Source organism: Hemicordylus capensis, chromosome 2 (assembly GCF_027244095.1).
Source record: "Hemicordylus capensis ecotype Gifberg chromosome 2, rHemCap1.1.pri, whole genome shotgun sequence".
Taxonomy (NCBI): Eukaryota; Metazoa; Chordata; class Lepidosauria; order Squamata; family Cordylidae; genus Hemicordylus; species Hemicordylus capensis.
This window is the reverse complement of record NC_069658.1, coordinates 12,865,670-13,009,848: the sequence shown is the minus strand read 5'-3', so window position 1 is coordinate 13,009,848 and position 144,179 is coordinate 12,865,670. Positions and strand designations below refer to the sequence as shown.

Genomic DNA, 144,179 nt, shown 5'->3' with positions numbered 1-144,179 from the left:
ATCCTTCAAACAAGGAAGGTTTGGGGGAAGCAGGAGTGGGGACGTGTCAATATCCAGTGCTGAGAAATGATGCTTGGGCACAGAGGTCAAACCAGACCTTCTGTCTAACAACTTTTAAAGCACAGAGATGTATGTCTTGGCATTTCATTGTGCATAAAGAGGGTGGGCAAAAGGTAGACTTTGATCAGTAGATTGGCAACAGTTTCTGACTCCCAATAGTTAGGGTTGGAGCTGTTCTGCAACTGGCCATGATACCACAGGACTTGGCATATTCCTCCAGCTGACTTTTCAAAGCAAGCCTGGAATTTTAATGGTTTGATAACATTGAGGGTGGGGGGAATCTGTGGGTGGGGAAAAGGAATCTCCAGGAATAGCTTCAGTCAGAGTTGGCAAGTCAAATTGCAAGTTTGAGCTTCTAGTTGCTTCACTTCCAGCCTCCATGTTCCTCACACATAAAACGGAGTGTTCATTGGTTGCCTTTGACTAGGCTTTCTGGCAGCTCAGGTGGCCAACTTCTTGTTTTTGTTTTGGAATCTCTGTCCTGTAGTAACTCAAGTGTAGGTTTATACTTGGCTAGATCCTGCTTACTGAGCAAAGACGCACCTTTCAAAGTGATGATGCTTTTGTATTTAGCAGAGGAAGAGCAACTGTCCCTATCCAGCCCTAGTTCAACATTCCTCCAGTGATTGTTGTGGGTGTCCACCTTGTGTTTCTTGTTAGACTGTGAGCCCTTTGGGGACAAGGGCTTGTGTACAATGCAGCCCCCCACCAATGGAAGAACAGGGCCACATCCTCGCTTCTAACAAGCTTGCAGCCACCATGGTTCCTAAGAACTGCATCACAGCTGCAACGGTCTTGCTCCCATTGGGGATAATTGGAGCAGTATCAGTAGTGTGGGCATGCAGTTCTTAGGAGCTAGTAGAAGCAAGGACGCAGGTTGGTCTTATACTGAGCCAGCATGCAAGCCCTGCTCTTCCACCAGTGGGGCACTGCACTGTATGTAAGCCAGGGCACTATTCTATCTATCTAGCTATCTAGTCATGTAAACTGCTTTGCGAACTTTTGTTGAAAAGTGGTATATAAATATTGGTAGTTGTAGTAGTATATGCAGGTCGTCGGAGTGGATGGGGTAAAGCATGTTATTGACTCTGGCCTCTAAGCTATCATTTTGCATCTGACTCTACACTTCCTCCCCCAGCTGTGGTTGGTGGACCTCTAGGGTTCCCACAAGGCTCCCACAATGGCGCCCACAAGGCTGAAGTCTGCCCACCCCTGGTTTATAATAATAATAATCACTTAGTGTGTAGAGCTAGTGAGCTGGCCAGGGATGAGGGTGTTCAGAATGGATATTGGCAGACACACCATGGGAAAGCTTGTATATTTCCCCATAACTTAGCAGGGCAGCAGCTGAGCGACGCTGCTATTGATGACCGCATGTTTCCAAAATGTATTTGCAATTTGATGATGTGGGCTTTGGGTGGCCTGCTGTTCTCAATTGCCCGTTACGTATTAAGGATGGCTCTCGCCATGATAACTTAAAAAAAAAAAGTTCCCTCTTGGCTGTGAATTTTTATTATGCACGAGTCACTCGGCTGCGATACTTCTTTTGTTTTACATTTTGCATTCATTAAAAACCAGTCATCTGCATATTTTGTGAGACCTCAGGGGTCTTTTCTCCCCTTGATAGTTGCATGCAAGTCCCATTAGCATCCATGGGAATTGAGAACACACTGAGAAAAGAAAATATCATTTGGTGCCCTTTGGTGCCAAGCTAGGATTTTACATATTTTATATAACTCATCATTTAGAGATGATCTTTGTTAAAAACAAGAAGGCTGAACATATATGAGGACAGGCAATCTGAGATGCGGTAAGCCATGGTCTTCAGATATATAATCCAATATCATGAACACATTGAGTTGGTCTAGGAGGAGAGCTGGTCTTGTGGTCTCAAGCATGAATTGTCCCCTTTGCTAAGTAGGGTCTGCCCTGGGTTACAGTTATTGGGAGACTACATGTGAGAACTGTAAGAGATTCCCCTTAGGGGATGGGGCCACTCTGGGAAGAGCACCTGCCTGCTTGCATGCAGAAGGTTCCAAGTTCCCTCCCTAGCATCTCCAGATGGGGCTGAGAGAGACTCCTGCCTGCAACCAACCAACCATGGAGAAACCAGTCTTTGTAGACAATACTGAGATAGATGGACCAATGGTCTGACTCGGTTTAAGGCAGCTTCCTAGGTTCCTATCATATAGATAGCCGTATATTGAGCCAGACCATTGGCTCAGGATTGTCTGCTCCAGGGGTTCTCGAACATTTCAAGCAGAGGTTTTCCCTGACTCCACTACCTGAGCTCCTTGGACTGGAGATGCCAAAGGCTGAACCTAGAACCCTCTGCATGCAAATTATGTGCACTGCTTCTCTTTGCCTCCATTGCATGGGCATGCTGGCAATTAACTCACACTTAAAGCAAGGATCATACCGATAAAGACAATTCTAAGGGTAATGGAATCAGGCAAGTTACCTCTTCTTCACTGACTGTAGGCATAAGCAAAATTTCAAACTGATATTATATATACCCACTGGCAAGAGTATATCTTCTACTATACCTATTTTTACAAAACTTATTTTTACAAAAACATTACTTATTTTTACAAAATAAAATTATAGATCGTGTTTGAAGCATGCAAAATACAGTACAATGGTAGTGGAATCAGAATTTTTGCACATCATTTCTGAGTCAGTTACTGATGTATTTTGAAAGTTTCAGACAGTATAGAACTTAAGGATATTGTAAAAATATAGCTTTATAGTAGAAGTTCTCTTGCCAGTGGGTTTACATAGTATCAACTTGAAAATTTGCTTCTGACTAAAATCATTTAAAAAGTGGCAACATGCCTGATTCCATTACCCTTGGAATTGCCTGTAGACCAACAGAGGGAAAATTAGCATTTTGGGGACCAATATGTCCCTGTTCGATCTGACCCCGGACTGAACCCCTGCTGGGGGTTCGTAGGGTTTTTTTACATTTTCTAATCATCATCATCATCATCCCCCAGTGAGGCACTACCTTGACGTGGTTTTGGGGCTTGTGTGCTCTGAGGAAGGTGAGAGCTATGCCAGAGGTCCAACCATACTGGACAGGTCTCACCAGAGGAGCCAAACAAAGAGTGCCTCTCCCATCAACAATATGGTGAGACATAACTTTAATAAATCTATACCGGATCGGTCATCGCCCGGGTCAACAAGGACCGCGCCAGGTGCTGTTGTCCCTGGACATCTGGTGGCAAGTGGGCAACAGGACTCAGGATCTTCAGTTGAGCAACCAGGGCTGAAGACAGCAAAGTTACTGGAAGAAACGTCACTTAACCGAAAAGAATATACGAAAAATGCCAACAAGGAAATAATGATCTGCTATTACAAGTCTAGTCCAACTAGAAGAGGTTATTTAAAAAGAATGTACCAAATTTGGAAAGAGAAGCATCCAGATACAGAAATAACAGAACAAAGGCTAGCAGACCAGAGAAGATACATAATAAGAAATAAAGTATTCACAGGAGTTGAGCTGGAAGAACTACAAAGAGCAACACAAGCTCAAGATATGGAAGAAGAATTACCACCAATTGAAGAAGTTGCTCAGGGGCAGGTGGAGGAGGTGTTGGAAATCGAGGATGCCACTGTTACTGAACTGTTTCAAAATCAAAACCAGGCAACCTCCCCTTTGCCTTCACCTCAAAAACCCAAATGCCATTTAACAGAAAAGCAACAAGAAGTAAAGCACAAAATAACTGAGTTCATGAACCAAACAACCACCAGGGTTCGACTTCCAGCTCTAAACAGTTGCCAAAAAACAACTTGCTCAGGCATTAAAAGATGTCAATGCTGCACTTGCAGAAATAACAACCAATAATTTGCAAGAAACAAACCAACTAATGAACAGTGCAGCAACAATAACTACACAAGAGCTCGGATATAAGATCAGTGGACCTGTAAAAAAAGAAAGCAGTACATCACCTAAATGGAAGATTAGATTAGAAAATAAAATCTCCAGGCTTAGATCAGATGCTAGTAAATTGAAAGATATGAAAGACAAGAAGCTGAAGAATGAAAACACCAAACAGTATCTGATCCAAAAATACCACCTAGATTCAAGGAAAATTAGAGAAGTCCTGGAAATAATAAAGCAGCAAATAACAGCAGTGTCAAAGAAGATTAGCAGATACGAAGCCAGAATTACACAACACAGGCAGAATCTCCAATTCCAGTCGAATCAGAGACGTTTCTACCAAAGCATAGAAGGAGAAACTGCTAGAAACCTAGAAATACCAAATAAAGAAGAAACAGTGCAATTCTGGGGGAAATTATGGGACAATCCAATAGATTATAATAAAAAAGCAGGCTGGATGAAAGAGGTCAAAAAATGTAACCAACAAATGCAAGATCTAATAATAACACCAGAATTAATAAGTGAAAGAGCAAAGAAAATTAAATATTGGACTGCTCCAGGCGACGATGAACTGCATGGCTTTTGGCTTAAACACCTAACAAGCCTTCATAAACAACTATCAAAACAGTTCAATCACATTTTGCAGGAGGTGATATTGAACAATGGCTAACAACTGGGAAAACTCATCTCATCATGAAAGACCCAGCAAAAGGTGCAGTTCCAAGTAATTATAGACCGATAACCTGCCTTCCAACCATGTTCAAATTATTAACTGGAATAATAGCAGATGAAGTGATGCAACACTTATTAACTAACAAACAGCTTCCAGTTGAACAGAAAGGAAATTGCCCAAACACCAGAGGCACAAAAGACCAGCTGCTGATTGACAAAATGATTTTAGAAAATTGCAAAAGAAGAAAAACAAATCTAAGTGTCGCATGGATTGAATACAAGAAAGCCTTTGATTCATTGCCTCACACATGGATACTAAAATGTTTAGAAACAACTGGTGTCAGCAAAAACATTCAGATATTTATTAAAAAAGCAATGAGCATGTGGAGTACACAGTTAACAATCAATGGCGAGACACTTGGACAGGTTAGCATTAGAAGAGGCATTTTCCAAGGGGACTCACTATCCCCTCTGTTGTTTGTAATCGCCATGACCCCACTTTCACAAATACTAAACAAAACAGGCCTCAGATACCAAACATCTAAAACATCCAGTAAAATCAACCATCTGCTGTACATGGACGATCTGAAGTTGTATGGAAAGTCCCAGTCAGAAATCGAATCACTGCTAAACACTGTCCGTATATTCAGTAGCGATATAGCAATGGAGTTTGGACTAGACAAGTGTGCTGCATTAATAATAAACAGAGGGAAAATAACAAAAACAGAGGGAATAGAACTGCCCAATGGAAGCAAGATCAAGAATCTGGAAGAGAAAGAACATTACAAATACTTGGGCATTCTCCAGGCTGATAACATCACACACACTGAAGTTAAAAGAAAAATTGGAAGTGAATACATCAGGAGAGTTAGAAAAATCCTCAAGTCCAAACTCAATGGCGGGAACACCATACAAGCCATAAACACCTGGGCTATACCTGTTATCAGATACACAGCAGGAATAATAGACTGGACCCAGGCTGAGCTAGAGATGCTAGATTGTAAGACCAGGAAAATCATGACCATCAATCATGCTCTGCACCCCCGCAGTGATGTCGATAGGCTATACCTCCCTCGCAGCTCAGGTGGAAGAGGAATGCCGCAAGTCCATCAAACAGTAGAGAAGGAGAAAAGAGGCCTTGAAGAATATATCAAGGACAGTGAAGAAGATGCACTTCAAATGGTCAATCACGAGAAACTATTCAACACCAATGAAACAAATCAGGCCTACAAGAAAGAACAAGTCAAGAACCGAGCAGAAAAATGGAGAAATAAGCCCCTGCATGGTCAATATTTGCACAATATAAGTGGAAAATCAGACATCACCATGACCTGGCAATGGCTTAAGAATGTAAACTTGAAGAAAGAAACAGAGGGTTTAATACTGGCTGCGCAGGAACAGGAACTAAGAACAAATGCAATAAGAGCAAGAGTAGAAAAGTCAACAACAAACAGCAAGTGCCGCCTTTGTAAAGAAGCAGGTGAAACAGTGGACCACCTAATCAGCTGTTGTAAAAAGATCGCACACACTGACTACAAACAAAGGCATGACAAGGTAGCAGGGATGATACACTGGAACATCTGCAAAAAAATACAAGCTACCTGTAGCCAAACATTGGTGGGACCATAAAATTGAAAAAGTTGAAGAAACAGACAAACATCTGCCACACAATACACCAGATATAACTGTAGCTGAGAAGAAAGAAAAACAAGTCAAAATAATCGACATAGCAATACCAGGTAAAAGCAGAATAGAAGAAAAAGAAATAGAAAAAATCACCAAATACAAAGATCTACAAATTGAAATTGAAAGGCTGTGGCAGAAAAAGACCAAAATAATCCCAGTGGTAATTGGCGCCCTGGGTGCAGTTCCAAAAGACCTTGAGGAGCGCCTCAACACCATAGGGGCCACAGAAATCACCATCAGCCAATTACAAAAAGCAGCTTTACTGGGAACAGCCTATATTCTGCGTAGATATGTATAACAACTGACAATAAAATTCAGCCATCCCAGGTCCTTGGGAAGGACTCGATGTCTGGATAAAACAAACCAGTCAATAACACCTATCTGACTGTGTAAAATAATAATAATAATATTTTTAAACTTACCCCGCCGGGGAAGTTGTCCAATGAGCTCGGGGGTGGGGACTATGTGGAGGTTCCCTCTCCCCCTGCGGGCCACCCTTATTTCAGAAATTGGCCGTTTGGCCGCTCTTTGGCCACCCTTTTCCCCTTGGTGCGGTGGCCATTTTCAGCTTCTATATGGACCAATGGACTCAGTAGAAGGCAGCTTCCTATGTCCTATGAGACCATTCTGGGGGTGGAGGGAGCAAAAGAGAAGTGAACTATGCAGTGCAGGCAATGCAACTTCTATCATGCCACCTCTGAAAAATGATTGTCCACACACATTTGGAAGAAGTTTCTTTCTTGCTTGCTATTTCCCCCCAAATAGCACTTTAAAAAAATATCCCCCCCGCCCTGAGAGTGGGGGATGTGGGTTGAATGTCAATAGGCAATAGACTGTAAGAAATTAGACCTATGGAGGAGGCTCTAGCCTTCCCAGCTAGGTGTCCTATTATACCACCGACCATTAGCCAGACGTGATGGACTAGCTTCTCTGGATGGCTTGTCAAACCGTCCATTGTGTTGCGAATGTACCAGAACCAATGACAGATGACACACTGAAGTGTGTGCAAAGACACTCTCAGAGATGGTTGCCCCGAGAGTAGCAAACATCGCAGCACTAAGACAAAACAGATGCTTCATGGAGCATATAATGCCCCGGTAGGATGGTGGGGGGAAAAGGGAGCAGAATTAATACCTAATACAGGCATTAACATAGCGTGCTAACAGACACGGTGCCTCAGCAGCCACGCGCCCTCGTTTGTTTCAATTGCTGGAAAGGGGCCGTTGTGTTTAATGCAGCTTTATTCTATTTCTCCAGGCAGCCTAGCGCTCTTATGGGAAACAGTAGGAGATCATTCCTTGAATGGGGAGACGTGTTTGCTCAGGGGCAAAATGTGCTGCGGAGCGAACTCCTTTGTGTTGGTGTGATTGGAAGGCGACAGTCGCTTCTAACAATGCAGGAAATAAATGCCTTGCATCTCGGGCACGGAGGTGTCCAAGACACAGTTCCAAAGGGAAGAGACAGAGCAGGGAGTCATTTGGATTTAATTGTGGGAAGGAATTAAACCTGCCTCTGATGGTGAGGATGCTGCTATGGCCATGGCCCATACGGGTGCACTGAGGCAATGCCTATGGTGGTTCAGCTTGTGATGCCACAAATTATGAGTTGTGGAGCACTATTGCATCAAACTCATGCGTGCAAGTGCTGGTAGTTAGTTTCCCTTGCTCCACCTTCACCATCATCCACATTTCCTCACCCACTTCCCTTGGTCGTTTTCAACAACAATCCCAGAAATCTTTTGTCAAATTATTACAAATCAGAATGTTGTGGCTCCCACAAAGTGCAGTGTTGTTCCATGGTTGCTTTGGACACCACGGGCACTTCTGCATCTTCCAAATGCATGTTGTGCTTGAGTGCACTTGTGCAAAAGCTGAAGTCACTCTAGGGAGTTGCACAGCCATTGGAAATAAAGGCCAGGCGATTGTGCAAATCCCTCACACAATTTCAGCATTTGTGCAAGTCTGCTATAGTGTAAATTTTATTTTGAAGATGCAGCCTCAAGTGTTGGATTATTGGGGTACCAGCATGGTGGGGAAATGCCTTCTGCCACCATCATCAGAGCAGCTGTTGGGACTGATCTGATCCTTGCAAGCTTTGCAAGGAGTGTCTCTTCTCACAGTGCTTGCAAAGTTTGCAAGAAGAGAGGAGAGGAGAGGAGAGGAGAGGCGGCTGCTGGCAACCTCTCCTCCTCCTCACCCTGTGTGGCACTTGCAAAGCTTGCTAGGGTCAGTTCTGAAAGGGGCTGGCCCCCATCATTAGCATGGGGGCAGGAAGTAATGGATGCCTTTCCCCAGGCAGTGCAGCCATCTTGAGCCACCCTGGCTTCCATGTCCAGCCCCCCTAGGCATCTACATCCTGCATTTGTAGTCAATACTGCCACTTTCTAGTCAACATAAAGGACTTCATTCCACAGCATGTTTTGCCTCCGAGCAAACAGCAGAATGAGGTTGATTGGGACAGAGCAGGGCTGCTCAACTTTGGCCCACCAGCTGATTTTGGACTACTATAACTCACATAATTCCAAGCCACAGTGGCCCATAGCCAGGGATTATGGGAGCTGTATACCAACGTCTGCAAGAGGGCCAAAGTTGAACGGCCCTGGGATAGAGAAAGGAAGGAAGGACGGAAGGCCCAGCAAAAGATAAACCCTGTTAAGTCCTGTTGATTTCAGTAGGATCGTTAGACACATGCATATTGCTTAGCTCTCCCACTGAAACTAATAGAACTTCAAAACATAAGAACATAAGAACAGCCCTGCTGGATCAGGCCCAAGGCCCACCTAGTCCAGCATCCTGTTTCGCACAATGGCCCACCAGATATCACTGGAAGCCACAGGCAGGAGTTGAGGGCATGACCTCTCTCCTGCTGTTACTCCCCTGCAACTGGTACTCAGAGGCATCCTGCCTTGGAGGCTGGAGGTGGCCCAGAGCCCTCCGACTAGTAGCCATTGACAGACCAAAAGACTTTATTTCTTCTGAATTTTGCCCCATTCTTTTTAAACACATAATATTCTGCCAAATACTTTATCAGTGCCAGTTCTCCTTGGTTGCAGATACTGTGCTTTCTCTGAGAACAGTTTTGGATGTTATGGAGAACCTGTGCAAGTGGTGGAAGAGCTCTTTTGACCCTCTCACTGCCTCGGTACCGCAGTGGACACACTGAATGAGTGCATGACTGGAGGCTGATAGAGAAGTGTAGATGCCCAGCAGGGTAATTAGTGACCACTCAGAAGGCTTGTGGGCAGGGCAAGAGAAAACAAGCCCTCTACTGGTGGGGACCGGCGAGATTTGTGCCTTCTTTAGGTAAGATGCTGGCTGCTGGGGTTGTGGGTACAAGGTGGAGATGCCCCAGTACTAACAGGTACATACTAGCAATTCTGTCATAGCATAGTTGGAGGGTATTGTGATCTTCCATTCAAGTTAGTGCAAGCTTTCCCCATGGAGATTTGTAGGATTGGTGCCAGGTTCTTAATTTAAGGGAACCCGCATCTACTTTAATAACAATAGGCATGTAACTGCTTAATAGGCCATTACATACACTTGATGAAGAGGTTTTGCCTTGGGCCCTTTCCTTTCATTAGTAAATCATTCATGGTCCTTTAATGTAAGGAAATCAGAGTTTTAAAAACAGAACGCATAGGCTATTTCCTCCATTGTTAAAATAAAGTGAGGTAATTTGTTTTGCTGTATCAGTGGAGAACATTGAAGGCTACAGGCACTCCCCCGGTTAAATATTTACCAAGCAAGACCTGATTCACACAATAATAATGGCATTTTATCTAAGGCGAGGTTCAGCAGGAGCAAAGGAACTGTTTATAGAAGTAGCCAGTGGTTCATCTCTAAAACTGCAGGGCAACAAAATGCTGAAAAATCTAGTACAAGAAGTTCCATTCCATTTGAACAACATCCACCAGTCAATGAAGCAATGGCTGCATTCATATGTAACATGAAACCAGAGGTCCCTTCACCTCCAGTTTCACAAACTACATGTCCAAATGTGGGCAACTGCAATTTAAGTAAAAAAATGGACCTGTGGTTACCCTCCCCAATGGTAGGAACATCCAGAATTTGGTATGTCAGTTTTTGATTGGCATATAATTCTTAGTGCCTATTCAGAACTGAGAAAAGGTGCTGTGCCATTCAAAAGCTTGCATGCTGCATGTTGGTTGTTCCTAACAGAAATGGTCCTTTACCCAGCTTTGTCAATAGCTACTTATCTGGCAGCCTTTGATGAATAAAGATCACCTCCAGGTGACCAATGAGGGAAGCTTTACAAAAGTTGGTTCTTTTTGTTGTTTAGGCTACAAATGAATAGAGTTATGATCCCTTTGTCCACACTTACCTGGAAGAAAGCTCCACTAAACAGAGGAGCTGTTTACATGTCTGAGTAAACATGCATAGGATTACTCTGTAACTTTTGTCAGTGTGGCAAACAAGCTAGTCAGTAGTGGTTGTGGCATGAGACATTCATGTATTGGAAATATTTAATACACTGCCCCTCAGTTTAAACCAAACTTGCAGGGTTGTCTATAATGCATACAAAACATAATGATTCAAAGAGTGGAACATTCTAAAATGCGTAAACAGATCTAAAATGTTTGAAAGTCCAAATAAGAGGCCAGGACAAATAAAAAGGATTTTGCCTGCACTGGAAATACTCTGTGAAGGCGCTTTCTCTAGTTGCTACCTCCTTTCTACCAAGGGTAGACCATCCAAAGAAAGGCCCCTGAAATTCATCTCAGCATTTGGACAAGTATGGGAGGAAGTGGCCCTTTAGATGAGGGTCCTTTATAGAAGTGCAGAGTTGTTGCCCTTGGGCAACAAGGATATTGTTCCTTGCAACATATAGGGATGGAGGGAGATGTTTCACAGAAGCCGGCGTGCCATTGCCCAAGTGCACCCTGATGCACCAGCAGCACACTGGTCTGCAGCGCAAGCGGCCAACAAAGCTAGCCAGATCTGTACACTAGTGTAACATATTTGCACAAGTGCAGCATTCCTTTGGATTTCAGCCACTGTGCTGATCACAGAGGTGCTAAATGAGCTGTTTGGCAGTTCTCAATACAGCTACAGCAGATAATGAGGCTATTCACATGATTGAATATTTAGCAGAGGAAGAGCAACTGAGCGGGTGCTCCGCAAACCTGGGTTTAAAAATTGTGAGTAGCTGCAGCATGGCTCCGCGCCACGGCTACTCACGAGGAGACCCCTGGAGGGGAGGCAAAAGGCCGCCTCCTGTCTCCGGGGGTCTTGCCAGCATGCCCTGTGCGCTCGTGCAGGGCATGCTGGAGCTTCCGGGGTCCGATCAGCCCCCGCTCCCCCCAGCCCCTGCTGGATCCATCATGGAACCGGCAATCGTGTGGGCGGCCGATCCAGCCACCCAGGCTTAGCCCGCTCTCCCCGCTTAGCTCCCCAAACCGGGTCTCACTGATCGTGAGACCCGGCTCAATGTGATTGATTATCTTTTTAATGAAAAATAATTCAGCATTTTGTGGCCAGGGCCAGCACTACCATGAAGCAGGGTGAAGTGGGCCATTGCAGGTGGCCGATTACGGGCCAGTTCTCAGGGGTGCCATGGTAGCCCACCAGGCACCTCCAGCATGGAGGGCCTGCAGAGTCAGGAAGGCAAAATAGCACTGCACTGCTTTTCAAAATCCCCTTAGCAATATTAAAGGAGAGATAGGGGAGAGATCTGAAAGAAGGAAGAAATTGGTGTGTGTTTGTTTTGCTCAGCGGGAAAGGGAATGGAAGGTGTGCCATCGGGGGCTCTGTTTCAGGCAGCGAAATATCTTGGGCTAGCACAAGCTATGCAGCAATGCCAACCACCTGTGCACAGCTAGTCTGCCATTTTGTACCTAGAGCATCCTGAAGACACCTGCCTTTTATTTGTAGCCTCCTCTCTTGTTAGTAATGCAGCGCTTGACGGTGATGTTCCTTTTTTATGATATGCCTGGAGGCCCACTGGGATTGTAAATCTTCTCTGTTATTGTGGGCTGATTTTTCTTTCGTTACCTTTATAGGACCAAAGCCAGGTCTAGTTTATACCTTTAAAAATGAATCCAGCGGGGAAGCCTTATACCGCGTCAGACCCTTGGTCCATCTAGCTCACTATTGTCTATCCAGACTGACAGCGGCTTCTCAAGGCTTACAGACAGGAGTCTCTCTCTCAGCCCTATCTTGGAGATGCCAGGGAAGGAACTTGGAACCTTCTGCAAACAAGCATGCAGGTGCTCTTCCCAGAGCGGCCCCCATCCCCTGAGGGGAATATCTTAAAAATACTCAAACATGTCTCGCATTCAAATGCAAACCAGGGTGGACCCTGCTTAGCAAAAGGGACAATTCCCGCTTTCTACCACAAGACCAGCTCTCCTCCCACAGTCCCAGCTTTTCTTGGACTGTACCTTCAGTCTGAGGGTTGGAGGTGTTTGGTTGGAGGTTTGCAATTGGAAACAGGGCTGCGGAGAGGCAACACAACACTCTGGACAAAACATAATCCTCCTCCTGTCTCTGTCAATGTGAATGAATATGTTGGGGACCCTTGTGGGGTTTGGCTGAAGCAACCTTCCATGAATCAAAAGATTATTGGGTGCTTTGGGGGCAGCAAGATGTCCCCCGGCTGCCTTACCTGCATCATATATACATACATAAAGGTAAAGTGTGCCGTCGAGTCGGTGTTGACTCCTGGCGCCCACAGAGCCCTGTGGTTGTCTTTGGTAGAATACAGGAGGGGTTTCCCATTGCTATCTCCCACGCAGTATGATGCTTTGCAGCATCTTTCCTATATCTCTGCTGACCAATATAGATGTTTCCCATAGTCTGGGAAACATAACAGCAGGGATTTGAACCGGCATCCTCTGGCTTGCTAATCAAGTCATTTCCTTGCTCTGCCATTAGGTGGCTAGAGCGCAAATGGAGAAAGGCTTGACCCAAATCCAACAGGTTATAACAAAGAGCACATCTGAAGAGCTATGCTCTGGTAATACGCAATTACACATGGCAAAGAAGCAATTCTTTTCTACCCACATTCCATCTGCACATTCACATCCAGAGAAGTTGTCTAGGGTTGTGAGAGGGCTAGTACAAGCCCCCTCCCCCTTGAATCCAAATGGAACCATTGGTTACCCACTGTGACGCTTTTAATGATCCATTGACAGACAAAATCTCTTGTATTCTGGCTGAACTGGATTCTACAATTAGGGCAGAGTGTTATGGAGGTATCCAGCAACTCTTCTTATGTGGTCAGACTGAATCCCATTCAGTTTGTGACTCCAGAGGATGTGGACAACCTGTTTCAGACTCTACGTCCTGCCACCTGCTTACTTGAACCTTGCCCAACTTGCCTTATTTTATCTAATCAGATTATTGGAGAGGGTCTGATAAACACAGAGTAGGAGAAAATCCTCAGGACTGGGAACAACAGAGCCAGCGTGGTGTAGTGGTTAGAGTGCTGGACTAGGACCAGGGAGACCTGAGTTCAAATCCCCATTCAGCCATGAAACTAGCTGGGTGACTCTGGGCCAGTCACTTCTCCCTCAGCCTAACCTACTTCACAGGGTTGTTGTGAAAGAGAAATTTAAGTATGTAGTACACCGCTCTGGGCTCCTTGGAGGAAGAGCGGGATATAAATGTAATAATAATAATAATAATAATAATAATAATAATAATAATAGTGGTTAGAGTGCTGGACTAGGACCGGGGAGACCCGAGTTCAAATCCTCCTTCAGCCATGATACTTGCTGGGTGACTCTGGCCAGTCACTTCTCTCTCAGCCTAACCTACTTCACAGGGTTTTTGTGCGGAGAAAACTAAGTATGTAGTACTCTGGGCTCCTTGGAGGAAGAGTGGGATATAAAATATAAATAACAACAACAACAACAACAACTTGAAAGCACTATTGCAGAAGTATGTTCTATTCAATGGTGAAGGATCTGTGGAAATTAGAATCTGTGGAGAGTAGCAGTAGAATCTGTGGGAAGCATCTTTGGCAAGGAAAGTGGAAATGGTCAGAGTCTGGGTCTTGATCAGAGTCTGGGTTTTAGAGGAGCCTAGACTACTCCCTTTACTCTTATTGTCATCAACTGCTTTACATTGTCTAAGACAATACAACTTTTGCATGACTTGAATTTTTGAGCTGCACAAATGTTCTTTTAGAAATGCATATATTTCTCCCTAACAACTTCATCAGGAAATGGCATAACTTCCCTAAATGCCTGCCTGGAGGTGGCAATGAGCTGGATGAGGGATAAGAAACTGAAGTTGAATCCAAATAAAATGGAGGTATGGGTTGTGGAAGGTCAAGACCCAAGATATGGTTTAGATCTGTCTGTTCTGGATGTGGTTACATTCCCCCTGAAAGATCAGATTTGTAGTTTGGGAGTGCTCCTGGATCCAAAGCTCTCTCTGGTTTTTCAGGTTGAGGCAGTGGCCAGAAGCGCTTTTTATCAGCTCCAGCTGATATGTCAGATATACCCATTTCTGGAGGTAAATGACCTTAAAACAGTAGTACATATAATGGTAACTTCCAGGCTTGACAACTGTAATGCACTCTGTATCAGGCTGCCTTTGTATGTAGTTCAGAAACTACAACTGGTACAGAATGTGGCAGTCAAATTGGTCTCTGGGACCAACCAGAAGGAGACATATAATACAGATTTTTACAGAATTGCACAGGCTGCCAATATGTTTCCAAATGAAATACAAAGTGCTGGTTATTACCTATAAAGCCCTGAACAGCTTAGGTCCAGGGTATTTAAGAAAGTGCCTACTTTGTCATGAACCCTGCCGCCTGTTAAGATCATCTGGGGAGGTCTGGTTACGATTGCTGCCGGCTCATCTGGTGATGACTCTGGGCCAGGTCTTCTCTGTGGTTGCCCTGGGACTTCGCACTGTCTGTCAAAAGAAGAGCTTCTCCACCTTTTTAAAAAACCCTTAAGACACACCTTTTTATCAGGCTTTTCATTTAAATAATTTTAAGCTTCTAATTGTTTTGCTCTGTGAAATTGTTTTTAGTTGTTTTTAATTCTGTGAAAGTGTTTTAATTGTTTTTATTTTATTTTTATATTGTAATTTGATTATGTACACTACACATACACACATATAATATATGTGAACTCCCTCCCTCCCTCCCTCCCTCTCTGCCATCTAATGGCACAGCGGGGAAGTAATCTGCCTAGGGAGCAAGAGGTTGCCAGTTCAAATCCCCGCTGCTATGTTTCCCAGACTATGGGAAACACCTATATCAGGCAGCAGCGATACAGGAAGGTGCTGAAAGGCATCATCTCATACGGCGTGGGAGATGGCCATGGTAAACCCCTCCTGTATTCTACCAAAGACAACTACAGGGCTCTGTGGGCTCCAGGAGTCGACACAGTTGCACATCCAGTTATCCAGTTGGAAATAATGGCCGTGCAGTGGCATAGGGAGGGCAAAGGTGGCCTGTGTTTTCAAAGGCAATGGCCCCTGTGGTGGTGGCTGCAGTGGCACACGCCCTACCTTGTTTCTCCCACAGGTGGTGCTGTAGTGCAGCAGCACACACCCACCCCGCCCACAACAGTGTGCTCCCCGCAGTGCACCACTGGGAATGGGTAGGCACATGGGGGTAGAAGGGGAACCCTGTGGCGCTGCTGGGACCTCCCACGCTCCCACTGCTTCCCTCAGCCTCCCCACACACTGCTTCCCTCAGCCTCAACCACACACACTGCAGCATCCCCAGGAGTGGCTAGCCAGTGGGGTGCAGGAGGCGACTGAGGTGGCCTCAGGGAGCCTCAAGGCGGCCCCAGAGGCAAGAGCGTGTGGGTTCTTTAAAGCCGTGTGCTCAGTTACAGCTCCGCCCCTGTGGCCACCGACTGTGTATTTGCGGGATTGTGCAACAGTGCTCTCGAGCAAGTGCACAAACATTACGTTGCAATGCACACATAACATTACACAGTGTTTCAACCGTTTCTTTTCTTGTTAAACATCAGCTGTGGGGGCCCTGCTCATTAATAATAAGTCTGGTGGCCCTAATAACAACCTTAATGCCATATGAAGTTTGGCCCTTACTCCCCTGTTTTACCACCAGTAAGGATGGCTGTATACGTTCAGCAGAATGAGGTAGTAATTAGGTGGTATAATGGACTGCACCACTTTGAATATTCCCCCCCCGGGGGGGGGGGGGCGCATTGCAAATAGAAAAATAGCACATCAGGAAGAAATGTCCCTGTGCTAGTTTTATACATGCAAGGAATGATTTGTTTGTTTGCTTTCCATATATCTATACCACCTGATAGTTTACATAGTTTATGCAATTCTTACGTTTAGCGCAACAGCATTCTTGAGCAAGTGCGCAAACATTACATTGCAACATACATGCAACATTGTGCAGAATATTAGCCAGAATGGTGCTAATGGAAACTTGTTATTCTTTGTTCAATAATTTGAAGGGGGGCCGGGCTCTTTCTGGATAGGGGTCATGGTATGAAGTTAACCCCTCTCATGATCTCCCCGCTATCATCCTGATTGGCTGTCCTCCCTATTTAAACTTGTGCTGTCAAGTCGATGTCGACTCCTGGCAACCACAGATCCATGTGGTTTACTTGGTAGAATACAGGAGGGGTCGGCCATTGCCTCCTCCCACACAGTGTGAGATTATGCCTTTCAGCATCTTCCTATATCGCTGCTGCCCGATATAGGTGTTTCCAATAGTCTGGGAAACATACCAGCAGATTTGAACTGGCAATCTCTTGCTCTCTAGGCAAGTTACTTCCCCGCTGCGCCATTCGGTGGCTCTCCTCCCTGTTTACTCAGGTTAAAACTGTTGGGAATTCTCTCTGGTAAGAGATACCCTCCTAATATTCCCTTAGAATAATATTCCCTATATAATATTCCCTGGTAAGAGATACCCTTCTAATAGTTTCAAATCAATATAAGGAGTATTTATTAGTGAACTCCATTCTAGATAGTAAAGTGGAGAGATAGGATCTCTAATCTAGCTAGCTAGCTGGATGCACATGGATGCATCTCTGCACACATGGTGCAGGGAGAGAAGAGCTTGCATGTTGCAAGGGAGAAGGAAGGGAAGGGGAGGAAGTGGCAAGGCAGGCAGGCAGGCAGGAAGTTAGTCCCTAAGAGCAGCAGTCTACATACCAAAGGGATAGTGTCAGAGCAGTAGAGAAGGGATGACCAAGGTCTTGACCTCTCTAGCCCTCTGATTCACTAGTCTGTCCCCCTCCTTCATTGAGACATGAGACAGTGCAAAGTCCTTCACTTCCAACAAAAACAATCCCATCAGCCCTAATCACAGACTTAACGTCCGATGAAACTTGGGCCTCAATTGTGGGTGAGGGTCACAGGGTGAACATGACCAGGCAAGGCCTTGTATCTCAGCCTGTAACAATGTTTCAGAAGAACAGATTTGTGATTATCCAGTTCTGCCCCGCCTGGGTGTCTGCCCGCAGAGTACTACTTAACAAACCTCTCTCTGGTTTTGTTCTGTTTTTTGCTTTGAGTGGTTAACATTGTGGCAACGTCCCTGAATTACTATTCGGTTGTTTTCCCTGCCCTTTCCACTCCCGCCCCTGTGTCAGGGCCAGGTGCCACTTTGCTATTTAGGTACTTCTGTAAATGCTCGTTCAAGGAGACCACATATTAATAATAGAAATTTGAAATGGGCAGGAGGAAGGCAGGGGAGAGGAAAGAGATGTAGGAACTTGCAGTCAGGAACATGATATAGCGCAGGTCTATTAAGGTGCCTTTTCATTCAGTATTACTGAGCTAACAATAGAAAACAATTGACCAGCAGGCTAATTCTAAAGGCTATTCTGGTCATCTGAGCACTTGCGAAAAGAGACTCATAGTTTCTTTCTTGGTGGTCTGAGCTAGCGCTTTTCAAACCGTCTGCCTTCATTGAACCCTTTCCACATTTTCATCTGCATGGGGACCCCTGGACATCTTCCATGGGGCAGTCAACCTCTTGCCTCAACTTGTGGACTAACCTGATTATTTATTTATTTATTTATTTATTTATTTATTTATTTATTTATTTAATCATATTTTTATACCGCCTAATATGTGCATCTCTAGGCGGTGTTATTTAAAAATATTTAAAAATCAACACAGATTAAAATACACAAAACAATAAGAACAGTAGCATAAACCAATTATTAAAACAAATCATTAAAACTAATCCTAATTAAAACCCTGCGAGAACAGGTGAGGGTCTTGAGGGTCTTCCTGAAAACAAACAGAGGAGAGGCTCTTATTTCAGCAGGGAGCATATTCCAAAGCCTAGGAGCAGCCACAGAGAAAGCCTGGTCCCGAGTCACCACCAAACAAGCTGGTGGTAACCTTGAAGAGCTGCTGCCAGTTAGTGTTGACAATATTGTGCCAGATGGACCAGTGGTGGTACTACTACTACTACTACTAATACTACTACTACAAATGTCTATATTCTGCTTTTCAACAAAAAGTTCCCAAAGTGGTTTACAAAGATATAAATAGATAACTAAAATGATTAAAATGGCTCCTTGTCCCCAGAGGGCTCACAATCTAAAAAAGAAACCTTTAAAAAAGAAACCAGCAACAGCCACTGGAGGGATGTTGTGCTGGGGTTGGATAGGGCGAGTTGCTCTCCGCCTGCTAATTAAAGAGAATCACCACTTTAAAAGGTGTCTTTTTGCTCTGTTAGCAGGGTACAAAGCAACTTCCTATGTTCCTATGCTTTCTGGAGCTCAAGTGAAAGTTGTACATGCCTTAACTTTTATTTTAAACCTTAAAAATAAATAAATTATGGAGTACATCCAAGTTCCTCCCTTCCTTCTGAATTTTTAAATAACGGAATCATCATATTCTTTCTTTCTTTCTTTCTTTCTTTCTTTCTTTCTTTCTTTCTTTCTTTCCTCCCATTTCCTCCTCCTTCCAAAGCAAGCCACATGGATGGGGCCCACGGTATTTTTTGCAGTGAGAAGGAGCGTCCCTCCTAGCTTAATGTGGGCCTCTGTCATACCACGCAGTGAACATAATGTGTCCTCCCAGGGAAAATTTGCATAAAGGATAAATAAGAGAATCACAATGTGAAGTTTATTCATTTTTAAATCCTGCAGTGTTTGTGATTGAAGGCCCAAGCTCAGATATGTTCCTGATGCGTGCCATTAAGGCTCAGGGCTTTGCCTAATGCCTCTTCTGGTACTGCAGGGGAAACGTAATGCAGACTGTTTCCCCACACTGGAGGATCATTTTCAGCATCTACCACTTGACTAGGGAGCCTGCGTTCTGCATTAGCTTGTCGTAGGCCCGCTCTCTTTAATTTGCTGTAACTGAGCCAGCACATTAAATACAAAACATATTGATGTTCCCAGAGAACCCTGGAGGGTCTTTACCCTTCCTTGTCAAAGGAGCTGTGCATTCCTGGAGGCGGGGGCGGGGAGACAGAGGCATTTTGCCACAGCAAGTAAAGCTTGTGCGAGGCTGGGAGGAGTGCAGCTGACAAGAGTGCCGTCTTTCAATTTCACTTACTTAGAGGAGGAAGTCGGAGCAAAAGCTAGTTTATCTTCTTACTCAAGATTAGGGTCAATGGAGAGGCCATTTGCTGGCCCGCAATCGCAGGCATGTTTAGGCTGGAGTCATTAAAACAGCATGAAAAGAGGTTCTCGGAAGGCTCTGCTAATGTCCCAGCAGCTGAAATAAATTAGAATGGCTTGCACTGATAAGCCAGCAAGCCAGGTGGCCAAAACCTACCTGCATGATGGCCCAATTCACCATCACAGGCTGCATGAAAGCAATATGTAGAGGTTCTACTCAGGGGTGGCTTTACCATTGGGTGACTGTATTCAGAGAGAACAGGCCACCTAAGGGGGCCAGGACTGGGGGAACCACATGCTGCCTGCCTCCACAGCTTCCACCCATCAGTGTTCTCTCTATTTTTCTCCCCCTCATCTCTGTGCAGAGTGAATTTTGTTCTGGGCAGCAGTATCAAGGCAGTGTGTGCACACATGTATTCAGAGTGGGACCATCCTGATTCAACCTGAGCAGGATCTAAAATGAACTGAGCGGACATCAAAAAATGTGTGAGCATGTGCACATGTGCACGCTTTAGAGGGAACACTGCCAGCCACTGACCACCAGCCTCTCTGAAATATGAAATTGACCTTGAAATATGAAATTGCTTTATACTGCATCAGACCTTGGGTCTACAAGCAACAGTTCTGTCTACTCTGACTGGCAGCAGTAGTCAGGATGTTTGTCACTGATTCTTAGGGAAACAGAGGGACAAGATTGTCTAAAGGTTGTTAAGTACCAGCAAGTTGGTTGTGTACGAGCCAGCAGTGTGATGCTCATGCAGTTTTGCAGACTGTTGTTGACCGAGCAAAGTCATTTTGTATAGATGACACTTATAGGAAAGTTCAAGAAATGGAATAGATGTAATAAATTTTTTTATGAATGTGCTTGCAAAAGAGAAGCAAAAGGACAGTTTGAAATTGGTAGGATTTCAACTCCAAATAGTATTCATTTTATCGAACAATTAAGAATTTGAATCATAGTAAATTTGAATCTGAGAAATGATCTTCTGCTTCACATTGTGTCATTTTTAAAATTATTGATCTGATTATTGAGCATTAAAAATCTGTTGAGAACAAGAACAGTTAAGCAATGATGATTATATCCAGAATTTCTTCTAAAAAATATACATTTTTAAACCTTTCAGCAAGCATATTCAGGTGTAAAATGTAGTGCATTCAGCTAATTTAAATAGCAGGATTATGTATGAAAATTTTATATCTGTAGGTAAGTGGGAAGTATGATTTTATTTCACATGAACAAATCCACAAGCAAACTCTTCAAAATGGATAATAATAGATATGGCCCATGAGTAATTCCAAAGACTGGAGCATAGGTGGCAGTGATTTCAAATGTCTTATTCATCTGTCCACCTACATGCTTGTTTGGGTTGGCTATTTCAAATCAATATGTCAGATTTGGACACTCCTTCCCCATAATGTTAATTGTCCTTCCTATCCCACAAACTCCCTTACGCATCATTCTCTGCTTTCTCACCTGTCTTGCCTGTCCTCTTTGCATCAAGTGCATAAAGACCTCCAGCTCTCAGTTATTGTGTGATGTTTCCTCGTGTTTTTCTTGGTCCCTCTTCCTCCTCCCCTGGCCTAGGGATGTGCACAGAGTCGGTTTTAATGGTCCGGCTTGAATGGGAGTTTTTGGATTCCTTGTTTCCTGGGTCCTCTTCCCGGGTTTTTGAGCTGGGCTTGGCTTGGTTCAAGTGCAAGCCTTTGAGCCAAGCCAGCTTGAACTTGAGTCAAGTCCAGGTCGATCTGAGTTGGCTCGCCCACCCTATCCCCCGCCTCTCTTTCCTTTAGCCTCTTGCCATCTCTATCCATCATTCTTAAGCTCCTGCCTAGTCTGACCCATTCCCTCAGCTAGCTACTCTCTTGGGCACGCTGGTTTTGGATTCTCTGTTACTTGGGTCCAGTCCCCATCAGTGATCCCTCTAATTTTTTTCATCTCTGTGCGGAATGAGTTTTGTTCTGGGCTGCAGTATCAAGGTAGTGTGCGCGCATCTGCATTCAGAATGGGTTTTTCCTGATTCAACCTGAGTGGGATCTGAAAGGAACTGAGTGGACATCCAAAAACTTGTGAGCACGAGCACATGCACGTGCCTTAGAGGGAACATAGGTCCCCATACCTTTCCAGCTCTCAGACTCTCTTTCTCTCTGTAGCCTCTCTGTCTCCCTGCTTCTTGTCCATAACATCCCATAAACCATTGGTGACTTTCGCCCCATCAACTCATGTCACACCTTATACAGCTATACTGTGTGTGAACCTTGTGACGGACTTCCCCTGCATGCAGTTAGAATGTTCATGAACATTCTGTACTGTATGTGCAAATTAAAGTCTATTAAAAAACGACAGGCACAATCTGTCACAGAATTAATCTTGTTTAAACCCATTTGGGCTCCAGAGAAGGACCATTGCCCGACTCGCTTGGAGAATGTTCAGTATGGCTGTACTTTTGATTGCAACAATAATTAGATCTGATCCAATTATTGGCACCGTTTTGCATTGTATCATTTGCAATGTAAAAATCACTAATACTAATACTGCCCAATATGATATTTTCTGCATTTTACTCGGCTGTGTCAAACTCCATCCAATGATTGGATGGCTGTTTACATGCTTTTCTCTGTTGCCGATGATGTCACGAAACTTGCTTGTCATCAAATCTGGTGTAGTGCCACATATGGAAAATGCTGGGGGTGGGGAGAAGAGAGCAGTGATTGACATCTCTGATTGACATCTCTGCTTCAATACCTCAGGCCTGCAGCTGCTTCCAGCATGCTGCGCTTGGTCCATCTCCTTTCCGCTCACCGTGCTTTTGGGGAGGGATGCAGCATTGTTTACTAACACAGGGACATAAGAAGCTGCCTTCTACTGAGTCAGACCATTGGTCTGTCTAGCTCAGTACTATCTATGCAGACTGGCAGCAGCTTCTCCAAGATTGCAGGCAAAGGAAGGTGTTCCAGGCCCCTGATCATCTTGGCTTCCCTCTTCTGCACCTTTTCCAGTTCTACAATGTCCTTCTTAAGATACAGTGACCAGAACTGCACACAGTACTCGAAATGTGGCTGCACCATAGATTTGTATTGATTAGGTGCCATCAAGTTGGTGTTGACTCTTAGCGACCACATAGATAGAATCTCTCCAGGATGATCTGTCTTCAACTTGGCCTTTAAGATATCTCAGTGGTGCATTCATTGCTGTTGTAATCGGATCCATCCACCTTGCTGCTGGTCATCCTCTTCTTCTCTTTCCTTCAACTTTTCCCAGCATTATGGACTTCTCAAGGGAGCTGGGTCTTTGCATAATGTGTCTGAAGTGTGATAGTTTGAGCCTGTTCATTTGTGGCTTGAGTGAACATTCTGGATTGATTTGTTCTATGATCCATTTGTTTGTTTTCCTGGCTGTCCATGGTATCCTCAAATGTCTTCTCCAGCACCAAAGTTCAAATGCGTCAATACATTTTCTATCTTGCTTCTACAAAGTCCAGCTTTTGCATCCATAGAGTGTCACAAGAAAAACCATTGTCCGAATTATTCTAGTCTTCGTAGGTATAGACACGTCACGGCATCTAAATATCCTTTCCAAGGTCTTCATTGCAACTATACCAAGTGCTAGTCTGCGGCATATTTCTTGACTAATGGATCCTTTACTGTTGATGGTCGATCCTAAAAGGCAGAAGCTATCCACCACTTCGATGTCTATTTAGGGTAGTGAAATCCAAAACAATCAATCAAAGTGACAACTGCAAGCAGGGAGAGTCGCTCTGACCTGCACCGCAGCACAGGCCGATCTCCCTTCCCAACAGGGCTGCAAGGCCCTGTTTGGGAGGGAGGCCACACCCTGCGTCTGACATCAGATGAGAGCGTGGCTAGCTGGCCCCCCTGCATCTGACATCAGATGTGGGGGCAGGGCCAGGGGGCCATGGCGGTGGCTGAACATGGGCTGCCAGCAGCATCCCTCCACACCTGTAAAGGGCACTGATCCCATTCCATAGACTTGGATGACCCCACTTCTTACTTTCTCCCATTGTGAAATTGTCCATTTATTCCTACCCTCTGTTTCAACCAGTTACCAATCCACACATGAACCTTTGCCCTTAACCCACGCCTGCTAAGTTTACTCAAGAGCTTTTGGTGGGGAACTTTGTCAAAAGCTTTTTGGAAGTCCAAGCATACTATATCAACCGGATCACATTCATCCACATTCCTGTTGACGCTCTCAGAGTACTCCAAAAGGCTAGTGAGACAAGACTTTCCCTTGCAGAAGCCATGCTGGTTCTCCTTCAGCAAGGCCTGTTCTTTTATATGTTTTATAATTTTGTCCTTAAATATGCTTTCCATCAATTAACCCAGCACGGAAGTTAACGTTGATTTGGCATGCAAGCATTGCCCTCATTCTGATTAAGCTTCAGACTTCATGTAGCTAAATATCAATGTCTATGTGGCATAATCAAGAAGCCATATCAGACTGAGTGCTTATTGCTCTCACTCTGCTTTGGCTTCAGATTTCATCATACAATCAAATATCATTAGCTGTGTGGCATTATCATAAAGCCATATTAGACTGAGGGCTTCTTGCCCTCACTCTGATTTGGCTTCATGACACATTCAAACCAAATAATGTGTCTGCAGCCAATCAGAGAGTGGGTGATGCTTCCCACTTCCCTCTTGCATCTTGTGGATAAAAAAGGAGGATTAAGAGAGAAAAAATAACACCAAGCAATAGTAGGAAGAGTAGCCATCCATCATATGTGGAGGTGCTTGTACCCCGCTCCATTGTTAAATGGTGATCTGAAAAAAGATGTGGCTTAGAGACTGAGCTATGAATCAGGAAGCCCCAGTTCAAATGTGGCTTCTTCAATGACCTCACATGCATACTTAGGCAAACCATCTCTCTTTCCTCCTCAGTTCGCTATCTGCAGTATGAGGTAATAAAGTAAAGTAAAGTGTGCTGTTGAGTTGGTGTTGACTCCTGCTGACCACAGAGCCCTGTGGTTGCGTTTGGTGGAATACAGGAGGGGTTTACCATTGCCACCTCCTGTGCAGTATGGGATGATGCCTTTCAGCATCTTCCTATATCACTGCTGCCCAATATAGATGTTTCCCATACTCTGGGAAACATACCAGTGGGGATTTGAACTGGCAACCTCTGGCTTGCTAGTCAAGTCATTTCCCCGTCGCACCATTAGGTGGCTTATGGGGATAATACTGGCCTATTTTATAGATTAATTAAATGCAACAATCACAGCAAGATAACACAAGTGAAACACTGTGAGCAATCAAAGTGAAGTATCAGTCTGTGTGCACTGCTCCAGTTTCCCAAAATGCAGGAACAGTGCAAACCATTGAGGAATGTAAGAAGAAACATTAAAGTCCTCACACTGCAGAGTATACAATGGTGGTAAAGAGGTTTAGCCCAAGATCACCTGAAGACAGTAGGCTGAGTTTAAAAAAACCCTCAGTGATATATAATATAATATAATACAATACAATACAATACAATACAATACAATACTATACTAATACTATACTATACTATACTATACTATACTATACTATACTATACTATACTATACTATATTATATTATATTATATTATATTATATTATATTATATAGTGATTTATTAAGAAACTAAAACATCACTTACTGAGAGAAAGGCATAGAACAGCAGACCCAAACTAGCCTTCAACAACAACTGAACAAAATTCTAACTGACTCTCAAGCGACCAAGAGAGACCTAATAACATCCCATCATGCCTCTAGTGGCCAGAAGCGGTGACTGCAGTGCTAAGAGCCAGTGCTGTAGAATTCGCACTCTAACAAGAACATCAAGGCTGGGAGTTTTTCTTCGATATCTAGTCTCTATAGTTGCTTGTGTGGCTACAAGGGAGAGAGGAGACATCAGCAGAGATCATCCGTGGCCTCAGTGGGGTTGCAGCCTCACGAAGGACTGAGAACTGCAGTCTGCTTTGGCAGCTGTTTCGTGGGTAAGGGAGATTTTCAGGGTTCGAATGACCTCAGCCGCAAGAGGCATGATTATTTATTCCCTTCCCGGCCTTAAGATGACTGTGTAAAGCTCACTTATTCAGGAACCATTTGGAGCTTGGACAGCTGCTTGCTGTTCTTTGGTCTGGTTTAGGAGGTTGTGGATGATGCACTAGTCGGGAATGCTCTCCAACTCCCCTCCCACCTTCCCAGCTCACTGGCACTCTGTTGGCTCCTGATTGGAGGACTCATCTCAGCTTCAAAAAGGACAAACCCCCTCTAGGAGGTATGTAGAAACACAGAAACATAGGGGGCTGCCTCATACCAAGTTAGACCATTGGTCCATCTAGTTCACTATTGTCCACACTAAACTGGCAGCGGCTTCTCCAAGGTTGCAGGCAGGAATCTCTCTCAGCCATGTCTTGGAGATGCTGCCAGGGAGGGAACATTCTGCTCTTCCCAGAGCGGCTCCATTCCCCAAGGGGAATATCTTACAGAGCTCACACTTGTAGTCTCCCACTCAAATGCAAACCAGGGTGGACCTTGCTTAGCACAGGGGACAATTCATGCTTCTTACCACCAGACCAGCTCTCCTCTTGCTACCACAAAATCAGTAGGTATGTAGATAGTAGGAATATAGGTTACATACATACATACAGCCAGGGGAATATTCATGTGTGGAAATGTGTGTGTGAAAGTGTCAAGTGTGTGATATTATTTGCATAGTCAAATAATATTTTGCAAATCAAGAATGTTTTGCTCTTCACCATTTCCATATAGTTCTTCTGGAGCAAAGACATGGGCGGGGGGGGGGTGTTAACGGGGGCGGGGGGCAGAGGCTCATCTTCATTTTTGTCCCTGAGCCTATTCCAACTTTCTGTGCCCCTAGCCAAATCAGTGGTCCATGAGATGTGCAGGGCAAGGCTGGCATTCCTGACTGGCCAGCATTGCTGCACACGTGGAAACCAGCCCTGACAGCATTGTGCGGGTGTGCAGTTGAGCAACTAGAAGCAGTGTGCCTGCACATGCGCAGCAGGACTGACTTGCTTTCCCATGTAAGTAGTGCTGCACAAGTGTGGGTGTGTTATTTGAAGTAGTCGCACAACTGTGTTCTTGCACCATGCCACCAAGGCTGGCTTCCATGTGTGTGGCCCTGACGACCAATCAGGAATGCCAGCATTGCCCTGTGTATTGTGTGGGCCCTTAACTTCTACTCAGGTTAAAAATATTTAAATAAAAATATCTATATAAATTTACATGTGAGAAAATCAACAATTCTAAAGAAGAAAATGCATGCTGTGCTTTTAGGCAATGCATGGAGGCATCTTCTAAGGAGAGGCATTCCCTATTCCCTCTCATAAGGATGGAATGGCTGACATTCAGAGCAAGGAAACACTGGTGCAGTGAGAGAGCAGCCTAGCAGAACTCCCCAACTAACTGCACCATTGCAGTGGGAAAGTAGTAATTTTTGACACACACACACCCTTCCCCAGGAAGCCCTCTGTGCCACCTAAATACAGGTGAAACTCGGAAAATTAGAATATCGTGCAAAAGTCCATTAATTTCAGTAATGCAAATTAAAAGGTGAAACTGATATATGAGACAGACGCATTACATGCAAAGCGAGATAAGTCAAGCCTTAATTTGTTATAATTGTGATGATCATGGCGTACAGCTCATGAAAACCCCAAATCCACAATCTCAGAAAATTAGAATATTACATGGAACCAAGAAGACAAGGATTGAAGAATAGAACAATATCGGACCTCTGAAAAGTATACAGTGTACTGTGCTTGATTGGCCAGCAAACTCGCCAGACCTGACCCCATAGAGAATCTATGGGGCATTGCCAAGAGAAGGATGAGAGACATGAGACCAAACAATGCAGAATTGCTGAAGGCCGCTAATGAAGCATCCTGGTCTTCCATAATACCTCATCAGTGCCACAGGCTGATAGCATCCATGCCACGCCGCATTGAGGCAGTAATTGCTGCAAAAGGGGCCCAAACCACGTACTGAATACATATGCATGCTTATACTTTTCAGAGGTCCGATATTGTTCTATTCTTCAATCCTTGTCTTCTTGGTTCCATGTAATATTCTAATTTTCTGAGATTGTGGATTTGGGGTTTTCATGAGCTGTACGCCATGATCATCACAATTATAACAAATTAAGGCTTGACTTATCTCGCTTTGCATGTAATGCGTCTGTCTCATATATCAGTTTCACCTTTTAATTTGCATTACTGAAATTAATGGACTTTTGCACGATATTCTAATTTTCCGAGTTTCACCTGTATATGTCCCGCAGGGCTCCACAACTCTTGGGGACATATTTTCAGGTGGCACAGAGGACTTCCTGCGGATAGTGCAGTAGGTGGGTTGTCCTGTTAGGCTGTTCTTTTGCTGCCCCAGTGCATCTTTGCTATGAATGTCAACCACTGCCTCTTTGAAGATGGTGCTGGCCAGCTGCAGGTTTTGTAAGTCCTTTATTAAAAGTAATCCAACACTTGTAAAATCTGCTGTTCGATTAAATGGGGTCACACGTTTAGCCTACCAACATGTTTTTAATTGATTCATCTAACCAATGAATCAGCTAAATGTTGCACCCTGACTATGGGGCTGTAGCTCACTGGTAGAATATCTGCTCTGCATGCAGAAAAGCCCATGTTGCTCTGCATGCAGAAAAGCCCATCCTTGGCATTTCCAAGTAGGGCAGGAAAGACCCCTTCATGAATTCCTGGAAGCTGCTGCTTAGACCACACTGAGCTAAATGGATCAATGGTCCAACTCAGTATGCTTCATATGTTTGCATTTTGATATGGTTCTTATTCTTCTCTTAAATTTCAGTTTTAATGCTTGATGATCATAAGCCACCAGGTTTTGGAAAGGTGGGGTAATTTTAAATAAATAAATGGAAGGGAAGAGGGACTTTGGTCCTGTTCGACAGGGCTTTCCTTGGGTTCTTACAGTATGTTCCGTTTGTAAATAAATATATTTGTGCATGATATATACCTTTCCCTTCCTTTCCTCCTGCCACATGCCTGGTAGACTTTTGAGGCTCGGGGGAGTTATTTGTGGGGGTGTGTGTGTTTATTGCATGTGTGTGTGCTTATTTTTGCTTCCACCGGAGTGACTTGTTTGTGCTGTCATCAGCCGTCGTTTTGGTAAATGGCGAGTTAAACAGATATATCCAAGCGTAAAATCTAAAAAATGTTCCCCGTGGGCACCCGGGGGGTGTTGTTTGAAATCAACTACATATCAATTGAGCGTCGGCGAGCGGATCCGATGATACATTCCAGTCCACAGATGCCTTATAAATTACATTTTTTTGCTCACGATCTAGCCTCGTCTCTGCTCCCCAGAGGCCCTGCGACTGAGCACTATGATTGTGTTGGAGAAATGTTTGCTCAGCTTGAGCGTGGCTATTAGCATTGCATGTGCCTGTCCTTTCCGCTACCACACCCTGCCCCCCCACCCTCTCCCTCTCCAGTTCCCCCCCCATTAGTGCTTTCTCCTCCCTCCCTCCCTCCCTCCCTCCGTCATCCCTCCCCTTAACAAAATGCAATATGTGCCTGGTAATTTTTCTGTTCATTATCTCATTGTTTTCTGTAAGTACAAGGTTAGATTGAATTACCGCTGGCTCTATTGTCTATTTGTAATTCTCCTTCCATGCCGTGCTACTAATGAATGGGCAATTTAGTCAATTCTTTGCAACGGTTTCTTCTGCGCGTCAGCCACTTAATTACTCTGAGCTTTCCTCACTGCTGCTTTATTGCACAGAAACTCGGGTGGCTTCCAGGGCTCTGCTCTGGGATCTCCGGTGCCACGTATCGAGAAGAGCTGGCCAAGACCATCTTTCTTCCTACTTTGACAGCAGTTGCAGCATTTGAAAGACATCCTTTATGCTGATATGTCGGATTTTCTTCAACATTACCAAGGCTGTCAGAAAGCTAAATTAACTGACAGAAGAAAAAAGAGGATTGCATTTTCTATTTGATTGCTGACTGATTAAAAGGATTGCGGTGGTGATGATGATGATGATGATGATGATGATGATGATGATAGTAAGCATCCAACCATCAGAGTGCTTACCAGGGATAGAGATTTATTATTATATATTTAGGTGCCTTCAATGTACATGGTGCTTTGTCGAGTTTCATCACCAAAAAAGACCTCTGTCCCAAGGAACTTACAATCTAAAATTTGACAGTAGAGGATAGTGGCTGCTCAAGATTCTTATGTTCCTTGGACAGAACGCCAAATGTCCTTCCCCCTTGGTATACACCCTCCTACTCCTCTATTGTTCCCTTTTCTTAAAGGGGCAGAGGGTATCTTGCTGCCTCGCTTGTGCCTCAATAACCTGCCTTCTGAGGAGACGGCCTCACTTCGCCTCATGGAAGGCTGGCACAGGAGACAAGAGAGAGAGGGAAGGGGAGGGCCAGGACTAGCAGCCCATAAATGAAGACCAGGGGAAGAAGCACTACACTTTGTATGCAAGCACATTCTATTTGCCTTCGAAAAGCAGTTTCAGGAGGGAGGTTTAGAGTAAAAAAAGAGACCGGGGAAGGAGGAGTGCTTAGCCCTTTCCCACTGGCCAGTTTTCCTTTCCAAATCCCCTCCCCTGAGTTGCTTTCTCTGCCTCAAATTCCAGGCATGTTTGTAACCCCACAGGGGGAAACAAGACCTGTGGGCAGAGGTGCTCTTACCCCTGGACTTCGGGGCCGAAGTCCAAGGTCTCCACAACCCCTGGGGCCCCCTAAATCCTCTTTAGCCTGTCTTGGGTGATAGGGTCACCCAGCGGAGCATGATCCTGCTTAATTTTCAGGGGAGGGGGGCCTCCAAAGGCCTTTAGGTCCAGGCTCCAAAATTACCTAGGTGCACCTCTGCCTGCGGGAGGGTATTTTGGAGGGGAGAAGTGTCAGGCAGGGAAAGTGTTAGACACCCCCTTTCTCAGCTTCAAATTCCCCCCTCCCAGGCTGTTTTTCTCTAGAGAAAGAAACTGCTGGGCTTTCCAAACACATATACAGAGGTGACGTGCCTGAGTTTTATTTAGTTATACATTTATAGTGCACCTAGAATGTTCTAGGCACAATGCACAGATTAAAAACAAATGGCACCGGCCCACCCTGCCAGTTTCCAGTCTAACAGACATGATACACTTGAAAAAAGGAATGGGAGTGAGGAGAGGAAAACAAGCCTATTCAGGTTCCAAAACTTTCAAGTTATATGAGTAGAACTATTCAGACATTACATTCAACATTTGTACAACCTGTGTATAGTGTACACAGATCCACATGCAGGTCCAAATGCAGGTACAGTTTAGTTTAGTTGTTTATTTACGATCTTAGATCAAAGGTACAGTTATTCATATGTTATGTTGAATGCAGGTGCAGCAGTACACTCCCTATCTGTATCCTGTCATGTACTCATGTTCACTTTTAGGGTGGGTTCACACAACCACTGGCATGGCAGGCAGCTAGTAACATCTCAGTAAGGTGTTAGTAACTGGCGGTATGTGCTCCTGGCCGGTATGATGCCTGAACCTGCACAAGTCTGGTTCCTGAGACACATTACTGACATTTTACTGACTTGATCAAACCAACTTCAATTCCTGGTCATAGATGTTGGCTTGAAGTTGATAAAATGTTGGTAATGTGCCATAAGACTTGAGCAGGTTCAGCCATCCTGCCTGCTGGTAGCACACACTCCTAGTTGTCAACATCTTTAACATCTACATGAAACTGCTGGGAGAGATCATCATGGGATTTGGTGCAGAGTGTTATCAATATGCAGATGACACCCAAATCTATTTCTCCATACCAGCTTCATCAGGAAATGGCATAACTTCCCTAAATGCCTGCCTGAAGGCGGTAATGGGCTGGATGAGAGACAACAGACTGAGGTTGAATCCAAATAAGACAGAGATACTGACTGTGGGAGGTCAGGTCCTGAGAGATGGTTTAGATCTGCCTGCTCTGGATGGGGTTACACTCCCCCTGAAAGATCAAGTGCGTAGCTTGGGAGTAGGGGTGTGCACGGAACTGCCAACTGCGGTCCGGCACTGGGGTGGAGGGGTCGCTTTAAGAGCGGTGGGAGGGTTTACTTACCCCTCCCGCCACTTTCCCTCTCTGGCGCCGTAAACATACAAGTAATTGCGGCGGCAGGATACCTCCCTGCTGCCCCTTCCCCGACGTTACTTTGAAAACCTCCCAGGAGTGCATTGCGTGCGCGCACGTCACAGCGACGTGAAGCGCGTGCTCATCACTGTGACGCGCGTGCGCAATGCACTCCTGGGAGGTTTTCAAAGTAACGTCAGGGAATGGGCAGCAGGGAGGTATCCTGCCGCCCCAATTACTCGTATGTTTACGGCGCCAGAGAGGGAAAGCAGCAGGAGGGGTAAGTAAACCCTCCCACTGCTCTTAAAGCGACCCCCCACCCCGGACCGAACTACCCAGCTCCGGACTGGTCCAGAGGCTTTTTTAATAGCCTCCGGACTGGTCTGGGCCCATCCCTACTTGGGAGTGCTCCTGGACCCCAAACTCTCTGAGCTTTCCTCACTGCTCTTTTTGAGGCAATGGCCAGGAGCATTTTTTTTATCAGCTGCGGCTGATACATCAGCTACGACCATTTCTGGAAGTAATTGACAGTGGTGCATAAACCAGTAATCTATAGGCTTGACTACTGTAATGCAGTCTACATGAGGCTGCCTTTGTATGTAGTCCAGAAACTACAATTGGCTGCCAGATTGGCCTCAGGGACAACTTAAAGGGACCATATAACAAGGATTTTGAAAGAACTGTACTGGCTGCCGATAAGTTTCCATGTGAAATACAAAGCGCTGGTTGTTACCTATAAAGCCCTCAACGGCTTGGGTCCACAGTATTTAAAAGAGCACCTTCTTTGTCATGAACCCTGTTGCCTACTAAGATCATTTGGATAGGTACGGTTATGGTTTCTGCCAGCTTGTTTGGTGGCAACTCAAGACCGGGCCTTATCTGTGGCTGCCCCAAGGCTTTGGAATATGCTCCCTGTTGAAATAAGAGCATCCCCTTCTCTGTTTGTTTTCAGGAAGACCCTCAAGATGGACCTGTTTTCTCAGGCTTTTAACTGAAGATTTTTTTTACATTTAATGTGTTTTTATCTGTGATCTTGTTTTATTAGTTGTATGAATGTTAACCGTTTTATTCTGTTTTAATATTTGTTGTGTTTTTAATTTGTGCACCGCCAGAGATGCTTATACCAGGTGGTATAGCAATATGACAAATTAATAAATTTATAAATTTTATCACATGAACCCAGGCACAACATGACCAATGAAGAGATAATTATAGAAGGGAGAAGGAGCCAAATGATAGCTGGTCCCCCAAGAGCTGATGGAGTGGGAATTCTACATCACCTTCCCATTCGCTATATCCAAGTGGAATAAGCATGTATACTGCTCTGAGCTCCTCGGAGGAGATAGCATAATCTAGGGTGTTTATCCGTCAACACACATACACGCACACAAACTTTCCCCCACTTTAAAAAAATCCACATGTGAACAATATTGTACATTCTGGAAATATTTGCTGGGAAAGCAGTGGTTGATATTTCAATACAGCCATCTAGTCCCAAGGCCCAAATATGAGCAGAGAAATTTCAATGTTGGATTTCAGCAGCCTCATGCATTCATTGGCCAACTTCTGCCTTTGGTTACTCAAGGTTCCAATTTCATATAGTTTATGTCATAGATACTACCAGATGCCCAATATGCTCTAAAGAATTACTCAGCTGGGACTCTCCTCTTCGGTGAATTCACACTATAGGCTGATCCACTGATGAATTGTGCAACATGTAACATGATCACTCTTTTCTTGAATTAATTTCAAGTGAAACTAATTGTGGCCTCTGTTTCCATAGTGGAATCCTAGTATAGATGAACTCAAGGCCTAAAGGTGAGTCCTCCCTTTGGATCCTAGGATAAGAAGGGTTTTGGATGTGGGGGAAATCTCTTGCTGTTTGCTATGTCTCACAGACAGACAGACAGATAATGAATTGCAAATGACATCTTTTAGCATTTCAATCTTTATTTGCTGAGCCGGTTTGCTTCCTGGCATTGCACAATTCTCGAAACGGTTATGAAAGAATAGTTTCATTGAACTTGAACAACAAAAACCTAAAACCCAGCTGTAACAAACTAAAGAGTTGTTAATTATCATGTTTATTATTGGGGATGAGGCCATAATCCCTGGCGTCTCCAGGAAGCCTGGGAAAGACTCCTGCCTGAAACCTTGGAGAAGCTGCTGCTGGTCAGAGAAGAAAATGGGGCTATTCACACGTGCGGGCAAAACCGGGCTAAGGAAGCCCAGCCCGATTTTGCTGGTGCATGTGAACCGCTGGGAATTGCGCGGCTCCTGGCAGTGGTGCGGTAGCCAAGCCGCTTAGGGAGCGCACTGCTTAGCTCAGGTTTTGGATGCGAGGGCACCCTGAAACCAGGCTAATTGATAGTGGGTCAGTGCCACACAGCTCTGCATGGCACATACATGCGAGTAGGCTCCTGGCCAGTGCTGGGAGGAGCCCTATAACACACCGCGCTCTTGTAAGGTTCATTATAGGAGTTCTGGGGGCTAAGAAGACACATCCCAGCCCTCAACCCTCCGTGCGGCCATCAGTAGCTGGTAATCTGGATGGGCGATCTGCCCAACTACGAAGGAGCCCTCAATCATCTTCCAGGGAAGTAAACATTCCAAGGCTTCCTCCCCTGCAGGTCGGAGCCCTTTCTCCGTGATCATGAGCAAGGGCTCTACACTGAGCTAGTTGGACTAGTGGTCTGACGCAGCATAAAGCAGTTTCCTATGTCCCTATATTCCTATCCCTGCTGAATTTACCAGAAGCTTTCAAGAACCTAACTGCTAAGTGAAACAAACAAACAAACAAACAACAATAATAATATCCCAAAATGTGCTTGCTGTTTATAGCAAATGGTCAGCTTTCTTCAGTTAACACTTTACAGCACTGGTACTCTTGCTTAGCCTCTTTCATGCCCCATCTTCCAGCTGGGAGTTTTTGTAATGAGGGTTCCCCTGTGTGTTTAGGGAGAGGGAGGGAGAAGAACTGCTCTCTATCCACTCTTCCTTTATCTACGATGGGGCAAAACCAAAATCATAGAATCACAGACATTCTACTGGATGGGCAAAGAGAGATGCAGGAGCACTGAGGAGATACAACTACAACTCCTCTTGTTGATTTGGACCTTTTAAAAATATCAGCGTGATCTCTGGGTTGACACCTGGCATTTCTGTTTTTTAAGCCATTGCCTCCCACAATGAGTACATGACACTCAGCTGCGCAGAAAGGTTTTCCTACTTATCTGATTCCCTCTGTCCAAAAAGAATACCCCCTTCCAACTTTGTGTCCACAGAGGTTCCACGTGAACGGCAAAGCATGCTCCGAACCCTGGATGGAGGCATATGAGCATAAAGATGGATTATTTAACCGTCTCATCTTAAGTCCTATTCCTCATGAAATTTGTCCATACTACTGAGAATCAGAACATCCTGTGGCAGTGAGTTCTACAGAGCAGTTAATATTAAGAAAGTGAGTTCCACAAGAAATTGAGTTCCACAGGGGAATTGATATTAAGAAAAACCATGCTTTTCTTAATATTAAAGTGATGGTATCCATTCCCTTGGTTCCTTTGCTAACCCCTGAGAAGATGTCATGCTTTGAGTATGGGATCTTGTTCTTGTGGTAGTAATTCTAACTACTGCCATTGCTTATAAACAACAATTTTTCTGCTTCTAGCTAAAGACTTTGCTTTTCTAGTTCTGCTATGTTTTTCCTAGGAATAAAAATCACACTTAGTATTCAGGATTTTGGATATACCTCTATTTATCTGTGCCCCGTTGCAATCACTAAACAACTAACTGTATTTCGGGTGGGGTTTTTTTTAATGCATCTCTTAAAAGTTCTAACAACTTTACTTGGCCAACACAAGGCATTCCGATAAAAGCTCTGCTGCAAAATTATCCCAGCATTTCCGGCTTTAAGTACAGAAATAAGTGCCAGCTCTTTCACGAATCTGGGACAGCAAAGTGTTAGGATTCTAAATGAAGCCCATTTGATATCCCCCCTGGAGCAGAAAATTCAGTTTGTCTTTGGAAATGTATGTTATTTAATACCAGTTTATATCTATTTGTCTCTCCCAAATAGTTAATGAGAGAGCAAGGAGATGGAGACAGAGACTCAGCCCAAGAGAAAAGCGGCTGCTGGCAACCTCCAGATATGCTTCTCTGCCGCTTTGTTATAATCCTTCATTGGAACTGACACATTGATAGCCGTAGTTTTTCTAGGAAGTGACCTTCATGTTGTCCATTGATTCCCAGTGGCTATCAACCATTCGCAATTGGAGTGACAGGCCTGGTCAAAGGTCAGTCCTTAAATAAAGCTTCTGGATTACTAAGCACCTGAAGTTCAGATGAAAATGGAAATCTGCCGCCTCGTTTTATGTGACAGGTTACCGCTAATGACACTTCTGGAGCTTTAAACGACTCCCTCTCTTTAACTCACATGCACATTTTCACCCTCTTTGCCTCTTTAAACGGCTTTCCCCCTTTCACTGGACTCCGTGGGCTATCCTGGAGGAGGGGGAGGAAAGCACGCGCTGGAATGTGTCACTTCTTATAACAACCTGCACTTTAAAAATAAAAATAAAAATCAAAATCAGCAACCCTTAACAAGGAGAGATGCTGGAAAGAAAATATTTTGCTTTCTGAACAAGGGTCACATTTTATTCCTTTAATTAAGGCTCAAACAATATGGCAGGCAACCAGAGACCGTAGCAAGCTTGGAGATGGCCCCGGGCCAGGATTTGGGGATGGGCCCCTTTTACCGCCTGCTACCTGCATTTGCCACCTTCACCGCTGCCTGCATTAGCTGGGGTGGTCACGTGACACATGCGATGATGTCACCAAGCCAGTGCCAGCTAGGTGAGGCTGGGCTGTCCCATCTCACACTGGCCACTGCTCTCTCAGCAAGAACCCCTGCTAACTTGGCAAAGAGGCACCTTTTAACATGGTGATTCTCTTTATTGAGCAGGGGGAGAGTAACTGGCCCTATTCACCCCCAGCACAGGACCTCCAGTGACTGTTGCTGGTGTCTGTCTTATGTTCCTTTTTAGACTGTGAACCCTTTGAGGACAGGGGGCCATCTTGTTTATTTGTTATTTCTCTGTGTAAACTGCCTTGAGCCATTTTTGGAAGGGTGGCATAGAAATCAAATCAAATCAATCAATCAATAAGAAAGAACAGGCAACTATTAAAGGCCAAGTATCTTGTTCTTGCTGACAAGTCTCTCATCATGAACAGGCAACTATTAAAGGACAATAAGGGGAGAGCTGGTCTTGTGGTAGCAAGCATGACTAGTCCCCTTAGTTAAGCAGGGTCTGCCCTAGTTGCATAAGAAAGGGAGACAAGAAGTGTGAGCACTGTAAGATACTCCCCTCAGGGGATGGAGCCGCTCTGGGAAGAGCAGAAGGTTCCAAGTTCCCTCCCTGGCAGCATCTCCAAGATAGGGCTGAGAGAGATTCCTGCATGCAACCTTGGAGAACCCGCTGCCAGTTTAGTGTGGACAATACTGAACTAGATGGACCAATGGTCTGACTCGGTATGAGGCAGCTCCCTATGTCTCTTTGTTTCTACATACCTCCTGGAGGGTGTTGGTCCTTTTTGAAGCTGAGATGAGTAATCAGGAGCCAACAGAGTGCCAGTGAGCTGGGAAGGTGGAAGGGGAGTTGGAGAACATGTTCCTATGTTCCTAAGTTGGGGGTCGAGTACCAGTGCAACGCATGGCTTGAAATGCATATTTGCATCATCACATCTCAAGCTAGGGAGGAGCATCAGTTTAGGATTCCCAACGTGCATGTTGGTGGGAGGATCCTGAACATTCCTTGCCCACCTCTTGAGTCCCCAGATGTGGTTGGACTACAACTCCCATATTTCCCAGCCACAATGACATTCAGACACAACTTTGAGGGCTCCTGTTAGTCATTCAGTAAGTGTATGCCAATAAACCCCCCAAATAAAAAAGTAAACACACTATTGCCAACAACAGCACAACACAAAACCGCACGTACAATTATGTATCTACAGCACTTCAGATGATCCAAAATAACCCCCACACCAAAGCCCCCGAACAGTGCTTCCATCATCAAAAGTTGACAATTTGCTTCCTAGTTCTTATAGCAACTCCCAAGAATTTAGTCACAGCTACGGTGACCCTGGGGATTTTATAATCAAAACGTATTTAACAGAAAATTGGGAAGATCTGTCTGATAGTATAGGCAATATGGGAGTGATCAGTTTCATAGGGACATAGGAAGGTGGCTTATAGAAAGTCAGACCCTTGGTCCATCTCGCTCAGGATGGTCTACACTGACAGGCAGCAGCTCTCCAGGTTTTCAGGCAGGAGTCTCTCCCAGCCCTACCTGGAGATGCTGCCAGGGATTGAACCTGGGACCTTCTGCATGCAAAGCAGATGCTCTACCCAGTGAGCTACAGCCCCATCTTTAAGGAGAATATATTACAGCAGACAGTGCTCACATGTATAATTGGGCAGATGGGTTCTAATAAAACAAGCCACCCAACTCCTGGGAACTGCCTGGCTTGCCCTTCCCCACTCCCCTGAACTCCAGACAGACCCATTCCCAGTCGGCTTCGTTGTTGGCTCTGTGTGTGTGTGTGTTTTCCCCTTTCTGAAAACATGCAGCTGGCACTTTGTGGCCCATGAGGATAGCATGGGCCCTTCAGGGGGCTGGCCACACCCCTTGCCATCACATGCAGGGTGTGTGGCTGGTGCACATGAAGGGCCACTGGGGAGAAAGGTGAACACGAGCCAACTTCCCCTAGTGATGTGCCTGGTAGTTACCCATCCAAATGCAAACCAAGGAAGAAACCTACTTAGCAAAAGGGGACAATTTATGCTCACTAGTGCAAGACCAGCTCTCCTCCATTGCCGGAAAACTCTATAGGGGTGTGTACAAAACTGGCTTGCCCAGTTTGGTTTGAGTTCAAAGTGGACTTCAACAGGACTAGGCATGTTCGGTTTTGTGCATACCCTAACACACACACACACACACACACACACACACACACACACCCTGGTTTGGCTTGAGTTTGAGCCAGTCCAGAATTCAAAAAGTTAAATTAAAAACAAACAAAAAATCAAACCAAAATCTCACCACCAGGCCCGGGGTAATTTTGTCACCTCCAGGGGTTGTTGCCGTGGCCGAGGAGTGTGTGTCTCTGAAGCTTCCCCCATCCCACCCCTGCCGCCCCCCTCCAGTCTTTTCTGGACTAATTTGGCCCATTTTGGGGGCTTTCAGGTCCTCTCCCGGCTCGCAGTGGCCATTTTGAAGGCCGCTGCAGAAGTTGCTGGACAGGAGAACATGCTCCACAGACTCCATTTCTTGACCATTAACAAGAACAAATCCTCTAGGGCAGGTGAACCCAAGTTAATCCATTTCCCGAGTGCTCTCTGGATAGGGTTGTTCAATCAGCTGTGAATTAAACTCATCAAATACCACCAAATTTAAATATAAAAAGAGAAATACAGATTCTAAACCTTAGCTTTCCTGACATAGTCCCTAAAGGTCTGGGCCACACTTCCTTCATTATATGCCCCGCCTTCCATTTCCTACATGTTAGCTTCTCAGCTGTTCAGAGAGTTCTTTGTGCATCCACACTGGTTTCTTGAGACATCTCCCATTTTTCCTTCTCATTGAATTTTTTTGCAGTTGTGCCTTCAGTATCTCAGTTTTCAGAGCTTCCTACTCCTCAGCTCTTTTTTCCTTTAGGATTTCTAGCCATGGGGTCCTACCTAGGTTCTCTCTGAGCTCCCTAAGGTCAGCTTTCCTGAAATTCATATCTAACTTCCTGCAGATTCCCCTCCCCTTGATGTCATGAATTCCAAAATGGCTTGTATGAGCAGCCATGTGGTCAAGCTCTTCCTGGACTGTTCCATTTCAGGCTACAGGGGATAGTGTGGGCCTGGCTGTTTAATCCAGACTTGGGCCTCAAGATGTTGTTGGACTACAATTCCCACCATCCCTATAAGAGAGGAGGCATTATTCAGGTGTTCTGGGAGGCAGTTCTAAGTGTGAGGGCAGCAAGGGCAAAACAAAAAAAGATCCGAGAGGCAGGAGGGGCAAAGCCTTGGAAGTCTTTGAAGTTTAGGATAAGGACCACCTTGTGCTTGATCTGGAAGCAGACAGCAAGTCATTGATGTGGTGTGGATGACATTGTGTGCATTCAGACACAACAACACAAGACACATTGTGTGCATTCAGACACAAGAACATCCAATTGAGCTCTCTTCGGTACTGTCTAAACTCTGCCAACATTCCTGTTGGACCAAATTAAATGGCCAGCTGGTCGTCTCTCAGCTGAGAGGAGGCTTGCTCACCATATAACTGGGTTCCAACTGGGATATCGGGAAATGTTGGATTTCCAGTGTGACCAAACCTGACATGTTTGGTGGGGTCATGTTTTTGCCCACCCCCCACCCCTGATAATTTCTCTGTCAGGTCAGATCAGATTGAATCTGACATCTTTTAGGCTACTCAGGCCTAATAACTAGCACATTGAGTTGGATCGAGAAACAAATTGACAGCTAGTGTAGCTCTTTCAAAATACATTATGCCACAGTGAGCAGCTCTGGACAGAACCTTAGCTGCTGCAGTTTGCACTAGCTGAAGTTTTTTCAAGGGCAGCTTCATGTACAGTACAAAGTGCTGGTTATTACTTTTAAAGCTCTGAATGGCTTAGGTCCAGGTTACCTGAGAGACCACCTTTCTCTACAAGGTACCCACCCCTCATTAAGATCATCCGGAGGGATCTGTTTTTAGGTGCCACCAGTCCATCCGGTGACCTGGGATCAAACCTTCTCAGTTGTCACCCCTAGGTTGTGGAATGTGCTCCCCGTGGATATAAGAGGATTGTCTTCCTTGGAGGCCACCAGGAAATCCCTAAAGACCCATCCTTTTAGTCTGGCTTTTAATGATACTTAGCAGTGGCGTAGTGAGACCCCTGGAGGCCAGGGGACAACATCTTGGCAGGGGCGTGTGCGCTGGAGAGGCCCGACAACCACAGCACCCACCGCTGCCAAAGGGAGGGGTGGTGGCCTGCCTGCTCAGCTCACCCCCCCCCTCCGGAGGCCAAGATAAGAAGTGGCAGCGGGGCAGGGGTGGCGGGGCTGGGCATAGTAGGGGCAGCGGCGGGGCAGTCTTCTTGGGGGTCCCTTGGGGCCCCCCTGACCCTCTAGGCCCAGGGACATTTGTCCCTGCTTGTCCAATAGACACTACGCCCATGATACTTTGTTTTAATTGTAATTTGAATCTTGTTTAATAATTTTAGTTATTTTATTATGGGGCTATTCACACAAATCCACAGGTGGGTGGGTGGGGTGTGAGCAGGGGAAAGGCAGGGTTCAACCTACCTTCTCCCAGGTGACCACTCTTTGCCCTACAGTTCGCTAGCTATGCACTCACATGGCCCGCATTGCTCCCGGCAGCGTGGATCAACAGAGGCCAGGACCCGCTATCCCAGCCACTGGATATCCCACCGGACGGACACCATGCGCCGAGCGTAGTGCACTGGTCTATGTGTCAGCACGAGCTGTAGTCAGCTCATGCTGACACACGATCCCGGCAGCCCTTAAACTCGGCTAAAAGCCGAGATTCAGCACTGGGTTTGGTGCAGCAGGAGCCCTGGGATCCATTGTGGATCCCTGCAGTTCTCACAGGCAGCCGCTTGGCTGCTGCAGCCTGGGCTTGGCTGCTCATGGGAACAGCCTCTATGAATTTAATGTAAACCATCTTGAACCACTTTAGGAAGGGCAGTATATAAATTGAACGAATGAATGAATGAACAGTGCATTGCAGTAATCAAGACATGACATGACTAAGGCATGAATAACTAGTCAGATCTGCTTTGTTGAGAACGGGGCACAGCTGCATGCCATAATGACCAACCAGATGCCTTTGGAAAGTCCATAAGTAGAGCATGAAGGCAACAACCCACCTCAGCAACTGGTATTAAGGGATAACCTCAGCTGCCTCTCAACATGGAGGCTCCAGCTAGCTATCATGACTAAAAGCCATTGATAGAGCCATCCATAAATTTGCCTAATCTCCTTTTAAAGCCATCTAGGCTAGTGGCCATCACAACATCTTGTGGCAGTGAATTCCACAGTTTAATTATGTGTTCTGTGAAGAAGGACTTTCTTTGGTCTAGCCTAGATCTCCTACCTATTAATTTCATTGGAGGACTCCAATTTCTAGTATTATAAATGAGGGAGGAAAATATTCTCTCCCCACTGGCTCCATATCAGGCATGAGGTTATAAACCTTTATCATATGTGCCGTCCTGCCCAAGTAGTCTTTTGGTTAAAAAACCTAAATACCGCAATCACTTCCGCCTTTCCTCATGCGAAGGTGCTCCAACCTCTTGCTCCATTTGCTTGCCCTGTCCAGCACTTATCCTTCCTGAGATGCATTCTTTTTCTCCATCTTCATTCTCTCTTTTTTGAGATGTTGTACGATTTGGAAGAAACGCGTCAGAAACACCAAGTTCCATGCTGATGAAAAAGAACTTCTTTTGAGCCCGCTTCTTGGAGAAACAGAAACAACAACCAGAAAAAAGAAAAAAGAAATGAACGAAAATGTTTTCCCTTACTCTAAGACCTTATGCCAAGTTTCAGCCAGGAGCAAATTTTTACAGCCAGGGTGATAAATCAAAACTCAGTTTCTAATGAAAATGCTGACACAGGTTTAACTGTAACAAGACTCGCAGGCACCACTGTAAAGAAATTAGAGCCACAAATTCAGTATTCCCCAGACACGTCAAGTGGAATGGTTTGTTGCCGATCTTCAGAAGTATTTCTGTGTTTTGGAAGAGGACAGTAATGGTCAAGTGATCTCTCTTATACATCACCGAAGGGGAGCCATTTCCCCCTAGAATGGGTGGTACCCCAGGGGATTATGGGAGCGGAATAACAGAAACTCAGGGATGGGACTGTATCCCAGTGAGAGAGCACACATTTTGCATGCCTGGCATCTCCAGGTAGGGCTGCTGCAAGACTGCTGTCTGCAACCCTGGAAAACCTCAGCCAGCCAGTGTAGGCAATAGTGGCTGAAAAGGGGGCCATTCACATGACCTACCAGGTGGGTAGGCAGGCACAAGGCTTCCCAAACCTTGCCTTCCCCTCAGATGTTCCTTTGTTGCTTGGTGGGAGCGTGCTCCATGTCCCCACGCAATTAGCCCTGCTCCATGCAGCGTGGAACAGGGCAGATCACTCTGAGGCTGGGACTCATTGTCCCGGCCTCCAAGAATCCCACAGTGCACCACATACTGACTATAATCCCGCAGGGTTCGGGCACTCTAGGTGCCTGCAAGCAGCTCATGCTGACACCCGATCCTGGAGCTGAGGTTAAGGGTGCATTTGCTCCCTTAACCTCGGCTCTGAGCTGTGGCACTGGGTTTAGCGCTGCAGCACCGCCAGGATCTGTGAGGAACCCAGTGGTTCTCAGCAGCAGCCCAGCCAGGCCCAGGCTGGGCTGCTCGTGAGAACACCCTCATTCTGTACAACTGTATATGCGTATTGCGGTGTGACATTTACAAGTTGCACAGCAATGGCAACAGCAGAAAAACTGTAGTTGCAGTTGAGGAAATGCAGCTGCGTGACAGTACAGCCATTATTTCCAGTGGCCATACTGCTGCGCAGCTCTGCACAAATTTTGGGTTTTTGCAAGAGTGCATTTGCACAACTGCATGAACATTATGTTGCAATGCACACGTAACATTGTGCAGTATGTCAGCCATTGAGCTAAATGGGACCAGTGCCTCCTCTAATGAGGATTCCCAGATGTTGTTGACTATAACTCCCATAATCCCCAGCCAAAGGCCATTGCAGCTGGTGATGCCGGGAGTTGTAGTGAAGAACATCTAGGAATCCCTGTTAGAGGGAACAGTGAAGGATTGACTCAAGCTATGGCAGTATCTAATGTTCATAAACAATTGAAATGGGTGAAGTTGCCATTTCTTCTCTGAGCAATGAACACTGTTTATTCCAGGAGTTCCCGATCCTGGGTCCCCAGATATTGTTGAACTATAAGTGCTACCAGCCCTAGCCACAATAGCCCATGGCTCTGTGGCTGGCGGTGATGGGATTTCTAGTCTGGCAACATCTGAGGACCTGCCTGGGTTATGACAGCCTTCACCTGGAATGCATGGTGCTTTCTGAGTGGCTGTCTGGCTTCTCCAGAAAAAGAGAATGAACAAAGGATGGTCTTTTTAAATAAAAGGACAAGAGTGGAAGCTACCTTGAAAGAACAGCTCAGCTTCATGTACTCAGAGCCTGTTGGATTCTGGGAACTTACAGTGGTCTCGTTTTATCTGTCCCCAAATGTGCTTCAATTTCTCTCTGCAAAGTTGACAGGAAAGAATGTTTTAGGTACCAGATTGTGGACACATCCTTTATACAGCCACCTTTCCAAATTACTGTCCAAAAGGGTGGAGGGAGAAAGAGAAGTGGGGGGAGGGAGGGGGTAGTCTTTGTAGCAAAACAAGGCTAGTCAATAGCATGTGAGAAAACAACTGGAACTGGAGACAGTCCCAAAGGTAATTTGCAAATCTGCTGAAATCCTGAACAAGCTTTGATTTAACCGAAGCTTGAAATGGCTTTTATTTACTGTCTATTGTGGAATAAATGACATCTCATAAACAGGTTTTATCCATTACCCCAGAATGGAGATCACTGTGTTAGGGACATTTTTATCCTCTTGATATAAAACAAGATATGCTATTGTGTGTTATTACAAATAGAAAAATCAATGCTGAGGCACACACCTCTGAAATTTCATTTTCGCCAAACTCCATTTCAAAAAAGAGAGAGAGAGAAGCACGCTCTAATAAAAACGTCTCCATAACTGGGGGGATTTACAAAACACTGAGCAACACAGAACAATAAGACGGAATGAATAAAGTTGCTCCATCTTGACTCCTTTACTTTTACATTAGTCAGACACTTGCATATGTTTTGGAGCAGTGCGTTGAGCTCCCACCAGGCATGGAAATCAAGGGCTGAAATTAGCTTCCCTCTCTAGCATTTTGCAGAGTACATTAGCTAGATCCCAGGTTGTGTGCTGACATCCACGGAGGACAATTGTCCTCAGTGGCTAAGAAGTAAATGCTTTCAGTTTTAGGAAGGTAGATTTAGACTGGTCCCCAAAGAAGACCCCCATACACATGATCAGATATTGCTGACAGTATGGGAATAGCAGCACCGGTGGTGCTTTTTCTGCGATAGACGTACATAGATTTGGACAGGGCTTTTCAAAAGGAAAATGCAGAACTGCACAATGGAAAAGGAGTGTAATTGGTGCACGTAGCATGCATCCCTACAACACACAGCTGGGCATTTTCCTTGGCTGTGCAAACATATTTTGTGTCCTAGGCGCTTTCCAGATTAGATCCTGCAACGGGGTCACATCGGATCTCAGTTCCTGTGTTGTGACACCGCAGTCCCTATGCGGACAGCAGGGTGCCGTTCACATTTCCAATGCCTTTGTTTTGAATTTAATCACTGTGATATAGAGCTAGGACGTCGTAAATCTGGTGTAAAAAAGGTTTCTGTTTTTTCAGGTTGTTCATTTTGGCAAGACTGCTCCCCCTGCTGTTTACGTTTCGAATGCGACTTGCCTGAACGGAGCCATTTTGCTGCTGTTGAGCAGCTAGTCTGGAAAGCGCCCTAGAGTCACATTCAATGACATTTAGAAGCCTACACAGAGTGGGGTAACCCTCAGAACTGGGAATTTGATAGCGCTGTTGCAGAAGTATGTTCTGTTCATTGGTGAAGGATCTGTGGAGAACAGCAGTGGAGTCTGTGGGAAGCATCATTGGCAGGGGAAGGAGAAATGTGTACACTTGACCAGGGTCTGGGTTCTAGAGGAACCAAGACGACTCGCTGGACTTTTCTCATTGTTATCGGTAACCTTTTACATCATCTAACACAATAAAACTTTTGCATGACTTGAATTTTTGAGCTGCACAAAAAATGTTCTTTTAGAACTGCCCATATTCTTTTCGACACATCATGTTTTGTGTCTCGTTGCACGTGGAAATAAAAGCCATGGACTTGCATGTAAACCTAGAGGTGATCTACACTGAGCTTCAGTCTGGGATTGCTAACATTTAGCACCCAAATGACCATCACAAATCATTGTGGTCCGGTCTTGTCCCCCATGTTTGCATTCAAGTTTTCCTGGTGCTGATGTGTGACCATTTTCCCTTCACAGGCAGAGTTGTACCACAGTCACTTCCTGTGTGGATGGCTTTTAGTGTAACTGTTCTGCAATCTGCCTGGGAGCTTTAAGGGTGGGGGAGGGTGCACTTACCCTTCCCTCCACTTTCCTCCTGCTGGCGCTCTGTGTTTTAAAAGTCCACCGGGGCAGCAGTGTACCTCCCTGATGCCCCATTGCCCCCTCTACCGTAAGCAGGCAGAAGTATCCGATGTGCCTGTGTGCGCCAGATGCTTGCACGGGCAAGTTGCGAGTGCGGGTGCATGATATGCGTGACGTTCGCAGGCGCATCATATATCTCCACCTAATTCTGATAAAGGGGGCAATGGGACGGCAGGGAGGTACAGATATTGCCAGCCTGACTCCTCTTCCAGATGCTGTAAGTGGGTCAGAGATTATGTCTGGGCAGCGACATTAGGCATGATGATGCCATTGATGCCCATAAGTGAGAGCACATGGATTGTCACAATCAGTTGGATTCAATAGCAGTATGGGCACATGAAGCTGGGGACAGTGAGGGCAAAGATGAAGACAAACGATGGCAAGAAGCATCAGCAGCAGAAGGCACCAGGGGAACCAAATGATGCTGAACAGCACTTCAAGGAAGTGAATTTTAGCAAGGTGATTTCCCCCTGCCCCCAGTAATTTAATTCACTCTACTTTGATAAATGAGAAATTAGGAAGTATTCAGTGCAGCACTACCAAGGGCATAAATGGTTTAGAGTTAAATGAATTGAATGATATGCATATTATGATAAATTGCGGTTCTGCATAAATGTAATCCAGCCCTTTTGGATACTGAGTGCACTGTTGGCTAAGACCCTCCCCGCTGCAGTGCCCGAGGCAGTGTGATGAGCCACCCCACCCCTGCCCCCATGGTGAGCAAAGCATACTGGATCCTTCCAGTTCTTCCCAGCCCCCAGTTCTTCCAGCCCCATCTGATCGCCACTCCTATTCCCTGCAATGATTCCCTTAACTCCCAATCTCTTGATTCCCCCCAATTATTCTCCCTCTATTCCCACCATACAGATCTGCATATGTTGAACATTTATATACCGCTTTTCAACAAACAAACAAACAAACAAACAAACAAACAAACAAAATGGATCTCTGCCCCCAAAGGGCTCACACTCTAAAAATAAATAGAAGATAGATACCAGCTACCAGAGGGATGCTGTGCTGGGGATGGATAGGGCCATCCATCCCTGCTAAATGAAGAGAATCACCACTTTTAAAAGGTGTCTCTCTGCTCCCTTAGCAGGGGATGCAGCCAGTCTCTCCCCTTTCTCTGTGGTCGTGGCAGCAATGGTTGACATTCCTGCTTCTCCTTAGATTATCTTGCCTTACTTTATACCCGTGTTTCCCCGAAAATAAGACAGTGTCTTATATTAATTTTAGCCCCAAAAAATGCACTAGGGTAATTAGTGGTACATCAGAAATTACTGCTAGGTCTTACTTTCGGGGAAACAGGGTACAATGCAGAAGGCAGGGGACAGAGAGGCAGGAAGTGATTCAAAGGCACTTCCTGCCAGCCCACACGGCTGCTGGGGAAGGTTTGGGGGAGGCAGTCAGAGGTGGCCGGTGGGCAATTGGACACCTCTGTCTCTCCACTGCCTGAAGTGGCTACCTTATCCAGCCTTAGTAGTTAGCTAGCCGTATGGTTCAGACTACTGCTTTGAACAAGTAAAGTGTTATATAAATGCTAACTATTATTCTATGAAGCAGGATTGGAGATGGTTAGGGCTCTTCTTATTGCCTCTTGTGAAGAGCTGGGCTTCAAGGCTTGTGGACTGATTTGCACATGATAAGGTCATTCCCATGGCCCAAATCCCTGGTGGCTAGGGAGCTCTCGGCCACGCACACGATCACCACTGCAGCAAGCAGCACAGTGTTCTGGAGGCTGGAGAGAGGCAGTCCAGCCTCCAGAAATCCCACAGTGCACTGCACAAGGATTTCCCTGCAAGCCGGGCACTCTAGCAGTCCGGTCAGACACACGAAGCACTCACACCCTGATACCTGGGTAATAGCCCAGGGGGAAACCTCAAGCTACCTGGTGGGGCAGCGTGGGGATTGGCCCCGATCCCAGCACTCCACATGAGCAGCCCTACCCGGGTAGGGCTGTGCAAGCCCAGGTAGGGCTGCTCATATGAACAGCCTCAATATGTTGCAACTTGGCAACTACATCACCATGCTGCAGCTTTCATGTGCGAATGGCAGGGACACTGAGAAATGGTTTTAGAAAATTCTACATTGTGTCTCCTTGGGAAGAACCTGGAAATTCCTCTTTGAATTTTAGTTTCTCCTTGTAGGCAGGGGCACACCAAGGTAATTTGGGCGCCCAGACCACCCAGCTGTGAGGCCTCCCCCACGTGTGTGAGCCCCCCCTGCATGTGTGAGCCCCCCCAAACCTCCTTTGGGGGGCATGCCCTGCCAAAGCTCTGCTTTGTAAAAAATTCTTACTGCAGCCGAGGGGTGGCCGCGGGGGGGGGCGAGCAGGCCTTCTCCCTTCTCCCCCCTCCCCCGGCAGCAGTGGGGACCAGGAGCGACGTGGGGCCCATCCTTTCGGGCCAGGGTCTTTAAGCAACTGTGAGACGTGCCTGTGCAGTTGAGATCGTCGCAAGCCCATGACATCACGGGCGATGATCTCAACTGCACAGGCGTGCCTCACAGTTGCTTAAAGATGCTGGCCCAAAAGGATGGGCCCAGCATCGCTCCTGGTCCCCACTGCTTCCGGGGGAGGGGGGAGAAGGGAGAAGGACTGCTCTGCTCCCCCTGCCCCCGCGGCCACCCCTCGGCCACAGTAAGAGTTTTTTAAGAAGCAGAGCTATGGTGGGGCGGGCACAGGGTGGCTTCCGGAGGCCCCCAGCCCCAACCATTTGCAGCTCCCCCGAACCTTGTAGAAATCAGACCAGGTCCCCAAGGTCTGGGAGTTAGTGCGCCTCTGCTTGCAAGAACCCTGAATTCTCTTTCAAATTTCATTTCAGGGAAATTTTGGTTCCCACCCTAGTGACAGTGACAGATACAGCCCCATAGGCCATTCATATCACCTCAGACACTGTGTTTACCATGATGTCACATCACACATCCAGCCACCATGCATGAAGCATAGAACAATCAAGGAATGTGCACGTGTGTCTGAACCATTCCTGGATTTAGGATTCCTTTTGTAAAAAACCCCAAAACTGAAGACCAGTTCATTCATATCCAATATGTCCAAAGCCAAGGAAGGAGCCATAACACAGTAGGAGAGCCCATGATTTTTATGCAGAAGATCGTAGCTTCATCTCCCAACATCTCCAGGAGCAAGGTCCTGGCTAAGAGATAGAGGCATGTACCCAGTCTGAGATCCAGTCTCTGGGAGATCTCCAGGTAAAAGGAGCTCAGGTAGCAGGAGCAGAGAAGACTCCACTATTCAACCATACTGGGTTAGATGGACCAGTGGTCTGATTTGGCAAAAGACAGTTTCATAACCAGTAGAAATAGTGGCTGACATATAAATCATGGATGCAAAAGAGAGCAGCTGAACAGAATATCCCAATGAACTGCACTGGTTCAGCAGGGCAAGTGGCAATTTTTGACGTCCTCCCCTTCCCCAGGAATCCCTCTGTCCCATCTGAAAATATGTCCTTGAGGATTGTGTTGCCCACAGTGCAGTTCATTTAGAAGTTCTGTTATTTTATTTTATTATTTTATTTTCATTTTATTCTATCTGTCCAACTATCTATCTATCCATCCATCAAACGGAAGCCCCAAACTCCTGTCTCTGGGCGGTTTCCAACAACATAAAACCAAATTAAGACAAAAATGAAAACCTTAAAACAATTTAAAACCACAATCAAGTTAAAAAGCTTCAGTAAAAAATGAGTCTTTAAGGACTTTTAAAGAGTTGTCAGAGATGGGGAGGTTCTTATTTCATCAGGTTCGTGCCAGAGTCTTGGGAGAGCAACAGAGAAGGCCTTTCCCTGTGTAGCCACCGGATGAGTCATCTCCGGATGACTTCAATCGGCAATGGGGTTCATGGCAAAGAAGACGTTCTCTTAAAATACCCAGGGCCTACGCTGTTTAGGCCTTTATAGGTACTTTGTATTATGCCCGGAAACTTAGGCTGTTCTCTTGCGGCACTGGTGCATCATTTCTCTGTATGTCAGTCAGTATAGTTTGGGGCTGGTGGGTGGGGTGAGAAAGGAAAGCCAGACCAATTAATCAACCCTTAAATACAATAACTTTAGCCCTGTTCAGACATTATGTTGTATCTGTATTCAGGTGTTTAGATACACACATATGTTTTTGTATGAATGCCTTACCCAGCATTCATTTTAAACATGAATCTGGATACAGGTCCCTTTAAATGTAAGATACAGATAGAAAGTGCTCTAAGGAATTTACAGTGTGAACAACTGTATGGTATACAGATCTGTAAGACTGTATACATGTTGTGTCTGCACTGAACAGAACGTGTGAATAGGGCTTTTAATTCTAAATGTTTTGTTTAGGGGGGAAACTATATATAGGTTTAGGATCAAAATAAATCTCATTTAAGATTGACTGATCCAGCTGGTTTACCTTTTTCTCCGTCTTTGCTGCAAACAGATATTATTCCAGTGTCAGACAGAGCCAGTTTCCCCACCAGCTGCCCACGTAGACCATCGAGCTGATTTGTTTTGAGAGCTGTTTATGGCAGAGGGGGAAAAATGTTTAAGTAGAATTCCAGTATCCCTGGGCAAATAGGGACAGGAAGAGGGAGGGGGAGAAAGGAGGAGGGAAGAATCCCTTTCGAAAGTCGAAACCTGAAGTTGCTGGAGGGAAAGCCAGCTCTCAGCAGTTTTAAGTGACGACTTTTCTATTTCCATGTAAAACTGTCTGTCGAGAGGTCAGGCAACATTTACAATGAGGAAAGTTTTATAGTCTGCCCATGCATGAGCACCTGCTTGGGAGATAGTGGGGGAAAAGATTCAATTTACCTTTCGGTTGCAATGCTCAGATTCCCATTTAAAAGTCTAAGACCCTTGATTATTTATTGATGTCTTTCTCTTCATCGCTGTCTGAGTCTGTACCAGGCAGCAGTGTGGCCTAAAGGATTTTTTGAATTAAGTTCTTTCAAAGTCGTCTTCCCCCCAGGGGATAGCCAATGAGACTGCCGCTTGCCAAATCTCTCTCTCCTCCCTGTCTTTTGCTTCATACTACAGATCTACCTGCACATTTGTCTGAAATGCAATTAACAAACAGTGAAGCAACCATCAAACAACTGATTTATTAGTCATTTTTGTTTACTTACTTATAACAAAGAAAAGGAGAGAGGAAACCCACACAACCACATTGTAAGATATACTGTCCTGGAAGGAATAAGTCATAATTTCTTCTTCTTCTTGAACCTTTCTGCTTTCACAAGAAGACAATGCAGAGAAGGTTTATTGTCAGTGAGGGAATTACAACATGGAACAGTGCGTATGTGTCTTCACTTAAGGTAGCCGAGAGAGGTTTTTTGGCAGGGGGCTGCCTGGTTGGTAAGGCATATTTCAGATTCCAATGGTTGAGTGGGAGCAGCAGCAAAGGTTTCTTAGCAAGGTTTATAGCTGGGCTGGGTTGATTTCAGGCTTGTGGGGGTCAACCTTCCACTCCCCTAGAACTTCATGGTCCACAAATCAGAGACATGATGGGGGAGTAACACAGACAAACATTTAGGCTGGGTTCACACATAGGGGAATCTGATTCATGCCAAATTCGAATCACTCCTTAAATAAAGGGGCTGATTCAAGACCGAATTGAATCAGCCTCCTTTCAACATGAATCGATTTGCGCAATTTGTGTGGCTATTTCCATGGGCTTTCCCGCCTTTCTGATTGGTTTTCTGACACTGGCTTCTGATTGGTTTGAGATCTCCTTGCTTCTTGGTTGGCTTGTTGTCATTCAAATGAAGTGTTGGCTTGGGCAACTGTGCCCCCATTGGCTGAGGGGAGGGAGGAGGGTGGGAGAACACTTTTGGAGGGAATTTCAAGATTAATTAAAAGGGACTGGGAGGCAGAGAGAGCCTTTACATCAGGAGAGGAGGAATGACTCAAGAAAGGTTTGATTTTGTGGTTTCTTTTCTTTTCTCAGCACTGAGTATAATACTGTGCTATTGCTTGCTGCTATAACCAACTGGTTTTGCTGGATATCAGATTGTCAAAGGTAGGACTTGGGTGCCTTCCTTCCTTCCTTGGGCTGTGGTTTGGTCTGTTTGTGAGGTGGCGTTGTGGTGAGAAATCGACAGGGGCAGCTCAGTTTTATATGTTTGTGTGTAATATTGCTTGTTGGTTGCTGTGATGAGATCCATGTCTGGCCTTGAGAGTAATTTGCACTTCACTCACTGCTCTAGTCTGCTCTGCAATCTGCATTGCAAAGTGTACTCACTCAGTCAAAATGTGGCTGAAGATGTTGCTGTACTTGAGCTTATGGTTATGGCTGCTAAGGGTGCTGCTGTGCTGTGGCAGCTGTTGCAAGTGATGAGGGAGTCATAATTGTGTGTGAGAGAGCAATTTCTGCCAATGATTTTACTGCAGTGCAGGCACTGTGGCTGGCAGTGGATTCTGGGTCAGTGATTCTTTTTTGGCCATCTTTGGACTGTGTGTTTGGCCAAATATGTTGTTCTGTATTGGGGGGTGGGTGGGCTGTGTGTGCTGCTGCTGTTCTGCAGTATTGTTTGCAGGGTTGCAACATTTGTGCAGTGCACTCTGCTTGTTTTGCCCATAGGGAACAGTGGGAATTACCTCATTGTTCCCCATGAGTAGTCCTAGGGATATCAAAGTGGGTCGGGTGGTACATACAGTGTGATGGGTGCTACCTACCACCCAACCCACAAAAGAAATGGGCAAGCGGGCAGTTTTTTATTTTTATTTTTAACCTAAACATCCATAGGATCCTATGAGGGATTTTGGGAAGGTTTAGTTGTTTTTAATAGCCTGCTTGCTCATTTCTTTTGTGGACTGGGTGATAGGTAGCACCCATTATGCCCCACCACCCAACCTAAGACACCACTGGGGGAACATGGGGTGATTCAGGGTGATTTGGACCATGAGGTGATTCACATCCCCCATTTTTCCCTATGAGAAAATCACGGGAGTTGGGTGGGGTTGCGTGGGGCGTATTTTTGATTTGATTCATTGAACCGTTCAGCAATGTCCAGCCGGCTTGATGAATCGATTCAAATTTTTGTGATTCAATTTGAGGTCGGATCACAAAAAATTGATTCGTGCACACCTCTAATCTGAGGTTTCCCCAGCCTGAAATTTGGAGGGAACCTGAAGGTGGCACTGCAGATGATCACATGTTTCCATTTGTTGGAACTAGCCAAGTTGAGCCATAACCACAATCCCCTGTGTGGGCCTCCCAGCAAGGCCCTAGATGCTCTCCCAGATGCCTGCCTTGCACGGCCCTTAGATTGCCACACCTTCCCTACATAATCAGCCTTTCAGCCACTGGTCCTGATTGCAAAGGGTTTGACTTGCCTGAAATGAACTAGATGTCCAGGAAAAGACGTAGTATGCACCATAGTGGCAGCGGTACTCAGTCTGGCAAGCCAACTTCATTTCTTGGTTACACATCTTGGTTTGAGGTGCCAAGGGAACCTGAGGTTCCTGTCTTGGTGTGAGTTCAGACAGTCATGGACAAGTCAGTTACTGACTTTGCAAGTAGGTTCCATGTTATGTGTGCATTGTACTGTACTTACTGCTATTTGTATTGTAATTTTCTGTTGGCTGGTCTTGGACCATGTCAAAGATTGATTGGTTGGTCATGTGTGAATCTGCCCTTAGAATTAAGGAACAGTCTGCCTTCGAGCATCTGCTCAGTCCAGGAATTTGCTTTTGGTACCAGAACTTAGCTCACTGCTCTCTCACACAAAAACCCGCTCCTGGTCCCCCCCCCCCAAACTTTATTCGTTCCAACAGCATTTCTGAGAAAGAAAACGCTTTTTTAAATTGTCATTAAGCAGCATCCAGGCTAACACTGCCCTCGTGTTAGAATGTTGCCCATCTTTAATGATCCCCGCCAAAAATACCCAGTGCTGCCCCAGATGCCCCCCTCAAAATAGGTCCTTGAGGGCTGAAAGATCTTAGTCCTCAGGGATCTTAGTCCTCAGTGGATTCAGAAAAAGGAAGAGGAAAAGGGTGGCTCAGGAAAAATACTTGCATAAGCACAACATTCTAATGCAACAGTAGTATTAGTCTGGATACTTCCTGCTATAATAAAACACCTGGGAGTCAATGTTATTGCCAATTGACTGGAAATCATGTAGAGATCTACTGGCAGATCCCGATGCAGCTTCTGCCCTGCTGTGGTATAAAGGCTCCCTCCTGGAAATATTCAAGATTATACTGCTAAAGCCCAGTGGCTGACATCCCAACAAAGCACACGTCCAGCAAAAGAAGCATGCATTTCAGATTAAAGCTGCATGGCCCTCAGAAACCTATTTTCAGGTGACACAAAGTACTTCACAAAAGAGAGGACGGGAAATATCCCACCCCCAGGTGAGCACCTCTGCTCCTTTAGTCTGGAATGCAGCAGCTGCACGTGCTCTCCCTTTGCTTCACAAAAACTTCTTTAGGATGTTGGTCAGTGTATTTTAAGAGGACTTGTGACTTTTTTATTCTGCCAAATAACAAAAGCACTGTTAACAACGCAACAAATCGAGATATTTATTTCAAGTAAATTTTTTGGCATGCAGGCCTAGTACATAACACACCATACAACTGTACAGACATTAAACCAGAGAATTGGGCAGAAATTCTAGTGCTCCAAAGATTAATCACATGTGACCTGCTGCCAGAGGGATGTCATTAACAGTGCCCTCTAGAGCAGGGATTCTCAACGTTGGGTCCCCAGATGTTATTGGACTTCAGCTCCCATAATCCTCAACAGAAGGCCACTGGGCCTGAGGATTATGGGAGCTGAAGTCCAATAACATCTGGGGACCCAACGTTGAGAATCCCTACTCTAGAGCTGCTCCCACGCCAGGTGATTCCTCTCACCTTTGAGGCAATAATTTCTGTTGCAGAGAGAATGCATCTTTTGAGCTACCCAGAATCCACTGCAAGCAGCCATTAGTAGAAGACATCACCAGCAGAAGATACCAGAATAAACCAGAATAAATCACCAGCAGAAGATACCAGAATAAACCAAAGATAACATCTATCCATTCTAAACCTGGACCAGTTTTTAATTTGTTCCCAAAGCATCCTGGGAATTCTAATTTGGTGCAGTGCTGAGAAATCTCTATTAGAGATCCCTCACAGAATTACAGTTCCCAGAGCTCCTTGAGAAGAAGGATTGGTTGTTGTACCAATGAAGTGAAGATCTGTCCTTTGTTTTTAAGGATGTGTCCAGATTCGCCTGATGGATGAATCTTGCCCTGTACCTCCTACATGGCTGTTTCTCCTCCCTAACCTCTAGCAAACGGGATGTTAATAAGTACATGAATTAATGTAGTGACCTCCTTATTGACACACTTTCATTTCACTGCTTAACCACTTGGGAGGAAAACCCAGAAGAACTGTTAAGAGAAGAGTGACTACATTTAGAAATATAAGACAGCTACCATTAAAGAGAGTGCATTCTAGCCTGTTAAGCAGCAAAGTGATGTCACGAGAAGTCCATTATAGACTTATGTACACCTCCCAACCTAGCTCTTACTACACGGTCCTGTAGCAGGGTTTTCCACCTTAAGTAACTGATGAAATATTTAAAGACCAAAGGATACTGCATTGCTTAGGAGATATCTACATTTATAGATCTTGTAGAATGAAGCTTCTAAATACCACTCTGTAACATTATACACCAGCAACATGCCCATGATTATGAGAGGTGGGAGATCTGCGGAGTGGGGTGTAGCTCAGGCTTAGTGAAGCCTGGGGAACATCATGGTTGGCTGTCCATGCCTGTCTCCCTGAGCATCTCATAGGAAGGGGTTGGAACAGGGATTCTCAAGTTTGGGTCCCCAGATGTTATCGGACTTCAACTCCCATAATCCCCAACCAAAGGCCACTGGGGCTGGGGATTATGGGAGCTGAAGTCCAAAAACATCTGGGGACCCAATGTTGAGAATCCCTGGGTTAGAATGACTCACTTCATCCTTGTCTTAGCTCACAGGTTCCCAACCAGCCTTAGATTCCCAGATGACATTGGACTTCAGCTCATCCACAACCACAGTGGCAAAAGGCTGGGGTGCAGCTCAGTGGTAGAGATTTTGGTTTGCATGCATGCAGAAGGTCTCAGGTTCAATCCCTGGCATCTCCAGGTAAGGCTGAGGAAGGCTCCTGTCTGAAACCTTGGGGAGCTGCTGCTGCCCGTTAGGGGAGCACAGAACCGCTAAGGGCGTTTGGGTTTGAGTCTGAACTGAACTCGAACCAAACCACCCGGTCCGCGAGCTGGTTCATTTGAATCAGTGGTGGTCCGGTCTGAGTGGTCGAACCGGGTTGAACCAGGTTGAAGAAGCCAACTTCCTATGTTCCTCTGTGTCTAGGGCCAACCCATGTGAGAACACAAATGTGTGCCCTGGATACACATTTCCAACTAAGAGCACATCTTCTGGATTAAATACAGCTAGTTTTGTTCCACTAACAGCTGCTCCAATGAAATGGATTGGTCTGACATAATGTCAATAAAATTTTGAGTGAATACCAACCTAACTCCAACAGTGCTGAGGGGTTCATGTTGGCCCACCTGACATGTGTGGGGTTTGGGGGGGTCATTTTTACAGGTGCACAGGCTTAGTATTTACACTACAAATTTATATTGGGTTTATACCTATTGTGGATTCCCTCTGAGAATCCTGGGAATTGGAGTTTGATGAGTACTGAGAACACTCTGTCAGAAATTTCTAGTCCTGGTCACAGAACAATAGTTTCCAGGCTTCCCTGGGAAGGGCGTGTGCGTTTGGTGCCACCTGGACACTACAGTGAGCTCATGCTACCCTACTCACCCACCCCGACCCTCTTGCAGGTAATACTTAAGGGAGGTGCCTTGCCAAAGCTGCTGGGAGAAAGCTGAGCTGGGAAGAGCTGGGACCAGGTCTCACGAACAGTGAGACCCGGTTTAGGGCGCTGAGCGGGAAGAGCAGGCTAAGCTTGGGTTAGCTGCTCCAGAACCACCGGGCTGGGCTGCGAGCCCAGTGGTTCTGACGACCAACAAAAATCGGGCTAGCCTCTGCTAGCCTGATTTTTGTTGGTGATGAGAATAGCCCCATTGTCTGTTTGGTGCCACCTGGGAGCTGCAGCGAACTCTTTCTACCCCCTGCCCCCTCTTGCAGGTAATACTTAAGGGAAGTGCCTTGCCAAAAGTGTGAGTCTTTGGTGTGAACTGAAGGCCAAGAGCCAAAGGGGCTCCTAGGCTGGGGCACAGAAGCTGAAGAGGGGCAGAATTGCTGGGGAACACCTGGGGTCTGCAAGGAGGATGGTGGTAAGAATGTGCCTCTCCAAGCAGCCTGGCTCACCAAGCAACACACTGTTGTGTGTGCAGGAATCCACTTCCCTGCAGTCTGGAGGGTGGAGGGGACTTTGCTTTTGGTTGGACTAGGAGTAGGTTTCTTTTCCTGTGAGTACAGTCCTTGTATTGTGAACTAAACTCTGCCTTTTAAAAACTCTGACCACTTGTGGTGTTTAGCATGTGCCTGGGAGAGTGGGGAACTGGGGGTAGTCTGGGGACAGCTATTTCTTGGGTGGTGGGCAGAGGGAGATGTGGCAGTGGGGGTTGGGCAGGCCATTATAGGGAGAACAGTTTTGGCAACTGCGGCCTATTCCTTTTCCTGGCTCTTCTCCCAATCCTGCAGCTCGAGAGATTTCTGGGAATACTCCCTCAAGGATTAGGGTTCTGCTGATGAATGCCAGGTCAGTAAATGCAAACACATCACGCATCTATGATTTAATTGTGGATGAGCATGATGACCTGGTATGTATGACTGGGACCTCGCTGAGTGAGCTCAGTGGTGTGGGTCTTTCCCAGCTCTGCCCTTCAGGTTTGCTGAAACTATAACAGCCCCGCCTTGAGGGTCAGGGAGGTGGAGTTGTGGTCATCTATCATGAGTCCATTCCCCTATCCAGAGGGGAATATTGGTTAGGCAATATCAGAATTTCGAGTGTTTGTCCCTGATATAGGATAGGGATTCTGTTGGTGTACTGACCACCCCACTGCATCAGTCTCTCTGCCTGAGCTGGTGGGAGTGGTCTCGGGGGTGGCTTTGGGTTCCCCAAGGCTTATTGTCTTGGGGGACAACAATGTTCATGTCAGGGGCAGGGCCCCCTAGTAGGAACAGCTCAGGACTTCATGGCTGCCATGACAACCATGGGCCTATCTCAATTAATATTGGGTCCTACTCATGTGGCGGGACATACGCTGGGCCTGGTTTTTGCCAACCAGGAACTGAATGATCTGCAGGTGGGGGGAGTTTGATATAACTCCTTTGTCATGGACGGATCATCATCTGGTGGGGTTTAGTTTTCCTGCTTCAACCAATCTCTCCAGGGGTCATGAACCAATTAGAATGGTCATCCCCAAAGGCTTATGGATATTCTCAGTTTCCAGACAGCCCTTGGGGAGTCTCCAGTGTCCAGAACTGGACTCTGTTGAGGCCCTGGTGACTCTCTGGAATGTGGAGGCAGCCTGAGCTATTGACATGGTCACTCTGAAATGCCCTCTCTGGCTTGTGGGAGCCCATTCCACTCCTCGGTTCTTCTTGGAGCTTTTAGGGCAATGAACTCGGCTAGAGGGCTTGAACAACACTGGAGGAAGATGCATAATGAACCTGACCAAACATGGGCTAGAGGCTATTTTAGGGACTACTCCGTGGCAGTGGGTGCAGCAAAGAAACATTTTTTCTCCGCCTCCATTGCATCTGGTAAAGTCACTGCTTCACAGAGGCCCCTGTGTGAAAGGGGAAGAGCCACCAGCGGTCTGCTGTGACCAGTTTGTATGTCACTTTGCAGAGGAAGTCACTCACAGCCATGACGATTTGATTGGGCAGTGCTTGGAGCATATTACACCTATTTTAAAAGAGCTGCACTGGCTGCCAACTAGTTTCCAGATCCAATTCAAGGTGCAGGTTGTTACCTTTAAAGCCCTAAATGGTTTGGGCCCTGGATACCTGAAGGACCACCTGCTCCCAAGGGTTTCTCCCCATCCAACTGGGTCATCGGGGGACCTTTGCTCCATGTGCCGATGTTGAGAGAAGCTAAATTGTTGTGCATGCAAGAAAGGGCCTTCTCTGTTGTTGCCCCCAGGCTCTGGAATGCTCTCCCAGTGAATGTCCACTCTTTGACGTCTGTATCTGCTTTTAAAAAAACAACTAAAGACTTTCTTATTTGTTCAGCGTTTGCCCCTTAGGGGCTGCCAGGTTCTCAGCTTTCCTACTTCTGTTTATCTTTTTAAATAGTTGTTGGGTTTTTTGGTGTTTTGTGGTTTCTAATGTTTTAACTGATTTTAAGGTTTTAAACGTGATGAATTTTATTTTTTATTTTTTTGTATTTTTACTTTTGTAAGCCACCTTGGGAAGCCTTATGAAAGGTGGTATAAAAATTGAACAATAAATAGATAAAATTAGTTTACATCTGTAGTGTACATAAGTCCTTAAAGTGGCATGGGCCCCATATAGGCATGTAGTGCTGCACAACTGCTGTAGGGCTGCACAACTCTGGCCCTTCAGCTGTTACTGGACTACAACTCCTATTATCCCTGACTGCTGGCCAATGTGGCTGGGGAATAATGGGAACTGTAGTACAACAGCAGCTGAGGTATGAAGTTTTACAGCCCTGCTATATACCATAGGGATACAACACTTTATACATGAGAATGTTTGGCTGCAAAGTTAGGTTGCTTGTTTAAAACAAAAAACAAACGATAAGATTTAAAGTGAAAGGAACATAAATTAAACATAAATTGTTTCTATATAAAAACAAACCCATTGGAGAAATTCTTGAGTTGGAAGCAGCTATGGTATATTTTTGTATGTGGATGTATTTTAAGGGTGTGCACGAATCAATTTCTGCAATTCGATTCGAGGCTGAATCAAATTGCAGATGCCCTGATTCGAGAAAAGCAGCTGGCTTGGCCTGCTGCCTCGGTGAATCACCCTATTGGATCCAAATTGATTCGGGTGAATCAGGTGCTATTTTGAGGCCTGTTTTGCTGGGGAAATGGGCCTCAAAATGGTGGGGAGAGCTGACCTACCAATTGGTATCAGTGGGTAGATCAGCTCTCCCCACCATTTTGAGGCCTGTTTTCCTAGCAAAATGGGCCTCAAAATGGTGCCCGAATCACCTGAATCGATTCAGGTTGAACCACGGGTGATTCTATTCTATTCCAAAACTGGCCCCTTTTTTCAGGGTGAATTGATTTGGGGTAGAATCATCAAATCACCCCCGATTTGACCCAAATCAATTTGTGATTGAATCAGTTTGCACATCCCTAATGAATTTATCTCCCCGCCGCCCCTTTAAGGTTCTCAACTTATTAAATGGGAGTCTGTGCATTATTTAAAAACATGTGGTTTAAATGCAGCTGGGAGAAATTGTTTGTCCAGGTTTAAAAAGACTGAAAATTTCATTTATCAAGATGAGAAAAAATGGCATTCCCTTTCCATTAATTACTGACAGTGATTAGATTGTGTTTTTAAATATCTACTCTGCCCTCCATTTAATATTTAAGATACATAAGGAGAAGTCTATTGGAATACTGAAGAGGTTATGATATTTCAGAAAAAGAGGGAGAGAGATGAAGTGGGCGTGAGCGAAGAGGAAACTGTTTCTATTGAGGTGGAAATTCAGACCAGTCTATGGATCTTTCACAATGCTATGTTTTGGAGACATTCTCTTTTAGGGCCTAGAGATGTAAAATGGTAAATTACTTCTTACTAAAGAGATCTTTTGTCTTTAACAGAGTCTTCAGATGTAGCATTTTGATCCATATGTTGTTGTGCTAGAGTGTTTTTAATCATAATGACTGGCATAATGAAGGAAGTTCAGCAAAGAAGTCCCATTGAAATGAAAAGGACAAGTTAAGTATTGCCTAACTTGTCCTTTTCATTTCAGTGGGATTACTTTGATTGATTTTCCTCACCATGCCTGTTGTTGTTGTTGTTAAAAATTATATCCTACTTTCTTTTGCAAAACAACAACAACCCAAAGCGGCTAACAGCTAGTAATTCAAAACACATTAGGGATTCTCACACCATCATCTGAATCTAGGTTTGTTTGTTTGTTTAAAATGTTTGTTTGTTTAAAATGTTTGTTTGTTTAAAATGGTTACCAACATTGAAGTGATTGTGTGAATTCATGACAAGGTGGTTTATGGCCCGAGATTCCCACCTTGGCATGGGTTCACACAACCATGCTAATGTTGGCAACTCACATTAAATGTAGATTCAAACAATTGTGTGAACAAGCCTATTGGCTGACATGATCACAAAACCTACTCAAAGTAGTCCCATTGAAATTAAAAGAACACATTAGGCAATGCTGAACTTGTTCTCTTAATTTCAAAGAGGCAGCTGGAAGTTTTTCACACCCAGCTTTTAGTCCGCATCTCCAGGACTGAATGCCACGAGAAGAAGAGAGGCAGTGATCAGGATGGGGCTTCCAGTCTGGTGGTGAGCCCAGTGGCTAGGGGCGTGGCCATCAATATGGGAGTGGGGCAGCAACACAGCCTGGTTGACACAGGGGGCAGAGCAAAGCTAGTGAGGTGGGAATGCCACCTTTCCTTTGAGAGGCCCACCTCCTCAAGTTCCTCCTGAAGATCCCTGATTTAATCTTTTGTTATCAGGGTTGTTGATCCCTGCTTTAATCTTTCCTCTTTCCTAAAATGTTCCAATTTTACAGTTTTCCTCTGGAAAAATCTTCCCAGTAGCCCCCTCTTGTTGAGCTGCTGTGTTCTGGCGTGATTAACCTGGGTTAGTAAAAGCCCATTGAAGACTCTGAACGAGACGTTCTAAACTGGAGCCATAAAATTATAGAAGGTAAAATGGAAATCACCCATGTCAGCCTGTTATTTTTCTTGCCAGTACCTATAAATTATTTTTTACTGAATGTAAGTGCAAAGCAGTTTCATTAATGTGAAATATGAGGCCGTGATGTGTTGACAGAACATTGCAAAAAAAAAAAAAAAAAAAACTTGGAAAGAAAATTTAAAAATACATAGTAGCAGACATAGGAAGTTTCTTTGCATCAGTGGGGGAGATATTTACTCCATCCAAATGCATTGCATAAAAATAAAAATGGCATTATTGGTCATTTTTAAAATTACCAAAATGATTTACAAATTAAAATGATATAAACAGCTTGAAAACTAACAGAACCCCCCCCCCCCCCAATGTATCAAGGTAGTATTGATCAGGTCTGCTAGTGATGGTGTCATCATATTATGTATATCTAAAACAATTTAATACTGCTTTTCAGTGTAAAAAACAATCAAAACAGTGTCCAAATTATAATGCTGTTTTAGTCACACACAAGCTCTCCTTTGCCCACAGAAGAAAGATGCACAAACATGTGGGCATATTAAACTGCCAGTCAGAATATTTATCTAGTGCAGGCCTGTTCAATTTCGGCCTTCCTGTAGATGATGGCCTACAGCTCCCATAATTCTTGGCTATTGGTCACTGTGGCTGGGGATTATGGGAGTTGTAGTCCAAAAGCAGCTGGGGGACAAAAGTTGAGCAGGCCTAGTGTAATGCCATCCACGCTGGCTGGCGGCAGCTCTTTAGAGCCTCAGGAAGAATTCTTCCCCTGCTCTGTTACAGGGGATGCTTTTAACAGGAAAAGCCAGGAGGTCAGGAATTGAACCTGGGACTTTCTTTGTATAAAGCATGTGCTCTAGCCTGCTGGTAAGTTGGAGCTCACTGCCCAAATGGCCGAGATGATTTGCCTTGTTTGCCCATTAATAAGCACCAAGGGTAGACCCGATCCTTCCTGTGTGCTGTAAAAATAGGAACATAGGAAACTGCCATATACTGAGTCAGATCATTGGTCTATCTAGCTCAGTATTGTCTTCACAGACTGGCAGTGGCTTCTCCAAGGTTGCAGGCAGGAATCTCTCTCAGACGTATCTTGGAGATGCTGCCAGGGAGCAAACTTGGAACCTTCTGCTCTTCCCAGAGCGGCTCCATCTCCTAAGAGGAATATCTTACAGTGCTCACACATCAAGTCTCCCATTCAGATGCAACCAGGGCAGACCCTGCTTAGCTATGGGGACAAGTCATGTTTGCTACCACAAGACCAGCTCTCCTCTCCAAAATATTGGGACTGTGTTCCTGCCCATCCCTACAGCACTATAAAGGTAATGTAAACAAGTCAATTTCGACTCCTGGCGCCCACAGAGCCCTGTGGATTTTTTGGCAGAATACAGGAGGGGTTTACCATTGCCTCCTCCCACATAGTGCGACATGATGCCTTTCCGCACCTTCCTATATCGCTGCTGCCCAATATAGATGTTTCCCATAGTCTGGGAATCATACCAGTGGGGATTCGAACCAGCAACCTTCTGCCTGTTAGTCAAGCATTTCCCTGCTGAGCTACTTAAGGGGACTAAATAAATTGAGGGGGTTAAATAAATTAAGGGGGTTAAATAAATTGGGCTGGTTCAAGTTTCCCAGTTGAACACCTGGAAAACCTCATGGAACATTCAAATCACCTCCAAAAGGGATCCCATCATTTGCAGACGGGCATCGTAAGACTTCTGATTGCATATGATGATTATTGATGATGACGACTCATGATTTGTATACCCAGTGATGTAACTACAAATACAGAAGCACAGGCACTCTCCATGACAGCCCCCATGGCCATGCCCACCCCAACAGCCAGAGAAGCCAAGAAGTCCCTGCGTGACCCCCCCCCACACAACACCCCTGTATACAGGGGTGGATTAAGCTTTTTGCCACCCCTAGGCAAATACCATCTAATACCTTTCTAAACTGCCGCTGCATGGCAGCAGCACAGCAGGGATGGCGGCAAAAGCTTCTTCTAGTGGGTCCGCCTGCCTCCCAAATCATGACAGGTCAGGCCATCTTCGCAAGGGCGGCAGAATGGTGGCGGAGATGGTGAGGAGAGCTTCTAGTCCTATGGGCCCAACTGCCTCCCAAATGACAGGTCAGGCCATTTTCAGCCCATTTGGGGCCTCTGCGCGCACATATGTCTGTGCAGAAGCTCAAAAGGGGCCGAAAACAGCCCAACCTATCATTTGGGAGGCAGGTGGGCCCATGGGACTAGGAGCTCTTGCCGCCATCTCCTCCACCATTCTGCCCCACGCACAAAGGCGGCCCAACCTGTCAAGATTCGGGAGGCAGACGGGCCCATTAGAAGCTCTTGCTGCCAACCTTGTGTTGCCGCCATGCAGCGGTGGTTTTAAAAGGTATTAAAAACAGATTTAATTTTCCCTGCCCCCCAAGATTTGCTGCCCCTCAAAATTTGCTGCCGTAGGCAAGTGCCTATATTGCCTATGCGTTAATCCACCCCTTTCTGTATATACCGCTTTTCAAATAAATAAATAAATCACAAAGCAATTTACATCAAAAAAGAAATAGGATGCTTCCCTGTCCCAGAAAAGGCTCACCATCTGAAAAGAAACATGAGGAAGAAACCAGCAGCAACACTCACTGGAACAACGCTGTGCTGGGGTTGGATAGGGACACTACTCCCCCCTGCTAAATACAAGAGTCACCACTTTAAAAGGTGCCTCTTTGCTCAGTTAGGAGTACTGGAAGGGGATGTGTGAGCCCCAATTTGAGACAGGGGACACATTTTTTTGGGGGGGGGGGAAGTGGGGCATTCATATTTCAAGCTCCCCCTCTTGAACACACATCACCCTCTTGAAAACTCACTCCATCCCAAACTAGCTTTCATTGATAATGACCAAACCATGCCAATGTTCAAGGGATATTTTGACTATCAGGGCACCGTTAACTATCTGTTTCAAGCAGATCGAAAACCATCACCATGAACTGATCGCTAAGGGCTGTAAGGTTGCTGCTGGCTTTCTCTCTCCTGTCTCAGTTAGCTTGGATTGCAAAGAGCCACTAGTAAAGTTTAACAAAAGTTTGGCATTTATATATAATCTCTTTTGTTACTGAGTCTAAAAAAAAATATCTATCCAGGAAGGAAAGGTTGCATCTACCAGACCTCAGAAAGCAAATACTAATTCAGCAGTCTAGTCACTCTGTCAAACATTTAGTGTAGCAGGGTTGATTGTTCCCTGGTAGGTATAGGTCTGGGTATATCCGCCAGGCCTTTTGTCATGTTAACTGCTACCGATCAATGGATTGAGGTCAGGACTTCTGATGTAGGTGGAAGCTTAGAGGGAAAAAAGTCTCAAAGATTCATTTTTTCTCGTCTGGTAACACTCCGGTCACTTATTTTTTCTCAGTTAGCCTCTGCTGCTCTAAAGTGGATATTGATCAGTGCTTTAATGCAAAGCTGTCAAATTAATTTTGCAGAGCTGGGATATGACTGGCCTAAAATGGCTTCTCCATCTGTTCTCTGCTGCAAACCTATGAATTTTAATCATGACCAGAATGGGCTGCTGGCTTTTTTTTGTTCGAAACTTGAATAGGAAAGGTTTAAACTGTAAATGCCATGAAATGGTGCTGTTTTGTTCTTTTCAGAGGCTCATGTGGCTGAGGTCAAAGAAATTATTATGTCTTCGTATTCTTGTCAGATGCTTGGGAATCTTTGTGGTGCCCCCCCCCTCATTTCTCCGCCTGCTCTTCTCTCTGTTGTTTTTTTTTTACCTTCGCAAAGCAAAGGCAGTTGCTGTTAAAGATTTGCAGACCAATCAGAGAGCAGCAGCCTCCATACCTAATGTATAATCTTCAATTTTCCCTTACTAACTTACCAAATGATCTTACTTTTCCTGAGAACTTTATCACCAGGTGGATGGGCAGACTGAAGCTCAGGAGGACAAAACGAAGAATTACCAGCCCTTCTAATCAAATTGCTTGAATCCACTGTCAAAATGCAAGCGGTCTCAGATGTTCCTCTGTTTCCTGTACTCTGCTATTCACATTTCCCTGGATGGAAGTTAGTGATGGGGAAAAATCTCCCAGTTAGGCTCAGTTGAACCCTGCCATGCCCCCAATGATGTGATCAGGACCATGACAAGGTCTGATATCTCTCCACCGAGCAAGCCTACAACAAATGACAGTTGCTCTGGGGAAATTACATTTCCCTGTGCTCTTGGCATGTAGCTGTAGCAATGTGCCAGGTATCAGAAAGATGGGCAAGAAGACGACCTCCCTCCCTCCCTCCCTCCCTCCAGTTAAGCACTGCTAGCATAGTACGAAGGTAAGTGAGGGGTGAGAGAGTCAGAAGAGAGGTTTTGGAGGTAGGTCTGCGGATGGATGGAGAAAAGACGGATGTACATCCTTTGGCTCAGATTTAATTTGACCTGCAGAAGAACTTCCAGGATCATGATATCATCTCATGCTTGAAGCAACCATTATGAGCCACCAAAATATGTATTTCTGAGCCAGGAAATATGAATTACAGTAACATGACTAATGTAAATACCAATGTCACCCAGGCCTGCATAGCTTGTGACACACTAAGATCAACAAAGCCTAACATCCAAATAAAAACAGGGCTGATATCCAGAGCTATGCTGTACTAGTTCAAACAAGGAAGTTGAACCAGCTGGTTTCATTAAGTTGGGAGCTTGCATTTCAGACTAGTGTTGCACTTATGCAGCCTGTGGCATGCCTCCTGCTGTGAAACATATTCCTCAGCCCATATATTTTGCGGGGAATTCTGCAAAATGATCCACTATTCTTGTTGTGCAAGCAGACCAAGAGACTGCACAACTCTGAGTGTCCACTCAGCCATGCACAACTACGGGTGTGCATGAACCAAAATCATGATTTGGCTTGAATTAAAATCACATTCAAATGGCCACGCAAATGGCATCCATGCATGCATGGACGCTACGCAAATGGTACCTGTGCACGTGCAGAGACCAGAACCAAGCTGCCACCGAGTGGGTGGCTTGGTAAAGGAGGAAGGAGCACGCCCGCTTTAGCTATGGGCTACACTGGGGGTGTGAGTGGTGGTGTGGGCAGTGCGCTTGATGGTAAGCAGACCCTTTTACTACCTCTCCTGCTGACACCCCCACCCCCCCACCCAGCAGCGCATTCAGCACTGAACTGGTCCGCCTGTACTGTGTTTGGTTCGGTTTGATTGTGTACTGAACCACCCCCACTTTGGTCCACGATCAAACCTCCGAACTGGCCTGGTTCAAGTCGAACCATTCATGCACACCCCTATGTGTGGGGGTGCATCTTTGTTGGTTGCACTAGTGCAGCGTTAATCTGGATGGCATCCATTTTTACCAAACCCTGGTGGGCTTTGCTATATAGAAATGCCGTGTCAAACACTGTTAAACGTCAGACATTGAAAATGACGTCTTTATATTGAGAGGTTTGCTTTTAACAGAATTCTGTTGAATTAACCCCCCTTTTATATGCAATAAAGAAGGTCTATAAAGGAAAACCAACCCCAGTGGGTCACCATACTTGCATGCTAGATTTTGTTCTTCTTGGTGTGTCAGAAGTTATGCAGCCCTAGGGGACATCCATCATGCACACATTCTGTGTTGGATTTGATATCTATTGCAGTGATTCGCATTGTGACTGGAGATCATAGGAGCTGTACTTCAGCAACATCTGGAAGCCCCCAGGTTGGAGGATGAGTTCTCTGTTCTATTGGATGAGTATTTCAACAAGCACTGGGGATGGGACTTAGCTCACTGGAAGGAGATCCACTTGGCATGAAGAAGGGCCCAGGTTCAAACCCTGGCATCTTCCAGGTAGAACTGGAAAGACTCCTGCCTGCAGCCGTGGTGGTCACTACCTGTCCGTGTAGACAGTAGTGAGCTAGAAAGACCAAAGACTCAGTATAAGGCAGCTTACTGTGTGCTTATGATCATTGTCTGCCTGCCATGATTTTCAGTGTGAGTTATACAGTTGTACTGTAAATGTCATATCTGTGTGTGATTGATTGATGAGGCATCACTGTTTCCCCCGCATTTTGGCTGGTGGGGTGGGGGGCAAGGATGGCTTCCAATTTGCCACGTTGAGGATCTCTTGAAATGAAGTGGCTCTCTTAAATCAATCTGGATGGGAGAAGAGAGGGAGAACTGGAGACACAAGGGAAGAACAAAGTGAGACCATAAAAAAAAAATCAATAACCCTCCCCTATAAAATAAATTGAGATTTGTGAAAGCCACTTCCCCTTGACGTCAGAGGTACCAATTCAGTGGATTCATTTAAAGCCAAACTGAAATCTCAGCCTCTAGCTTCTCCGTCTCCCCTGCAACTGACTTTAAAAAGTCCCACTGGTAATTAATTCCCTCACAGCACCTAGGGGGAGTTGTGGTATCCTTGCATGACAATGGGGGAGACATTCACTTTGAATTATATCCATGGAAGACAGCTGCCATGTCTCTGCTAAATGCCAATTCCTGCTAACTGGGGAAAGAGGCACCTTTTAAAGTGGTGATTCTCTTATATGTAGCAGGGGGAGAACAACTGTCCCATCCAGCCCCAGCACAGCATCCCTCCAGTGACTTCTGCTGTGGTATGCCTTCTGTTTATTTTTAGCTTACGAGCCCTTTGGGGACAGAGAACCTTCTCCTTCTCCTTCTTAATTATTATTATTTCTTGTTTACACAGTCAGACAGGTGTCATTGACTGGTTTGTTTTATCCAGACATCAAGTCCTTCCCAAGGACCTGGGATGGCTGGATTTTATTGTCAATGTTGTTGCTGTTATTATAGATATCGTCGCAGAGTATAGGCCGTTCCCAGTAAAGTTGCTTTTTGTAATTGGCTGATGGTGATTTCTGTGGCCCCTATGGTGTTGAGGTGCTCCTCAAGTTGTTTTGGAATTGCACCGAGGGCGCCAATTACCACTGGGATTATTTTGGTCTTTTTCTGCCACAGCCTTCCAATTTCAATTTGTAGATCTTTGTATTTTGTGATTTTTTCTATTTCTTTTTCTTCTATCCTGCTATCCCCTGGTATTGCTATGTCGATTATTTTGACTTGTTTTTCTTTTTCTCAAGTACAGTTATATCTGGTGTATTGTGTGGCAGATGTTTGTCTGTTTGTAGTTGGAAGTCCCATAACATTTTTGCATCTTCATTTTCTACAACTTTTTCAATTTTATGGTCCCACCAATCTTTGGCTACAGGTAGCTTGTATTTTTTGCAGATGTTCCAGTGTATCATCCCTGCTACCTTGTCATGCCTTTATTTGTAGTCAGTCTGTGTGATCTTTTTACAACAGCTGATTAGGTGGTCCATGGTTTCATCTGCTTCTTTATAAAGGCGGCCTTGCTGTTTGCTGTGGATTTTTTGACTTTTGCTCTTATTGCATTTGTTCTTAGTGCCTGTTCTTGTGCAGCCAGTATTAAACCCTCTGTTTCTTTCTTCAAGTTGCCATTCTTAAGCCATTGCCAGGTCTTGGTGATGTCTGATTTTCCACTTATATTGTGCAAATATTGACCATGCAGGGGCTTATTTCTCCATTTTTCTGCTCGGTTCTTGACTTATTCTTTCTTGTCGGCCTGCTTTGTTTGATTGTTGTTTAATAGTTTCTCGTTATTGACCATTTGAAGTGCATCTTCTTCACTGTCCTTGATATATTCTTCAAGGCCTCTTTTCTCCTCCTCGACTGTTTGATGGACTTGCAGCATCCCTCTTGCACCTGAGCTGTGAGGGAGGTATAGCCTATCTACATCACTGTGGGGGTGCAGAGCATGATTGATGGTCATTATTGTCCTGGTCTTACGATATAGCGTCTCTAGATCTGCATGTTTCCAGTCTATTATTCCTGCAGTGTATCTGATAACAGGTATAGCCCAGGTGTTTATGGCTTGTATTGTGTTCCCGCCATTGAGTTTGGACTTGAGGATTTTTCTAATTCTCCTGATGTATTCACTTCCAATCATTATTTATTTATTTATTTATTTATTTCTTATTTACACAGCCAGACAGGCGATATTGACTGGTTTGTTTTATCCAGACTTCGAGTCCTTCCCAAGGACCTGGGATGGCTGAATTTTATTATCAGTGTTGTTGCTGTTATTATTATAGATATTGTCACAAAATACAAGCTGTTCCCAGTGAAGTTGTTTTTTGTAATTGGCTGATGGTGATTTACTACTGGGATTCTCAATTACTACTGGGCACCAGTTACTACTGGGATTATTTTGTTCCTCTTCTGCCACAGCCTTTCAATTTCGATTTGTAGATCTTTAGGTTTTGTAATTTTTTTCTATTACTTTTTCTTCTATTCCTTTTTCTTCTATTCTGCTATCTCCTGGTATTGCTATGTCGATTATTTTGACTTGTTTTTCTTTCTTCTCGACTACAGTTATATCTGGTGTATTGTGTGGCAGATGTTTGTTGGTTTGTAGCCGGAAGACCCATAATATTTTTGCATCTTCATTTTCTACAACTTTTCCAATTTTATGGTCCCACCAATTTTTGGCTACAGGTAGCTTGTATTTTTTGCAGATATTCCAATGTATCATCCCTGCTACCTTGTCATTCATGCCTTTGTTTGTAGTCAGTCTGTGTGATCTTTTTACAACAGCTGATCAGGTGGTCCACTGTTTCATCTGCTTCTTTACGAAGGCGGCACTTGCTGTTTGTGGTGGATTTTTCGACTTTTGCTCTTATTGCATTTGTTCTTAGTGCCTGTTCTTGTGCAGCCAGTATTAAACCCTCTGTTTCTCTCTTCAAGTTGCCATTCTTGAGCCACTGCCAGGTCTTGATGATGTTTGATTTTCCACTTATATTGTGCAAATATTGACCATGCAGGGGCTTATTTTTCCATTTTTCTGCTCGGTTCTTGACTTGTTCTTTCTTGTAGGCCTGCTTTGTTGTTGTTGTTGTTGTTGTTATTTTATTCAATGTTCTACATAAACCACTTTGAGAACTTTTTTGTTGAAAGCAGTAAATACTGTAAATATTCCCAGTAATTCACATATAGGGTTTTAGAGTGCATGTAGAGGAGAGGTTCAGATAAATGCCCTCTCACACTATTAAGGGCTGCCCTGATAGCCGGTTGGGATTTTCTTCTGTGAAGGTGGTACCTTCAGGACCGCCTCTCCTGTCCAACTTTGACCCGCCCTGTGAGGTCGTCTCAGGTGGGCCTTCTCAGATTTCCAGGCCCAGGGGAGGTACGTGGGGCCTGGGCTCGTCGGAGGGCCTTCTCTGTTGTAACCCCCTCCTTATGGTACACTCTGCTTCCTGAGATTCATAATCCCCCCTCTCTTCTGTCCTTTAAGACTCTCCTGAAAACATATCTATTTTGCCAGGCTTTTAGTTTTTAATGTGTGGTTGTGTGTGTGTGTGTGGGGGGGTCTTCTTCTTTTTCCCTTTTCTTTCTCCCCCACCACTTTCCTCCCCTTCTTCTCTTGTCTTCGTTGTTTTAATTTATGTAAACTGCCTCGAGTCTAAGGAAGTCAGGCGGTAAATAAATTTGCTAAATAAATAAATGAATGAATAAATCAGGGCAGGCACACTTTCATTGTGTCCCCTGCCTAATCACTTGTCCTGGGTAGTGCTCATCTGAATTTGATCAAGGTGATTTTAAAAAAAACTTTCTGGATCATATAACTACAGGTGGTAGTTGTGGGACACATATTTCAGTGCTTACACATGGTTAAAAAATAGTCCCTGCAGTTAGAAAAATAGCAAGACAGGGAAAAGGCTAGATGGAGCTCTTCTACCTGATATGATAATTTTCTGCACGAGGGGAGGTCTTTCCTTCCTTCCTTCCTTCCTTCCTTCCTTCCTTCCTTCCTTCCTTCCTTCCTTTCCTTCTTGAGCAATCAAAAGTGCAACTCCCACCCATAGCCTGAAGTGGTACGGTCCAGGAAAAGTGTAACCATTTGATTCTGATGACTGTCCCAAGACTTTGATTTTAGCTGTTCAATCACTCAATCAAATTTACTGTTGTGGCTAGTGATTCATTGGCTTTTCATCAATTTCAGATTTTGTAACATGTCAAACACTTGAGTAAAAGAAATTCTTCTTGGAATGCTCATCTGTATGAATTCCAGTATATAAATATCCTAAAGGTCTGATAAAACTGCTCTATTTTTGTGCCCTTTAACGATCACCTTGGTTTGAGCCATCACCTCAGTCTACGCTTCCATCACACTCTCTCCTTGACTTTCTCATGAGAGTTTCCTTCTGGATAAGAGTGTGATCATTCACGGGGTTTGCTTTCGCACTCCCTAATAGGGACATGCAAATTGATCAGGTACAAAATTATTTGTACCCGAATCTACCTGTTTCAGGCGATTTGTGGACAAAACAAATTGCCCCTGTGCTAGCTGGCCAGATTTGGGTCCAAACCAAATCTCCTGGATTTCAGACCTGAAAAATTCATAGATTTGGACTTCCATTTTGTGGTGATGTCTCCATTTTTTATTTTTTTTTTGCTGTCTCCATTTTGTGTCAGTAAGGTTTTTTTTTTGGGGGGGGGGAATCCCACCCTCCCAAGTTTCAGATTGGTGACTTACAGTGTGCAACAATTGGCTGGCAATTCCCTCCTGGTTCCAGATTGGCTCATTTCCATTCAAATCTTGTGTTGCCAGGGGTGACTGACCCAGCATTGGTTAGGGGAAGGGTCAATGAAGGGACATGGATGGGGGGAGTTCAAAGGAGGGGTTTTCAAATGTACTTAAGGAAGCAGCCAGCTGTAGTGGTGTGCCCGAACCGGTCCGGCGGCCATTCCAAAGAACGGCCGAACTGCCGGACCGGTCCGGCCCTGCCTGGTTCGGGTCCAGGTGGGGGGTATGCCCTTAAGGGCGGGAGGGCTTGCTTAGCCCTCCCGCCTCCTTGCCCCCGCCAGCGCCCGTATTTCCTAGTATAGGGGCGCTGGAAACTAGCCGCCCCCCCCCGCCGCGGCGGCGGCGAAAGAACTCCCCATGCCAGCCCTCCCTCCCTCCCAGCTACCTGGCTGCCCGCCCGCCCTCCCGCCCGCTTGCTCACCGTTCACCGGATAGAAAACGAGAGGAGCTCCGGCACAGAGCTCCTCTCGTTTAGAAGGCCTCCCGCAGAATGGTGTTTTGCGCGCGCGCGCGCATGCGCGCACCGCAAAGCACACCGTTCGCCGGAGGCCCGGTCTACCCGCCGGGAAAGGGCCGGGTAGACCGGGCCTCCGATCGCTGGGTAGACCGGGCCTCCGGCGATCGGAGGCCCGGTCTACCCAGCGATCGGCGGCCCGGTCTACCCGGCCCTTTCCCGGCGGGTAGACCGGGCCTCTGATCGCCGGAGGCCCGGTCTACCCAGAGATCGGAGGCCCGGTCTACCCGGCCCTTTCCCGGCGGGTAGACCGGGCCTCCGGCGAACGGCGTGCTTTGCGGCGCGCGCATGCGCGCAAAACACCATTCTGCGGGAGGCCTTCTAAACGAGAGGAGCTCTGTGCCGGAGCTCCTCTCGTTTTCTATCCGGTGAACGGTGAGCGAGCGGGCGGGAGGGCGGGCGGGCGGCCAGCTAGCTGGGAGGGAGGGAGGGCTGGCATGGGGAGTTCTTTCGCCGCTGCCGCGGCGGGGGGGGGGCGGCTGGTTTCCAGCGCCCCTATACTAGGAAATACGGGCGCTGGCGGGGGCAAGGAGGTGGGAGGGCTAAGCAAGCCCTCCCCGCCCTAAAAATAAGGCCCCCCTTCGGTGCCGGTCCGGACTTCTCCGGACCGTGCACATCACTAGCCAGCTGCCATTCTCCCTTTCTGCCACATGGGAGAAGAGTGAGTGAGTGAGTGAGCGCCCACACACACCAGAGGAGCTTTGCCTTGCCTTCCCAGCCTGCTGCCTGGAGTGGATTCTCTGCTTTTTTGTTCCATGCATCTTCAGGGCAGATTTGGGGCAAAAAAGGGATCTAGGGGCAGAAGAGGAGAGTGAATGGTAGTGCCCAGTGGGTGGAAGCTACTACCCAAATTCCAAATAAATTGAAATAATTCGAAGGGGTGATTAAAAAAAAATAACATTTTAATTTTTTTTAAAAGCTTGTGCATCTGCTAACTGGGCAAAGAGGCAGCTTTTTCCGTGGTGATTCTCTTTATTTAGCAGGGGGAGAGTAACTGGCCCTATCCACCCCCAGCACAGTACTTCCAGTGACTGTTGCTGGTGTGTGTCTTATGTTTCTTTTTAGAATGTGAGCCCTTTGGGGACAGGGAGCCATCTTATTTGTTGTTTCTCTTTGTAAACCGCCCTGAGCCATTTTTGGAAGGGCGGTATAGAAATCGAATTATTATTATTATTATTATTATTATTATTATTATTATTATCTTTAAGCTTTTTTCCCATAGGGGATAATGTGGATTTCAGTGGCCCCATTTCTCCATTTGGGTGGTACCAGGGTGGGCCAGAGCACATTGTGCTGTAGTGCAAATGGGGTGCCAACCACCCTCCAAACCACAAGCCCATGGGGTACTGGATTCTGTTGTCATTTTCAATTTTTGAGGTGTTCTGAGTGGATTCTTTGATGCAAAATGATAGTGGATTCTTTGGTCATTCATCATTCACTCTTCTGCCCCTGGTTCCCCCCCCCCCCCCGCTTTTGCCCTGAATCGATTCAGATTCAGATCAATTTGGATCCAAATTGAATTTGGGGTGATTTGGTGGGGCACATTCAGACCTAAAACAAATTGGGGGTGATTCAATATGGGTGCAAAAAAAAAAAAAAGTTGATTCATGCACATCCCTACTTGCTAATCCTTACTGACACAAACATGTTGATATTTCAGGGCTTTGTCAGGTTTCCTTCAATCCTGCTCACCATAAAAGCTATCAGTCCACTCCTCAGGATATGTCACTGATAAAGACTTTCTTTCTGAGAACATAACCCTATTCACACATTATGTTCAACACTTGTCCAATCTGTGTACGGTGTACACAAGTACAGATCTGTACGCAGGTACAGTTATTCACACATGTTGAGCACAGGTACAGCAGTACTCTTCCTATCTGTACCATGCATTTGTGGGACCTGTACCCAGGTTCAGTTTTAAAATGAGTGTAGGTACAATCATCCACACACACACACAAATTACGAATACAAAAGCATGTTTGAGTGTACAGTATCTGAACATAGGTTCAACGTATTAAGGTCTTTTACATGAGCATCTTTCGCACTACCCCCTTCCTGACAAATGAGCAGAGCTTCTGTTAGGCTCTGCAAACCTCACACCCAGATGAACACAGCACTCATAGTCTCCATTGTGGAAAAAGGGAGCTGGTCCCTCCAAGGATTAGGGATGTTCCCAAACCAGCTCAGACAGCTGTGGGTGGGGCTGGGATCAGTTCCTTTAAAAAGCAGGTAAGCAGCTCCTTACCTGCCCCTCTGCCACCCCACTGCTTTCTTGGGTGCAGTGCCCACTTTCCAAAAGACCACGTGGCTTCAGTGCTGCTTCCAGTAGCCTGGGTGTGATGTCAGCACACACATGGCCGGCGTCAGCATGGTGTTGCTGACCACGCAAATGGCCAGCGCTCATGCACGGTGGCCATGTGCATGCTGATGCCATGTGCAGGCTGCTGGAAACAGCACTGCAGCTGCGTGTGGCCTTTTGGAAAGTGGGCAGCGTACCCAAGAGAGTGGTGGGGCGGGGGAAGAGCAGGTAAGGACCTGCTTACCTGCTTTTTAAAGGAACTGATCCTCGCCCGATGAACTGCAGTCACCTGAGCTGGTTTGATGCTTCCCTAAGGAGTTGCTGAACCAGTTCAGGCACATCCCTACCAAGGATCGACAGAGGCAACCCAGAATACATTGCACTCACAGAACAGAGGCAGCCCTCAGTGCACCAGCAGCTCTCCTCTGCTTGGCCCTTCTAGCTGCAGCACTCTATGACAAACAAGGTGGGAACTGTAATTCTTCATTAGCATTCCCAGGGCTTAATTTGAACAAGGGCTTACAAGAGCTTGGGCCCACAATCCCTTTTCAATGCTAGGAGTCAGCCTTGGGACACTGGGAGTAAGAAGAGGTGGAAAGGCCCCTGAGAAAGGACAGAGTGCATTCTCATCATCACAGAGTAGCAGGGGAATAGCAAGGTTGGAGTGGGCTGTGGGACAAAAAGTGACAACCCCCCCCCCGCCTTCTTTTTCAGAGAGGTGTGAGGGAAGAGTGACTAGCAAGCTGTCACCCAGATGGCAGGCCCCCCCTTCCCTCAGAGGCCCAGCGGTATTTGCCACACCCCATACCCCACACCCACACCCCTTGTTCAGTTGTAGCCATGCCTTTTTGCAGAGAGTCATTGCCCATTCAGGGACTGGGGATAGATTCCCAACACAGCAAGAATGCGTGGAGGGCTCCTAGATAAGAAGGGTGATTTTAAATTAGCCTCCACTAAAAATGTGGTTTTAGTCTGGTCTTTTAACTTGTTTAACTTGATTAATGTTTTAATTTACATTGTATGTGTTTTGTTGATATTTTGGTGATTGTATGTGTTTTGTTGGTATTGTGAGCTAACCCGAGCAGTAGTGTACTGGATATTTAACAACAACAACAACAACCCCCAGCAAGGTACTACCTTGGTGTGGTTGTGGGGCTTGAGTGCTCTGTGGAAGGTGAGAGCTATGCCAGAGGTACAACCATACTGGACAGGTGACTGCAAACAGACAAACATCTGCCACACAATATACCAGTTATAACTGTAGTCGAGAAGAAAGAAAAGCAAGTCAAAATAATCAACATAGCAATATCAGGTGATAGCAGAATAGAAGAAAAAGAAATAGAAAAAATCACAAAATACAAAGATCTACCAATTGAAATTGAAAGGCTGTGGCAGAAGAAGACCAAAATAATCCCAGTAGTAATTGGCGCCCTCGGTGCAATTCCAAAAGACCTTGAAGAGCACCTCAACACCATAGGGGCCACAGAAATCACCATCAGCCAACTACAAAAAGCAACTTTACTGGGAACAGCCTATATTTTGTGACGATATCTATAATAATAACAACAATATTGATAATAAAATCCAGCCATCCCAGGTCCTTGGGAAGGACTTGATGTCTGTATAAAACAAACCAGTCAATAATACCTGTCGGACTGTGTAAATAATAATAATTGATAAATAATATAAAGGGGTTGTGTTTCAGGAAGACCTGAACCTTGCCATGTTTTAAAATTAAATTAAATTCTGGAGATTCCTGAAGCCTTTCAAAGTGATCTCAGCATCCTCATACAATTCCCAGTGTTGACAGAGGGCAGTCAGGACACTTAAAATGGTTTCAAACTCATTTCAGTTTTGCAGAGCAGATATACACTAAATATTGTTGTGAGGCATATGTTGTGTTTCAGAGACATGCCACAGGTTGTGCCCCTTGTTGCACAAGTGCAAACCTGTTTGTCTTCGTGCAACACAAATGCCTACAACAGAGAGTGCAACAGTCTTGCACTAGCACAATGTCCTTACGCAAGTGCAGTGTTAGTCAAGATGCTGAGTGATGTTTTAAAGTGGGTTCAGGGGTGGACTCCACTAGCACAGAAAACTGTACATGACAGTAAGGGAAGATAGAGCAATGGAAGGATAGACGGCACTGTTGGAGATGTGACTCCATGGGTGCTGTCGACTCTTAGCAGCTATAACTCCTTTTGACCACTAGGGACAATGGAGCAGAGGTAGAAAGTGTAGGATTGTCCCTTTGTTCTCTCTTGTAATTTATTGTATCTCTGCCCTGAGTATTGTAATTGCTAGACTAATATTCTTAGAGTACTCCCTCAGAGCTGTTCTTAGGGCAGGGCAACCACCCGAGGCCTCGCTCTTTTAACCCCCCAAAATTAACAGGAAGGGAGCGTCACACTGGCTGATTTGCCCCAGAGCCTGCACCCCACTAGGACCCCACCCCTGCTTGCTAAGGACAGTCCTGCTTTCCCTCATCTGTATCTGCTCTGTTCTCTTCTGCTTCCTTCCACCATGAGCTAGCTAGTACAGGGAGCAGGCTTCCTATCTAAGTTTGTAAGTTCTTCAAATAGGAACATAGGAAGCTGCCATATACTGAGTCAGACCATTGGTTTATCTAGCTCGGTATTGTCTGCACTGACTGGCAGCAGCGGCTTCTCCAAGGTTGCAGGCAGGAATCTTTCTCAGCCCTATCTTGGAGAAGCCAGGGAGGGAACTTGCGAACTTCTGCTCTTCCCAGAGCGGCTCCATTCCCTCTAAGGGGAATATCTTACAGAGCTCACACTTCCAGTCTCCCATTCATATGCAACCAGGGTGGACCCTGCTTAGCTAAGGAGACAAGTCATGCTTGCTACCACAAGACCAGCTCAAAACCTTTGATTGTGTCAGACTTCAAGAAGTTGTCTCCAGATCTCTCCTCCCTAAGCTCATCAAACTGGGTTTCTATGCTAAATAAGGGGTCGGTTCAAATCCTCCCCTACAGGCGCTGCTAGCAGCAACTGCACAAGAGAAATGACAGTTCTCTGGGTCAGGGAGCAGGCTTTGCTGTCCCACAGTTTAATTGAGGAACAGTGACTGAGGTCGCTGCAGCAGGACATCTGGTTCAGCAAGGGCTCGAGGCCTGGGAGAAGCCGCTACCAAGCTGGCATTGTTTGCTGGGCCGAGTGCTGAATGGTTTACAAATGGATATAAATGTCTGTGAGAGAGAGAGGAGGGCAAGGGCAGCTCCAGGAGTCTCACAGGGGGCAGATAACTCAGTTGGCAGTGATGCCGTGTTCCTCTGCGGAGGTTAACTCCAGCTTGTTCGGCTCCGTGATTCCGTGGCGGAGAGCGGCTTCTCCATTTGACCTCCTCAAATTGAATGTTCACTTTAGCCTAGATTTGCAAAGCTATTTGTTAATGCTCGCATACAGGGACTGTTTTCTCCAGGGTTTTAAAGAAAAAACTCATTTCAATGTAAAATTCACCGCGTCAAATTGAAATTTATTTTGAGAAGAGTTAGCATTCCTGATTTTCAGGCTCACACAATCACTTCTATGTCAGATGGTAATTACACGTTTTTGTACATCAGCTGCCTGCACAGAGTGGGGGAAAATGGAAGATAATGTTGTTCCATTGAAGTATTGGAAGTTCTTTTGTGCTCCTCGCCCAGGGAGATTCCTAGCAGTAAAAGGACAGAGGGCTACATTTGAATCAATCTATCATTGCAAACAAAAACATTATTTTTTTTAAAGACTCGCCTTCTTATACAAAGATCTAGTTTCTGTTGGTGAGTCTTCGGTCTTAGCTTTTGTGAAAGGGGGTTATTATACTAACAAGCAGCCCCACTGAAATGTTCTCCATGCAAAGGTAATCTATTAAAAATACTACCATGATGCTCATAGCCTTTTGACAAGAAATGTAAGTCCACCCAGCTCTAAATGGAATTTATTTATTTATCCATGCTATTTGCATCCTGCCTTTCCTCCAAGGAGTTCAGGGCTCAGAACATGGTTCTCCCCGCTACACACACACACATTTTATCTTTACAACAATCCTGTGAGGTAGGTTAGGCTGAGAAATAATTACTTAAGGTCACCCAGTGAGTTTTGTGGCTGTTTGGGGATTAGAATCTGTGTCTCATCAGTCTAAGTCCAATACTGTAGCCACTAGGCAACTAATGGATTAGCACACGGGTTCCCAACATCAAGTCCCTGGATGTTGTTGGACTACAACTCCCATCATCTCCAGCCATGGTGGCCAAAGACATTGTGGCTGGGGATGATGGGAGTTGCAGTCCAACAACATCTGGGGAGCCAAGGCTGGGAATCCCTGGACTAGGCCACAATATGGTATCACTGGAATACTGTTGAGCTGTGTCCTGTGAAGAGATGGCCATCTTTTCATTCAGCAGATGGCTTGCTAATGGGCACTGCTGCTCAGCTGATGCCTCAAGAAGACGTAGACAGAAGATGCTTGCTGAATAGCTTGGCGTGGCTAGAAGGCGTTTCCTGAATGAGCTCTGAAGAGATAACTGCTATACTTGTGTGGAGAAATTCCCCCTCTTTCCTTCAGGACTTATTCAACTTGAGGCTGCACTCCTTAAAATGGGCTGGCTCACATTCTCACTCATGGAGATGGGTGCTCCGTGAGATGCAATGGCCTTGTAGATGAGTTTCTTTAAAAAGCTGGTGGTGGGAAGTGAGCCAGGCTGCAGTGCGCCTCCAGTGAGCATCCAGGAGCCCTCAACTCCTGCCTGTAGGCTTCCAGTGGCATCTGGTGGGCCACTGTGTGAATCAGGATGGTGGACTAGATGGGCCTTCTTGGGCCTCATCCAGCAGGGCTGTTCTTCTGTTCTCATGTTCTTATGTTCACTCAACAACAGAGTTCAGTATTGAAAAGGGAAATGTACCTTTGGGGTTCTGCAGGTCAGGAAGCCTGAGAAACAATCAGTAGCAGCAATAGTAGAATGCAGCAGTTCAGGAATGTGGGCCCAGGAATGCAATAGATGGAAGATGCAGGAACTTTCACAAGCTTTGCAGGCTTACCCACATAGCTTGTTCAAAATCTCGTCGCCCAATATTTTAAAACTGCTTCTCCTAAACACAAAGAAATATAATGCTGGTGTAACTAAGGTTTTATTCAGAAGCAATTCGATTTTTTCTTCTCCTTTCCTTTCTGAATCCACCCCACACACTCTCTACAGGATCAATTGTGTGACAAATGTCCAAATAACAAAACACAAAATATAATTAGATAGAATACAACGCGAGTTCTCAACTAATAAAGTACCGGAGCTTGCAAGGAAGGTGTTCATGTCAACTGCCCCTTCCCCCAAAGCCCTCTGTGAGACTGTGTCACCTAAACATATGTCCCTGAAGGTCACACAGCCCTCTGGAACATATTTTGGGGTGACATGGAGGACTTCTGGGGGAAGGGGAAGTCACTGAAATTTGCCTCCCCCCAAACAAGTGCTGTTGCTGTGTTAGCTGATCACATAATCCACACTGCTGCATCTCAGGGAGCATAAGTGCTTCATTCATTAGGAAGTTGGCCCCAGTTGCTGCTGCAATCATCTGTTTCATCTCTAGGCCTTTCCAGGAGCAACATGAGCACTACCAAGCATAAAACTTCTTTAGGGTAGGCAGAACCATAGATCAGTGGTAGAGAATATGCTATACATGCAGAAGGTCTCTGCTTCGGCATCAGCTAAACAGATCAGGTAGCAGGTGACAGGACAGACACTTGCCTGAGACCCTGTGGTGCTGCTGCCAACCAGAGTATACAACATTAGGTTAGATGAGCCATTAGTGTAAGGTAGCTTCCTATGTTAACATGTCATGGGCCCAAGAAGCTCATAATATCTGCATTCCAATTCATAAGATGTGCAGTGGACTTGAAACCTGCCAAAGTTGTTTATAATTTCTTCTGTATCCTTTGTGAACATCTAGAATGAGCTTCTTGGTCACAGTTCACTCTGACGTCCAGATGTTTCAACTGCTTTTTCAGCAGCAGAAGGAGCAGACGGATTGCCTCTTGCTCCTGAGAGTGGGACTTGAACCAATCAGTTGAAATTGCAAGGATGCAGGTTTAGGCAAGACATTAGAAATTAAAATCATGCACATGACCAATGATAGCAGGGCGGGAGAGCTTGCGGGGAAGGCAGGAGTGCTCCTACCTTCCCCGCAGATGATATTCTGATCTTCATGAGCTGCACAGCTTGTGCACCTACACAAGTTGCACTGTCCCCAGCAGCGTGTCATCTGGAACCCAGGGGAATGCGGCCCAGCCTCCAGATATCCCGCACTGCACTGTGCAAGGAGCACGGTGCACTGGGGGATTTCCCTGCAAGCCCCAGTAGGGCTGCACAAACCTGGATATGGCTGCTCATGTGATAACCTCATAATTTCTTAACTAGAAGAGGTATCTAACAGTGGAACAGTCTGCCTTGTGCAGTGGTGGGCTCTCTTTTGCTGGTCACGGGGAGAGATGGTGGGTCAGGTTGGATCGGGTTGCTGCCGCCTCCCACCACCACCACTGCGCACTCTGCAGTTACCGCTCCGATGAGTGGTTCAAGGGCACCACCACACCTCTTCTTTTTGAAAGGAGATGCCAGTGGGTCGCAGGGGAATGGCGGGTCATGTCACAGCTACTTCCCCACTGATGCACACAAAAGGTACTAATGGGCACCTCTTTCTTTAAAAAAAATATATTGAAAGGAGGCTCTCCTCCCTCACCCCATTAAACCTAAGACATTCAAATTGATTCGGATTGACTTGAATCAAAACCAATCTGAATTGAATCAATCACGCTTTTCTTAAGATTGGGTTCGAGGTCAAATAAAATCCTATGTGTTTCGGTTTAACTCAGATCGAATCCCAATTTTCGATTCATGCACATCCCTACTTCTTGGGTCCTGATATCTCTGCTGCATTATTTTCCCGTCAAGTGGAGGCTTGCTTTGCTTTCTACAATCCAGCTCCGTCTCTCTTTCCTATTTCTCTCTCTTCCCCACCTTAATTCTGTGTTTTTGTCAATATAACGTTCCTCTTGACTTGCTACATATTTCCTCTCAATATGGTCCTTTTTTCACACTTTCAACAAACTAGAGTATCTTTTGAGTCAAATCTATTCGTGGGTCTTCAGTCTTTTCAGAACTTGCATGCACATTTCCAGACATTACACCTTTTTTTACAATTCATCCAAAGAGGTGCTGAATCTCTCACTGTCTGACAGAAGCTGCATATGATTGGCTAGGGCATTCAAGAGCAGTGAGGAGAGGCAGTTAAGACAGGGGTCCTCAAATGTGGGTCTCCAAATGTTGTTGGACTACAGTGTCCATCATCCCCATCTAGGGAAGACGGGAGCTGTAGTCCAATGACATCTGGGGACCCACATTTGAGAATCTGTGAATTAAGGAAGAAGAGTTATTGAAGAGCAGGGTAGGAAAGAAATGAAGGATACAGAAATAAATTTTTCAGTTGTTTATACTCTCAGAATGTACTCTTAGTTACTAACATGCTAGAGGGATTGTTGGTTAATAAGACAATACTAGTGTGTTGTTCAGTTCTTTAATAATTATTTACCTATTGATTTTATTTCCTCCCTGGGTCTGAACTAGAAATACTACCTGATCATTTTTTGGGACTTGACATAAACCTGTCCAGGAGATGCAGCCAATCCTGGCTCTCTGATTAAGGCGCCTCTACAAGACATCTGTTGCTGATCACAGATTTACCTTATTCATATATTACATTTTTAGGTATACTCTTAGTAAAAGGTTTTCAGTGTGCACCTACATAATGTAATGTGTGAAGTAACCTGAAAGATAGGAGGCTCTAAATTTCAACACAGGTTGTTTATTTGATAGATAGATAGATAGATAGATAGATAGATAGATAGATAGATAGATAGATAGATTTCAGATCCATGTTTGCAAAACTAAAACATATGCAACAAATGAGGCTTAGCTCTGAAGCCCTGTCTAAGCCCAAGTGGTTCTTCTTTCCCCTCTTCTTTCAGCTTCGTGTCCTCTCTAGAATAGAGGCTCCAGACCTTAGACGAGCAGATGTTGTTGGACTACAACTGCCATAGGATGTGGTGATGGCCAACAGCTTGGATGGCTTTCAGCAGGACTTAGACAAATTCATGGAGGAAAAGTCTATCCATGGCTACTAATCCTGATAGCTATAGGCTAGCTCCATATTCAGAGGCAGGATGCCTTCAAATACCAGTTGCAGAGGAACAGCAGCAGGAGAGGGGGCATGCCTTTATCGCCTGGTCGTGTGGCTTCCTAAGGCATCTGGTGAAACAGGTGCTGGACTAGATAGGCCTTAGGCCTGATCCAGCAAGGCTCTTCTTATATTCTTATATTAGACCCCTGCTAACTTGGCAAAGAGGCACCTTTTAACGTGGTGATTCTCTTTATTTAGCAGGGGGAGAGTAACTGGTCCTATTCACCCCCAGCACAGGACCTCCAGTGACTGTTGTTGGTGTCTTTCTTCCAGGGAGAGAAAGCCCTCCCCCACAAGTTATAGGTTCAATTGTTGAACTGCTCTTACCATTAAGAAGTTTCTCCTAACGTTCTCCTAATATTCAGAGGTTACATTAGAAGCTGCCTTATACCAAGGGCCCCCCTCCCCTGCAAATTAAGCATCATCATGCTCCGCCGGGCAACCACACCACCCAGGACAGACTAAAGAGGATTTGGGGGGGCCCAGGGGCTGTGGAGGCCCCGGACTTTGGCCCCAAAGTCCAGGGGTAAGAGCACCTCTGGACAGTCCTTCCAGTTTTTGAAGGGTGCAGTCATGTCCTCTCTCAACCTTCTGTTTTCCAGGATACACATATCCAGTTATTTCATTGATATCCATATTAATGAACTAACAGGTGTATACTATTATTCCTCTTTCAGGAATCTCATGTCATATAAAGCTTGACCCTCCCCAATGCACTCCCCCTACATTGTTTCTGGTGCTCAAAATGAAATGCAAATGGCTGAAACGTTTCAACGTAACAGTGGCCAAACCAGCTGTTTCGATGGAACAAAACCCGAAACGTTCAAGTGTTTTGGCCATATGAAGCAATGGGGAAACACACAACACCCCACTGTTCCCCATGAGTAGTTCCTAGGGACACCAAAAAGGGTTGTGTGGTAGGGCATGATTAATGCTACCTACCACTCAACCCACAAAAGAAATGGGCAAGTGGGTGATTTTAAACAACTTTTTAAACCTTTTCCCAAACCCCCATAGGATCCTACCACAGAAGCACACAGTAAAATGGAACCTGTCCCTCCCAACACAGAGCACACATTTTAAACACAGTCCAAAAATGGGCAAAAAAGAATCACTGACCCAGAATCCACTGCCAGCCACAGTGCCTGAGCTGTGTAACATCATTGGCACAAGTTGCTCTCTCACACACAATTATGACTCCTTACGTTCCTAGCACCTCAACAGCTGCCACAGCAGCACCCTTACTTAGCAGCAGGCATAGCCATAAGCTCAACTAGAGCAACTTTAGCCACATTTTGACCTTTCAATGTAGTTTGCAGAGCAGACCAGAGCAGTGAGTGAAGCACAAGTCAGTCTGAGGACCAGACATGGAGTTCATCACAGCAATCACCAAGAAATATTACAGAGAGGGAGAGGGAGTGAGAGCGAGAGCAAGAGCGCTGCCACTGTCCATTTCTTGCCACAACACTATCTCACACACAAAAGAAGGCACAACTCAAAGAAGGAAGGCACCCAAGTTCTGCGTTTGTCAATCAAGGAAGGTTTGATTTTGTGATTTCCCCCCCTCTGCACTGAGTATAATATGCTGTGCTATTGCTGCTATAACTATCCAGGAAAGCCAGATGGTTATAGCAAGAATAGCAAAGCATATTATACTCAGTGCTGAGAAAAAAACACAGAATCAAACCTTCCTTCCTTACGACCAGCCTGCCACAAAGAGACAGAAGGACAGAACAGGCCTGGGCAGCTCAGCTCTGAGCACAGTCGTCTGGATGGAAAAAGCAGGAAGAAATATGATCAGCATGCTAAGATATTTCCCCAGCATCCCAAACTGATCTGAACTGGGCCCAGCTTGGTCCAAACTTGGACTGGCTCCCCCTTTCTGGGGGACTGGTTTGAATCAAACCAGGTTCAATTTGAACTGGTTCTGCACAACTCTAACCAACATCAACCTGCTCTCTGCTGCTGCAGTCTCTGATCATTCCTTTGATGTATCCTCTTGAAGAGAATCAGATTATAATGACTTTCTTTGCCTCCCAATCCCCTTAAGTACATTTTGAAACTCCCTCCTTTGGTCTCTCCCCTCCCTCCAGACAAATGGGGCACAGTTGCCCATGATGACTCTTGATTTGTATGATAACAAGCCAATCAAGAAGCAAGGAGACAGCAAGCAAGTCAGAAACCAGTGCCAGAAAACCAACCAGGAAGGGGGAAAACAGGCCTAAAAAATGGCGCTCGAAATGTTGAAACATTTCAACTCGAAATGGGGTGGTTCTATTTCGAGCTGGAAACAGACCCTTTGTTTAGTTTTGTGCTTGAAACACTTAAAATGCCCCATTTCGAGTAGAAACCATTCAACCTTGAAACATCCCTAAAGTGAAGTTTGGGGAGCCAAGCTGGCAGGTGTGCCAACATCAGAAGCAAAGTCAGCAGATGCATACCTGCTCCTCCCTCCTTGTGTGATAGTACTACTAGTAGTAATGTTCTATGACTTCATGGAGGATAATGCACAAAAGGGACTTTAGTTAAACATATTACACAATATACATTATCCAGATAGGCAATGGTTGGGTGTGCCTGTGAAGAAGAGAAGCATGCACTGTCCTGTATGCATACATTTCATGTGCCCTGGAACTAAGCTGCATCCCACCTGCACTTCCAGGGACCTGGGAATGAGGCTGAAATTTGAAACATGCAATTCTGGCAACTCACACCACCAACAATTCTCAAGTGGCATCTCCAAGATCCTTCCAAAAGACGAAAACAGGGACAAAACAGCTCACTGCTGCTTAAACTGCAAATCCCTGCTAACTGGGTAAAGAGGCAACTTTCAAAGTGGTGATTCTCTTATATTTAGCAGGGCGAGAGCAACTGGCCCTATCCAACCCCAGCACAATGGCTGGGGTTTAACATCCTTTCAGTGGCTGTTGCTGGTGTCGACTTGGTGTGGTTTTTAGACTGTGAGCCCTTTGGTCTCGGGGAAACTTATTATTTTAATTTTATGTTTTCTGTGTGGATAATGATGATGTGGATAAGCTGCCTGGAGTGGTGTGGCCTACCACCTGTTCTCTTTACTCTTGTCCAACATGGATTATCTGGCAGCTGGGTTCTTGCAGAGGGCCTGGTAGATATTATAAATGCTTCTCTGAGGGAGAGCAGAATGCCTTGCTATATTAAGGAGGCTATTATTAGACCTCTTCTGAAGCAGGCCTGCCTTGTATCCCTCAGAGCTAAGCAACTATAGGCCTGTCTCCAACCTTGCCTGGGCAAGGTAATTAAGAGGCTGGTAGCCTCCCAGATCCAGAAAGTATTGGAGGAAACTGATTATCTAGACACATTCCAAACTGGTTTTCAGGTGGGCTATGGGGTGGAGACTGCCTTGGTCGGCCTGATGGATGATCTCCAATTGGGAATTGACAGAGGAAGTGTGACTGTTGGTCCTTTTGGATCAATCAGCAGCTTTCGATACTCTCAACCATAGTAATCTTCTGGGCTGTCTGAGAGGGTTGGGGGTGGGAGGCACTGCTTTGCAGTGGTTCCACTCCTACCTCTTGGGCAGATTCCAGATGGTATTGCTTGGAGACTATTGTTCTTCAAAACATGAATTTTTATATGGTATTCCCCCATGGCTTTTTAATATCTACATGAAAGCGGTGGGAGAGATAATCAGGAGATTTGGTGCAGGATGTTATCAGTATGCTGATGACACCCAAATCTACTTCTCCATAACCTCCCTAAGTGCCTGCCTGGAGGCAGTGATGGGCTGGATGAGGGATAACAGAGACTGAATCCAAATAAGACGCAATTATTGTGTGGGGTCGGAGCTCAGAAGATAATTTTGATCTGCCAGTTCTGGATGGGGTCACACTTCCCCAGAAGGAACAGGTACACAGTCTGGGAGTGCTTTTGGACCCAAAGCTCTCTGTTGTGTCCCAGGTTGAGGCAATAGCCAGAGGTGCATTTTATCAGCTTTGGCTGATATGCCAGCTGCATCTGTTTCTTGAGATAAATGACCTCAGAACAGTAGTACATATGCTGGTCACCTCCAGACTTTACTACTGCAAAGCAATCTAAATGGGGCTGCCTTTGTACTTAGTACAGAAACTGCAGTTGGTACAGAATGCGATAGCCAGGTTGGTCTCCAGGTCAACTCACAGAGACCATATTACTCCTATATTAAAAGAACTACACTGGTTACCAATATGTTTCTGGGCAAAATACAAAGTGCTGGTTATAATCTCTAAAGCCCTAAACAGCTTAGGCCCAGGGTATTTAAGAGAACATCTTTATTATTAGCCCCATCTCCCCTTGAGATCATCTGGAGAGGTTTGTCTGCAGTTGCCACCAGCTCCTCTAGTGGCTACTCAGGGATGGGCCTTCTCCATTGCTTCCCCGACACTCTGAAATGCAGTCCCTGCTGAAATAAGAGCCTCCCCATCTCTGACAACTTTTTACAAGTCTTTAAATTCACATTTATTCACCCAAGCTTTTAAACCAGTCTTACATTGTTTTAAGGTTTTAATTTCTGTTTTAATTTGGGGTTTTTTGCTGCAAACTGCCCATAGATGGAGGTTTGGGGCAGTGTGCGAGTATAATAAACAATCAAACAAACAAACATGTAAACTGCATTGAAAGCTTTTTTTTTTGTTGAAATGTAGTATAGAAGTAATAACAATAACAGGCCAATGAATAATAATAATAATAATAATAATAATAATAATAATAAACAACTATCAAAACAGTTCAATCACATTTTGCAAGGAGGTGATATTGAACAATGGCTAACAACTGGGAAAACTCATCTCATCATGAAAGACCCAGCAAAAGGTACAGTTCCAAGTAATTATAGACCGATCACCTGTCTGCCAACCATGTTCAAATTATTAACTGGAATAATAGCAGATGAAGTGATGCAACACTTATTAACTAACAAACAGCTTCCAGTTGAATAGAAAGGAAATTGCCCAAACACCAGAGGAACACAAGACCAGCTGTGTACCAGACAAAATGATTTTAGAAAATTGCAAGAGAAGAAAAACCAATCTAAGTGTTGCATGGATTGACTACAAGAAAGCCTTCGATTCATTGCCTCACACATGGATACTAAAATGTTTAGAAACAACTGGTGTCAGCAAAAACATTCAGATATTTATAAAAAAAGCAATGAGCATGTGGAGTACACAGTTAACAATCAATGGCGAGACACTTGGACAGGTTAGCATTAGAAGAGGCATTTTCCAAAGGGACTCACTATCACCTCTGTCGTTTGTAATCGCCATGAACCCACTTTCACAAATACTAAACAAAACAGGCCTCAGATACCAAACATCTAAAACATCCAGTAAAATCAACCATCTGCTGTACATGGACGATCTGAAGTTGTATGGAAAGTCCCAGTCAGAAATCGAATCACTTCTAAACGCTGTCCGTATATTCAGTAGCGATATAGCAATGGAGTTTGGACTAGACAAATGTGCTGCATTAATAATGAACAGAGGGAAAATAAGAAAAACAGAAGGAATAGAACTGCGCAATGGAAGCAAGATCAAGAACCTGGAAGAGAAAGAACCTTACAAATACTTGGGCATTCTCCAGGCTGATAACATCGCACACACTGAAGTTAAAAGAAAAATTGGAAGTGAATACATCAGGAGAGTTAGAAAAATCCTCAAGTCCAAACTCAGTGGCGGGAACACCATACAAGCCATAAACACCTGGGCTATACTTATTATCATATACACTGCAGGAATAATAGACTGGACCCAGGCAGAGCTAGAGACGCTAGATCGTAAGACCAGGAAAATCATGACCATCAATCATGCTCTGCACCCCTGCAGTGATGTAGATAGGCTATACCTCCCTCGCAGCTCAGGTGGAAGAGGAATGCTGCAAGTCCATCAAACAGTAGAGGAGGAGAAAAGAGGCCTTGAAGAATATATCAAGGACAGTGAAGAAGATGCACTTCAAATGGTCAGTCACTAGAAACTATTCAACACCAATGAAACCAAGCAGGCCTACAAGAAAGAACAAGCCAAGAACCGTGCAGAATAATGGAAAAATAAGCCACTGCAGGTCAATATTTGCACAATATAAGTGGAAAATCAGACATCACCAAGACCTGGCAATGGCTTAAGAATGGCAACTTGAAGAAAGAAACAGAGGGTTTAATACTAGGGATGTGCAAAAAATTTCGGGCACAGAACGATTTGTCCCCGAAATGAACAATTTCGGGTGATTCGGGGCCGAACCGAATCACCCCCGATGTCCCCCGATATTTTTCGGGCACGAGCCGAATCACCCGAATTTCGGGCATGAAAAATTCGGGTGATTTGGTTCACAGTTGATTTTTGGCAATTTTTTAAAGTTTTAGTGACTTTGGGGCAGTTCGGGGGCATAGCATGGGATCTGGGCAAAAGGAGTGGGGTGGGGTGGTAGTGCCTAATGGGTGCAGGCTACCACCCCAATTTCAGGGGGATTGGGCAAAGGGCTGATTTTTGGTAAATTTCTGAAATTTTCATGTCTTTGGGGCAGATTGGGGCAGAAAGTGGGGCCTGGGGCAGAATAGTGGGGTGGGGTGCTAGTGCCTAATGGGTGGAGGCTACCACCCCAATTTCAGGGGGTTTGGACAAAGGGGTGATTTTTTGAGAATTTTTGAAGTTTTTGTGACTTTGGGGCAGTTTGGGGGCAGAAAGTGGATCTGCCCCAAAAGAGTGGGGTGGGGTGGTAGTGCCTAATGGGTGGAGGCTACCACCCCAATTTCAGGGGGATTGGGCAGAGGGCTGATTTTTTGGGAATATTTGAAGTTTGGGTGTCTTTGGGGCAGATTGGGGGCAGAAAGTGGATCTGCCCCAAAGGAGTGGGGTGGGCTGGTAGATAGTGCCTAATGGGTGGAGGCTACCACCCATCCCCAATTTAAGAGTGATTGGGCAGAGGGGTGAATTTTGGTGAATTTATTTGTATGAGGTTTGTCTTCATAAGGTGAAGTGTGCTAAATTGATTACTTCCTCATATTATTCATAGTAATAGAGAGTGTGAAAAAGTGAAAGTGGGGTCATGAGACTTGTCTAATTGAAAAAAATCTCATTTGCTATGATACAATGAGAATTCACACCTCAGAAAAAACAAATGCAATAAGAGCAAAAGTCGAAAAATCCACCACAAACAGCAAGTGCCGCCTTTGTAAAGAAGCAGATGAAACCATGGACCACCTAATCAGCTGTTGTAAGAAGATCGCACAGACTGACTACAAACAAAGACATGACAAAGTAGCAGGGATGATACCCTGGAACATCTGCAAAAAATACAAGCTACCTGTAGCCAAAGATTGGTGGGACCATCAAATTGAAAAAGTTGAAGAAAATGAAGATGTAAAAATATTATGGGACTTCCGACTACAAACAGACAAACATCTGCCACACAATACACCAGATATAACTGTAGTTGAGAAGAAAGAAAAACAAGTCAAAATAATCGACATAGCAATACCAGGGGATAGCAGAATAGAAGAAAAAGAAATAGAAAAAATAACAAAATACAAATATCAACAAATTGAAATTGAAAGGCTGTGGCAGAAAAAGACCAAAATAATCCCAGTGGTAATTGGCGCCCTGGGTGCAGTTCCAAAAGACCTTGAAGAGCACCTCAACACCATGGAGGCCACAGAAATCACCATCAGCCAATTACAAAAAGCAGCTTTACTGGGAACAGCCAATATTCTGCGACGATATCTATAACAATTGACAATAAAATCCAGCCATCCCAGGTCCTTGGGAAGGACTCGATGTCTGGATAAAACAAACCAGTCAACAACACCTGTCTGACTGTGTAAACAAGAAATAATAGCAACAGGGCCAATGATCACAAGACAGGCACCAGAAAATAGAGACTATCCCTGCAAACAGAGATAGTTGAAATACTGGCTGTATTGTTCACCTTATACAAGATGCTTTATTTGCAGCCTGAGAGATGGAGGTGGAAGGTGGGCTCACCTAGGATGTTTCTTCCTTTACATGGGAGATAAGGGTTTTCCTTTGCAGCAAAGAAACCTCAGACATGTCGAATAATGTATGTAGCTCTGGGGTAGTTTCTGACAGTGCAATATTGTGTATAATAACAATTACCAATGACCTCTATTAGGTTGTCCAGTCACATTAAAACCAGCGCATTTGGTAGCTGCCACTGCCAATTTGCCTCAAGAGAGGTTTTATTCGGGGCGATATGATAGAGCTGTAAAGCAATCTTTTTTCATTTAAATAGTTTAATTGAGGAATGCTATCCGATGTCTCAAAATTTAATGTATACTACAATTTGCTCTCTCTTTCTTTCTCTTTTTCCCCCTCCAGAGCTGAGTTGGAAGAAAATGACATCTGATTCTTATAGTAAGAAAGCAATTACATTTTGGCGTCTGCCTTGCCCATCTGCATATGTTTTTAAACATAAAAAGAAATTCTTAATATGTAATTGTCAGGTAATAAAAAGAGGAAAATATTTTACTTTGCATTTATGAAGTAATTTTTCAAAAGCATAAGGGAATTGCATGTTAATGTTCTTATGTTTATTACCACTCTGCTAATGCTACAAGTTCAAACATTTAGGGGGGGAAATCTAGATGTGAGACTCACATCTAAGTGTGATAATACACTCTAAAGTAATTAGGGGCAGAGAAAAATTATAGAGGGAGTGATCTGGATACAGAGGCTCCAAGGGGTGATTGAAATGCTATTGACATCAAGGGGAAAACTTTCTGCTGGGTCCAATAGATAGCAATTGAATATTATTAGAAGTGTCATTAACATTTAGTCCATTTGTATCTTCCGTTGCAGAGGATAGGATTAACAGGGCCAATGAAACTTGATGCTAGGTGCATGGTTGCCACTGAAAATCACAAGCACATCAGAGCATTTGCCAGTTCATGGGGAACATTCTTCCTATGCACTTCCTGAATCCCAAACTTGCATCTGCATCAGAGCATGATGCCGAACACATGCTTCCAAACTTGGCCAGTTCACACGACTGGTACTTGGGTAGGATGAATCCTGCCCAAATTTGGGAGCTTACCCCTGTCCTCATGTTACACACTTCCCTAACCACTACCACTGCCAACCAAGGATATGGAAAGCATATGGGGAAATGCAGAGTGTTTTCCAGGTCATGGGTAGGTTTTACCAGTGGTTACAGAGAAGAAAGTGGGGGGGGGACTAAGAACATGGCTACCATTTTGAGTGGCAGCCATGTGCTCAGTGTAACATCTAGTTTGGCCCTGAGACATCTTTTGCAACACATCCAGGACATGGATTCTCCTGAAGGGTGCATCTGAACTCAGACCTCATAGAATATCTCTTGATGAAATTAGTTAAAATATTGTGGATGTCAACTTTTGTCCCGAAAATGCCCCATTCAATGAGGTTGCCAATGCTGAATTCTTTATAAGAATGGCTACCACTATGAATATTTATATACCGCTTTAAAAAAATATCCCATAGCAGTTTACATGGAAAATTAAAGAATAATAAGATGGTTCCTGCAGAATCTGGAAAATGAAGGGTTGTAACAGACCGAGATTAGGCAATGGAGTACAGCTAATGATGTTAAAAATTTAATAAAGAAAGCACATCAAAGCAATACAGGGTGTTTTTTCTGTTCTTCTTCTTGTTCTCTTTCAGCCCTGCCCCCAGTCTAGGATTGGACCAAGCTATATCTAATCTAAAATGTTATTCAAGAGCTGGCATGGATCAAGGAATGGATTCATCAGAAATGCAGCTTCCTTGCTCCGCCTCCAGCCTCACTTGAATAAAGCGTGAGGCAATCAGGGCTTTCTGAATGGCTGGAGGGAGTTTGGAGGTGGGCCAGTGTGATTGCTTCTGGCGCTTCCTCCATCCCCCCCTCAGAAGCGACACCTTAATTTTATTTATTTATTTATTTACTTACTTACTTACTTACAGTCAGACAGGTGTTATTGACTGGTTTGTTTTATCCAGACATCGAGTCCTTCCCAAGGACCTGGGATGCCAGAATTTTATTATCAATGTTGTTGTTGTTGTTGTTGCTGTTGTTATAGATATTGTCGCAGAAGGTAGGCTGTTCCCAGTAAAGTTGCTTTTTGTAATTGGCTGATGGTGATTTCTGTGGCCCCTATGGTGTTGAGGTGCTCTTCAAGTTGTATTGGAATTGCACCTAGGGTGCCAATTACCACTGGGATTATTTTGGTCTTTTTCTGCCACAGCCTTTCAATTTCAATTTGTAGATCTTTGTATTTTGTTATTCTTTCTATTTATTATTATTATTTCTTGTTTACACAGTCAGACAGGTGTTATTATCCAGTCATCGTGGTTTGCTTTATCCAGTCATCGAGTCCTTTCCAAGGACCTGGGATGGCTGAATTTTATCATCAATACTGTTGGTTATTATATATATCGTCGCAGAATATAGGCTGTTCCCAGTAAAGCGACGTTTCTTCCAGAAACTTTGCTGTCTTCAGCCTTGGTTGCTCAACTGAAGATCCTGAGTCCTGTTGCCATGTCCAGGGACTATAGCACCTGGCACGGTCCTTGTTGACCCGAGCGATGACCGATCCGGTATAGATTTATTAAAGTTACGTCTCACCATATTGTTGATGGGAGAGGCACTCTTTGTCTGGCTCCTCTAGTGAGACCTGTCCAGTATAGTTGGACCTCTGGCATAGCTCTCACCTTCCTCAGAGCATGCAAGCCCCCAAACCACGCCAAGGTAGTGCCTCACAGGGGGTATTATTATTATTTCTTGTTTACACAGTCAGACAGGTGTTATTGACTGGTTTGTTTTATCCAGACATCGAGTCCTTCCCAAGGACCTGGGAAGCCAGAATTTTATTGTCAGTTGTTATAGATATCGTCACAGAATATAGGCTGTTCCCAGTAAAGCTGCTTTTTGTAATTGGCTGATGGTGATTTCTGTGGCCCCGATGGTGTTGAGGTGCTCTTCAAGGTCTTTTGGAACTGCACCCAGGGCGCCAATTACCACTGGGATTATTTTGGTCTTTTTCTGCCACAGCCTTTCAATTTCAATTTGTTGATATTTGTATTTGGTGATTTTTTCTATTTCTTTTTCGTCTATTCTGCTATCTCTGGTATTGCTATGTCAATTATTTTGACTTGTTTTTCTTTCTTCTCGACTACAGTTATATCTGGTGTATTGTGTGGCAGATATTTGTCTGTTTGTAGTCGGAAGTCCCATAATATTTTTACATCTTCATTTTCTTCAACTTTTTCAATTTGATGGTCCCACCAATGTTTGGCTACAGGTAGCTTGTATTTTTTGCAGATGTTCCAGGGTATCATCCCTGCTACTTTGTCATGCCTTTGTTTGTAGTCAGTCTGTGCGATCTTTTAACAACAGCTGATTAGGTCGTCCACGGTTTCATCTGCTTCTTTACAAAGGCGGCACTTGCTGTTTGTGGTGGATTTTTTGTCTTTTGCTCTTATTGCATTTGTTCTTAGTGCCTGTTCTTGTGCAGCCAGTATTAAACCCTCTGTTTCTTTCTTCAAGTTGCCATTCTTAAGCCATTGCCAGGTCTTGGTGATGTCTGATTTTCCACTTATATTGTGCAAATATTGACCTGCAGTGGCTTATTTTTCCATTTTTCTGCTCAGTTCTTGGCTTGTTCTTTCTTGTAGGCCTGCTTTGTTTCATTGGTGTTGAATAGTTTCACATTATTGACCATTTGAAGTGCAACTTCTTCACTGTCCTTGATATATTCTTCAAGGCCTCTTTTCTCCTCCTCGACTGTTTGATGGACTTGCAGCATTCCTCTTCCACCTGAGCTGCGAGGGAGGTATAGCCTATCTACATCACTGTGGGGGTGCAGAGCATGATTGATGGTCATGATTTTCCTGGTCTTACGATCTAGCGTCTCTAGCTCTGCCTGGGTCCAGTCTATTATTCCTGCAGTGTATCTGATAACAGGTATAGCCCAGGTGTTTATGGCTTGTATGGTGTTCCCGCCACTGAGTTTGGACTTGAGGATTTTTCTAACTCTCCTGATGTATTCACTTCCAATTTTTCTTTTAACTTCAGTGTGTGCGATGTTATCAGCCTGGAGAATGCCCAAGTATTTGTAAGGTTCTTTCTCTTCCAGGTTCTTGATCTTGCTTCCATTGGGCAGTTCTATTCCTTCTGTTTTTCTTATTTTCCCTCTGTTCATTATTAATACAGCACACTTGTCTAGTCCAAACTCCATTGCTATATCGCTACTGAATATACGGACAGCGTTTAGAAGTGATTCGATTTCTGACTGGGACTTTCCATACAACTTCAGATCGTCCATGTACAGCAGATGGTTGATTTTACTGGATGTTTTAGATGTTTGGTATCCAAGGCCTGTTTTGTTTAGTATTTGTGAAAGTGGGTTCATGGCGATTACAAATGACAGAGGTGATAGTGAGTCCCCTTGGAAAATGCCTCTTCTAATGCTAACCTGTCCAAGTGTCTCGCCATTGATTGTTAACTGTGTACTCCACATGCTCATTGCTTTTTTTATAAATATCTGAATGTTTTTGCTGACACCAGTTGTTTCTAAACATTTTAGTATCCATGTGTGAGGCAATGAATCGAAGGCTTTCTTGTAGTCAATCCATGCAACACTTAGATTTTTCTTCTTTTGCAGTTTTCTAAAATCATTTTGTCAATCAGCAGCTGGTGTTTTGTGCCTCAGGTGTTCGGGCAATTTCCTTTCTGTTCAACTGGAAGCTGTTTGTTAGTTAATAAGTGTTGCATCACTTCATCTGCTATTATTCCAGTTAATAATTTGAACATGGTTGGCAGACAGGTGATCGGTCTATAATTACTTGGAACTGTACCTTTTGCTGGGTCTTTCATGATGAGATGAGTTTTCCTAGTTGTTAGCCATTGTTCAACATCACTGCCTTGCAAAATGTGATTGAACTGTTTTGATAGTTGTTTATGAAGGCTTGTTAGGTGTTTAAGCCAAAAGCCATGCAGTTCATCGTCGCCTGGAGCAGTCCAATTTTTAATTTTCTTTGCTCTTTCACTTATTAATTCTGGTGTTATTATTAGATCTTGCATTTGTTGGTTACGTTTTTTGACCTCTTTCATCCAGCCTGCTTTTTTATTATAATCTATTGGATTGTCCCATAATTACCCCCAGAATTGCACTGTTTCTTCTTTATTTGGTGTTTCTACGTTTCTTGCAGTTTCTCCTTCTATGCTTTGGTAGAAACGTCTCTGATTCGACTGGAATTGGAGATTCTGCCTGTGTTGTGTAGTTCTGGCTTCATATCTGCTAATCTTCTTTGACACTGCTGTTATTTGCTTCTTTATTATTTCCAGGACTTCTCTAATTTTCCTTGAATCTAGGTGGTATTTTTGGATCAGATACTGTTTGGTGTTTTCATTCTTCAGCTTCTAGTCTTTCATATCTTTCAATTTACTAACATCTGATCTAAGCCTGGAGATTTTATTTTCTAATCTAATCTTCCATTTAGGTGATGTACTACTTTCTTTTTTTACAGGTCCATTGATCTTATATCCGAGCTCTTGTGTTGTTATTGTTGCTGCACTGTACATTAGTTGGTTTGTTTCTTGCAAATTCTTGGTGGTTATTTCTGCAAGTGCAGCACTGACATCTTTTAATACCTGAGCAATTTGTTTTTTGGCAACTGTTTTTAGATCTGGAAGTCGAACCCTGGTGGTTGTTTGGTTCATGTGCTCAGTTATTTTTTGCTTTCGTTCTTGTTGCTTTTCTGTTAAACAGCGTTTGGATTTTTGTGGTGAAGGCAAAGGGGAGGTTGCCTGGTTTTGATTTTGAAACAGTTCAGCAACAGTGGCATCCTCTATTTCCAACACCTCCTCCACCTGCGCCTGAGCAACTGCTTCAGTTGGTGGTAATTCTTCTTCCATGTTTTGAGCCTGTGTTGCTCTTTGCAGTTCTTCCAGCTCAACTCCTGTGAATACTTTATTTCTTATTATGAATCTTCTCTGGTCTGCTAGCCTTTGTTCTGTTATTTCTGTATCTGGATGCTTCTCTTTCCAAATTTGGTACATTCTTTTTAAATAACCTCTTCTAGTTGGACTAGACTTGTAATAGCAGATCATTATTTCCTTGTTGGCATTTTCCGTATTTTTTTTTTTTGGTTAACCGACGTTTCTTCCCGTAACTTTGCTGTCTTCAGCCCTGGTTGCTCAACTGAAGATCCTGAGTCCTGTTGCCCACTTGCCACCAGATGTCCAGGGACTCCAGCACCTGGCGTGGTCCTTGTTGACCCAGGTGACGACCGATCCGGTATAGATTTATTAAAGTTACGTCTCACCATATTGTTGATGGGAGAGGCACTCTTTGTCTGGCTCCTCTGGTGAGACCTGTCCAGTATGGTTGGACCTCTGGCATAGCTCTCACCTTCCTCAGAGCACAGAAGCCCCACAACCACGCCAAGGTAGTGCCTCACTGGGGGTATTATTATTATTAATATTATTATATTTTATTTCTATACCACCTTACCATAGTGCAGGCCGTGGCTGGTTGCCCCTTTTGGGGGACCAAGTAGGAATCTTTTGGCTCCCAATGAGTTGGCCTATGTTGGGGGTCTTTTTTTGCCGAACTTGCTCTGTTGTCTCTTAGGCAGTTAGGCATCGCAGGAACAGTGCAACATAAATGGGCAGTGTAGGGTGCTGAGCACCTTAAAGCATGCATCTGGCATTAGGAGGAGTCCTTGGAAGTCCTTAGGAGCTTTACAACTCTGGGAGTGATGGCTTGGGTCTTCCTCCATCTTTCTAGGGCATCACCAACTTTAAAGGGTTTTATGGTTTGGGGCAGTGATCCCTGAGGCAGGAGTTTTGACAATGAGTTGACTAAGATGGCAGCATCAACCACAGGGGTGTATCGCCCATTGCGCTTCGGTAGACTCACTGTGGATGGCGAGTCTCTAGATTCTGCACTATAGTGGGTGGAGAGCCACTCCTCCTCCTTTGTTCAGAATAACTTGAATAAAGTTGTTGCCCTATTAACTCCATTTACTAGTCTCGTGTCTTCATGGGATCTGGGTGCAATACCACAGTTCCCTGTCTCAAAAGGGCTCGTGATCTAAAATGGAAACATAAAAGGTCCATTCGGTTTCCAGTACTGACAGCAATAAAATAAAATAAAATAAAATAAATGCAGAAGGTCACTTGTGGGAGTGAAGCTCCCTTGTATGATTGGGAAGATAATGCTGAAACTCTACCACAAGGATTCTCAACCTTGGGTTCTCTGACATCGTTGGAATACAACTGCATCATCCCCAGCAACATCTGAGAACACAAATTTGAGAACCCCTGCTATTTAGTACTGGGGCTATATAGTACTAGTGCTATATGATACTTCATAATGTGTATATTCAAAGCAGCATGAGTGAAGTACAGGCATGCCATACAACCCTTCTGCCGCTCCTACCCACTATAGCCCCCAGTCCTCCCCCCAGAATCCTTTCTTGAGGGTTGGAGAGCTGGTCTTGTGGTAGAAAGCATGACTTGTCCCCTTAGCTAAGCAGGGTACACACTGGTTGCATATGACTTGATGTGTGAGATATTCCCCTCAGGGGATGGAGCTGCTCTGGGAAGAGCAGAAGGTTCCAAGTTCCCTCCCTGGCTTCTCCAAGATAGGGTTGAGAGAGATTCCTGCCTGCAACCTTGGAGAAGCCGCTGCCAGTCTGTGAAGACAATACTGAGCTAGATAGACCAATGGTCTTACTCAGTATATGGCAGCTTCCTATGTTCCTATGTTAGATCTGCACCTGTGTACATTGTACACAAATTGTACAAGTGTTGAACATCACGTGAGAATAGGGTTCAGTTCTCAGCTGCTATTAGCAGACAGCACTGCATGGCCCTCTGCTTTGCTTTTCCTGGGCTTTTCATTAGCTGAAGACATGCCTCTTTGCCTTCTGAACCTCTGCCCCAACCATCTTCAAAGCGACGATCGTATTACTTGCTCAGATTATGGGCACAGCTATGTATATAGGATGAGTTATATGTGCACTGGAGAGGCCTCATCTGTGTAGAAGAGGTTTTTCAAAACCAGTGCACATTGGAAAAGCAACGCTTTAAATAATAGAATAAAAATCCCAGTTCAGTTTTTAATCAAATTGTATTACTTGGCCCTATTTAAAACTCACATAAAAACAGAATAGCTTCCTCCAGACTCTATATCCACTTAGTGTTATTCTGAGAAAGGAGTAGGCAGAAACCTCAAAGAAATCCTCAAAAGATGCAATCTGTACAGCTGTTTTATAACCTGGCTGAATGACGGCTTGAAACATCTTTGGCTTCCATTTCTGGCATACTTAAGATCCTGATCAAAAAAAGCTTACCTGAACCAACTGTACCAGCCTATTGTCCTCTCTCCCAGCCCACGCATTCTTGATAGTAATTTAGAACATTAAGTAATTGCCCCAGGGGCTGCTGTGAGACTTTCAAAAATCCACTCCGAAGCAAGGGAGACAAAAGCAAGGGAATGAAATCCAATTGTACCAGGCCAGTAGACAGATGGGGCCCACTCTCTAATGCCATCCGGTCTATTCATGGCAGAATCTTCGGAGCGCAGCAAGGTTCTAGTCCTTACAATATCAGCACCACTGACAACAATACTAAAGGGGAATGGGGGAAGTTCTGAAGATCTGTACTCTGTGATGGCAAGTATGTTTACATTTCAAGCAGCTGGGGAAAGACTTTTGTTCAGCATTGCCTGTGCATGGTTTCTGTAGAGGTCTTCTAAAGTCTTTATAATCAGAAGATTAGAGGCCTGGGGGTAGAAAAGATGACACTGTCATCAAGGCAACTCTTGATCCCCTTACTTTTCTCTGGGATCAAAGAAGGGGATCCAGTATTTTTAGAGTTTGATAATAGCAGTGAATTTGACTGACATCCAGGGGTATGCACAAAACTGGCTGTCCCGGTTCAGTTTGAGTCCAAACTGAACTCAAACCACATCGGGCCAGTTTGGTTTTGCACCACTTGAGCCCCCCTGGATTCGGTTTGGGAGGGCGTTCACAAATTTTTAAAATCAACTTACTCCCTCTGGGGTAAGTCATGATCCAGGCCACACAGAGGCCCATTGTGCATGCACAGTGGCCTCCAAAATGGCTGCCGTGATGGAGGGCAGGCCTGGAATGGGCTCAAGAATGCCCGAACTAGGCGATTTTGGCAGTAATGGAGGCTGTCGTGGGGAGGAGGAACCTCCAGAGACCACCTGTAGCCATATATATATGGCTCCTCCAGAGACCACCTGTAGCTATATATATATATATATATATATATATATATATATATATATATATATAAACTTTGAACCCTCTGAACAGGTGGGGGGAGGTCGGCTTGATGCTGAACGGAAGGGGGTTCGGTTCGACATTGAGCCATCGAACCAAACCAGTTCTGTGGTGAACAGGTTCAGTTCTGGACCTGTTCACACATCCCTGACACCCAGACTAATGCCGCACTAGTTGAAACTTGTTGCACTGGCAGGCACATAGCTAGGGGAGAGAGGGTTTATGTTTGCCGTCTCCCCAGTAGCCCCTCGTGCACACCAGCCACACCCCCTGTGTGTGACATCACATGCAGGGGCATAGCCAGCAACTGGAAGGGCCTGTGTGGCCCTCCGGAGCTCATTTCCCAGCCGGCTTCTTTGTTGGCTGGGTGTTTTCTTAGTAGTTCTTTATCTTCCTCGCCCAAGGGGAGAATGAAGAAAACACCCAGCCAACAATGAAGATGGTAGGGAATGATGCCGGCCGGAGCTTGTGGGGGGTGACGTGAGCCAGGAGCTGGGTAGCTCCTGTTCTTTGAACCCGCCTGCCTGGTTGTAGCTCCGTCCCTGTGCACTAGCTAGTTCCAATAAGTCAGGAGCTTGTTTTCCAGACTAGTGCTGTGCCATGCCAGTGCAATAGCACGCCTCCTGCTGTGAAACCTTCTCCTCAGTCCAAATTTGTTGCAGAGAATGTTGAAAAGTTGTCTGGAAGCCACAGTGGTGACGTTTTAAAATGCCGCCTTTCCTTTCCTGGGAACACCCTATAATGCACCATGAAAGGAAGCAGTGTCATGATATTGCATCTTTTTCCTGGTGCATTGCTGGGAGTGGGGGATTGGTCACACCCTACAGTTACAAGGCACAGCCATTTCCACCCCACCCCACTGCATTACGTCATGACATTGCTCCCCTTCTTGTTGCATCATAGGGCAGTGATGAGGAAACGTGGCGTTTTGAGATGTTGCAGCTGCAGCTGTAGCTGCCAAAAGGTAGCCAGTTTCTTCAAAAAAGCTGGCTCTTCACTAAAGGTAAGCCCCACCCCTGCTAATTCTATTTAATACAATTCAGCATGGTAGTGAATCATTTCCCAATATTGGAGGAATCCCCACCCCCCTGAATTGTTTCTAGAGGAAAATGTTCCGGAAGAACATAGGAAGCTACCTTATACCGATTCAGACTCTTGGTCCATCTAGCTCAGTATTGTTTACACTGACGGGCAGCAGCTCCTCAATGTTTTCGGCAGGAGTCTCTCTCAACCCTACCTGGAGGTGCCAGAAAGTAAACCTGGGACTGGGACCATGGGCTAAAAGTCTTTCTTACAGAGCTCACATGTAGTCACCCATCCAAATGCAAACCAAGGTGGACCCTGCTTATCAAAAGGGGGTGATTGTGCTTGCTACTACAAGACCAACTCGCCTTCAATAGGGCTTGCATCATCTTGGACCTGATTACCGGTTTGATGTGATGCACAGCCCTAGTGACTATATCATCGGCTTCTAAGCAACCTAAGAACATAAGAACAGTCCTGCTGGATCAGACCCGGGGCCTATCTAGTCCAGCATCCTATTTCACACAGTGACCCACCAGATGCCTCTGGGGAGCCGAGAGGCAAGAGGTGAGGATATGCCCTCTCTCCTGCTGTTGCTCCCCTGCAACTGGTATTGAGAGGCATGGTGCCCACAGCCACCAGACTAGTCGCCCTTGATAGAGCTGTCCTCCATGAATTTGTCTAAGGCCCTTTTAAAGCCATCCAAGCTAGTTGCCCTCACCACATCCCATGCCAAAGAATTCCATAGATTAATTATGTGCTGTGTGAAAAAGTACTTCCTTTTTGTCAGTCTCAAATCCCCCAACCTTCAGTTCAGCAAGATCATCCCTTGACTACAGCCCCTCCACCCCCCAACATATATTCATTTTTCACTGGTAATAGGACGAAGATGGAGCAAATGTATGACATATCAAGAAGCAAATATTCTACCCCTTAGAAACAAGCATACAAACATACAAGCATATATCTAACCGGGACTCCATTTCTAATCTCTCACAGGCTGTATTCAGCAGCCAACAATAGAAGTTGACACGGCTTCTAAGGTATGTGAGTCAGCAGAACTGCCCTGCGTGTTATTGCAGGCATACATCACCCTGATGTGATTTCTGCTTGGTGCTTGGTAGTAGATATTAATGAAGCAATTAATAGAGTTTAAGAGTGATTTCCATCGCCAAGTGCTGAATCCAGCTGAGCCATTTTATTACGGCAGTGTCAAAACCACTCTCAGAGGTCCTGTTCGGTGTTGCCCCTCTCCCTTCCTGCAACTGCCATTGATTTCTTAAACTGTCATTTGCTCCTTTTGTAATTATGTTGTAATTAGAGTTGTCACCAGTTCTAGAATACACTGGGATCCGGCAGTGTACTTGAGGGTCTGTTGGTTTGGTTTTTCCAAAAGGACTTAAGCATGGAGAATGTAAAGGTAAAGTGTGCCGTCAAGTCAGTTTCGACCCCTGGTGCCCACAGAGCCCTGTGGTTTTCTTTTGGTAGAATACAGGAGGGGTTTACCATTGGGATTTACCACTGCCATCTCCCGCACATTATGAGATGATGCCTTTCAGCATCTTCCTATATTGCCACTTCCTGGTATAGTACCAGCGGGGATTCGAACCGGCAACGATTGTTAGTCAAGCATTTCCCTGCTGCGCCACTTAAGGTGATATGGAGAATGTAGGCAGGTTTAAAAGAGGATTGGACAAAGCCATGGAGGATAGGGCTATAGGAGGCTACTATCCTGGATAGCTGTATATTTCCATCAGCATCAGAGGGGCCATGCCCCCTGAACAACAGGTGCTAGGGAACACCAGCGGGAAAGGGTGGTTGTCCTTTCCCCCCTCTTTCCCCCACTTGCGGGCTTCCCAGATGCACATGGCTAGCCGCTCACTACATGAAGCAAGATGCTAGACAAGATGGGCCTTTGGCCTGATCCAGAAGGCCTTTTTCTTATGTTCTTATGATCATGTACTGGGGGAGGGAGAGGTGTGTGTTGGGGGCGGGGGTGGTTCATCTGTGAGAGGAGTGGAAGAACAGATTCTAATTTACGTTTACTTGGAAGTCAGCCCCATTGACTTCAGAGGGATTTTTGAGTAAATATTGCTATACCTCCTGTCAAACTGTTTGTTTGTCAAGTTGATTGTCCACTGATGTTTCCTCAATAGGAGGCTAATACTCAGGGGATGGTTGGCAATCCCTCTCTGTGTTGGAATGAAATAGCCTTCAAAGCCTGGAGAAAATGAGTCTCTGCCCCCACAGACAGAGGGAGAGGCAACAGTGACTGGCATCCTAACGCATGAAGGCATGCCGGTGTTGCTGAAGAGTTCCAAATAAATGGCAGCACTGGTGCTTGTCTGGGGCAGGGGTGGTTTTTTTGCTGGTCTTCCTTTCTCTCAGAAGTGTCCTGTGCCATATGAAAATATGTCCCCGATAGTTGTGCAGCCCTCAGGGACATGACTTTCATGTGACACAGAGTGTTCCTGGGGGGAAGATTTTAATGTAAACTGCCCTAAGCCACTTTTGGAAGGGCAGTATAGAAATCAGTCAATCGAATGAATGAATGAATGAAAATAATAAGATGCTGTTGCGGAGTCAGCTGAACCCATCTGCATGTCTCATGTAGTCCTCCCTATGTTGCATTAGGGTGTTACCCAGCAGAGTTTGTTGAAGGCACCTTCAGGTGAACTCTCTCTCTCTCTCTCTCATGTAAGGTAGTGAATCTTCTGCCTCGTAGGAATGCCAGCTCTGTGCCTCCAATAATGCCCTCATTCTTATGTGTGAATTGGTAAATCAAGCAAATATAAGGGCTTACCCAAAATGGCCAAGTAGGTGGGCAGGCCTGTTTCAATATTTTTCAGGGTGTTACATTTTTGGGGTGAAAACCTTTTGCCAGTGGCCAAAGCAGCACTCTTGGTCACCACTGGTTGGCAGCTGCCATTTCCTACACACACACACCTACACACACACACACACACACACACACACACACACACATATTCCCCATGGCATGACAGCACATCATCATGTAGCATCACTCTGAGAAGGGTTCTAGGGGGGAAAGGGATGTCTCCAATGGTAGCTGCCATTCCCACCCCACCTCCCCAGAATCCCGTTGGAATGATGGCATGATGTAGCATTGCTCTGTGGGAGAAGGCTGTCCCTAATGGTGGCTGCCATTTCTTTCCCAGAATCCTCTTGGGATGATGGTTTGGGTTGATGGAGCATTGCTCTGTGGGAGAACTGTGGTAAACCAATGGTGGCTACCAGCAGGTGGCTGCCTGGAGAATTGTTCTTGTTGAGAGGAATCTGCTGTCTTGTTGGGAGGAATCCGCTGTTGGGAGGAATCTGCTGTCACCACCACTGTAATGCAGGCAACAGTGGCCAGCAAGATATGACAAGGCAAAATGGATTCCACCCCTTCTTTTGTGGCCCTCTCAAGCACCCAAACTGTTCTCACTTGAGAACTTGTGGCCCAGCACTAACAAATATTACAAAAATACCATACAACTCCATTGCTCTCGCCTCCAAAGGAAACGAGACCTGGAGTGCTGTCCCTGGAACTTTTCACCACTAGATGTAGAGGGAGCACACATCAATATGCTGAGGACTGTGGTCTAAGTCTCCCTATTTTAGATTGTCATAAGTAGGGAGACACAGATAATGATTCTTCCCTCCATTGTCTCCCCAGGTATATTTATACAATCAGCCAGTTGAGTAAGAAGTTCCATCATCCATTTTTTAAAAATGTCAGTCTCTAGAAGCGTCTCGCTGGTGGGAAGGAGAAATTAAAAGAAGCCTCTCTTTCAGTGATGGTTATTTATTTCCACAATTAGCAGCTGAGTTCTGGTGCGGTGCCCAGAAAACCGTCCTCATTTGTCAGCAGTGTCACTTGGCACATAAGACGCTTGTAGGAATGGTGGATTAAGGCGGGTGATTGTGGGTGGTTTATGAAACTTTTTATGGGCATCTGTACAGCCAAGCCTTCAGAGAATCCTTTTAATGGGCTTGCCTGCCATACGAGACGGAGCGTTCCTCAATGGTTCAGAGCACCCGGAATAATCAGAGATTCGGCTGGCAATTGGTGTTGCTGGTAATTTAATTTTTCTGAATAAGTGACACATAATAAGAAACCATCACATTTTTATTGACCAGGTCAAGGCCAATGGCATTGCATGGGCTACATGGGGAATCATTTGGCTTCCTTTGAAAATTCTCAGATGTTTCTCTTTCAGAGGGACCCTGAAAATCACTTTGAATTTCACTTTTTTGACATGTTCTGCTAATTCTAGTTCTTAAACCCTAATGTCCATGCCTAGAATCACTGCCCAAGTTTCCCTCAGTGTTACACATTGCTGAAGACTTTACTCTGCCTTCTGTATGCTAGCCAACATCCAGATAGACTAGACTTGGAAAAGAATATTCTCCTGCATTATTCAGAACAGGAGAGAATATTTCAGAGAATTATTCTACCCATTCCATTAAATGCCTTGGAGAATATTCTTTTACAAGTCTAACCCAGACCAACAAAGCACATGCACAACGATCAAAGTTGCACCAGCACATGATGATTGTGTAGCTGAAGGATGTTTGAAGGTGCACACTTCTGCAAAAATTCCCTGTGAAACAAATGAGGAAAAGGCTTCACAACAGGAGGCACACATCTTTGTGGCACAAGTGCAAACATGTGTGCCCAAACAAGTGCAAACATGTGTAAACATGTTTGCACTAATGCAGCACTAGTCTGGAAGGCAAGGTCCACTGGCCAGCCCTGGCTAGCACAACATTCTGGCTAGCACAATATTCTTGTGTTAGTGCAACACTTTAGTCTGGATTTTGGCGGCTGCATTCATTCCCTCTACATTTATCTATCTTTCTCCAATGGACAAATCAGAAGAGAGTTTTTTTCTTTTGGTTAAAGATAGACTAGAACATAACCATCGTGCCATAATTTATTTGCAGTTCCACCACAGCTGGGTGTGTGAATTGGCAGTTGTGTGCTGCATGGCATGTTGGTGTGAATTTATGTGAATGCACATTAAAGATGAAATGTACTAGAGAAGAGATTTCACTTCTAGGGAATCTGGAAGTGGAAACCGAATCCTGAAGAATGACATCTTCAGCAAACCACACTGAATTTTTTAATTAAAGACATCACCTAAAGGCAAAAATAAGGACAAACTGGGGTCAGTGATTTACCAAGGGCATGGGTTAAAAAACAGAGACTTGGTCAATGTTCTTGGTTAATAGGGACAGTTTGAGCATATGGGATTGACTATACCCAGTAAAAATTGACTCAAAACCTATAGCCAAAAGGATGGAGCACATTTCAATGTAATATGAAAACCACCTGCAATAGGCAGCAAATTGCTTCATGAAGATGATTAATTACTATCACATTTAATTGCAAGATCATAGTTCAAAGTATCTCCAGGGGGCACTTTATTGGGCCTTTTGTTGGAATCCCCTTTATCTATCCATTTTTAACATGGTGTGTTTAATTGAGGGCGAAAGGTAGGAATTCGTTAATGGCTCCACTTCTCTGCAGATGCAACATGTGAATGGATAATGAAGAAAAATGGAATCATAAGTGTGCTTGGTAGAGCTCATACTTGTGGTGATCAAGGGCTGTAGAATTAGTTGGAGCTTATAGTAATTTTTTTCTAAATATGCCATTGTTTCTCAATCAGCTGGACTTAGTTTGCACTATTAAATAGAGGATGACACAGCAAAAGGAGAGAAGCCTTTATGGATTTAAAGGGATAGAAGCTAGGATCAGTTTTAAAACTGCCTGACTGATTTTGCTGGGCAGCTCTTGCAAGGGGGTTTTCTATTCTAGATGGTCATTTGTCTCACTTTTCCCCAGCTCCTGCAGTCCTTCCTGCTGGGCTCTTGTGCAGGATCCAGATGCACTGTATGGGCTTCTGAAGAATCCTACTTTCACTACCGTGGTTCACCATGGGGCTGCTGTGGAATTCAAAACACACTCTGACACTATTCAAAAGCAATGGATGCAGATGCAGGGATGAGGAAGAAGCCCATTCACAGCAACAGAGAAATCAATGAAAACACTGCTTCTGCATCCACTGTTTCTGAACAGCATTGGAGCTTGCTCTGAAGTCCACAGCAGCCCCAGGGCAGACCAATGTGGGGATGGTGGGCTGAGCATCATGTCAGTCACTGGACATAGACTGTTATGAGTGTAGAACATAACGTATGAATACGGTTTTTGAGAGGTTTCACTCTGGAATGGGAAAGGCAGGATATAAATCTTCAAAAAAATATACATTAAATACATAAAATGAATGATGTGTTGTCAATGACAAGAATCATTGGATCAATATAATACTCAGTGGCTTGTTGGAGGGGCCACTGAAGCTACAAAGGGGAAATTAATGTTAAACCATTAAGAGTACAAGAAACCTCATGTGTCTGCTAGAACTCCCAGTGAATTTTGTCACTGACATTGTCAAGATGTGCTCACAGATCAGACTGAAATACCCTGCCACCGCTGAGAGCTCTATAAACTCAGCTGCAAATGCCAACTCCAGCCTGCTCAGGTAATCAGCTGGTTTTCACAAATGCTTTATTCTAGCATTGTATCAGAAGGAAAGGCTCTTTGAGAGTTCCTACAACCAAGGAGAGACAGGAAACACATTGATTATGTTGTTATTGCTCAAATGGAATCGAGAAGATGGAGAGCTCAGCTATTAAAACTTTTGTGGCACTTTCTCAGTCCTCTTGCATTGCCAGTGATTGCTGGTGAAATCCACACCAGAATGTCAAGAAATTAAATGGCCACATGGAGTTTCTGGGCAGTCCTGACAACAGAGTGGAGAAAGCCAAAAGAGGGGAAAAGAGGTCCCTGCCCTAATGGAATTTGATGGAGGTGAGCTTTGGGACTGGGATACCAATCCATTGATTGATCAAGCAGATCACTAATTATTTGACTGCAATCAGATATTGTCAGTTGAGTGGTCAGTGCATCAGTGAATATTTGGTCGCAGTCAAATATTATGAAATTTATGAAGTCAAAAACAGCCCTGTGTAAGTAGTGTTCGACATCTTTATCGCCTCATGAGATCATCTGACTGCAATGGCAGGAGAACTTCTTGCAAGGGATTAGAGAATCTCCCCCATGACTTAGAAGCAGATGTCCCCCTGCCCAGAAAATCTAATCTGTCTTCTCTTAGTTTAAGCTGCATGGACCTCTCAGACAGGGGAGTATCCAGGGTAGGGCAGGCAGGGCATGTGCCCTGGGTGCCACGTGAAGGGGGGGCGCCATTTCTTAAAATTTTAAAAAAAAAATTAAATGGCTGCCGAAAACAAAATGGCCACTGTGCATGCTCAAATGGCCTCTGTGAGGCCCTAGGCCATACCAGGCCTCACAGAGGCCATTTGAGCATGCGTGGCAGCCATTTTGTTTTCAGCTGCCATTTTTTTTAAAAAAAGATTATTTTCAAAAACGGCCACCGCATATGCTCAAATGGTCCCTGTGAGGCCCTAGAGGCCAGCGGGGGGGGGAGGGGAAACCTTTGCAGAACCCCCCCCCACGGCCTTTAGGAAGCCCCCCAAAGGGGCTACAGGTAATTTTTATTTTTTTAAAAAATTAATATAAGTCACTGTAATCATATTCAGATATGTGACTTGTATGTGACCTTCAGACTTGTATTTTTCAGCTGATATTATGGTAAAGTTATCTGAAAGATGGGTGTCAGATATTTGGACAGGGGGCACAATTTCAATGCTTGCCCTAGGCGCTATTTTCCCTAGATACACCTCTGCTCTCAGATGTCCAGAGAGGCCTGGGCCACTTCCTGCTTTTGGGCCCTGCCCCCAGGCACATTTTGGTCCAGTAGAGATGCACATAGAAACAAGCTGCTAAACTTATCAAATGCCCAAATATTTTAACAAATGCCAAAATGTTTAACAAATTTAAGGTCCCCTTTGAGCTTGAAGCCCAAGCCGAATGAGCCAAATTTGCTTGAAGCCTGGCTCCCCCCGGTTGGCCTTGTGCATGACCTAGGTTCGCTTACTGGTTTGTGTTGTAATTGCACAGTGTTCAAGACTCAGGATCACTCCCAATTTTTTTTTTATTTGATTGCAATTACTGCATTTGCTGTGAGCAGGGAATGTAGCATGATCTTCCATGGACTTTTGTGAATCCTCTGGAAGGAACTAGAGACTTCTAGTAGGCAATTGGTTCTAGAACTGCATTTTCTAACCATTGTGCTGCAAGACACTCGGTGGTAGGGATGTGCTAACTGAGTCAGCTCCAAAAGTGGGGAGTTTGAACTCCCCTCCTTTTGGGACTTACTCATCCTATAAAGCACCTGGAAAGATTTGCCCCTGGTGCATATGGCATATAAAATTAATTAAATTATGTATATTTTTAATGTAAGCGTGCCTCAATATTTAAAAAGTTGGGAAACACGGTTCTAGAAGGCAGTAGGATCTAACTGGCATAATGATCTCCATTCCTAATAAATGAATTCTTTAGATACTAGTTTGTTACTTGACAATACTTCATGATATGTCAGTAACCAGTTGGCTAATGTTTGAACTGTTTCTACAACACTCTCTTTCAACATACACCACAAACATGTATCGGTTTTATACCAGTTTAACTTTCATGACTTCTCCTCAAGAATCTTGTAACTCTGTAAGGCAGGGCTTCTCAGACTTGGGTTCCCAGAGGTTGGTGAACTACAACTCCCATCATTCTCAGCCACCATGGCCTTTGGCCTTTGGCCATGGTTATGGTTGCCACCAGCTTGTCTGGAGGCAAATCAGGGCCGGGCCTTCTCTGTGGCTGCCCCAGGGCTCTGGAATGCACTTCCTGTCAAATAAGAGCTTATCTATCTCTGACTGCCTTTTAAAAGACCCTTAAGACACACCTGTTTTCTCAGGCTTTTAATTAAAAATAATTTTAAACTGTTTAATGGTTTTACACTGCGAATTGTTTTTAATAATTTTTATTCTGTGGAAGTACTTTAATTGTTTATTTTATTTTTATATTGTACTGCCACCACATGCCACATCCCGGTCTCAACCCCGGTGATCACCAGCCCCGGTGATCTTAAGCTTCACCACTGCCCCCAAGTAGACTTTTGTATTTTTTCTGGCTATATCTACTAAAACAGCCTTGTAATCCTCTGTCTCATTCAAAGCTAGTTAGGGTGGAAAGGCTCCTAAGCATGGGGTGGAGAAACAGACAGAAGCTACAAATTCTTAACTTCCAAGCAAAGAGATTGTTCCTTCAGTGGCTTTGGGAATGATTCAGTCCTCCAAAGAGTCACAACTCTCCCAGTGATTTTTCAGCTCTTTTTCCAGCACTAGCTCTGATTCTCTCTGATTCTGACAGCAACTTGCACTCCTTGAACTCCTCCTTCACTTGGACTCTTCAGCTCTCCAACTTGCATTCTCTAAAAAACTGCTGAAGTTGCCTCTTTATATTCTACTTTCCCCCTCCAAATTTTTTCAAACAAACCAATCAGAACAACTCAAGTTCCCTCCATTATTTAAAAACATATTCAATCATATCAAACCCTCTCTTCCCTCCAAAATTAAACCAGTACAATTCTTCTCCCTCCAAAACCAAACTGTAGAACAGGAGCTGTGAACCTTTTGACCCCTGCACAGCTTTTTAACAAGGGGAGTAAGCAAAGCAATTGCAATACAGAAATCTTATACACAAAAAGAGGAGGTTCAAGCCTCATTCCTTCACAGATAGTATATAAAGGTGGTATTTAAATATGAAAGATAGATAGATAATCTTTTTATCACCCTCAAAAATTCCTAGGGTTATTTGGAAGAAGCCATGATGGTTAACAAGTTTTAAATTAGTAAGTGTACCATATTGATTAAAAGGAAAACAGCCAGTCAAAGTATAGCGACCAGTCATACACCATATATGGCCCATGCACATGTGCTAAAGTTGGAACTGGATCTGACCTAATTGCATCTGATGCCAAAAATATCAATTCAGAGTCTTTTGGGACCCTCTGAAATTCGGGGTCAGAGTCAGGATTGGGGTCTGGGAGAGATTAAGGGTGGGACTACTTAAAAAAAACTTTTAAAGGTTACCGTGGATACTCACTGTGAACCCAGAAGAAAGCTGACATAAAACCAGAGTTGCAGGGGAACCGAGCTAAAGGGAAGTTACCTCACACCAGAGAATCACAAGAGAAACCTGAAAATGACTGGCAGCTGCAAATGTGAGTGAAAAATGGGCTTTAAAACTTGGGTTGGGTTTTTTTAAGATTGTTGAGAGTTTTTAAAAAGATGCAATATGAACAGGCAGGCAGGCAGGCAGGCGGGCCGATAGAGGGCAGGTGATGAGTCTCTCCCCGCCTGGTCCCCTGCCCACCTCCATCACTTTAAAAAGTGATTTAAAAAGCAGCCACAGTCACTTAAAAACAAACAAACCCAAGAACCTCTCACCTGTGGTTTTAAAGTTTTGGGTTCAGACTCTCTCCAAACTCCACTGAACCTGGTAAAATTGGATATGGTATGATTTTACCAATCCAATTTTGCACAGGCCTAATGAGCAAACAAACAAACAAACATAAATTAATGCACATGAATTATTTTCTGAAGATATGCCCTTCTCCCATTTAAGGCTTGTCTGCAGAAAAATGCTTAGGGATCTGCAGAGAAAGGGTTGCTACTTCAGACATACACCATGTCACTCTGTGTGTTTGTGGTTCCTCCCACCACAAAGTGCGATGCCTGCAGCTGACAATTAAAATAAGTGACATGGCTGTGTCTTTAAAAGAGAGATCTATGGAAAACTAAAGGATTGTCTGTCAGTCGGGAGGGGTGGTGAAAAATGGAAGCCTCGGCTCGTTGAATGGATGAGTGGGAAGAATTCTTGTCCGTTCCAGCACCCAAAGGGATAAACCCAATGATAGCCTTCTCAACTGCTTAGTAGATAATGCATGTCCTGTTTGGATGCTAGTAATGTGTTTTTTAGTTCTCTCTATCTGGGAGGAATGAATCAAATATGAGGAGTGCTGGAAACATGATTTTCAACCCATTGCTTTTGATTAAGTGCTTGAGCATGTGGGTTCTGAGACTTGCAATAATACTAATGGGGCATAAAGAGGACATGCCTACATTTGCCCAAATGCCATTATCCTGGAATAATAATAATAAAAGAAACAGCAGATGCAATATGTCCACTGTTAACCTTTTCATTGCCGTCGCTTCTGATGGAAAATGTGCGACACCCTCATCCCTCCCAGCCCTGGTGCTCCCCTCAGATATTATGTTGGGCTTTGCTGGGAAACTGTGAGAGACAGCTTAATTTCTGAAGAATTGGGGTGGGAATGGGGTTGAGAGCTAGCGGGCAATAATGTTGAGCTGACAAACTATGTAAAATATTAAATAATAATAATAATAGGACTCAATGTCTGGATAAAACAAACCGGTCAATAACACCTGTCTGACTGTGTAAACAAGAAATAATATATCCTTACTAACAAAGTGCTGATGTTTGTAAGATGAATGGGTACTGCGAATTAGTTGCAGACTAACGCAGTACCGGCACTCACATGGGGTGTGTGAGTTTTGATTACCTCCCCTTTCCTTGTAAGTTCTCCATCATGCAAAAATATGTCTCTGATGACCACACAGCCTTCAGGGACATATTTGAGGGTGTCAAAGAATGCTTCAGAGGAAAGGAGAGAGCAATGAAAACTGTGATTATTATGTTCTCCTTTGCTACTGAGTGCCATTTTTAAAACCCACAATATGCTACAGTGAGGGCAAGAAGCACTGGTCTCACTCTGATTTGGCTTCAGATATCATTATATCGTTAAATATCATTGGCTATGAGTTGTCTTGAAGCCACACCAGAGAGAGAGAGCAGGAAGGACAATGAACAGGTGCTTAAAGTCTGTGAACAGCCTAGCCTCTCCTTTTTAACAGACTTTTAGCGCCTGAAATGCATGCATACTCATATGCACCAGCCAACATGATGTAGTGATTAGAATACTGGAGTAGGACTTGGAAGACCCAGGTTGAATCTCCACTTAGCTCTAAAACCCACAGGGTGACCTTGGACCAGTCACTCCCTAGCAGCCTAGCCTACCTTACACGATTGTTATGAGGATAAAATGTGGAGGTGGGGGTCATTCATGAATTTCATCCTGAGTTCCTTGGAAGGGAGGAAGCCACCCAATGGTGCAGTGGGGAAGCATCCTGCCTAGAGAGCAGGAGGCTGTTGGTTCGAATCCCTGCTGGTGTGTTTCCCAGAATATGGGAAACTCCTATATCAGGCAGCAGACATATAGGAAGGTGCTGAAAGGCATTATCTCATATTGCATGGGAGAAGGCAATGGTAAACCACCCCTGTATTCTACCAAGAAAACCACATAGCTCTGTGGTTGCCAGAAGTCGACACCAACTCAACGGCACAATCTTTCCTTTTCCTTTTCCTTGGAAGAAGGGTGGGATAAGCATATAAGAAATTTGTCATATCAGGAATAATCATGGAAGAGAATTCCCTCCCATATAAGAGGATGTGCTCCTTTAGAACATAAGAAATGGTGCTTATTATTTACAGTTTTTATAAATACTTATATAAAAAATGTTTTATAGACATGTAGATGTAGATATATATTTACTAGATGAATTAGAGACATTTTTTTCATCCAGTCAATTGACTAAATTAAATGATTGATGAAAATTAAGTATTTCAGCCTTGGTTTTGGTGAAGGGAATGTTTCCTGAAAAATCCTTTGATTATGAGAATATTCCGTTCTTTGAAAATTCTTTCCCCTATCTATTGCTTTGTTGGCACTCTCTTCCCGCCACCCCACCCCCGGTTACTGCTTCTTTTTTCTACCTAGATTAATCACATTGGTGATCCCAACCAATCAAGGATCATGTAGTGAAAGGGAAGACATCACACTGATATAACTGATCAGATCAGTGGTGTAGCAATGATGAGGCAGGCCCTGCCCCTGGGTTGAGATTTGGGGCAGTCCCCATTGCTGTTGCTGTCATCACTTACCACTAACGTGCCACTTGCCACTCACCTGTTGCCCAGCCAACCCACTCGGCTCCCCTTTTCCCCTTTGCCAGGTTGGGCTGCATCGTAGTCTAATGACATCACTGTGTTGCTGCGAGCAGGTGTCATCTCATTATTAGACCATGTTGTGGCTGGCCAAGGGAAGCAGGCTGCATGGGGGGCATGTGACCAGATGGCTGGAGGGGGCTGCAAAGGCAGGTGGGGCCCTTGCCTGGCAGCAGCAACAGAGGGGGCAGAGCAACGGGATTGGTTGCCCAGTGTCCAAGCACACCAAGAGGCAGATCATGGGGGGTGAGGGCAGGGGGGTGACCCGCTGGTGTCCCCTAGAAGTTGCATGGACACTGGCAGTCCAGGGACCTTTGTCCCCCCTGCTCCATTATATTTATGCACCTGAATTAGATGTGGTATTTGTATGTGACGATAGGTTGTTTCCAAAGGAAGTCAATCATGTCTAAGCTTGATTATTTGTTTGTTTGATTTCTATACCACCCTTCCAAAAGTGGCTCAGGGTGGTTTACATTAAAATAAAAACCACTAAAATCAATTAATGAATTAAAAACAGCTAGAATCGATTACCTTAGGGTTACCTTAGAGAGCGCCTTCTTCTGTATGATCCCCATCACATGTTGAGGTCATCTGGAGAGTTCTGTCTCCAGTTACCACCAGCACGTCTGGTGGCGACTCAGAATCAGGCCTTCTCTGCAGCTGATCCTGGCCTACAGAATGTGCTCCCGAGATATATCTGTAGTTTGGGCTCGTTGTTGGTCTTCAAGAGAGCCCTAAAGACTTACCTTCCAAGGTTTCTAAATTGTTTTTAACTATTTTTAATTGGTTTTGAATCATTCTGAACTGTTTTAGATTAGTTTTTATATTGTTTTAACCTGTTTGTTTTAAATGGTGTTTGTTCTTGTATTTTACTTGTTGTGTACCACCCAGAATCTTTGGAAGGGGCGGTATAGAAATGTAAATAAATAAATAAATAAATAAATAAATGTCATTACCCAAAATTCTAACACTGTGTTTTCACTAAGTGTGTTGCTTGCATTCCAGACTAGTATTGTACTAGTACAAATGTGTTTGTGATTCCACAATATGGTGCACAACCTGTGACAGGCCTCACATATTTTGCCTGGAGCTTCTGCACATTAGCGCAAAAGTGAATAAATTCGCATAGCTACACAGTCTTTTTGCACTAGCTCAACTTTGTTCATGGCACAGCATTATTCAAGATGTTGACCACTGAGATCAGTGAGACAAGCCTGTTGTGGCTAACTTAAGCCATGAACTTCAGTGACTAACTTGCTTTGCCTACAACCCCACATCACTAAAGGCAAGTGAATTCAGGAGAGAAAGTCTGTGCAAACAGGACAAATGTTTTCCTTGCTGGGATAATGGTTGAAAGAAGAGGGCTTCTATTTTGACACTCCCAAAAATGTTCCTGAAAAATCCATGATTCGTTGCTGTCCAGATCCTGAAGGTTCCTTTTGAAATGGGCAATGTGGCTGTCTTGCTAATCGGGGGATACATTTAAACAATCTGCATGAGTTGCAAATCAGTCAGCTCTTCTACTGTTCCTCGTAAAGTATTTGCAGAAGCGGGGCGGTGGGGAGGAACAGAGGGGGGAGGGGAAATTCCACGACAACTCACTAACGCAGTCCTTGGTGTAAATCAAACATTCCCTGTCATGTTGATGGCTTATGTTAGTCTAATGTATTTTATATTACTCAAAAGCATTGAAACCCTGCAGCTTTCCTCATATAGGCCGTTATGTGGTTATCATTAAATTGTCTTGCAAAAGAACATTATCGGTAATTATAGCAGACACTAAAATCAAATGATCAGTCTGGGACCTTTAACACCAAGAGGAACCATTAGAAGTTAATCAAATAAAAGGATGAGAATAATTATGTTAGGATTAAGCAGTAATATGCCAGAAGTTACACGTTGCTGCATATGTATCTTGACGCCCTAGCTTTCCTGCATTGGAATTTGTTGCGTTTTTTTATATAGTGCATTGGCAGAGATCATAAATGACAATCTTTTCCATCCCACACACACCGTGTCACACAGAGATTTAAGAGTTCACAGGAGGTTCAGTTCCAAAGAGTATCCAAAACCACCCCTCAATAATTAGGAAGACTGGAATAATAGCAATAAAATGTGCACAAAATGGGTGTAATAAAACCTGAATCCATTGGTCAATGGAGCAGAAAGTGATGATAAAATTGGCTGCAACTGGCCTACGTGGAACTTACATAAGAACAGCGCTGCTGGATCAGGCCCAAGGCCCATCTAGTCCAGCATCCTGTTTCGCACAGTGGCCCAGCAGATGCCGCTGGAAGCCACAGGCAGGAGTTGAGGGCGTGCCCTCTCTCCTGCCATTACTCCCCTGCAACTGGTTAACTTAACTCCAGCACAGCCATCACTCCAATGGCTGCTGATGGTGTCTATCTTATGTTTTATTTTCTGAGCCCTTTGGGGACAGGGAGCCATCTTCTTTATTTATTTTTATTTCTCTATGTAATCTGCTTTGGGAACTTTTGTTGAAAAGGGTATATAAATATTTGCCATCATGGTAAAACTAAAGTGTGCCATCAAGTCAATTTTGACTCCTGGCGCCCACAGAGCCCTGTGGTGTTTTTTGGTAGAATATACAGGTGAAACCCGGAAAATTAGAATATCATGCAAAAGTCCATTAATTTCAGTAATGCAAATTAAAAGGTGAAACTGATATATGAGACAGATGCATTACATGCAAAGCGAGATAAGTCAAGCCTTAATTTGTTATAATTGTGATGATCATGGCGTACAGCTCATGAAAACCCCAAATCCACAATCTCAGAAAATTAGAATATTACATGGAACCAAGAAGACAAGGATTGAAGAAAAGAACAATATCGGACCTCTGAAAAGTATACAGTGTACTGTGCTTGACTGGCCAGCAAACTCGCCTGACCTGACCCCATAGAGAATCTATGGGGCATTGCCAAGAGAAGGATGAGAGACATGAGACCAAACAATGCAGAATTGCTGAAGGCCGCTAATGAAGCATCCTGGTCTTCCATAATACCTCATCAGTGCCACAGGCTGATAGCATCCATGCCACGCCGCATTGAGGCAGTAATTGCTGCAAAAGGGGCCCAAACCCTGAATACATATGCATGCTTCTACTTTTCAGAGGTCCGATATTGTTCTATTCTTCAATCCTTGTCTTCTTGGTTCCATGTAATATTCTAATTTTCTGAGATTGTGGATTTGGGGTTTTCATGAGCTGTACGCCATGATCATCACAATTATAACAAATTAAGGCTTGACTTATCTCGCTTTGCATGTAATGCGTCTGTCTCATATATCAGTTTCACCTTTTAATTTGCATTACTGAAATTAATGGACTTTTGCACAATATTCTAATTTTCCGAGTTTCACCTGTAGGAGGGGTTTACCATTGCCTCCTCCCGCACAGTATGAGATGATGCCTTTCATCATCTTCCTATATCGCCGCTGCCAGATATAATACCAGCGGGGATTTGAACCAGCAACCTTCTGCTTGTTAGCCAAGCATTTCCCCACTGTGCCACTTAAGGTGATGTCATCGTGCTAGCAAAGTTTTAATTAATATTAAAATATCCTGCCTTTCAACTCTGTAATGAAGTGCCCAAGGACAACTTCATTAAAGTAATCCATAGAACAATGCAAATAAGTAAGCAACAATCCTAAAAGCAGAAACATACTAAACAAACAAAAAAGAAGGAACAGCAAGCAGAAATCTGAATAAGAAGAATTAAAAGTGAGTGTCTTGATAAAAGGTGACATAGATATATAATTCAAAAGTACCGCCAAACAAACAAATAAACAAACAAAAAGTTTAGTTTCCATTGAAAGGTGTTTTGGCTAGATATTGCATGGTAAAATATCCCATAGCTTGGATGACACTTTGGAGAAGGCCCAGTACTACTGCTATTGCCACTCCTGTGTTACTAGCAATGCTTTTCTGCTGACTCCAGGAGCCTCCCTGCTTATTTCTGAGTCCCCAGGCATGGGAATCTCACTCATGACATAGGAAAATAGGAAGCTGCCGGATACTGAGTCAGACCATTGGTCTATCTAGTTCAGTATCGTCTTCACAGACTGGCAGCGGCATCTCCAAGGTTGCAGGCAGGAATCTCTCTCAGCCCTATCTTGGAGAAGCCAGGGAGGGAACTTGAAACCTTCTGCTCTTCCCAGAGCGGCTTCATCCCCTGAGGAGAATATCATGCAGTGCTCACACATCAAGTCTCCCATTCAGATGCAACCAGGGCAGACCCTGCTTAGCTATGAGGACAAGTCATGCTTGCTACCACAAGACCAGCTCTCCTCTCCTAAGATGCTCAGGAGCCTCGTGGGATTGTGAGCCCTCGGCTTGTGGCACAAAGAGACAGGTCACTTAGTGTATCATGAGCCAGTCACCCCTAGATTTGGCCCCTAACAAGCAAATTGAATGAGAGGTGCAAGCCACCCCCCTCTGGTGGGACCCTCTAAGTCGACATAAGAATTTAACTGAAAGCAAGTTTAAAAAAAAATAATAATAACATTTTTATTATTTTATCCATAATATAAACAGAAAAACATAAGAAAAATAGGAATAACAGAAAAAAGAAAAAAACAAGACATGATCAAACAATAGTTACAAGGATTCTCATTACAGTCTGTTTACTTCGACCCGAGTTCTTTACATTACATTTCTCCACACAAAGAAACGAAATCTCATATGAGGAACCAAACCCTGTGATATATTATATTGAATAAACGGTTCCCATGTCTTAGAAAAAGAATCTTCAGATTTGTTCTTAATATATGCAGTAATTTTGGCCATTGAGGCATAATCCCAAAGTTCAAGATACCAATCATCAGATGGAATCAGATATTTTTTCCACCAAGAAGCATAGAGGATTCTTGCTGCTGTTATCATATATAAAGAAAGTTCAGTGTATCTTGCTTAAATATATGGTTTAGTGATATTTAACATAAAAAATCTCCCGGGGGGTGGGGGCTGGAATCTATATACAAGATTTGCTCCATCTTCAGATGTACTGTTTTCCAAAAATTTTGAGCTTTTTTACATGTCCACCACATATGATAAAAAGTACCTTTCTGTTCTTTACATTTCCAGCAATTCCCAGTGTATTTATTGTTCATCTTCGAAATCTCTGCTGCGGTAATATACCAGCATAGGTACATTTTATACAAGTTTTCCCTCAAGGTACTATTCACTGTAAATTTTATGTTCACCTTCCATTGAAATTCTCACTGTTGCATCTCTATTGTTCTGTTAAAATTCTGCATCCATTTTATCATACAGTCTTTCACCTGTTCTGATCCCAAGTCATATTTCAGTAGTAATGTGTGTATGACCCAACAAATGCTCTGAGTTCTTTGTTATTAGAGTTTCAAATTCTGTCAAGTCTTTCAATTTTTCACCTTTCAATTTTCTTTTTTCAATTTTCAAGTCTTTCAATTTTCCACCTTGTTTCCATACTTCTTCTTGGATTATACTGTTAATCTGTGAGTACAATAGCCAGGAAGGATGTTCATCCCACTCTTGACTTAAACATTGAATGGATTTCATTTTTGATCTTCCTACCATAAGACTTTGCAAATTGTATGCTCTCCATTGATCAAATTGTTTTGCATGTTTTTCTCCATGTAAATACATATTCAATATTAAGACTATAGGCAACAATGCCAGACTGATCCTTTGTTTATACTTGCCCCATACCTTTAATAGGCTGTACCTAATTGAATGATTTTTAATTTCTACATCCACTTTCTTTACCGCTGTCCACGAATATCTATGTAGACCATTAGTCATATCTGATCCTTCCATATTTGTAACCCATCTATATGGGGCTTTGATACACTCTGCAATCCATGTTAAACAACTGGCATGGTAATACAGTTTCAAGTCCAGGGTGGCTAATCCTCCACGTTCTTTTTGCATCTTGCATAATCTTAAATTTCACTCTGGGCATGTTAACTCACAGTCAAGGCTACTCTGCACTCAGAGTGAAATGCCTCCAGTCCCCCTCCTCTGCAACTTAATGAGCTTGATGCACCCATTAACCCTGCAGGAAGGTGCAGATAAGGCTAGTTAAGGCAATTCTCCTCCATCACAAAGGAAGGCTGAGTCAGCAATAAGGACCTTCTGGTGTACCCATCAAATTGACTACTGGGTTATCGGACTTCACTGTCCATGCAAAGTTTCCCTTTATACGTCAATGCACTCTTATTTTCATGACAATAAGCTGGAAGCCTCAGCTATTCACACACTGCTACACTCAGGAAGAGCAATCAGGAACAATGGGATCCATGCTGGTTCCGCCCAACACACCTGCTCAGCAGAAGAGAGCAACTGGAATGTTGCCCCAGGACAGTGGCAGCTGGTGACCCCTGAGACTGGGTGGGTGCCAGGCAGGTGGGCAGAGCCAAAGTGGGTGGCGCAGGGGTGGAGCAAAACCCCCAAAACACAACAACACTAACTCCTGTGGGCATATAGGAAGTAAAACGTAAAGTTGTGCCCTCGAGTCAGTGTCAACTCCTGGCAACCACAGAGCTATGCGGTTTTCTTTGATAGAATACAGGAGGGGATTACCATTGCCTCCTCCCACGCAGTATGAGATGATGCCTTTCAGCATCTTCCTATATCACTGCTGCCTGATATAGGAGTCTGGGAAACATAGCAGTAGGGATTCTAACCAGCAACCTCTTGCTCCTTAGGCAAGTTACTTCCCCACTGCGCCATTAGGTGGCTATGTCATTCCAAGGAACATACCTGTAAAAGCCTCTGCACTCAAAGACACCCATTTTCAGACAGTTATAAAAACATGCCATGAGTACATGTTTTGGCATACTTTGAAAATGTTCTGTTGGTTGTTTTTTAAAGCTTAAGAATTCTCTCTCTTTCACACACACACACAGAGGATGGGGCTTCTCTCCCATGTGCAACACACACGCGGTTCATGGGGGTGGGGGGGAGAGAGAGCAACATGGTAGCTTGACCAAGGGGAGCAAATCACACACACACACACACACAACAAAGAGCGAAGGGTTTACTTACAAACAGCAAATGTTTTACTTCCCTTCTTGGCTGGAGAGAGACCTTCAGTGAGTCCAGCAGCCAGCTACCTGGGCTCTGCAGTCCCACACAAATCCAAAGAGGGGGAGGAGCACAAGACTCCAGGACAACCAATCGGGCTGGGAGGAAAGTTAACCCTTTCTTGACCGTCTGCTCCTGCCAATCTCCAAGGCCTGCCTGGAGAGCTTCAGGCTTCAACGAGGCCTATACATAGGCCTCTCTGGAAGCCTGGCCCACCTGCCACTTCTTACTATTTCAGAAATGCCTAACAGAGAGTTTTAAAATATTTATCGATCATTTCCCTCTCTCTTTTTACTTGTAACCCTGAATGCTTAGAAAACCATCTGTCTGGCTCTGCAACTTTGGTGTATTTAAAAATGCTAAAAACAAACAGACAAACAAAAAAACCCACCAAAACCCTCCACAAATTAAGTCAAGTTGTTATCTCCACATAGTACTAGCATGAGGGGCTTATAATTATTTCTCACATTTGCAGCCGGCTCTTTCCAGGGGCGGGAGGGGCCATGCCTATTCTGCTGTCCCGCATGAAGAAATTGGTGGGCTGAGTGAAAGCGGAGAACGGGGCGGGGGGGAGGGATGCGGCTTGGCAGGGCCCCAGAGTGCGTAACTAGGGAGGCGGGTGTAAAAAGCTGCTAAGCTACCCCTTCTGTTTTATAAATAAAACTGTCCAAATGATGACAGGAAATATCTGCAGACTGCAACTCTGGGAAGATTAGATTCCCAATTTGTGAAATGATGGTTTGTAAATCATGGCAGACCTGGCAGGAAATTAGTAATTATTGCAAGTTCATGATAATAAAAGCGCAAATAAAGCATGCATTGAGCAGGGGTGGCCCTTTCATGTGGTAGGGCAAAGTGATTGCTTCAGGTGCAGACCTGAGGAGAGCTGCAGGGGGCTACCAACACGTTTTGTTTTGTGTCGATGAGTTCCTTAAAGGCCCCCAAATGCACATTGCTAGTCATTGCTGCTAGCAATTACATAACTTCCATAATCTGGCAATTACGTAAACTTTACTTACATAATCTGAGGCTGAATAAACAAAATAAATGGTCTCTCTTCTCTCTGCAAGGCAGCTCCCACAGCACACTGTCCAAGAGTGAACAAAATGGCGATTGCCGCTCTCTTCCTTCCGAAGACCAGAACAAGGACTGCCCCCGGCCACACTGATTGCTAGTCAGAGGCAGAGGGAGCTGTCAATCAGGATGTTGTCTTCCTGATAGGGCTATTTGAATTCAGCCCATCTTTTGACAACAGAGGCAAGCCCTGGGATTGGCTCCTGCCTTATGAACACTGTTATGTGACACTGTCGCCCACTATATGTCAGCACAGCAGGCTTGCAAGCTACAGGCAGGGAAGTGCAGGGCTGCAGTGACTGAGTCAGTCGGACCTAAAATGGTGGCAGAGGACAGAATGGCTGACAATTATTATTGTTTTTGGACCATTTTTATTAGTTTCTTTGGACATTTTGGCCTTTGTGGGGGGGTGGGCATTGCCCACTCTGCCCTAAGAGAAGAGCCTCCACTGGCCCAGGACATGTTCTTGGGTATATCAAACTCCAATTCCATGATCCAGTGTGCTCCTTTGCGATCCACACACACCTTGGAGTCACCAGCAGCTTGGGCGATTTGCTGCCCACATGCCGTCACCTCAGGCTGTGTCCAGTTTTTTGTGCAAATTTCTGGATCGGATCTCTGGCCCAACCCAATCGGCCCAGTCTTCCTCGCCACAACTGGTTCCGCAGAAGAGGTACCCTCTTGGATTCATCTCCATCACCTAACCCCTCCAGTCTTCTCACCCCCGCTTTTGACTGAGCTGTCGCTGAGGAACAAGGTCCTTCGGTTGTTTGAGGAGCCCCGAGGTCTCTGCGCCAGTAGAAGCTCAGGTAATATGAACCTTTGCCCCTTGCTGGACCCATCTCTATCCCTTCTCCCTTTTCTTAAATCCAGCCACCTCCTTCTCTAATCCTTTTTCTCTAGCCTGCCTGGGAATTAATACAATTAGGACTTTAAGCTAAAACGCCTCTTTGTAGTTGAACATTCCTTTAATAGGATTGGTCTAATCACACATTTCTTTCCACTGTAACCCTACCTTCAATAAACTCTTCTTTTGACTTTTGAAACTTCAGCCTTGCCTCAGTCCAGTTATTTCCTGCGTCCACAACTTTTTGTAAATTTAATCTGACATGGAACTGTCCTACCCAGAGCTAATCTCCCCACACAAAGCCCAAACACAATCTTGGGGTGTTCACCAATCACCCCGGGGCAGTTTCATTAACAATTGCTATTTATATGTCTCTTTTTCACAACAACAGCAAAATAAAGTGCTTTTTGTAGAAAAAGAATAATAATAAGGTGGTGCCCTGTCCTCAAAGGGCCCACAGTTTGAAAGGAAATATAAGGTAGACACCAGCAACAGCAACTGGAGCGATGCTGTGCTGACTCTTAGCACCGGCCGGGCGTGTGCCGATGCAGCACAGAGGCTGCAGGGAACAGTTTTAATATTTTTAATATTGGGTTTTAAATGTTTTCAGTGTTTTAGATGTTTTAAATTGTTAATTGATTTGATGTTTTAAATGATTTTAATTGTAAACCGCCCAGAGACGTTTGGGCAGTATAGAAATATTTTAAATAAATAAAAACAAATAACAGTGCCACAGCCCCACGCAGCCAGTTGGGGACTGGGGTCCACACCCAGAAAAGCGGCGGGGCGGGGAGGAGCAGGTAAGGCTCCTCACCAGCTCCTTAAGGGAACTGCCTTCCGCCCCATCGAGCTGGCTTGAATGCCGGTGCCCGAGCCAGTTTGGCACTTCCCAGAGAAGTCTCCAAACTGGCTTGTGCCCATCCCTGGTAGCAGCAGCAGTAATAGCAGCAGCAGCAGCCAGCTATCTTGCCAGTGCATTTTGCACTAATGGAGGCTTCCAGATATTTCTCAAAGGAAACCCCAAGGACACATGTTACAGTAGTCTAACCTTATAGACAATGCTGGATATATGTGCTCCAGTACTGAGACATCCTTATTGCTAGATGGCAAGAGTGTCATCATATGGCTCATGACATTTTGCTATCCACCAGTGCCCTTGCTCTTCTCTTCCCTTCCCTCCTGTCCCCTCCTCTCCTCTTTCTCCCCACCCAACAATTGAAATCATACCCCAGTTCTTTCAAATCCCTCCCACTTCCTGCACTGGCGGATCTAACATTGGGCAACTGTGTGCAGAGGACACAGGCCACCCAGCAGGGGCATAACTATAATAGGGCAAGGGGAGACAGTTGTATGGGGACCCAGTGCCTTCGGGGCTCCCCCAGAGGCAAGTCACATGACTGACTCCCGCACCCGCCCGGGCTTCCTTTAGTTGTATTCATCCTCCGAAATTGATGTGAGTGTTAAGACCTGGAGCTACCAGAACAGCATGTCTTTCTCTAGTACCATTAAATGACTTGCATTGTCCACAATTTACAAAACCTTTTTAAAAATCATTTAGGATGGTGTTCTATTGTGGCGCATAGGATATATATATGCTTTTTGTTACTACTATTCAGCCTCATTTAAGATTTCTTTACTTCATGAGCTGAGCTTCAGTGAGGGGGGGGGCATTTTAAAATCTTGTCTCTGGGCCCACTCCCACCTTGCTATGCCCCTGCCACCCAGTGAGGCTTGGGTGGGCCAAGTTGTACCCTGACCCTAACCCTAACTGGCTGCACACTGCCTGCCTCCACTGCCTCCTGCTTCTCTCCCTCCCTCCGCAATCCCTGCATGAGCGCAGACTCATAGCCACTGACTTGCCTCCCTTTACCAACAGCAAAGCAGTTTAATGACATTGCCCTGGCACCATGTAATGGGCAGTGATGTCATCAGACCATGATGGATAGGGAAGTGGCTGAGTGGAGGCCAGGCAGGCAGGCAGGCAAACAAGCGGGTGAGTGGTGGAGGCCAATGGTGGCAGGGGCCACCAAAAATTCGAATTGCAGGCCATGGCCAATGTTGCTACCGTGATGGAAAGAAGGAAAGCAGTGTGGTGTGATCTCACCTCCCTCCCTCTGCAGGCCGTTCATGGGGCAGGTATCTGATGGGCTGCCCTGCTGCCACCCTGAGAACTGGCCCAGAGTTGGCCACCTGAAGCATCCCGCTTCACCTTGCTCCATGCTAGGGCTGGCCTTGTATAGGGGGCCTATGAAGGGATTCTTTTATGTGGCAGTGTCTACTTCCAGCCCCCTAACCACTGTCTCCAGAATAAAGTGGCCCAAGAATATGAATGTTGACCATCATATTGACCATCATCAACAGACATTTAAATCACAGCGGAATGCAGAGGATTTTTTTAAAAAAATCATATTTCATAGCAATCTCAGCCCCTTCCTTCTGCCACTCAAGATGAATACCTTCTTTTAAAATCCGATGGTCATAAAAGCAAAGTTACCTTCTGACATTACATAAATACTCAAGTTTTATTCTCTAGATTATTTGGTAGTTGTAACTAACATTTAAAATATGCCATGTCAGAAAGGAGGGAAAAAGAGGATTTCTTAAAAAGCATAATTTTTTTTATTTTTTTATTTAGCAATTACTATGGGAAATTTAGCACCGAGTCAAAAAGGTTACCCGGTGAGTAGCTCTTCATAAATTGCAAGCATCCTACTCAATACAGATTGTCATCCTAGCAAGTCCTTCTAGCAGATCTCCCCCACCCCTGCCTTGCTCCAAAAGTGTGTTTTATGAGGCTCTTTCTAGCCGATGCTGCAAGGCTTAGCCTAATGAATCTGTCACCAACACTATTGATTGACATGCCAGTGTAAGTGAGACATGTGATTCCAATTGACTTCCTAATTACTGCTGCTGTGATGTCTCGCCAACTGGTAAGGTCAAAGGTTAATAGGTTTGATGTTCAGTCCTTGCTGCCTCTGGAACCTGGAGTTAAACTAGCTGCTTGGAAGTCAATATCTGAATCAAGTTCTCAAGGCTACTTCAGAAGCTGATCAATTAAGTCTCTCTTGTCTCTCTTTTCGGTTGCCTGACACGAGGCGGATGGAAGGGGGAGAAGGGACACCCAGAGTTCAAAAGCAGATGGTTTAAGGTAGTTTATGGATGTTTTCAAAAGAGACGAGCCATCGCTCAAAGGCTCAAAGCAAAGTGATGTGGATGATACCTCAGTGGAAGCCAGAACATGGATGGGCAGTGCCCTTCAGTGGTTTGCTGCTCAAATGAGAGGTGCTGGGCAATACGTGGTTTTTCCTGGAAACCCTACCCCTTAATCCCAGACTGATTGATGGCCAAGATTCCCTTTCTACACAACCGTTAAACATACAGGAGTTCTGTCCTCTGTTGCGTCTAGTCATCCTAACTATACTTTAGAGACCAAATTTGGCACGTTTTATACTAAGCAGTCATCTATAGGGGTATTTTGCATAGGAACCTTTATTCTACATCTGCCCCCCCCCCCCAGATAATCATGTGAAGCAAAAGATGCCATTATCATTTTTATTTATTTATTTATTTATTTTTACATTTCTATACCGCCTTTCGTTAAAAGAAAACCCCAAGGCGGTTTACAAAAATTAAAACATACAATAAAAGCAATAAAAACACCAAGCAATAAAAACACCAAGCTAAAAACATATCAAACAAGCATAAAAAACAACAGATCATATGTCAGGTCACCTTTAAATAATCTGTGACGATGACCATTGACCTTGTTCAGCCCTAGGTTTGAGGCATGTCCCCTTTCTGCTGGGTCTTTGGCATTATTATTATCTTCTTCATCAGTGTGTGATCCCAACCAATCAGCCCCAGGCTTAAAGTGTGCCCCCCCCCACCACCGCCATTGAGTCCTTGGCACTATTATCTTCTTCATTAGTGAGTGATCCCAAGCAATCAGGGAATCATATGGTGTTGTGATGATGTCACAATGCTGCATACCCAGTCAGATTTGACTGGCAAAGGTTAATTGATCTCAGCCTCTCTCTGTCTTGTGGAGAGGGAAAACACCCCCATTGCCAGGACAACTCGGCCAATGCTCCCTGCTTTGCTGCACTGTGTTGCTTTCTTTGCAATGGAGCACAACAGGACAGAGAAGGTTGACCTAGCTGCCTTGGTGATTGAGATGTGATCCCTTGCCCCCTTGTGGAGATTTTCATGCTCTCTCACCTTCTCCAGCTGGCCCAGAAATGCTTTGGGTGGGGGGCACAAAAATCAGAGTTCCATTTTCGTTCAGCCAAAAGTTGGTACAATCGAGCCATTTTGATCCATGGTGTTCACAGGAGTGCAAAGTCCTCAAACAGGGTGGTGAACCAGCAGGGGTTCCACCCAGGAAGCTGAAGCAGGGTGAACCAGCAGTGCCTTGGTGTCTTGTACTGCTGGGCATTTGCAGGCACACTTCCTGGGGCTTTAGCTGGAGCTTTGTCTAGTAACACTTATGTGCAAGGTCATTGTGAGAGAGCAAAAGAAGGATGGGGAAGGCCACACATTGCAAAATGATTAACAGCTTCCACTTAGACCATTGGTGACTTTATTCCTAGGGATCTCTTTGGGGCAGTCCTGTGCCAAGGGTCACATAGAAACATGGAATAGTGGAGGAATCTCTGGGTCTCCAGCTTCATCCTATCCTGTGGGCTGGGCATCCTTGACAGCTGGTATCTGAGACCACTTTCTTCATGACTGAGGTTTCAAGATCATTGCAACAGGCCGGGTACTCGGCTTCTACCCCGAGACCGACCCTTCAGATTCATTGACCATAGTTTACATAGGAAGTTGCCTTACTGAGTCAGACTGTTGATCCACCAAGCTCAGTACTGTCTACACTGACTGGTAGCATCTCTCCAGGATTTTAAGCAGCAGTCTTTCCCAGCCCTACTTGGAAATGCCAGGGATTAAACCTGAGACCATCTACATGCAAAGCAGATGCTTTCCCACAGAGCCATAGTGCTTCCCTAGTCCTGCCAGGTGATGGCAAGTCATGATACCTGCGTATGGCCATGTTGGGTTGGAAGTGGAAGAATTGCTCTCACTTCCACTGAGTCTGTGACCCCTTAGCTGAAACCACCTTTGATTCACTGGCCTGCCACCTGTTATAGGACCATCCACTCATTGTCCCCCTCCACACACATATTCAGGGACCGTGTGAAGGGAAAATGGGGCTGCATGTGCCAGCCATGCTCCTGATATTGGAGCACTTGCCAGTGACACCCCCTGACATCCACATGTGGGGCACTGGGACACTTGTGAGAAAGGGATCTTTGAATGCCCTGAAGTGGGGGGCACATAGTTAGCATACACAATTCTATTTCTGTCTCACACATTTCCTGAACATGTGAGGGACAAGTGAATAACCATGTAAACTGAGAAGGTGGGGGACGTGTTTGTGTGTGTGTGTGTGTGTGTGTGTGTGTGTGTGTGTATGTGTGTGAAGAATCCACACTAAATTCAGCTGTAATGTTATATCAATGTTCACCTTTGTTTCCCCATTTTTGTTTTGCTAACTGGGCAAAGAGGCACCTTTTAAAAGTGGTGATTTTCTTTATTTAACAGGGGGAGAGCAACTGGCCCTATCCACCCCCAGCACAGCATCCCTCCAGTGGCTGTTGCTGGTGTCTATCATATGTTTGTTTGTTTTAGATTGTGAGCCCTTTGGGGATAGGGAGCCATTTTATTTGTATCTATCTATCTATCTGAACCACTTTGGGAACTTTTTGTTGAAAAGCAGTATATAAATATTTGCCATTTTCATATCCACAAATTGGAGAAAATAATGTCTTCTTACATCATGTAATGCAATGAAAGCTTTTCCACTTTTTTGTTTTGTACCTCCTGGTTTTCTGTACCAAGGAGGTACTACTGCATTCACCTAGGCCATGACTTTCCAATTTCAGATCCCCATAAGTTATTGGACAACAATTCCAGTCACCAGGGGCATAGCTATAATTGAACTGGGGAGGAGGGTGGTATCCCTGGGCCCCTTAGGGAGAGGGGTCTGCCAGCTGGGTGACAGTTTGCTCTTCATTCTTCACTGTTGAGGTTGTATGTATGGATACATGAGATGATTATAGTAGGTAAGTTTAAACCATGTTTCTTTGCCAAGGGAATGTACCTGTGCAAGTGTGTGTGTGTGTGTGTGTGTGTGTGTGTGTGTGTGTGTAAGTGTCTGCATGTATGGGAAGTGTATGGTATTATTTGCACAGGAGTGAGAGAAAGGGCATGCTGGGGATGTTTTCTTTTTCACCTTGTCCTTCTGCAGCAGAGATATGGGGAGGGGGAGGAGAAGAAGGCAGGGGAGCCATCTTCACTTCTTGTCCTAGGACCCACTTCAACCTTGCTACACCCCTGCAAATTGCCTTTGGCCGCTGTGGCTGGGATGAGGAGAGTTCTGGTCTAACTACGCCTGGAGACCCAAGGTTGGGAAGCCCGGACCTAGGTAGACCTAGATGTATCACCTAGGTGGATCACTAGGTGTGTCACAAAACAGGAATCCTTCAGAAGCTAATGAAAAACGTGCCCCTGCTAACCTAGCATAGGACTGATAGAATACATGCCGCAAGATTCCAATAGCTACGCTCCCTTCCTCTGCAATTATAAATCCTTTGGGGACCGGGGCTGTATTAATTGGGGCCATGTAACTACCTTAGATAGGATTCTCTGAAACTAGATTAATTTTCTTTGCAGTACCTTTGAGGGACCTGAAGCAGATTCGTAACACACCTGAGGGAAACTATCTGAGACAATCGAAGGAGCTACCTGCACAATGTTCACATTCTTTTGATATATAAAATTAGGTCAGATCCAAACCTGGGACTCAAGCATGATGGAGGCCCTCCTTTGTTACCATCCCCCCATCCCCTTATATGGCACCATGCACTGAAAATGCTCATCCCATTTTCTCAAATGTGCCATTTTCATAGCCTGAAACTGGAAGTTTGATTCTTTTATTTTGGCATATAAAAGGGAGAGTTTTTCAAACTCATAAAAGGGAGAGGGGTTTTTTTAGATTCTCTGCTCTATGTCCCTTCTGATTGGTAGACTGATACTCTTAGGACAATGCCTTCTTCTTTGTTCTCTCTCTTTCTCCTTCTTCCTTCCACCATGAGGTAGCTAGTACAGGGTGCAAGCTTTCTATTTAAGTTTCAAACTTCTTAAAATAAACCTTTACTTGTTTTAGTTCTCAAACCATTGTCCCCAGAACTCCTCTGGGAGCTCTGATCTCATCAAACTGGGTTTCTTTGCTAAATAAGAGGTTGATTCAAATTCTCCCCTACATGAGTAAGGTACAGAGAAGGGGAGGAAAGGCCCTGCAGGGTGGAGGGAAGAGAAGAGGGGTATGCCATGCTGCTGGGGGCGGGGAGGAAGAGGAAGTGGGGCACTCTGTGCATGACACTGAGAGTGTGGAAGGCTGAGGGGGTGGAAGGCTGAGGGGGTGGGTGTTCCCTGCACTGCCTGAGGTGTCAGCATGGGGGCTTGAACTGGCCCTGTGTCTTTCCCCTTGAGGCCAGATGGGTGCAGGCAAAAGGCTGGAAAGTTTGCTTGAGAGCTTTTTGAATCTAGTTTGGAGTTAAGTTTCTAATGGAAATTGATTACTTTATCGTATCAATCATGAAAGAGACTTTCCTCCAGCTGCAGCTTTGTTAAAAAAAAAGTGGGAGGAAAAGACCAGGTCAGCATAGACTGGATTCTGATTGATTGCATACCAGGTTGTATTAGACAATGTAGATCATTTTGCCAATATGAATTTTGAAGATCTTAAAAACAGAAGGCTTCCAAAAGAGAGAGAGAAAGAGAAGAAAAGGGGGAAACAGGTTACAAGAAAGAGGAAAAGAAAAATCATTAGACACTCAAGAATGGCAATAATTCACCCATATCTCTGTGTTATGTACAAATAATGCCCAGGGGAGCAGGCTGTGCACATCATTTTGTCATCTGTCTGTTGTGGCTGACAGTGCTCAGTTTCTCATTTATCGTTGCCAATTCCTTGCCGCAGTTCTGAGCATGAGGGCAGTGATGGGATATCTTAATAGAACTTTTGATCTCTTGTCTTTAATTAAAACCAAATCTGAAAACCTGGTGTAAGTAAACAGATCCACTTTAGGAGAAGCTTGCAGAAAACACAGATGTAGCAAGTTGGTTGCTAAATTTGTAACTGTGATGTTCTGGAACTCAAGCCTGCCCAGGTGTCTCACTCTCTGATCTTTGAGACGTTTTCTCTAACTCCAGATGTATGACGTTCATTGGACTTGCTCATGTGCAGAACATAGAGCAGGTGGTCAATGGTATCATCTTGGAGCACAGCCAGATGGCGGACTTTGTGCAGGACAGACATGCTGGGTACCTAAAATTGGGACAACGTGGTGATTCAGATCACCAGAAAGTGAGAATTAGAAAAGGGAAGATACAAGAAGTTATAAATACAGGACAGAATGGAGAAGAGTACACATATGAAGCTGCCTTATACTGAATCAGATTTCTGATTAGCTAGGATCACCCATGTAACTGGCCAAGGAAGCATTTCCTTCACTCTCAATTGGTTCTGATTATTTTCAGTGTTGCCATCATGTAGCTAAATCTGATGGCCCCAGAGGTGGAGTTTTACAAGAACCCATGCACAGCTGCTGCTGGAGCTGCTGCCAGTCCTTTCTGCGGCTGCCATGCTCACTGCGATGGGCACCCCATGGCGCCCCCTCCCCCTGCAGTATGCCTCCCCCGTGCGGCACACCTTCTCTTCCGCTGCATGTGCAGTGATGTACGAGCCCGGGGTCGGCTGCTCTGCGCCCTCCACTCAGCTGGCCACAGCACTGAGCCGCAGTAGTAGGGAAGCATACCCCAGGCTCCTCCACCAGGGAGGTGACTGCTGCCATGTGCAGTGGGAGAGAAGGGGCGCTGTGGGGGAAGAGGGCACCACTGGGTGCCCGCCGCAAGGACGGCACCCCTTCTTTCTCTCCCACTGCAGCCTCCTTGACAAAGCAGCCAGGGTAGGCTGCCCTGTCCCCGCTGCTCAGCATGGTGACCAGCTCAGCACCAGGGCCAGGGAGGGCAGCCTACCTTGGCTCCTTCATCCGTGCAGCCTACCCCGGCTCACCACAGTGAGCATGTGCAGGGGGCCATGGCTGGGGGGGTGCACCACCAGGTTGGGGGTGGGGGGTGGGAGGCCTGTACATGGGCTACCTATGCCCTCCCTACAGCATCGGATGACTCCGTAGTATTGTGATTTTGTCTCATTCGTTGTGTGATCCCTGATGGACAGGGATCATTCCTGAGACTAATTAAGAAGAAGACACCATAATTAGAAGGGGGAATGAGTGGAAATCAGGGGGGAATGGAGGAAACCATGGCCAACATCCAGACCAGCACTGCCCCATTGCACGACCCTCTGGGACATATTCAGTGGGCTTCATAGGGAAGGGGAGGTCATCAAGAATCTCCCCTTCCTCTGCTCACACAACGGCACTGACTCACTATGGAACTCAGCACAGTGCTAGTCTGGATGTTGGCCAGGGACAGTGGATGAGGTTTTAAAAGAACATTTCTCTCCCTTTAAAAAACAATTCCAGTTTGTAAAAGTGAAAAGAAGCACAGAAGAATTTTGATTTACACTGAAGAGTTTTGAATACACTGATTCCAGTATTAGGGATGTGCATGGAACCACAGAAGTGTGGTCCGGCACTGGGGGGAGTGTGTCTTTGGGGGGGGTAGTACTTACCCCACCCCCGCCGCTCTTCCCCCTCCGGTGCTGGTGTTTCTAAAAACGTTCTTGGGGCGGCAGAGTTCCTCCCTGCCGCCCCTGCCCCCGTCGTTGTCTGAAAAGCGTAAAACTAGAAAGAGCTGGCGGTGTGCATGCGCCCTTCACGGCGCACGTGCTTGTCTCTGCCGCTGGCGTGCACGTGCCGAAGGAGGAAGAGTGGAGGGGGTGGGGTAAGTACTACCACCACCCCCCTTAAAGACACACTCCCCCGCCCTGCCGGACCGCCGGAATTCCGGACCAGTCCGGAGGCCTTTTCTATGGCCTTGGACCGGTTCCATGCACACCACTATCCAGTATATAGGAAATGGCAACCCTTTCTGATCAATATTAGGTCATACAACTATCCACTTCTCCTGTTAACCAAATCTGTTTATTTGTCAATTCATGCTTCTTCCAGCAGTCATGCCTTTATGCCCGGTATTGAGGCCACTTTCTAGCTGAGTTAGAACAATTTTTGCCGTTGTAAGAAGATTCCGTTTATATACATTTAACACCTGAAAATATTTCTCTCTCCCCCACTCAAAATCATAATTTTCTGTCTAAAGGAGAGAAGATTTGGCACAAGCCTAGCCACTGCTCAAAAGCTTAGTGGATCTCCCAGATCTGCACCCTGATGTGGCATCTGATTCAGATTCATGCTTGTGCTTGACATCTTATTTGTTACACAGGTCTCCGTGTACCCCAAGTGATTCCTACCCCTAAAAAAAAGATGCACAGTTTTGTGGTGCGGGTTTCGGGGGTGGGGTAGAAAGGGAGATGACAAAGATGAGTCAAGGGTAGAGCTGAAAATCCCTCTGTTCCTTTCAGCTGTTCCTTTCTCCATCACTTCACCATGCAGCAGTTGCTGTCAGGATGGGAACCTGTTGTAGCATTTTGTTGTAAATTGCTGTGGGAACCAATCTGCAGTCATCCAATAAAACCTTCCTGAGACACTGATGAAATTGTTCAGCTTTTTCTTCCTCCAGCATGAACATCTATCATTCTCAGATATTGCAAAATCAGTAAGAAGAAGCCAGGGCTGGTGCCAGTGAGACAAACATTTATGTAATCCCAGAGAGGGGGGAGGGAGGGAGAGAGAAAGCGCGCTACTGGCTGCATTCAGATGTACAGGATAACCGTAGTTAACCATGGCCGAGGTTACAATTCCTAACTCCAATTTGCTCTGCAGACGTTCAACAAACAGCGGCCACAGGGGCATAGCAAGGTCGGAGTGGGCCCAGAGACAAGATTTTAAAATCCACCCCCCTCACTGAAGTAGGTATATATGCATCGCTGCTGGGAGTGACGCTGGGGCTTCACAGAGTGATGAGAGAACAGACGTCAAAACGGCCTTATGAATATATCTCCTATGTGCCACAATAGAACATCATCCTGAATTATTTTTAAAAGGTTTTGTAAATTGTGGATGATGCAAGTTATTTAATGGTACTAGAGAAAGACATGCTGTTCTGGTAGTTCCAGGTCTTAACACTCACATCAGTTTCGGAGGATGAATACAACTGATGGAAGCCCGGGCGGGTGCGTGGCTGGGGAAGTCAGTCATGTGATGTGCCTCTGGGGGCCCCCCAAGGCAGTGGGCCCCCAGACAACTGTCTCCCCTTGCCCTATTATAGTTACGCCCCTGAGCGGCCAGCCGAACTGGAGTTGAAGGAGAGGGGAGCCCCTCTCTGCCACTCAGCCTTCCAGCCAATTCACTGGCCAGACTGTTGGTGACGGACCAGGAGAAGGATCTTGGAGTTGTGGCGGACAGCTCGTTGAAAGTGTCGACTCAATGTGCAGCAGCTGTGAAAAAGGCCAATTCCATGCTAGGGATCATTAAAAAGGGGATTGAAAATAAAACGGCTAACATTATAATGCCCTTATACAAAACTATGGTGTGACCACACTTGGAGTACTGCGTACAATTCTGGTCACCACATCTTTAAAAGGACATTGTTGAACTGGAGAAGGTACAGAAGAGGGCAACCAAGATGATCAGGGGCCTAGAACACCTTTCTTATGAGGCAAGACTACGACACCTGGGATTTTTAGTTTAGAAAAAAGACGACTGCAGGGTGACATGATAGAGGTCTATAAAATCATGCAAAGGGTAGAGAAAGTGGATGTTTGTGTTCCTTTCTGTTCTCTTCGTTTGGACAGGCCTTCCAATTGCGGAAGGAAGTCTTCTTCCCTTTTATGGCTTCCTTGACGGTACCCGTTAGCCATGCTGGCATCCTCCTGGACTTAGTGGTACCTTTCCTCCTTTTGGGTATACAATCTAACTGGGCTTCTAGTATTGTGGTTTTGAGTAAACTCCATGCACTCTGGAGCGAAGTGACTCTCCTGATTTTCCCTTTCAGCTTTCTTTTCACCATACTCCGCATTTTGGAGAAGTTTCCTCTTCTGAAATACAAAATGTCTGTGTTAGACATCCTTGGTGATTCTCTCCCCGCATGTATGATGAATTTGATGGCACTGTGGTCACGCACCAGGTCCTGGGTGTCACTCAGAATTAGATCCAAGGTCGCCTTCTCTCTGGTTGGTTCCATGACCAACTGTTCGAGGGCACAGTCATTTAGCATATCTAGAAATTTGACCTCTTTGTCCTGACTTGAATGTGAATTTACCCAGTCTATGTGTGGGTAGTTGAAATCACCCATAATTACAGCCCTGCCTCTCCTTGACGCCTCCCTGATTTCCTCCTTCAACTCCCAGTCACTGTTGGCATTTTGATCTGGAGGGCGATAGCATGTCCCCAGTAGCACGTTCCCTTTCCGGCCTTGTATAGTCACCCACAGGGTTTCTGTGGAGGACTCCAGTCCACCTAGGTTTTCTAGCTTGTTAGATTCTATCCCTTCTTTAACATACAGTGCTACCCCTCCTCCAAGGAGCCCCTCCCTGTCCTTTCTATAGAGTTTATACCCAGGGATAACAGTGTCCCACCGGTTCTCACTGTCCCACCATGTTTCTGTTATGCCCACTATATCTATTTCTGCGTTAGCAACCAAGCACTCCAGCTCACCCATCTTGGCTCAGAGGCTTCTGGCACTGGCATATAAGCACCTATACGCTGAATCTCTCCCCTGATGTATGCTATTCTTTTGACTCTTTGACCTGCTGGCACAGGCTCCCGTCTGCTCTTTATGCAGTTCTGCTCTGTCCCCTTCTGTTTTATTTGAATTCTTTGCAGTCTCACACTTTAAAGGATGGCTTTTGCCAAACAGGATACTGCCCAGCATCCATCGGCTGTTCCCCAGGTGTCATTTTAAAAGCTGCTCTGCAACCTTTTTGATTTTAAGTGCCAGCAGTCTGGTTCCATCTTGGTTCAAGTGCAGCTTGTCCCTTTTGTACAGGCCTTGCTTGCCCCCAAATGTGTCCCAGTGCCTAACAAATCTAAACCCCTCCTCCCGGCACCAATTTCTCATCCACGCATTGAGACCCCTCAGCTCTGCCTGTTGCACTGTACTTGCGCGGGGAACAGGTAGCATTTCTGAGAATGCTACCTTGGGGGTCCTGGATTTCAAAATGCTACCTATCAGCCTAAATTTGGCTTCCAGGACCTCCTGACTGCATTTCCCCACATCGTTGGTGCCGACGTGCACCATGACAGCTGTCTCCTCCCCAGCACTGCCTAGGAGCCTGTCTAGACGCTGCGTAATGTCCGCAACCTTCGCACCAGGCAGGCAAGTCACCGTGCGGTCAACACGCGGGTCACAAACCCATCTCTCTATCCCTCTAATGATCGAATCACCAACTACAAGGAGGCCCCCACCCCCCAGAGGAGTATCCCCTGCAACCTTGGAGAAGCCGCTTCCAGTCTGTGAAGACAATACTGAGATAGACAGACCAATGGTCTGACTCAGTATATGGAAGCTTCCTACGTTCCTATGTTCACCCCCGCCCCATCACCACCCTCACTGGCTGTCATTGTCATCACTCATCGGGTGGTGGGGGGACATGGAATTTCAATGGCTCCCCTTCCCTCTGAAGCGTTCTATGCCACCCACAGAGCACTTCCAGGGGAAGAGGAGGTAATCAATATGCACCCCCCGCCCCCCAAGCACCGGTGCTGTGCTAGTCTGGAACTCCTCAGCAGTACCCAATAATCTCACAAAGCACCGGTGCTTCATTAGTCAGGATGTCAGCCATTTTAGATCTCAGAAAACGGGTGAGCTCTTTCAGCTACTCTGAAGTTATTGCTCAGTTGTTTGGTTGGTTTTACTTATTACATTTAATTGTGACATGTCTGTTGCTTTAACCACAAACTGTAAATCACCTTAGAAGTTTTTTTAAAAACCCTCCCCACCCCCATTACTTTATTAATTCAGTGCTGGGGCAAATGTACCTCTAATAAGTCATAGAAGCAACAGCTGGGAAATTAGGGGAGGAAAGCTGGTCTTGCAATTGATTGATTGATTGGTTGGTTGGTTGGTTAAGTGGCATCAAGTCGGTGTCGACTCTTAGTAACCACATAGATTTTTCCCCAGGATGATCTGTCTTCAACTTGGCCTTTAAGGTCTCTCAGTGGTGCATTCATTGCTGTTGTAATCGAGTCCATCCACCTTGCTGCTGGTTGTCTTCTTCTTCTCTTTCCTTCAACTTTTCCCAGCATTATGGACTTCTCAAGGGAGCTGGATTTTTGCATAATGTGTCTGAAGTATGATAGTTTGAGCCTGGTCATTTGTGCCTCCAGTGAAAATTCTGGGCTGTGTGTTCAGCTTCACACTGCCTCAAGGAATAATTAGGGAGCCCTCCTTAGGGTTGATTAGGGTCCCCGAGCCTTGATTGATTGATTGATTGATTGATTGATTAAGTGCCATCAAGTCAGTGTTGACTCTTACTGACCACATAGATAGATTCTCTCCAGGATGATCTGTCTTCAACTTGGCCTTTAAGGTCAATGAGGAGAGAAGACCTGGTCTTGTGGTAGCAAGCATGCTACCCATAGCTAAGCAGGATCTTAGCTATGTCCCCATAGCTAAGCAGGATCTGCCCTGGTTGCATCTGAATGGGAGACTTGATGTGTGAGCACTGCAAGATATTCCCCTCAGGGGATGGAGCTGCTCTGGGAAGAACATCTAGGTTCCAGGTTCCCTCCCTGGCTTCTCCAAGATAGGGCTGAGAGAGATTCCTGCCTGCAACCTTGGAGAAGCCGCTGCCAGTCTATGAAGACAATACTGAGCTAGATAGACCAGTGGTCTGACTCAGTATATGGCAGTTTCCTATGTTCCTATGTTCCTAAGGTCTCTCAGTGCTGCATTCATTGCTGTTGTAATCGAGTCCATCCACCTTGCTGCTGGCCGTTCTCTTCTACTCTTGCAATAGCAGGCGCGGCTCATGAACTCTCCTCTGGGGGGGTGGCGGGTGGCTTCTTTAAGGTAAACAGAGCTGGTGCTCTGTGCCGCCCAGCAGCCCCCGCAGCGGGGAATCACCTCTGCCACTCACCTGGCTACTGGCGTGGGCTTGCCTCCGCGGGAGCCAGGTGAGTGGCGGAGGTGATTTCCCACCGCAGGGGCTGCTGGGCAGCACAGAGCACCGACTCCGTTTACCTTAAAGAAGCCGCCCGCCGCCCGCCCCCCCCCCAGAGGCACATTCACAAGCTGCGCCTGTGCAATAGCGAGCATGAATTGCCCCCTTTGTTAAGCAGGGTCTGCCCTGATTCTCATTTGGATGTGTGACTACATGTGTGCATTGTCTGCTGAAAGATATTCCCCTTCGGGGCTGGGGCTGTAGCTCAGTGGTAGAGCATCTGCTTTGCGTGCAGAAGGTCCCAGGTTCAATCCCTGGCAGCATCTCCAGACAGGACTGGGAGTGACTCCTTCCTGAAACCTTGGAGAGGTCACTGCCAGTCAGTGTAGACAATACTGGGCTAAACGGATCAACGGTCTGACTTGGTATAAGGCAGCGTCCTGTGTTCCTATGCCAGGAATAATTGTCAAGTGGAATCAGGAGAAAGAGAGCAGTTTGACACAGGTAAATGAGTAAAAATATCCATTACACTGAAAATGCAGGTATTATGTATTTACTCCCAAGATAGTCAAAATCAAGATATCAAAAACATTATGCAAAGTTCCTAGATGCTGTAAATGCTCTATTGAGTTGTAGATTAATATGTTTTAGTGATTAGATTTGCACCATTGTTTAAGGAATATGTGAAGAAGTATCAGTAGGAAACTTGACTTAAATCAATGATTTAAATCAGGTTTTTCTCATGGGCATTTAGATCAATCCACCCTGTTTGACAGCACAGGAATAAAACAGCAGCTAAAATAATGGGTTCAATAAGACTGATACCTTCTGTACATACAAAGATTTCAGTTACTCATTCAACGCAGTCGGGGTAAAAATGACTCCCAAACTGTTGGATTATATGCTGGAACTTCAAAAATGAAGATATTCGGAGCATGGAACACCACAAGATAATTGACCTCATTAAGCCTGTGGAATACATGGAGTATGGAGTTGTGGAAGACTAAAATTAAAGGTTTATTGTTATTTCAATTTCACTGGGTCAAGTTATTCACACAAGTTATTCACAGGTAAAGGATAACCGCTGGTAGATTGCAAGATTTACTGTATCATTTACTGTTTGGTTTTGGGGTACCCAAATGTACCCCAAGAAAGTCATAATAATAAAACTCCTGGAAATTCAGCATTACATTATTTGCAAGTTAAAACAAGTTGTTCTGGTAATAACTAATCTGCCTACCTTCCTTTCACTATAATCTTCAGTGAGAATTACCTTCTTCACAAGTTAGCCTACATCAGCCCTAAACTGACACATGTCCACCATCTTGAATTGGGGTAGATGACATCATTACAAACTACTATTCATGACATCATTACAAACTGCTCAGGTAGCACACCTCAGGGAACTTTTTCCGTTTTGAAAATTGCTGTGATGTTGCACAGCAATGTGATCTTATTGCACCAATGCAACTTTGTTGCACAATGCTGCATTATTCTGGACATTAGCCACTGCTATCTGGCCTGGATTTTGGTAGTGCAAGGTGACCTGGGGTAGGGATACGTGTGAACCGCAGTTCGAGCACAGTTCGGGAGCTTTAAGAAAGTGGAAAGCACTTCTGGACAGCTTCTTGCTGGGGCAGCACGTGTCCCAAGCCAGCACCAGCATGCACATGGCATCTGCACATGCACGGGTGCTATCTGTGTCATCAGCAACACCATCCCAACCTCAAACAGGAATACTCTCCAGAAGTCACCAGCCCAGATGCTGGGGTGCTGGGAGACGGCAGTGGCAGCATGGGTCTCTCAGCTGAAGGACAGCCACTGCCTTTCCATCTCACTGTCCCTCCTCATCAGCCAGTGGGCTTCTTCCTAAAGGCCTTGTGAGGATGCAGGGATCTCTGGAGGGAGGCTCCAGAGTGGTCTCTGGTGGGAGGCTCATGAGAGAGGGGAAAAAGAGGGGCCATTGCTGCTGAGTCCTTCTACAGTGGCCCCTCCCTCTCCTCATCAGCAAAAGGAGAACATGCAATGGGCCAGAAAAGTGGCTGCAGCTGCAGGGGAGGTGTGAAGCAAGCCCACCTGCTCACCCATGGAGGAGGAGTTTCTGCAGCCAGAGTTTGAACCGCTGCTGTTGGAGCCAGAGTGGTCACTGACAATTCTCCTGCTGTCCTTACAGCACATTAAACCCACCTTATAGAGGCTCCCACTTCTCAGATACAAAGGGGGCCCATGTTGACCCAGAGTCAACCCTGCATAAACAACACATGTGGGGAGCAGGAACCCACATTGAGATCACGGAAGGGTAGGGGTTCTTATCCCCACCCCCGTGTGTGGTCTTTACATGGGGGGGGGGAAACAAGGACTTGATGACCAATGCTCTTATTATGTCTAGTTTGACCATTAAAATGGGATTAGAAAAATTTATGGAGTAGTAGTTTATCACTGGCTATTATCCATAATAGCCATATGGAACCTCCATGTTCAGAGGCAGGAGAGCACAGAATAGTAGTTGTTGGAGGGCAACAACAAAAGAGGGCTACTGACCACATGCCCTCCTTATTGGCTTCCTAGAGTCATCTGGCTGGGTACTATGGGAAACACGATACTGCACAAGATGGCCCTTTGGCCTGATCCAGCAGGGTTCTTCTTATGTTCATTTGGGGGGGGGGGGGGATAAGCCCAGAAGACTTTCCCAGTTGTCTGTGCTCAAATATTATGGGATGGTTTTTTCTTTGCTGCTAATCAGGATTTTCTTTCTTTTTTTTAATGTGCCACTAGAAACAAAACAGGCAGGTTTGGGAGTGGGGGAGTGCACATCTAAAAGGGCATTTGTGCAGTTCAAAGTCTTGCAAAAGTCTTCAAGTCTTGCAAAAGTTGTATGATGTTAGAAGATGTTGAAAATGACTATCACAATGATAAAAGGTAAAGTGGGTAGTCCAGACTTCTCTAGAACCAAACCCTGATCAAGTGTCCCCATTTCTTCTCCCCTTGCTGGGATGCTTCCTGCAGTCACCACAAATACTCCCCACAGAGTCCTTGCCAAAGAACACAACTCTTCTACAACAATGCTGTGAAATTCTCAGTGCTGAGGATTTTCTCCCATTCTTATATAGGCTTCTAAATGTCGTGGTTTGTGACTCTAGCCATCAAAGACTGTGCACACAGACAAGCAAAATGCATAGATGAGTGTTTTAACAGCACATACTATGTGCACAAATTACGCTCACAAACCATTGTGCAGTCCTGAATTTTCCTGCTGCTAATATAATTTTGAGGAGGAAGAGGAAGAGGGAGGGAGTGGGGAGGTCAGAGAGACTGCACTTAAGTCTTTAATACATGGCAGGCTATACATTTAAGTAACGGCAGAAAAAAGCCAGAAGGATTCAACAGCAGTCAGTAGAGAGTTCTTTTGTTTACCTTGGGCTGAAAATGAAATAAGAACTGACAATAATTTTATAGTGTTGTTGCTTTTTTTCTTTACCCTTGCGACACTTGCCATTATTGGAGGGGAGGTGGACTTATTTTATTGACACCAGGATAACATACCCACTGCTCTATGACTGTTGAACTCTGTTGCTTTTAAAATCCTATCATCCTGTATGTCACCAATGACCTTAACAAATGCAGCTTGTTGTCCTTGAATGTGTAGACAACAAAGTTGCCAAATTTCCCGCCATGTCCTTTCCCCCCTTCTTTTCCTTTTCCTTCTTCTTTTCCTTCTTTTTCTTCCTTTTTTTTTTTGAAAGCTTACTACCAAAAAAATCAATTTCAATCAACATGGAGCGTAATATTATCAAATGTCAGCTGTTGAGGCTGCGTGCTTTCAAAATTATCCTTGACAGGTTCTTGTCAACTTAATTAAGTGCTCCAAAAGAAAGGAGGTGAGGGAGGGGGAGGGGGCAGGCAAAAAAGCCTCACTGGCCCAGTGCCTTGTCTTGCCCCCCCCACACACATTCCATTGGCAGCTCTGGAAAAAGAAGGGGGGAAGATTGCCTTGGGGGGGTTATTGATAGATCTTTGCCTGATATTGGAATGATTCTGGGGCAGATAAATCACATTTAGATTTGTTAGTAATTGAGGAGAATTGATTGAAGGCTTTGGATGGCCCCAGAGGGAGAGGGCTAGTCCTTCTCAGTTCTACAGAGGTTGTCATCAGATAAAGGACCTCATTGGGAAAGATGGATCAAGGTCTAATTGTTTATATGATCAGCAGTTGCTTCCACTTCAGCCTGCCTCCTTCCCTTCAAATGCCCCTGCAGCTCCCAAAATGTGTTGCAAATGTCATTACACAGAGAGAGAGAGAGACCCAAACACACACAACGGCAGGCCGTAAATAAAAATTAATCTTGAGCGATTGTGAACACGATCAAAAGCGTCACGACCATTTCGAAAGGGTCTATAATTGTTTTCCTATTACATATGAAATGTATATAATAATGACTGTGGCATTTCACTTTCTCCCTCTGCCTTTTTAAAATTCATGCAAAGGCTTAGCTATCCTTGCAATAAATTTCTTTCTGGACAAGATCATGTCCCCCAATTTAACAGTGTGTTGATCTGGGCTAATGCATGCTCATTAAAATAATATGTTATCAATGCACATTTTCATTTTTCTTCAAATGCCTGCACATTGGGATCTTTCCATGAAGGAAAGGGAAAATGACTCTTTCTGATATCTGCACGTGCCATCTCTGTGGAACTTGATACCATGCTTTAAATGGAACTATAGAGCTAACTTCAAAAA

General features: G+C 45.0%; 1 long non-coding RNA gene and 1 other non-coding gene across 3 annotated transcripts; one reads left to right on the top strand and one right to left on the bottom strand.

Moving 5' to 3' along the window:
* Window positions 1-79,042: 79,042 nt before the first annotated feature.
* On the bottom strand, window positions 79,043-123,405 carry LOC128347810 (uncharacterized). 2 transcript variants are annotated; one of them, XR_008317734.1, is made up of 4 exons: window positions 123,293-123,405; window positions 108,590-108,734; window positions 80,479-80,665; window positions 79,043-79,247 (listed from the first exon to the last, which is right to left on the bottom strand). It is a non-coding gene; the product is annotated as an uncharacterized LOC128347810 (long non-coding RNA). The 2 variants fall into 2 exon arrangements; XR_008317735.1 differs by lacking the exon at window positions 108,590-108,734 and having other exon boundaries at window positions 123,293-123,403.
* Window positions 123,406-139,692: 16,287 nt separating this feature from the next.
* Window positions 139,693-139,764, top strand: TRNAA-UGC (transfer RNA alanine (anticodon UGC)). Its single transcript has one exon. It is a non-coding gene; the product is annotated as a tRNA-Ala (tRNA).
* The last annotated feature ends 4,415 nt before the right edge of the window (window positions 139,765-144,179 follow it).